This window comes from Lonchura striata, chromosome 23 (genome assembly GCF_050655825.1).
Source record: "Lonchura striata isolate lonStrDom1 chromosome 23, ASM5065582v1, whole genome shotgun sequence".
In the NCBI taxonomy this organism is placed as follows: domain Eukaryota; kingdom Metazoa; phylum Chordata; class Aves; order Passeriformes; family Estrildidae; genus Lonchura; species Lonchura striata.
In genome coordinates this window covers 2,378,639-2,516,497 of record NC_140725.1, presented here as the reverse complement: position 1 = coordinate 2,516,497, position 137,859 = coordinate 2,378,639, and the positions used below count along the sequence as shown (strand labels likewise).

At 60.7% G+C, this 137,859-nt stretch overlaps 4 protein-coding genes across 13 annotated transcripts; 1 reads left to right on the top strand and 3 right to left on the bottom strand.

The window, feature by feature from the left end:
* The first annotated feature begins 41,370 nt into the window (after positions 1-41,370).
* Positions 41,371-50,329, top strand: TINAGL1 (tubulointerstitial nephritis antigen like 1). The gene is made up of 12 exons (XM_085559761.1): positions 41,371-41,426; positions 42,139-42,449; positions 43,109-43,172; positions 44,681-44,773; positions 44,866-44,980; positions 46,612-46,735; positions 46,818-46,968; positions 47,918-48,101; positions 48,357-48,402; positions 48,828-48,951; positions 49,336-49,381; positions 49,515-50,329. The coding sequence occupies exons 2-12, from the start codon at positions 42,149-42,151 to the stop codon at positions 49,653-49,655; spliced, it is 1,389 nt and encodes a 462-aa protein (XP_085415887.1). The 5' UTR covers positions 41,371-41,426; positions 42,139-42,148; the 3' UTR covers positions 49,656-50,329.
* A 2,853-nt stretch (positions 50,330-53,182) lies between these two features.
* Positions 53,183-58,539, bottom strand: PEF1 (penta-EF-hand domain containing 1). Of its 3 annotated transcripts, XM_021554897.4 has the most exons (5): positions 58,464-58,539; positions 57,450-57,576; positions 56,752-56,907; positions 56,163-56,306; positions 53,183-54,913 (listed from the first exon to the last, which is right to left on the bottom strand). In XM_021554897.4, the coding sequence occupies exons 1-5, from the start codon at positions 58,479-58,481 to the stop codon at positions 54,678-54,680; spliced, it is 681 nt and encodes a 226-aa protein (XP_021410572.2). In that variant the 5' UTR covers positions 58,482-58,539; the 3' UTR covers positions 53,183-54,677. The 3 variants fall into 3 exon arrangements, 2 of the variants coding, with proteins under 2 accessions (XP_021410572.2, XP_085415888.1); XM_085559762.1 differs by having other exon boundaries at positions 57,450-58,478; XR_014949917.1 differs by having other exon boundaries at positions 54,775-54,913; positions 56,051-56,306; positions 57,450-58,497.
* Positions 58,540-59,279: 740 nt separating this feature from the next.
* COL16A1 (collagen type XVI alpha 1 chain) lies at positions 59,280-89,654 on the bottom strand. The gene is made up of 71 exons (XM_077788512.2): positions 89,008-89,654; positions 88,049-88,161; positions 85,007-85,069; positions 84,785-84,902; positions 83,428-83,551; positions 83,075-83,350; positions 82,916-82,996; positions 82,121-82,252; positions 81,145-81,198; positions 79,777-79,812; positions 79,392-79,418; positions 78,702-78,764; positions 78,509-78,550; positions 78,379-78,423; positions 77,917-77,952; positions 77,707-77,769; positions 77,553-77,597; positions 77,368-77,463; positions 77,196-77,234; positions 76,909-76,953; positions 76,132-76,167; positions 75,552-75,668; positions 75,434-75,469; positions 75,308-75,343; positions 75,147-75,221; positions 75,008-75,052; positions 74,841-74,876; positions 74,353-74,406; positions 74,081-74,197; positions 73,959-73,994; positions 73,734-73,841; positions 73,525-73,647; positions 73,400-73,453; positions 73,060-73,101; positions 72,941-72,976; positions 72,761-72,814; positions 72,625-72,693; positions 71,924-71,968; positions 71,815-71,841; positions 71,678-71,743; positions 71,539-71,592; positions 71,407-71,460; positions 71,278-71,331; positions 71,142-71,186; positions 70,944-71,060; positions 70,243-70,278; positions 69,508-69,582; positions 69,344-69,388; positions 69,019-69,063; positions 67,448-67,501; positions 67,300-67,353; positions 66,634-66,687; positions 66,101-66,145; positions 65,965-66,018; positions 65,850-65,885; positions 64,909-64,971; positions 64,752-64,823; positions 64,061-64,114; positions 63,911-63,955; positions 63,049-63,093; positions 62,894-62,947; positions 62,720-62,773; positions 62,558-62,608; positions 61,695-61,784; positions 61,565-61,600; positions 61,412-61,456; positions 61,132-61,320; positions 60,971-61,037; positions 60,714-60,890; positions 59,735-59,812; positions 59,280-59,652 (listed from the first exon to the last, which is right to left on the bottom strand). The coding sequence occupies exons 1-71, from the start codon at positions 89,493-89,495 to the stop codon at positions 59,450-59,452; spliced, it is 5,343 nt and encodes a 1,780-aa protein (XP_077644638.2). The 5' UTR covers positions 89,496-89,654; the 3' UTR covers positions 59,280-59,449.
* A 3,504-nt stretch (positions 89,655-93,158) lies between these two features.
* Positions 93,159-127,519, bottom strand: ADGRB2 (adhesion G protein-coupled receptor B2). Of its 8 annotated transcripts, none has more exons than XM_077788549.2 (32): positions 127,397-127,519; positions 119,373-120,177; positions 114,474-114,557; positions 112,547-112,711; positions 110,432-110,596; positions 108,646-108,810; positions 107,428-107,592; positions 107,251-107,352; positions 106,894-107,000; positions 105,580-105,774; positions 105,419-105,487; positions 104,335-104,443; positions 104,111-104,257; positions 103,403-103,478; positions 103,229-103,331; positions 102,419-102,462; positions 100,634-100,760; positions 100,079-100,182; positions 99,554-99,656; positions 99,183-99,333; positions 98,879-98,948; positions 98,235-98,301; positions 97,914-97,999; positions 97,284-97,382; positions 96,397-96,568; positions 96,204-96,299; positions 96,026-96,065; positions 95,232-95,893; positions 94,952-94,987; positions 94,130-94,234; positions 93,937-93,990; positions 93,159-93,824 (listed from the first exon to the last, which is right to left on the bottom strand). In XM_077788549.2, the coding sequence occupies exons 2-32, from the start codon at positions 120,160-120,162 to the stop codon at positions 93,630-93,632; spliced, it is 4,653 nt and encodes a 1,550-aa protein (XP_077644675.2). In that variant the 5' UTR covers positions 120,163-120,177; positions 127,397-127,519; the 3' UTR covers positions 93,159-93,629. The 8 variants fall into 8 exon arrangements, with proteins under 8 accessions (XP_077644675.2, XP_085415879.1, XP_085415880.1 ...); XM_085559753.1 differs by lacking the exon at positions 127,397-127,519 and adding an exon at positions 122,896-125,981; XM_085559754.1 differs by lacking the exon at positions 127,397-127,519 and adding an exon at positions 122,896-125,981 and having other exon boundaries at positions 107,428-107,589.
* Between the last annotated feature and the right edge of the window lie 10,340 nt (positions 127,520-137,859).

Genomic DNA, 137,859 nt, shown 5'->3' with positions numbered 1-137,859 from the left:
AAAAGGATGTGCCCAGGGGCCCCTGGCCCTCGGCTGGGGCCTCACTGCAAAGAATCCTTATATCGAAGGATGGACCCCACACCGAAGTTGTCCCCACCTCAAACTTGTGCTGCCCTGATAGACCCAAGGGAGCCCTACAAACTGACATCAGGAACCTGGACTGCTGAGTTTTCTTTCCCAGGGAAAATGGAAAAAGGATGTGCCCAGGGGCCCTGGACCTGGGCTGGGGCCTCACTGCAAAGAATCCTTATATCGAAGGATGGACCCCACACCGAAGTTGTCCCCACCTCAAACTTGTGCTGCCCTGATAGACCCAAGGGAGCCCTACAAACTGACATCAGGAACCTGGACTGCTGAGTTTTCTTTCCCAGGGAAAATGGAAAAAGGATGTGCCCAGGGGCCCCTGGCCCTGACTGCAAAGAATCCTTATATCGAAGGATGGACCCCACACCGAAGTTGTCCCCACCTCAAACTTGTGCTGCCCTGATAGAGCCAAGGGAGCCCTACAAACTGACATCAGGAACCTGGACTGCTGAGTTTTCTTTCCCAGGGAAAATGGAAAAAGGATGTGCCCAGGGGCCCCTGGCCCTGGGCCTCTGGCCCTGACTGCAAAGAATCCTTATATCGAAGGATGGACGCGCCACCGAAGTTGTCCCCACCTCAAACTTGTGCTGCCCTGATAGACCCAAGGGAGCCCTACAAACTGACATCAGGAACCTGGACTGCTGAGTTTTCTTTCCCAGGGAAAATGGAAAAAGGTTGTGCCCAGGGGCCCCTGGCCCTGACTGCAAAAAATCCTTATATCGAAGGATGGACCCCACACCGAAGTTGTCCCCACCTCAAACTTGTGCTGCCCTGATAGACCCAAGGGAGCCCTACAAACTGACATCAGGAACCTGGACTGCTGAGTTTTCTTTCCCAGGGAAAATGGAAAAAGGATGTGCCCAGGGGCCCCTGGACCTGGGCTGGGGCCTCACTGCAAAGAATCCTTATATCGAAGGATGGACCCCACACCGAAGTTGTCCCCACCTCAAACTTGTGCTGCCCTGATAGACCCAAGGGAGCCCTACAAACTGACATCAGGAACCTGGACTGCTGAGTTTTCTTTCCCAGGGAAAATGGAAAAAGGATGTGGCCAGGGGCCCCTGGACCTGGGCTGGGGCCTCACTGCAAAGAATCCTTATATCGAAGGATGGACCCCACACCGAAGTTGTCCCCACCTCAAACTTGTGCTGCCCTGATAGACCCAAGGGAGCCCTACAAACTGACATCAGGAACCTGGACTGCTGAGTTTTCTTTCCCAGGGAAAATGGAAAAAGGATGTGCCCAGGGGCCCCTGGCCCTGGGCCCCTGGCCCTGACTGCAAAAAATCCTTATATCGAAGGATGGACCCCACACCGAAGTTGTCCCCACCTCAAACTTGTGCTGCCCTGATAGACCCAAGGGAGCCCTACAAACTGACATCAGGAACCTGGACTGCTGAGTTTTCTTTCCCAGGGAAAATGGAAAAAGGATGTGCCCAGGGGCCCTGGACCTGGGCTGGGGCCTCACTGCAAAGAATCCTTATATCGAAGGATGGACCCCACACCGAAGTTGTCCCCACCTCAAACTTGTGCTGCCCTGATAGACCCAAGGGAGCCCTACAAACTGACATCAGGAACCTGGACTGCTGAGTTTTCTTTCCCAGGGAAAATGGAAAAAGGATGTGCCCAGGGGCCCCTGGCCCTCGGCTGGGGCCTCACTGCAAAGAATCCTTATAACGCAGGATGGACCCCACACCGAAGTTGTCCCCACCTCAAACTTGTGCTGCCCTGATAGACCCAAGGGAGCCCTACAAACTGACATCAGGAACCTGGACTGCTGAGTTTTCTTTCCCAGGGAAAATGGAAAAAGGATGTGCCCAGGGGCCCCTGGAGCTGGGCTGGGGCCTCACTGCAAAGAATCCTTATATCGAAGGATGGACCCCACACCGAAGTTGTCCCCACCTCAAACTTGTGCTGCCCTGATAGACCCAAGGGAGCCCTACAAACTGACATCAGGAACCTGGACTGCTGAGTTTTCTTTCCCAGGGAAAATGGAAAAAGGATGTGCCCAGGGGCCCCTGGCCCTCGGCTGGGGCCTCACTGCAAAGAATCCTTATATCGAAGGATGGACCCCACACCGAAGTTGTCCCCACCTCAAACTTGTGCTGCCCTGATAGACCCAAGGGAGCCCTACAAACTGACATCAGGAACCTGGACTGCTGAGTTTTCTTTCCCAGGGAAAATGGAAAAAGGATGTGCCCAGGGGCCCTGGACCTGGGCTGGGGCCTCACTGCAAAGAATCCTTATATCGAAGGATGGACCCCACACCGAAGTTGTCCCCACCTCAAACTTGTGCTGCCCTGATAGACCCAAGGGAGCCCTACAAACTGACATCAGGAACCTGGACTGCTGAGTTTTCTTTCCCAGGGAAAATGGAAAAAGGATGTGCCCAGGGGCCCCTGGCCCTGACTGCAAAGAATCCTTATATCGAAGGATGGACCCCACACCGAAGTTGTCCCCACCTCAAACTTGTGCTGCCCTGATAGAGCCAAGGGAGCCCTACAAACTGACATCAGGAACCTGGACTGCTGAGTTTTCTTTCCCAGGGAAAATGGAAAAAGGATGTGCCCAGGGGCCCCTGGCCCTGGGCCTCTGGCCCTGACTGCAAAAAATCCTTATATCGAAGGATGGACCCCACACCGAAGTTGTCCCCACCTCAAACTTGTGCTGCCCTGATAGACCCAAGGGAGCCCTACAAACTGACATCAGGAACCTGGACTGCTGAGTTTTCTTTCCCAGGGAAAATGGAAAAAGGTTGTGCCCAGGGGCCCCTGGCCCTGACTGCAAAAAATCCTTATATCGAAGGATGGACCCCACACCGAAGTTGTCCCCACCTCAAACTTGTGCTGCCCTGATAGACCCAAGGGAGCCCTACAAACTGACATCAGGAACCTGGACTGCTGAGTTTTCTTTCCCAGGGAAAATGGAAAAAGGATGTGCCCAGGGGCCCCTGGACCTGGGCTGGGGCCTCACTGCAAAGAATCCTTATATCGAAGGATGGACCCCACACCGAAGTTGTCCCCACCTCAAACTTGTGCTGCCCTGATAGACCCAAGGGAGCCCTACAAACTGACATCAGGAACCTGGACTGCTGAGTTTTCTTTCCCAGGGAAAATGGAAAAAGGATGTGCCCAGGGGCCCCTGGACCTGGGCTGGGGCCTCACTGCAAAGAATCCTTATATCGAAGGATGGACCCCACACCGAAGTTGTCCCCACCTCAAACTTGTGCTGCCCTGATAGACCCAAGGGAGCCCTACAAACTGACATCAGGAACCTGGACTGCTGAGTTTTCTTTCCCAGGCAAAATGGAAAAAGGATGTGCCCAGGGGACCCTGGCCCTGGGCCCCTGGCCCTGACTGCAAAAAATCCTTATATCGAAGGATGGACCCCACACCGAAGTTGTCCCCACCTCAAACTTGTGCTGCCCTGATAGACCCAAGGGAGCCCTACAAACTGACATCAGGAACCTGGACTGCTGAGTTTTCTTTCCCAGGGAAAATGGAAAAAGGATGTGCCCAGGGGCCCCTGGCCCTGACTGCAAAGAATCCTTATAACGAAGGATGGACCCCACACCGAAGTTGTCCCCACCTCAAACTTGTGCTGCCCTGATAGACCCAAGGGAGCCCTACAAACTGACATCAGGAACCTGGACTGCTGAGTTTTCTTTCCCAGGGAAAATGGAAAAAGGATGTGGCCAGGGGCCCCTGGACCTGGGCTGGGGCCTCACTGCAAAGAATCCTTATATCGAAGGATGGACCCCACACCGAAGTTGTCCCCACCTCAAACTTGTGCTGCCCTGATAGACCCAAGGGAGCCCTACAAACTGACATCAGGAACCTGGACTGCTGAGTTTTCTTTCCCAGGGAAAATGGAAAAAGGATGTGCCCAGGGGCCCTGGACCTGGGCTGGGGCCTCACTGCAAAGAATCCTTATATCGAAGGATGGACCCCACACCGAAGTTGTCCCCACCTCAAACTTGTGCTGCCCTGATAGACCCAAGGGAGCCCTACAAACTGACATCAGGAACCTGGACTGCTGAGTTTTCTTTCCCAGGGAAAATGGAAAAAGGATGTGCCCAGGGGCCCCTGGCCCTCGGCTGGGGCCTCACTGCAAAGAATCCTTATATCGAAGGATGGACCCCACACCGAAGTTGTCCCCACCTCAAACTTGTGCTGCCCTGATAGACCCAAGGGAGCCCTACAAACTGACATCAGGAACCTGGACTGCTGAGTTTTCTTTCCCAGGGAAAATGGAAAAAGGATGTGCCCAGGGGCCCCTGGAGCTGGGCTGGGGCCTCACTGCAAAGAATCCTTATATCGAAGGATGGACCCCACACCGAAGTTGTCCCCACCTCAAACTTGTGCTGCCCTGATAGACCCAAGGGAGCCCAACAAACTGACATCAGGAACCTGGACTGCTGAGTTTTCTTTCCCAGGGAAAATGGAAAACGGATGTGCCCAGGGGCCCCTGGACCTCGGCTGGGGCCTCACTGCAAAGATTCCTTATACCGAAGGATGGACCCCACACTGAAGTTGTCCCCACCTCAAACTTGTGCTGCCCTGATAGACCCAAGGGAGCCCTACAAACTGACATCAGGAACCTGGACTGCTGAGTTTTCTTTCCCAGGGAAAATGGAAAAAGCATGTGCTCAGGGTTCCCTGGCCCTGGGCTGGGGCCTCACTGCAAAGAATCCTTATATCGAAGGATGGACCCCACACCGAAATTGTCCCCACCTCAAACTTGTGCTGCCCTGATAGACCCAAGGGAGCCCTACAAACTGACATCAGGAACCTGGACTGCTGAGTTTTCTTTCCCAGGGAAAATGGAAAAAGGATGTGCCCAGGGGCCCCTGGCCCTGGGCCCCTGGCCCTGACTGCAAAGAATCCTTATATCGAAGGATGGACCCCACACCGAAGTTGTCCCCACCTCAAACTTGTGCTGCCCTGATAGACCCAAGGGAGCCCTACAAACTGACATCAGGAACCTGGACTGCTGAGTTTTCTTTCCCAGGGAAAATGGAAAAAGGATGTGCCCAGGGGCCCCTGGCCCTGACTGCAAAGAATCCTTATATCGAAGGATGGACCCCACACCGAAGTTGTCCCCACCTCAAACTTGTGCTGCCCTGATAGACCCAAGGGAGCCCTACAAACTGACATCAGGAACCTGGACTGCTGAGTTTTCTTTCCCAGGGAAAATGGCCAAAGGATGTGCCCAGGGGCCCCTGGCCCTGGCTGCAAAGAATCCTTATAACGAAGGATGGACCCCACACCGAAGTTGTCCCCACCTCAAACTTGTGCTGCCCTGATAGACCCAAGGGAGCCCTACAAACTGACATCAGGAACCTGGACTGCTGAGTTTTCTTTCCCAGGGAAAATGGAAAACGGATGTGCCCAGGGGCCCCTGGACCTCGGCTGGGGCCTCACTGCAAAGATTCCTTATATCGAAGGATGGACCCCACACCGAAGTTGTCCCCACCTCAAACTTGTGCTGCCCTGATAGACCCAAGGGAGCCCTACAAACTGACATCAGGAACCTGGACTGCTGAGTTTTCTTTCCCAGGGAAAATGGAAAAAGCATGTGCCCAGGGTTCCCTGGCCCTGGGCTGGGGCCTCACTGCAAAGAATCCTTATATCGAAGGATGGACCCCACACCGAAATTGTCCCCACCTCAAACTTGTGCTGCCCTGATAGACCCAAGGGAGCCCTACAAACTGACATCAGGAACCTGGACTGCTGAGTTTTCTTTCCCAGGGAAAATGGAAAAAGGATGTGCCCAGGGGCCCCTGGCCCTGGGCCCCTGGCCCTGACTGCAAAGAATCCTTATATCGAAGGATGGACCCCACACCGAAGTTGTCCCCACCTCAAACTTGTGCTGCCCTGATAGACCCAAGGGAGCCCTACAAACTGACATCAGGAACCTGGACTCCTGAGTTTTCTTTCCCAGGGAAAATGGAAAAAGGATGTGCCCAGGGGCCCCTAGCCCTGACTGCAAAAAATCCTTATATCGAAGGATGGACCCCACACTGAAGTTGTCCCCACCTCAAACTTGTGCTGCCCTGATAGACCCAAGGGAGCCCTACAAACTGACATCAGGAACCGGGACTGCTGAGTTTTCTTTCCCAGGGAAAATGGAAAAAGGATGTGCCCAGGGGCCCCTGGCCCTGACTGCAAAGAATCCTTATAACGAAGGATGGACCCCACACCGAAGTTGTCCCCACCTCAAACTTGTGCTGCCCTGATAGACCCAAGGGAGCCCTACAAATTGACATCAGGAACCTGGACTGCTGAGTTTTCTTTCCCAGGGAAAATGGAAAAAGGGTGTGCCCAGGGGCCCCTGGACCTGGGCTGGGGCCTCACTGCAAAGAATCCTTATATCGAAGGATGGACCCCACACCGAAGTTGTCCCCACCTCAAACTTGTGCTGCCCTGATAGACCCAAGGGAGCCCTACAAACTGACATCAGGAACCTGGACTGCTGAGTTTTCTTTCCCAGGGAAAATGGAAAAAGGATGTGCCCAGGGGCCCCTGGCCCTCGGCTGGGGCCTCACTGCAAAGAATCCTTATATCGAAGGATGGACCCCACACCGAAGTTGTCCCCACCTCAAACTTGTGCTGCCCTGATAGACCCAAGGGAGCCCTACAAACTGACATCAGGAACCTGGACTGGTGAGTTTTCTTTCCCAGGGAAAATGGAAAAAGGATGTGCCCAGGGGCCACGGGCCCTGACTGCAAAAAATCCTTATATCGAAGGATGGACCCCACACCGAAGTTGTCCCCACCTCAAACTTGTGCTGCCCTGATAGACCCAAGGGAGCCCTACAAACTGACATCAGGAACCTGGACTGCTGAGTTTTCTTTCCCAGGGAAAATGGAAAAAGGATGTTCCTAGGGGCCCCTGGACCTCCGCTGGGGCCTCACTGCAAAGAATCCTTATATCGAAGGATGGACCCCACACCGAAGTTGTCCCCACCTCAAACTTGTGCTGCCCTGATAGACCCAAGGGAGCCCTACAAACTGACATCAGCAACCTGGACTGCTGAGTTTTCTTTCCCAGGGAAAATGGCCAAAGGATGTGCCCAGGGTCCCCTGGCCCTGACTGCAAAAAATCCTTATATCGAAGGATGGATCCCACACCAAAGTTGTCCCCACCTCAAACTTGTGCTGCCCTGATAGACCCAAGGGAGCCCTACAAACTGACATCAGCAACCTGGACTGCTGAGTTTTCTTTCCCAGGGAAAATGGCCAAAGGATGTGCCCAGGGTCCCCTGGCCCTGACTGCAAAAAATCCTTATATCGAAGGATAGATCCCACACCAAAGTTGTCCCCACCTCAAACTTGTGCTGCCCTGATAGACCCAAGGGAGCCCTACAAACTGACATCAGGAACCTGGACTGCTGAGTTTTCTTTCACAGGGAAAATGGAAAAAGGATGTTCCTAGGGGCCCCTGGACCTCCGCTGGGGCCTCACTGCAAAGATTCCTTATATCGAAGGATGGACCCCACACCGAAGTTGTCCCCACCTCAAACTTGTGCTGCCCTGATAGACCCAAGGGAGCCCTACAAACTGACATCAGGAACCGGGACTGCTGAGTTTTCTTTCCCAGGGAAAATGGAAAAAGGATGTGCCCAGGGGCCCCTGGCCCTGACTGCAAAAAATCCTTATAACGAAGGATGGACCCCACACCGAAGTTGTCCCCACCTCAAACTTGTGCTGCCCTGATAGACCCAAGGGAGCCCTACAAACTGACATCAGGAACCTGGACTGCTGAGTTTTCTTTCCCAGGGAAAATGGAAAAAGTGTGTGGCCAGGGGCCCCTGGACCTCGGCTGGGGCCTCACTGCAAAGAATCCTTATATCGAAGGATGGACCCCACACCGAAGTTGTCCCCACCTCAAACTTGTGCTGCCCTGATAGACCCAAGGGAGCCCTACAAACTGACATCAGGAACCTGGACTGCTGAGTTTTCTTTCCCAGGGAAAATGGAAAAAGGATGTGGCCAGGGGCCCCTGGACCTCGGCTGGGGCCTCACTGCAAAGAATCCTTATATCGAAGGATGGACCCCACACCGAAGTTGTCCCCACCTCAAACTTGTGCTGCCCTGATAGACCCAAGGGAGCCCTACAAACTGACATCAGGAACCTGGACTGCTGAGTTTTCTTTCCCAGGGAAAATGGAAAAAGGATGTGCCCAGGGGCCCCTGGAGCTGGGCTGGGGCCTCACTGCAAAGAATCCTTATATCGAAGGATGGACCCCACACCGAAGTTGTCCCTACCTCAAACTTGTGCTGCCCTGATAGACCCAAGGGAGCCCTACAAACTGACATCAGGAACCTGGACTGCTGAGTTTTCTTTCCCAGGGAAAATGGAAAAAGGATGTGCCCAGGGGCCCCTGGACCTGGGCTGGGGCCTCACTGCAAAGAATCCTTATATCGAAGGATGGACCCCACACCGAAGTTGTCCCCACCTCAAACTTGTGCTGCCCTGATAGACCCAAGGGAGCCCTACAAACTGACATCAGGAACCTGGACTGCTGAGTTTTCTTTCCCAGGCAAAATGGAAAAAGGATGTGCCCAGGGGACCCTGGCACTGGGCCCCTGGCCCTGACTGCAAAAAATCCTTATATCGAAGGATGGACCCCACACCGAAGTTGTCCCCACCTCAAACTTGTGCTGCCCTGATAGACCCAAGGGAGCCCTACAAACTGACATCAGGAACCTGGACTGCTGAGTTTTCTTTCCCAGGGAAAATGGAAAAAGGATGTGCCCAGGGGCCCCTGGCCCTGACTGCAAAGAATCCTTATAACGAAGGATGGACCCCACACCGAAGTTGTCCCCACCTCAAACTTGTGCTGCCCTGATAGACCCAAGGGAGCCCTACAAACTGACATCAGGAACCTGGACTGCTGAGTTTTCTTTCCCAGGGAAAATGGAAAAAGGATGTGGCCAGGGGCCCCTGGACCTCGGCTGGGGCCTCACTGCAAAGAATCCTTATATCGAAGGATGGACCCCACACCGAAGTTGTCCCCACCTCAAACTTGTGCTGCCCTGATAGACCCAAGGGAGCCCTACAAACTGACATCAGGAACCTGGACTGCTGAGTTTTCTTTCCCAGGGAAAATGGAAAAAGGATGTGCCCAGGGGCCCCTGGCCCTCGGCTGGGGCCTCACTGCAAAGAATCCTTATATCGAAGGATGGACCCCACACCGAAGTTGTCCCCACCTCAAACTTGTGCTGCCCTGATAGACCCAAGGGAGCCCTACAAACTGACATCAGGAACCTGGACTGCTGAGTTTTCTTTCCCAGGGAAAATGGAAAAAGGATGTGCCCAGGGGCCCTGGACCTGGGCTGGGGCCTCACTGCAAAGAATCCTTATATCGAAGGATGGACCCCACACCGAAGTTGTCCCCACCTCAAACTTGTGCTGCCCTGATAGACCCAAGGGAGCCCTACAAACTGACATCAGGAACCTGGACTGCTGAGTTTTCTTTCCCAGGGAAAATGGAAAAAGGATGTGCCCAGGGGCCCCTGGCCCTGACTGCAAAGAATCCTTATATCGAAGGATGGACCCCACACCGAAGTTGTCCCCACCTCAAACTTGTGCTGCCCTGATAGAGCCAAGGGAGCCCTACAAACTGACATCAGGAACCTGGACTGCTGAGTTTTCTTTCCCAGGGAAAATGGAAAAAGGATGTGCCCAGGGGCCCCTGGCCCTGGGCCTCTGGCCCTGACTGCAAAGAATCCTTATATCGAAGGATGGACGCGCCACCGAAGTTGTCCCCACCTCAAACTTGTGCTGCCCTGATAGACCCAAGGGAGCCCTACAAACTGACATCAGGAACCTGGACTGCTGAGTTTTCTTTCCCAGGGAAAATGGAAAAAGGATGTGCCCAGGGGCCCCTGGCCCTGGGCTGGGGCCTCACTGCAAAGAATCCTTATATCGAAGGATGGACCCCACACCGAAGTTGTCCCCACCTCAAACTTGTGCTGCCCTGATAGACCCAAGGGAGCCCTACAAACTGACATCAGGAACCTGGACTGGTGAGTTTTCTTTCCCAGGGAAAATGGAAAAAGGATGTGCCCAGGGGCCACGGGCCCTGACTGCAAAAAATCCTTATATCGAAGGATGGACCCCACACCGAAGTTGTCCCCACCTCAAACTTGTGCTGCCCTGATAGACCCAAGGGAGCCCTACAAACTGACATCAGGAACCTGGACTGCTGAGTTTTCTTTCCCAGGGAAAATGGAAAAAGGATGTTCCTAGGGGCCCCTGGACCTCCGCTGGGGCCTCACTGCAAAGAATCCTTATATCGAAGGATGGACCCCACACCGAAGTTGTCCCCACCTCAAACTTGTGCTGCCCTGATAGACCCAAGGGAGCCCTACAAACTGACATCAGCAACCTGGACTGCTGAGTTTTCTTTCCCAGGGAAAATGGCCAAAGGATGTGCCCAGGGTCCCCTGGCCCTGACTGCAAAAAATCCTTATATCGAAGGATGGATCCCACACCAAAGTTGTCCCCACCTCAAACTTGTGCTGCCCTGATAGACCCAAGGGAGCCCTACAAACTGACATCAGGAACCTGGACTGCTGAGTTTTCTTTCCCAGGGAAAATGGCCAAAGGATGTGCCCAGGGTCCCCTGGCCCTGACTGCAAAAAATCCTTATATCGAAGGATAGATCCCACACCAAAGTTGTCCCCACCTCAAACTTGTGCTGCCCTGATAGACCCAAGGGAGCCCTACAAACTGACATCAGGAACCTGGACTGCTGAGTTTTCTTTCACAGGGAAAATGGAAAAAGGATGTTCCTAGGGGCCCCTGGACCTCCGCTGGGGCCTCACTGCAAAGATTCCTTATATCGAAGGATGGACCCCACACCGAAGTTGTCCCCACCTCAAACTTGTGCTGCCCTGATAGACCCAAGGGAGCCCTACAAACTGACATCAGGAACCGGGACTGCTGAGTTTTCTTTCCCAGGGAAAATGGAAAAAGGATGTGCCCAGGGGCCCCTGGCCCTGACTGCAAAAAATCCTTATAACGAAGGATGGACCCCACACCGAAGTTGTCCCCACCTCAAACTTGTGCTGCCCTGATAGACCCAAGGGAGCCCTACAAACTGACATCAGGAACCTGGACTGCTGAGTTTTCTTTCCCAGGGAAAATGGAAAAAGTGTGTGGCCAGGGGCCCCTGGACCTCGGCTGGGGCCTCACTGCAAAGAATCCTTATATCGAAGGATGGACCCCACACCGAAGTTGTCCCCACCTCAAACTTGTGCTGCCCTGATAGACCCAAGGGAGCCCTACAAACTGACATCAGGAACCTGGACTGCTGAGTTTTCTTTCCCAGGGAAAATGGAAAAAGGATGTGGCCAGGGGCCCCTGGACCTCGGCTGGGGCCTCACTGCAAAGAATCCTTATATCGAAGGATGGACCCCACACCGAAGTTGTCCCCACCTCAAACTTGTGCTGCCCTGATAGACCCAAGGGAGCCCTACAAACTGACATCAGGAACCTGGACTGCTGAGTTTTCTTTCCCAGGGAAAATGGAAAAAGGATGTGCCCAGGGGCCCCTGGAGCTGGGCTGGGGCCTCACTGCAAAGAATCCTTATATCGAAGGATGGACCCCACACCGAAGTTGTCCCTACCTCAAACTTGTGCTGCCCTGATAGACCCAAGGGAGCCCTACAAACTGACATCAGGAACCTGGACTGCTGAGTTTTCTTTCCCAGGGAAAATGGAAAAAGGATGTGCCCAGGGGCCCCTGAACCTCGGCTGGGGCCTCACTGCAAAGAATCCTTATATCGAAGGATGGACCCCACACCGAAGTTGTCCCCACCTCAAACTTGTGCTGCCCTGATAGACCCAAGGGAGCCCTACAAACTGACATCAGGAACCTGGACTGCTGAGTTTTCTTTCCCAGGCAAAATGGAAAAAGGATGTGCCCAGGGGACCCTGGCACTGGGCCCCTGGCCCTGACTGCAAAAAATCCTTATATCGAAGGATGGACCCCACACCGAAGTTGTCCCCACCTCAAACTTGTGCTGCCCTGATAGACCCAAGGGAGCCCTACAAACTGACATCAGGAACCTGGACTGCTGAGTTTTCTTTCCCAGGGAAAATGGAAAAAGGATGTGCCCAGGGGCCCCTGGCCCTGACTGCAAAGAATCCTTATAACGAAGGATGGACCCCACACCGAAGTTGTCCCCACCTCAAACTTGTGCTGCCCTGATAGACCCAAGGGAGCCCTACAAACTGACATCAGGAACCTGGACTGCTGAGTTTTCTTTCCCAGGGAAAATGGAAAAAGGATGTGGCCAGGGGCCCCTGGACCTCGGCTGGGGCCTCACTGCAAAGAATCCTTATATCGAAGGATGGACCCCACACCGAAGTTGTCCCCACCTCAAACTTGTGCTGCCCTGATAGACCCAAGGGAGCCCTACAAACTGACATCAGGAACCTGGACTGCTGAGTTTTCTTTCCCAGGGAAAATGGAAAAAGGATGTGCCCAGGGGCCCCTGGCCCTCGGCTGGGGCCTCACTGCAAAGAATCCTTATATCGAAGGATGGACCCCACACCGAAGTTGTCCCCACCTCAAACTTGTGCTGCCCTGATAGACCCAAGGGAGCCCTACAAACTGACATCAGGAACCTGGACTGCTGAGTTTTCTTTCCCAGGGAAAATGGAAAAAGGATGTGCCCAGGGGCCCTGGACCTGGGCTGGGGCCTCACTGCAAAGAATCCTTATATCGAAGGATGGACCCCACACCGAAGTTGTCCCCACCTCAAACTTGTGCTGCCCTGATAGACCCAAGGGAGCCCTACAAACTGACATCAGGAACCTGGACTGCTGAGTTTTCTTTCCCAGGGAAAATGGAAAAAGGATGTGCCCAGGGGCCCCTGGCCCTGACTGCAAAGAATCCTTATATCGAAGGATGGACCCCACACCGAAGTTGTCCCCACCTCAAACTTGTGCTGCCCTGATAGAGCCAAGGGAGCCCTACAAACTGACATCAGGAACCTGGACTGCTGAGTTTTCTTTCCCAGGGAAAATGGAAAAAGGATGTGCCCAGGGGCCCCTGGCCCTGGGCCTCTGGCCCTGACTGCAAAGAATCCTTATATCGAAGGATGGACGCGCCACCGAAGTTGTCCCCACCTCAAACTTGTGCTGCCCTGATAGACCCAAGGGAGCCCTACAAACTGACATCAGGAACCTGGACTGCTGAGTTTTCTTTCCCAGGGAAAATGGAAAAAGGTTGTGCCCAGGGGCCCCTGGCCCTGACTGCAAAAAATCCTTATATCGAAGGATGGACCCCACACCGAAGTTGTCCCCACCTCAAACTTGTGCTGCCCTGATAGACCCAAGGGAGCCCTACAAACTGACATCAGGAACCTGGACTGCTGAGTTTTCTTTCCCAGGGAAAATGGAAAAAGGATGTGCCCAGGGGCCCCTGGACCTGGGCTGGGGCCTCACTGCAAAGAATCCTTATATCGAAGGATGGACCCCACACCGAAGTTGTCCCCACCTCAAACTTGTGCTGCCCTGATAGACCCAAGGGAGCCCTACAAACTGACATCAGGAACCTGGACTGCTGAGTTTTCTTTCCCAGGGAAAATGGAAAAAGGATGTGCCCAGGGGCCCCTGGACCTGGGCTGGGGCCTCACTGCAAAGAATCCTTATATCGAAGGATGGACCCCACACCGAAGTTGTCCCCACCTCAAACTTGTGCTGCCCTGATAGACCCAAGGGAGCCCTACAAACTGACATCAGGAACCTGGACTGCTGAGTTTTCTTTCCCAGGCAAAATGGAAAAAGGATGTGCCCAGGGGACCCTGGCCCTGGGCCCCTGGCCCTGACTGCAAAAAATCCTTATATCGAAGGATGGAGCCCACACCGAAGTTGTCCCCACCTCAAACTTGTGCTGCCCTGATAGAGCCAAGGGAGCCCTACAAACTGACATCAGGAACCTGGACTGCTGAGTTTTCTTTCCCAGGGAAAATGGAAAAAGGATGTGCCCAGGGGCCCCTGGCCCTGACTGCAAAGAATCCTTATAACGAAGGATGGACCCCACACCGAAGTTGTCCCCACCTCAAACTTGTGCTGCCCTGATAGACCCAAGGGAGCCCTACAAACTGACATCAGGAACCTGGACTGCTGAGTTTTCTTTCCCAGGGAAAATGGAAAAAGGATGTGGCCAGGGGCCCCTGGACCTGGGCTGGGGCCTCACTGCAAAGAATCCTTATATCGAAGGATGGACCCCACACCGAAGTTGTCCCCACCTCAAACTTGTGCTGCCCTGATAGACCCAAGGGAGCCCTACAAACTGACATCAGGAACCTGGACTGCTGAGTTTTCTTTCCCAGGGAAAATGGAAAAAGGATGTGCCCAGGGGCCCCTGGCCTTGGGCCCCTGGCCCTGACTGCAAAAAATCCTTATATCGAAGGATGGACCCCACACCGAAGTTGTCCCCACCTCAAACTTGTGCTGCCCTGATAGACCCAAGGGAGCCCTACAAACTGACATCAGGAACCTGGACTGCTGAGTTTTCTTTCCCAGGGAAAATGGAAAAAGGATGTGCCCAGGGGCCCTGGACCTGGGCTGGGGCCTCACTGCAAAGAATCCTTATATCGAAGGATGGACCCCACACCGAAGTTGTCCCCACCTCAAACTTGTGCTGCCCTGATAGACCCAAGGGAGCCCTACAAACTGACATCAGGAACCTGGACTGCTGAGTTTTCTTTCCCAGGGAAAATGGAAAAAGGATGTGCCCAGGGGCCCCTGGCCCTCGGCTGGGGCCTCACTGCAAAGAATCCTTATAACGCAGGATGGACCCCACACCGAAGTTGTCCCCACCTCAAACTTGTGCTGCCCTGATAGACCCAAGGGAGCCCTACAAACTGACATCAGGAACCTGGACTGCTGAGTTTTCTTTCCCAGGGAAAATGGAAAAAGTATGTGCCCAGGGGCCCCTGGACCTGGGCTGGGGCCTCACTGCAAAGAATCCTTATATCGAAGGATGGACCCCACACCGAAGTTGTCCCCACCTCAAACTTGTGCTGCCCTGATAGACCCAAGGGAGCCCTACAAACTGACATCAGGAACCTGGACTGCTGAGTTTTCTTTCCCAGGGAAAATGGAAAAAGGATGTGGCCAGGGGCCCCTGGACCTCGGCTGGGGCCTCACTGCAAAGAATCCTTATATCGAAGGATGGACCCCACACCGAAGTTGTCCCCACCTCAAACTTGTGCTGCCCTGATAGACCCAAGGGAGCCCTACAAACTGACATCAGGAACCTGGACTGCTGAGTTTTCTTTCCCAGGGAAAATGGAAAAAGGATGTGCCCAGGGGCCCCTGGAGCTGGGCTGGGGCCTCACTGCAAAGAATCCTTATATCGAAGGATGGACCCCACACCGAAGTTGTCCCTACCTCAAACTTGTGCTGCCCTGATAGACCCAAGGGAGCCCTACAAACTGACATCAGGAACCTGGACTGCTGAGTTTTCTTTCCCAGGGAAAATGGAAAAAGGATGTGCCCAGGGGCCCCTGAACCTCGGCTGGGGCCTCACTGCAAAGAATCCTTATATCGAAGGATGGACCCCACACCGAAGTTGTCCCCACCTCAAACTTGTGCTGCCCTGATAGACCCAAGGGAGCCCTACAAACTGACATCAGGAACCTGGACTGCTGAGTTTTCTTTCCCAGGCAAAATGGAAAAAGGATGTGCCCAGGGGACCCTGGCACTGGGCCCCTGGCCCTGACTGCAAAAAATCCTTATATCGAAGGATGGACCCCACACCGAAGTTGTCCCCACCTCAAACTTGTGCTGCCCTGATAGACCCAAGGGAGCCCTACAAACTGACATCAGGAACCTGGACTGCTGAGTTTTCTTTCCCAGGGAAAATGGAAAAAGGATGTGCCCAGGGGCCCCTGGCCCTGACTGCAAAGAATCCTTATAACGAAGGATGGACCCCACACCGAAGTTGTCCCCACCTCAAACTTGTGCTGCCCTGATAGACCCAAGGGAGCCCTACAAACTGACATCAGGAACCTGGACTGCTGAGTTTTCTTTCCCAGGGAAAATGGAAAAAGGATGTGGCCAGGGGCCCCTGGACCTCGGCTGGGGCCTCACTGCAAAGAATCCTTATATCGAAGGATGGACCCCACACCGAAGTTGTCCCCACCTCAAACTTGTGCTGCCCTGATAGACCCAAGGGAGCCCTACAAACTGACATCAGGAACCTGGACTGCTGAGTTTTCTTTCCCAGGGAAAATGGAAAAAGGATGTGCCCAGGGGCCCCTGGCCCTCGGCTGGGGCCTCACTGCAAAGAATCCTTATATCGAAGGATGGACCCCACACCGAAGTTGTCCCCACCTCAAACTTGTGCTGCCCTGATAGACCCAAGGGAGCCCTACAAACTGACATCAGGAACCTGGACTGCTGAGTTTTCTTTCCCAGGGAAAATGGAAAAAGGATGTGCCCAGGGGCCCTGGACCTGGGCTGGGGCCTCACTGCAAAGAATCCTTATATCGAAGGATGGACCCCACACCGAAGTTGTCCCCACCTCAAACTTGTGCTGCCCTGATAGACCCAAGGGAGCCCTACAAACTGACATCAGGAACCTGGACTGCTGAGTTTTCTTTCCCAGGGAAAATGGAAAAAGGATGTGCCCAGGGGCCCCTGGCCCTGACTGCAAAGAATCCTTATATCGAAGGATGGACCCCACACCGAAGTTGTCCCCACCTCAAACTTGTGCTGCCCTGATAGAGCCAAGGGAGCCCTACAAACTGACATCAGGAACCTGGACTGCTGAGTTTTCTTTCCCAGGGAAAATGGAAAAAGGATGTGCCCAGGGGCCCCTGGCCCTGGGCCTCTGGCCCTGACTGCAAAGAATCCTTATATCGAAGGATGGACGCGCCACCGAAGTTGTCCCCACCTCAAACTTGTGCTGCCCTGATAGACCCAAGGGAGCCCTACAAACTGACATCAGGAACCTGGACTGCTGAGTTTTCTTTCCCAGGGAAAATGGAAAAAGGTTGTGCCCAGGGGCCCCTGGCCCTGACTGCAAAAAATCCTTATATCGAAGGATGGACCCCACACCGAAGTTGTCCCCACCTCAAACTTGTGCTGCCCTGATAGACCCAAGGGAGCCCTACAAACTGACATCAGGAACCTGGACTGCTGAGTTTTCTTTCCCAGGGAAAATGGAAAAAGGATGTGCCCAGGGGCCCCTGGACCTGGGCTGGGGCCTCACTGCAAAGAATCCTTATATCGAAGGATGGACCCCACACCGAAGTTGTCCCCACCTCAAACTTGTGCTGCCCTGATAGACCCAAGGGAGCCCTACAAACTGACATCAGGAACCTGGACTGCTGAGTTTTCTTTCCCAGGGAAAATGGAAAAAGGATGTGCCCAGGGGCCCCTGGACCTGGGCTGGGGCCTCACTGCAAAGAATCCTTATATCGAAGGATGGACCCCACACCGAAGTTGTCCCCACCTCAAACTTGTGCTGCCCTGATAGACCCAAGGGAGCCCTACAAACTGACATCAGGAACCTGGACTGCTGAGTTTTCTTTCCCAGGCAAAATGGAAAAAGGATGTGCCCAGGGGACCCTGGCCCTGGGCCCCTGGCCCTGACTGCAAAAAATCCTTATATCGAAGGATGGAGCCCACACCGAAGTTGTCCCCACCTCAAACTTGTGCTGCCCTGATAGAGCCAAGGGAGCCCTACAAACTGACATCAGGAACCTGGACTGCTGAGTTTTCTTTCCCAGGCAAAATGGAAAAAGGATGTGCCCAGGGGCCCCTGGCCCTGACTGCAAAGAATCCTTATAACGAAGGATGGACCCCACACCGAAGTTGTCCCCACCTCAAACTTGTGCTGCCCTGATAGACCCAAGGGAGCCCTACAAACTGACATCAGGAACCTGGACTGCTGAGTTTTCTTTCCCAGGGAAAATGGAAAAAGGATGTGGCCAGGGGCCCCTGGACCTGGGCTGGGGCCTCACTGCAAAGAATCCTTATATCGAAGGATGGACCCCACACCGAAGTTGTCCCCACCTCAAACTTGTGCTGCCCTGATAGACCCAAGGGAGCCCTACAAACTGACATCAGGAACCTGGACTGCTGAGTTTTCTTTCCCAGGGAAAATGGAAAAAGGATGTGCCCAGGGGCCCCTGGCCCTGGGCCCCTGGCCCTGACTGCAAAAAATCCTTATATCGAAGGATGGACCCCACACCGAAGTTGTCCCCACCTCAAACTTGTGCTGCCCTGATAGACCCAAGGGAGCCCTACAAACTGACATCAGGAACCTGGACTGCTGAGTTTTCTTTCCCAGGGAAAATGGAAAAAGGATGTGCCCAGGGGCCCTGGACCTGGGCTGGGGCCTCACTGCAAAGAATCCTTATATCGAAGGATGGACCCCACACCGAAGTTGTCCCCACCTCAAACTTGTGCTGCCCTGATAGACCCAAGGGAGCCCTACAAACTGACATCAGGAACCTGGACTGCTGAGTTTTCTTTCCCAGGGAAAATGGAAAAAGGATGTGCCCAGGGGCCCCTGGCCCTCGGCTGGGGCCTCACTGCAAAGAATCCTTATAACGCAGGATGGACCCCACACCGAAGTTGTCCCCACCTCAAACTTGTGCTGCCCTGATAGACCCAAGGGAGCCCTACAAACTGACATCAGGAACCTGGACTGCTGAGTTTTCTTTCCCAGGGAAAATGGAAAAAGTATGTGCCCAGGGGCCCCTGGAGCTGGGCTGGGGCCTCACTGCAAAGAATCCTTATATCGAAGGATGGACCCCACACCGAAGTTGTCCCCACCTCAAACTTGTGCTGCCCTGATAGACCCAAGGGAGCCCTACAAACTGACATCAGGAACCTGGACTGCTGAGTTTTCTTTCCCAGGGAAAATGGAAAAAGGATGTGCCCAGGGGCCCCTGGCCCTCGGCTGGGGCCTCACTGCAAAGAATCCTTATATCGAAGGATGGACCCCACACCGAAGTTGTCCCCACCTCAAACTTGTGCTGCCCTGATAGACCCAAGGGAGCCCTACAAACTGACATCAGGAACCTGGACTGCTGAGTTTTCTTTCCCAGGGAAAATGGAAAAAGGATGTGCCCAGGGGCCCTGGACCTGGGCTGGGGCCTCACTGCAAAGAATCCTTATATCGAAGGATGGACCCCACACCGAAGTTGTCCCCACCTCAAACTTGTGCTGCCCTGATAGACCCAAGGGAGCCCTACAAACTGACATCAGGAACCTGGACTGCTGAGTTTTCTTTCCCAGGGAAAATGGAAAAAGGATGTGCCCAGGGGCCCCTGGCCCTGACTGCAAAGAATCCTTATATCGAAGGATGGACCCCACACCGAAGTTGTCCCCACCTCAAACTTGTGCTGCCCTGATAGAGCCAAGGGAGCCCTACAAACTGACATCAGGAACCTGGACTGCTGAGTTTTCTTTCCCAGGGAAAATGGAAAAAGGATGTGCCCAGGGGCCCCTGGCCCTGGGCCTCTGGCCCTGACTGCAAAAAATCCTTATATCGAAGGATGGACCCCACACCGAAGTTGTCCCCACCTCAAACTTGTGCTGCCCTGATAGACCCAAGGGAGCCCTACAAACTGACATCAGGAACCTGGACTGCTGAGTTTTCTTTCCCAGGGAAAATGGAAAAAGGTTGTGCCCAGGGGCCCCTGGCCCTGACTGCAAAAAATCCTTATATCGAAGGATGGACCCCACACCGAAGTTGTCCCCACCTCAAACTTGTGCTGCCCTGATAGACCCAAGGGAGCCCTACAAACTGACATCAGGAACCTGGACTGCTGAGTTTTCTTTCCCAGGGAAAATGGAAAAAGGATGTGCCCAGGGGCCCCTGGACCTGGGCTGGGGCCTCACTGCAAAGAATCCTTATATCGAAGGATGGACCCCACACCGAAGTTGTCCCCACCTCAAACTTGTGCTGCCCTGATAGACCCAAGGGATCCCTACAAACTGACATCAGGAACCTGGACTGCTGAGTTTTCTTTCCCAGGGAAAATGGAAAAAGGATGTGCCCAGGGGCCCCTGGACCTGGGCTGGGGCCTCACTGCAAAGAATCCTTATATCGAAGGATGGACCCCACACCGAAGTTGTCCCCACCTCAAACTTGTGCTGCCCTGATAGACCCAAGGGAGCCCTACAAACTGACATCAGGAACCTGGACTGCTGAGTTTTCTTTCCCAGGCAAAATGGAAAAAGGATGTGCCCAGGGGACCCTGGCCCTGGGCCCCTGGCCCTGACTGCAAAAAATCCTTATATCGAAGGATGGACCCCACACCGAAGTTGTCCCCACCTCAAACTTGTGCTGCCCTGATAGACCCAAGGGAGCCCTACAAACTGACATCAGGAACCTGGACTGCTGAGTTTTCTTTCCCAGGGAAAATGGAAAAAGGATGTGCCCAGGGGCCCCTGGCCCTGACTGCAAAGAATCCTTATAACGAAGGATGGACCCCACACCGAAGTTGTCCCCACCTCAAACTTGTGCTGCCCTGATAGACCCAAGGGAGCCCTACAAACTGACATCAGCAACCTGGACTGCTGAGTTTTCTTTCCCAGGGAAAATGGCCAAAGGATGTGCCCAGGGGCCCCTGGCCCTCGGCTGGGGCCTCACTGCAAAGAATCCTTATATCGAAGGATGGACCCCACACCGAAGTTGTCCCCACCTCAAACTTGTGCTGTCCTGATAGACCCAAGGGAGCCCTACAAACTGACATCAGGAACCTGGACTGCTGAGTTTTCTTTCCCAGGGAAAATGGAAAAAGGATGTGCCCAGGGGCCCCTGGAGCTGGGCTGGGGCCTCACTGCAAAGAATCCTTATATCGAAGGATGGACCCCACACCGAAGTTGTCCCCACCTCAAACTTGTGCTGCCCTGATAGACCCAAGGGAGCCCTACAAACTGACATCAGGAACCTGGACTGCTGAGTTTTCTTTCCCAGGGAAAATGGCCAAAGTTTTGCCCAGGGGCCCCTGGCCCTGGGCTGGGGCCTCACTGCAAAGAATCCTTATATCGAAGGATGGACGCGCCACCGAAGTTGTCCCCACCTCAAACTTGTGCTGCCCTGATAGACCCAAGGGAGCCCTACAAACTGACATCAGGAACCTGGACTGCTGAGTTTTCTTTCCCAGGGAAAATGGAAAAAGGATGTGCCCATGGGCCCCTGGCCCTCGGCTGGGGCCTCACTGCAAAGAATCCTTATATCGAAGGATGGACCCCACACCGAAGTTGTCCCCACCTCAAACTTGTGCTGCCCTGATAGACCCAAGGGAGCCCTACAAACTGACATCAGGAACCTGGACTGCTGAGTTTTCTTTCCCAGGGAAAATGGAAAAAGGATGTGCCCGGGGGGCACTGGGACTAGGCTGGGTCCTCACAACAAAAATCCTTATATAGAAGGATGCACCAAACACCGAAGTTGTCCCCACCTCAAACTTGTGCTGCCCTGATAGACCCAAGGGAGCCCTACAAACTGACATCAGGAACCTGGACTGCTGAGTTTTCTTTCCCAGGGAAAATGGCCAAAGGATGTGCCCAGGGGCCCCTGGCCCTGGACAGGGCCATGACTGCAAAAATTCCTTATATCGAAGGATGGAGCCCACACCGAAGTTTTCTCCTCCTCAAACTTGTGCTGCCCTGATAGACCCAAGGGAGCCCTACAAACTGACATCAGGAAACTGGACTCCTGAGCTTTCTTTCCCAGGGAAAATGGAAAAAGGATGTGCCCAGGGTCCCCTGGCACTGGGCGGGAACCTCTCTGCAAAAAATCCTTATATCGAAGGATGGACTCCACACCGAAGTTGTCCCCACCTCAAACTTATGCTGCCCTGATAGACCCAAGGGAGCCCTACAAACTGACATCAGGAACCTGGACTGCTGAGTTTTCTTTCCCAGGGAAAATGGCCAAAGGATGTGCCCAGGGGCCCCTAGCCCTGATTGCAAAAAATCCTTATATCGAAGGATGGACGCCACACCGAAGTTGTCCCCACCTCAAACTTGTGCTGCCCTGATAGACCCAAGGGAGCCCTACAAACTGACATCAGGAACCTGGACTGCTGAGTTTTCTTTCCCAGGGAAAATGGCCAAAGGATGTGCCCAGGGGCCCCTGGCCCTGACTGCAAAAAATCCTTATATCGAAGGATGGACCCCACACCGAATTTTTCCCAACCTCAAACTTGTGCTGCCCTGATAGACCCAAGGGAGCCCTACAAACTGACATCAGGAACCTGGACTGCTGAGTTTTCTTTCCCAGGGAACATGGAAAAAGGATGTGCCCAGGGGCCCCTGGCCCTGGGCTGGAGCCTGACTGCAAAGAATCCTTATATCGAAGGATGGACCCCACACCGAAGTTGTCCCCACCTCAAACTTGTGCTGCCCTGATAGACCCAAGGGAGCCCTACAAACTGACATCAGGAACCTGGACTGCTGAGTTTTCTTTCCCAGGGAAAATGGCCAAAGGATGTGCCCAGGGGCCCCTGGCCCTGACTGCAAAATATCCTTATATCGAAGGATGGACCCCACACCGAAGTTGTCCCCACCTCAAACTTGTGCTGCCCTGATAGACCCAAGGGAGCCCTACAAACTGACATCAGGAACCTGGACTGCTGAGTTTTCTTTCAAAGGGAAAATGGCCAAAGGATGTGCCCAGGGGCCCCTGGCCCTGGACAGGGCCTGACTGCAAAAAATCCTTATATCGAAGGATGGACCCCACACGGAAGTTTTCTCCTCCTCAAACTTGTGCTGCCCTGATAGACCCAAGGGAGCCCTACAAACTGACATCAGCAACCTGGACTGCTGAGTTTTCTTTCCCAGGGAAAATGGCCAAAGGATGTGCCCAGGGGCCCCTGGCCCTGACTGCAAAAAATCCTTATATCGAAGGATGGACCCCACACCAAAGTTATCCCCACCTCAAACTTGTGCTGTCCTGATAGACCCAAGGGAGCCCTACAAACTGACATCAGGAACCTGGACTGCTGAGTTTTCTTTCCCAGGGAAAATGGAAAAAGGATGTGCCCAGGGGCCCCTGGCCCTGGGCTGGGGCCTCACTGCAACGAATCCTTATATCGAAGAATGGACCCCACACCAAAGTTGTCCCCACCTCAAACTTGTGCTGCCCTGATACACCCAAGGGAGCCCTACAAACTGACATCAGGAACCTGGACTGCTGAGTTTTCTTTCCCAGGGAAAATGGAAAAAGGATGTGCCCGGGGGGTCCTGGGACTGGGCTGGGTCCTCACAACAAAAATCCTTATATAGAAGGATGCACCAAACACCGAAGTTGTCCCCACCTCAAACTTGTGCTGCCCTGATAGACCCAAGGGAGCCCTACAAACTGACATCAGGAACCTGGACTGCTGAGTTTTCTTTCCCAGGGAAAATGGCCAAAGGATGTGCCCAGGGGCCCCTGGCCCTGGACAGGGCCATGACTGCAAAGAATCCTTATATCGAAGGATGGAGCCCACACCGAAGTTTTCTCCTCCTCAAACTTGTGCTGCCCTGATAGACCCAAGGGAGCCCTACAAACTGACATCAGGAACCTGGACTGCTGAGTTTTCTTTCCAAGGGAAAATGGAAAAAGGATGTGCCCAGGGGCCCTTGGCCCCTGGCCCTGACTGCAAAAATTCCTTATATCGAAGGATGGACCCCACACCGAAGTTGTCCCCACCTCAAACTTGTGCTGCCCTGATAGACCCAAGGGAGCCCTAAAAACTGACATCAGGAAACTGGACTGCTGAGCTTTCTTTCCCAGGGAAAATGGAAAAAGGATGTGCCCAGGGTCCCCTGGCACTGGGCGGGAACCTCTCTGCAAAAAATCCTTATATCGAAGGATGGACTCCACACCGAAGTTGTCCCCACCTCAAACTTGTGCTGCCCTGATAGACCCAAGGGAGCCCTACAAACTGACATCAGGAACCTGGACTGCTGAGTTTTCTTTCCCAGGGAAAATGGCCAAAGGATGTGCCCAGGGGCCCCTAGCCCTGACTGCAAAAAATCCTTATATCGAAGGATGGACGCCACACCGAAGTTGTCCCCACCTCAAACTTGTGCTGCCCTGATACACCCAAGGGAGCCCTACAAACTGACATCAGGAACCTGGACTGCTGAGTTTTCTTTCCCAGGGAAAATGGCCAAAGGATGTGCCCAGGGTCCCCTGGCCCAGACTGCAAAAAATCCTTATATCGAAGGATGGACCCCACACCGAATTTTTCCCAACCTCAAACTTGTGCTGCCCTGATAGACCCAAGGGAGCCCTACAAACTGACATCAGGAACCTGGACTGCTGAGTTTTCTTTCCCAGGGAACATGGAAAAAGGATGTGCCCAGGGGCCCCTGGCCCTGGGCTGGAGCCTGACTGCAAAGAATCCTTATATCGAAGGATGGAGCCCACACCGAAGTTGTCCCCACCTCAAACTTGTGCTGCCCTGATAGACCCAAGGGAGCCCTACAAACTGACATCAGGAACCTGGACTGCTGAGTTTTCTTTCCCAGGGAAAATGGAAAAAGGATGTGCCCAGGGGCCCCTGGCCCTGACTGAAAAATATCCTTATATCGAAGGATGGAGCCCACAGCGAAGTTGTCCCCACCTCAAACTTGTGCTGCCCTGATAGACCCAAGGGAGCCCTACAAACTGACATCAGGAACCTGGACTGCTGAGTTTTCTTTCAAAGGGAAAATGGCCAAAGGATGTGCCCAGGGGCCCCTGGCCCTGGACACAGCCATGACTGCAAAAAATCCTTATATCGAAGGATGGACCCCACACCGAAGTTATCCCCACCTCAAACTTGTGCTGTCCTGATAGACCCAAGGGAGCCCTACAAACTGACATCAGGAACCTGGACTGCTGAGTTTTCTTTCCCAGGGAAAATGGAAAAAGGATGTGCCCAGGGGCCCCTGGCCCTGGGCTGGGGAATCACTGCAAAGAATCCTTATACCGAAGAATGGACCCCACACCAAAGTTGTCCCCACCTCAAACTTGTGCTGCCCTGATACACCCAAGGTAGCCCTACAAGCTGACATCAGGAACCTGGACTGCTGTGTTTTCTTTCCCAGGGAAAATGGAAAAAGGATGTGCCCAGGGGCCCCTGGACCTGGGCTGGGGCCTCACTACAAAAAATCCTTCTATCGAAGGATGGACCCCACACCAAAGTTGTCCCCACCTCAAACTTGTGCTGCCCTGATAGACCCAAGGGAGCCCTACAAACTGACATCAGGAACCTGGACTGCTGAGTTTTCTTTCCCAGGGAAAATGGAAAAAGGATGTGCCCAGGGTCCCCTGGCCCTGACTGCAAAAAATTCTTCTATCGAAGGATGGACCCCACACCAAAGTTGTCCCCACCTCAAACTTGTGCTGCCCTGATACACCCAAGGGAGCCCTACAAACTGACATAAGGAACCTGGACTACTGAGTGTTCTTTCCCAGGGAAAATGGAAAAAGGATGTGCCCAGGGGCCCCAGGCCCTGGGCAGGGCCCTGACTGCAAAAAATCCTTATATCGAAGGATGGACCCCACACCGAAGTTGTCCCCACCTCAAACTTGTGCTGCCCTGATAGACCCAAGGGAGCCCTACAAACTGACATCAGGAACCTGGACTGCTGAGTTTTCTTTCCAAGGGAAAATGGAAAAAGGATGTGCCCAGGGGCCCTTGGCCCCTGGCCCTGACTGCAAAAATTCCTTATATCGAAGGATGGACCCCACACCGAAGTTGTCCCCACCTCAAACTTGTGCTGCCCTGATAGACCCAAGGGAGCCCTAAAAACTGACATCAGGAAACTGGACTGCTGAGCTTTCTTTCCCAGGGAAAATGGAAAAAGGATGTGCCCAGGGTCCCCTGGCACTGGGCGGGAACCTCTCTGCAAAAAATCCTTATATCGAAGGATGGACTCCACACCGAAGTTGTCCCCACCTCAAACTTATGCTGCCCTGATAGACCCAAGGGAGCCCTACAAACTGACATCAGGAACCTGGACTGCTGAGTTTTCTTTCCCAGGGAAAATGGCCAAAGGATGTGCCCAGGGGCCCCTAGCCCTGACTGCAAAAAATCCTTATATCGAAGGATGGACGCCACACCGAAGTTGTCCCCACCTCAAACTTGTGCTACCCTGATACACCCAAGGGAGCCCTACAAACTGACATCAGGAACCTGGACTGCTGAGTTTTCTTTCCCAGGGAAAATGGCCAAAGGATGTGCCCAGGGTCCCCTGGCCCAGACTGCAAAAAATCCTTATATCGAAGGATGGACCCCACACCGAATTTTTCCCAACCTCAAACTTGTGCTGCCCTGATAGACCCAAGGGAGCCCTACAAACTGACATCAGGAACCTGGACTGCTGAGTTTTCTTTCCCAGGGAACATGGAAAAAGGATGTGCCCAGGGGCCCCTGGCCCTGGGCTGGAGCCTGACTGCAAAGAATCCTTATATCGAAGGATGGAGCCCACACCGAAGTTGTCCCCACCTCAAACTTGTGCTGCCCTGATAGACCCAAGGGAGCCCTACAAACTGACATCAGGAACCTGGACTGCTGAGTTTTCTTTCCCAGGGAAAATGGAAAAAGGATGTGCCCAGGGGCCCCTGGCCCTGACTGAAAAATATCCTTATATCGAAGGATGGAGCCCACAGCGAAGTTGTCCCCACCTCAAACTTGTGCTGTCCTGATAGACCCAAGGGAGCCCTACAAACTGACATCAGGAACCTGGACTGCTGAGTTTTCTTTCCCAGGGAAAATGGAAAAAGGATGTGCCCAGGGGCCCCTGGCCCTGGGCTGGGGCATCACTGCAAAGAATCCTTATATCGAAGAATGGACCCCACACCAAAGTTGTCCCCACCTCAAACTTGTGCTGCCCTGATAGACCCAAGGGAGCCCTACAAACTGACATCAGGAACCTGGACTGCTGTGTTTTCTTTCCCAGGGAAAATGGAAAAAGGATGTGCCCAGGGGCCCCTGGACCTGGGCTGGGGCCTCACTACAAAAAATCCTTCTATCGAAGGATGGACCCCACACCAAAGTTGTCCCCACCTCAAACTTGTGCTGCCCTGATAGACCCAAGGGAGCCCTACAAACTGACATCAGGAACCTGGACTGCTGAGTTTTCTTTCCCAGGGAAAATGGAAAAAGGATGTGCCCAGGGTCCCCTGGCCCTGACTGCAAAAAATTCTTCTATCGAAGGATGGACCCCACACCAAAGTTGTCCCCACCTCAAACTTGTGCTGCCCTGATACACCCAAGGGAGCCCTACAAACTGACATAAGGAACCTGGACTACTGAGTGTTCTTTCCCAGGGAAAATGGAAAAAGGATGTGCCCAGGGGCCCCTGGCCCTGGGCAGGGCCCTGACTGCAAAAAATCCTTATATCGAAGGATGGACCCCACACCGAAGTTGTCCCCACCTCAAACTTGTGCTGCCCTGATAGACCCAAGGGAGCCCTACAAACTGACATCAGGAACCTGGACTGCTGAGTTTTCTTTCCCAGGGAAAATGGCCAAAGGATGTGCCCAGGGGCCCCTGGCTCTCGGCTGGGACCTCACTTCAAAGAATACTTTTATCGAAAAATAGAGCCCACACCGAAGTTGTCCCCACCTCAAACTTGTGCTGCCCTGATAGACCCAAGGGAGCCCTACAAACTGACATCAGGAACCTGGACTGCTGAGTTTTCTTTCCCAGGCAAAATGGCCAAAGGATGTTCCCAGGGGCCCCTGGCCCTGGGCTGAGGCCTCACTGCAAAAAATCCTTATATCGAAGGATGGACCCCACACCGAATTTTTCCCCACCTCAAACTTGTGCTGCCCTGATAGACCCAAGGGAGCCCTACAAACTGACATCAGGAACCTGGACAGCTGAGTTTTCTTTCCCAGGGAAAATGGAAAAAGGATGTGCCCAGGGGCCCCTGGCCCTTGGCCCCTGGCCCTGACTGCAAAAATTCCTTATATCGAAGGATGGACCCCACACCGAAGTTGTCCCCACCTCAAACTTGTGCTGCCCTGATAGACCCAAGGGAGCCCTACAAACTGACATCAGGAACCTGGACTGCTGAGTTTTCTTTCCCAGGGAAAATGGAAAAAGGATGTGCCCAGGGGCCCCTGGCCCCAACTGCAAAGAATCCTTATATCGAAGGATGGACCCCACACCAAAGTTGTCCCCACCTCAAACTTGTGCTGCCCTGATAGACCCAAGGGAGCCCTACAAACTGACATCAGGAACCTGGACTGCTGTGTTTTCTTTCCCAGGGAAAATGGAAAAAGGATGTGCCCAGGGGCCCCTGGACCTGGGCTGGGGCCTCACTACAAAAAATCCTTCTATCGAAGGATGGACCCCACACCAAAGTTGTCCCCACCTCAAACTTGTGCTGCCCTGATAGACCCAAGGGAGCCCTACAAACTGACATCAGGAACCTGGACTGCTGAGTTTTCTTTCCCAGGGAAAATGGCCAAAGGATGTGCCCAGGGGCCCCTGGCCCTGACTGCAAAATATCCTTATATCGAAGGATGGACCCCACACCGAAGTTGTCCCCACCTCAAACTTGTGCTGCCCTGATAGACCCAAGGGAGCCCTACAAACTGACATCAGGAACCTGGACTGCTGAGTTTTCTTTCAAAGGGAAAATGGCCAAAGGATGTGCCCAGGGGCCCCTGGCCCTGGACAGGGCCTGACTGCAAAAAATCCTTATATCGAAGGATGGACCCCACACGGAAGTTTTCTCCTCCTCAAACTTGTGCTGCCCTGATAGACCCAAGGGAGCCCTACAAACTGACATCAGCAACCTGGACTGCTGAGTTTTCTTTCCCAGGGAAAATGGCCAAAGGATGTGCCCAGGGGCCCCTGGACCTGACTGCAAAAAATCCTTATATCGAAGGATGGACCCCACACCAAAGTTATCCCCACCTCAAACTTGTGCTGTCCTGATAGACCCAAGGGAGCCCTACAAACTGACATCAGGAACCTGGACTGCTGAGTTTTCTTTCCCAGGGAAAATGGAAAAAGGATGTGCCCAGGGGCCCCTGGCCCTGGGCTGGGGCATCACTGCAAAGAATCCTTATATCGAAGAATGGACCCCACACCAAAGTTGTCCCCACCTCAAACTTGTGCTGCCCTGATACACCCAAGGGAGCCCTACAAACTGACATCAGGAACCTGGACTGCTGAGTTTTCTTTCCCAGGGAAAATGGAAAAAGGATGTGCCCGGGGGGCCCTGGGACTGGGCTAGGTCCTCACAACAAAAATCCTTATATAGAAGGATGCACCAAACACCGAAGTTGTCCCCACCTCAAACTTGTGCTGCCCTGATAGACCCAAGGGAGCCCTACAAACTGACATCAGGAACCTGGACTGCTGAGTTTTCTTTCCCAGGGAAAATGGCCAAAGGATGTGCCCAGGGGCCCCTGGCCCTGGACAGGGCCATGACTGCAAAAAATCCTTATATCGAAGGATGGAGCCCACACCGAAGTTTTCTCCTCCTCAAACTTGTGCTGCCCTGATAGACCCAAGGGAGCCCTACAAACTGACATCAGGAACCTGGACTGCTGAGTTTTCTTTCCAAGGGAAAATGGAAAAAGGATGTGCCCAGGGGCCCTTGGCCCCTGGCCCTGACTGCAAAAATTCCTTATATCGAAGGATGGAGCCCACACCGAAGTTGTCCCCACCTCAAACATGTGCTGCCCTGATAGACCCAAGGGAGCCCTACAAACTGACATCAGGAAACTGGACTGCTGAGCTTTCTTTCCCAGGGAAAATGGAAAAAGGATGTGCCCAGGGTCCCCTGGCACTGGGCGGGAACCTCTCTGCAAAAAATCCTTATATCGAAGGATGGACTCCACACCGAAGTTGTCCCCACCTCAAACTTATGCTGCCCTGATAGACCCAAGGGAGCCCTACAAACTGACATCAGGAACCTGGACTGCTGAGTTTTCTTTCCCAGGGAAAATGGCCAAAGGATGTGCCCAGGGTCCCCTGGCCCAGACTGCAAAAAATCCTTATATCGAAGGATGGACCCCACACCGAATTTTTCCCAACCTCAAACTTGTGCTGCCCTGATAGACCCAAGGGAGCCCTACAAACTGACATCAGGAACCTGGACTGCTGAGTTTTCTTTCCCAGGGAACATGGAAAAAGGATGTGCCCAGGGGCCCCTGGCCCCGGGCTGGAGCCTGACTGCAAAGAATCCTTATATCGAAGGATGGACCCCACACCGAAGTTGTCCCCACCTCAAACTTGTGCTGCCCTGATAGACCCAAGGGAGCCCTACAAACTGACATCAGGAACCTGGACTGCTGAGTTTTCTTTCCCAGGGAAAATGGAAAAAGGATGTGCCCAGGGGCCCCTGGCCCTGACTGCAAAATATCCTTATATCGAAGGATGGACCCCACACCGAAGTTGTCCCCACCTCAAACTTGTGCTGCCCTGATAGACCCAAGGGAGCCCTACAAACTGACATCAGGAACCTGGACTGCTGAGTTTTCTTTCAAAGGGAAAATGGCCAAAGGATGTGCCCAGGGGCCCCTGGCCCTGGACAGAGCCATGACTGCAAAAAATCCTTATATCGAAGGATGGACCGCACACCGAAGTTATCCCCACCTCAAACTTGTGCTGTCCTGATAGACCCAAGGGAGCCCTACAAACTGACATCAGGAACCTGGACTGCTGAGTTTTCTTTCCCAGGGAAAATGGAAAAAGGATGTGCCCAGGGGCCCCTGGCCCTGGGCTGGGGCATCACTGCAAAGAATCCTTATATCGAAGAATGGACCCCACACCAAAGTTGTCCCCACCTCAAACTTGTGCTGCCCTGATACACCCAAGGGAGCCCTACAAACTGACATCAGGAACCTGGACTGCTGTGTTTTCTTTCCCAGGGAAAATGGAAAAAGGATGTGCCCAGGGGCCCCTGGACCTGGGCTGGGGCCTCACTACAAAAAATCCTTCTATCGAAGGATGGACCCCACACCAAAGTTGTCCCCACCTCAAACTTGTGCTGCCCTGATAGACCCAAGGGAGCCCTACAAACTGACATCAGGAACCTGGACTACTGAGTGTTCTTTCCCAGGGAAAATGGAAAAAGGATGTGCCCAGGGGCCCCTGGCCCTGGGCAGGGCCCTGACTGCAAAAAATCCTTATATCGAAGGATGGACCCCACACCGAAGTTGTCCCCACCTCAAACTTGTGCTGCCCTGATACACCCAAGGGAGCCCTACAAACTGACATCAGGAACCTGGACTGCTGAGTTTTCTTTCCCAGGGAAAATGGCCAAAGGATGTGCCCAGGGGCCCCTGGCTCTTGGCTGGGACCTCACTTCAAAGAATACTTTTATCGAAAAATAGAGCCCACACCGAAGTCGTCCCCACCTCAAACTTGTGCTGCCCTGATAGACCCAAGGGAGCCCTACAAACTGACATCAGGAACCTGGACTGCTGAGTTTTCTTTCCCAGGCAAAATGGCCAAAGGATGTTCCCAGGGGCCCCTGGCCCTGGGCTGAGGCCTCACTGCAAAAAATCCTTATATCGAAGGATGGACCCCACACCGAATTTTTCCCCACCTCAAACTTGTGCTGCCCTGATAGACCCAAGGGAGCCCTACAAACTGACATCAGGAACCTGGACTGCTGAGTTTTCTTTCCCAGGGAAAATGGAAAAAGTATGTGCCCAGGGGCCCCTGGCCCTTGGCCCCTGGCCCTGACTGCAAAAATTCCTTATATCGAAGGATGGACCCCACACCGAAGTTGTCCCCACCTCAAACTCGTGCTGCCCTGATAGACCCAAGGGAGCCCTACAAACTGACATCAGGAACCTGGACTGCTGAGTTTTCTTTCCCAGGGAAAATGGAAAAATGATGTGCCCAGGGGCCCCTGGCCCCAACTGCAAAGAATCCTTATATCGAAGGATGGACCCCACACCAAAGTTGTCCCCACCTCAAACTTGTGCTGCCCTTATAGACCCAAGGGAGCCCTACAAACTGACATCAGGAACCTGGACTGCTGTGTTTTCTTTCCCAGGGAAAATGGAAAAAGGATGTGCCCAGGGTCCCCTGGCCCTGACTGCATAAATTCTTCTATCGAAGGATGGACCCCACACCAAAGTTGTCCCCACCTCAAACTTGTGCTGCCCTGATACACCCAAGGGAGCCCTACAAACTGACATCAGGAACCTGGACTACTGAGTGTTCTTTCCCAGGGAAAATGGAAAAAGGATGTGCCCAGGGGCCCCTGGCCCTGACTGCAAAATATCCTTATATCGAAGGATGGAGCCCACACCGAAGTTGTCCCCACCTCAAACTTGTGCTGCCCTGATAGACCCAAGGGAGCCCTACAAACTGACATCAGGAACCTGGACTGTTGAGTTTTCTTTCCCAGCAAAATGGCCAAAGGATTTGCCCAGGGGCCCCTGGCCCTGGGCTGGGTCCTCACAACAAAAAATCCTTATATAGAAGGATGGACCCCACACCAAAGTTGTCCCCACCTCAAACTTGTGCTGCCCTGATAGACCCAAGGGAGCCCTACAAACTGACATCAGGAACCTGGACTGGTGAGTTTTCTTTCCCAGGGAAAATGGCCAAAGGATGTGCCCAGGGGCCCCTAGCCCTGACTGCAAAAAATCCTTATATCGAAGGATGGAGCCCACACCGAAGTTGTCCCCACCTCAAACTTGTGCTGCCCTGATAGACCCAAGGGAGCCCTACAAACTGACATCAGGAACCTGGACTGCTGAGTTTTCTTTCCCAGGGAAAATGGCCAAAGGATGTGCCCAGGGGCCCCTGGCCCTGGGCGGGGGCCTCACTGCAAAGAATCCTTCTATCGAATGATGGAGCCCACACCGAAGTTGTCCCCACCGCAAACTTGTGCTGCCCTGATAGACCCAAGGGAGCCCTACAAACTGGCATCAGGAACCTGGACTGCTGAGTTTTCTTTCCCAGGGAAAATGGAAAAAGGATGTGCTCAGGGGCCCCTGGCCCTGACTGCAAAATATCCTTATATCGAAGGATGGACCCCACACCGAAGTTGTCCCCACCTCAAACTTGTGCTGCCCTGATAGACCCAAGGGAGCCCCACAAACTGACATCAGGAACCTGGACTGCTGAGTTTTCTTTCCCAGGGAAAATGGAAAAAGGATGTGCCCGGGGGGCCCTGGGACTGGGCTGGGTCCTCACAACAAAAATCCTTATATAGAAGGATGCACCAAACACCGAAGTTGTCCCCACCTCAAACTTGTGCTGCCCTGATAGACCCAAGGGAGCCCTACAAACTGACATCAGGAACCTGGACTGCTGAGTTTTCTTTCCCAGGGAAAATGGCCAAAGGATGTGCCCAGGGGCCCCTGGCCCTGGACAGGGCCATGACTGCAAAAAATCCTTATATCGAAGGATGGAGCCCACACCGAAGTTTTCTCCTCCTCAAACTTGTGCTGCCCTGATAGACCCAAGGGAGCCCTACAAACTGACATCAGGAACCTGGACTGCTGAGTTTTCTTTCCAAGGGAAAATGGAAAAAGGATGTGCCCAGGGGCCCTTGGCCCCTGGCCCTGACTGCAAAAATTCCTTATATCGAAGGATGGACCCCACACCGAAGTTGTCCCCACCTCAAACTTGTGCTGCCCTGATAGACCCAAGGGAGCCCTACAAACTGACATCAGGAAACTGGACTGCTGAGTTTTCTTTCCCAGGGAAAATGGAAAAAGGATGTTCCTAGGGTCCCCTGGCACTGGGCGGGAACCTCTCTGCAAAAAATCCTTATATCGAAGGATGGACTCCACACCGAAGTTGTCCCCACCTCAAACTTATGCTGCCCTGATAGACCCAAGGGAGCCCTACAAACTGACATCAGGAACCTGGACTGCTGAGTTTTCTTTCCCAGGGAAAATGGCCAAAGGATGTGCCCAGGGGCCCCTAGCCCTGACTGCAAAAAATCCTTATATCGAAGGATGGACCCCACACCGAAGTTGTCCCCACCTCAAACTTGTGCTGCCCTGATACACCCAAGGGAGCCCTACAAACTGACATCAGGAACCTGGACTGCTGAGTTTTCTTTCCCAGGGAAAATGGCCAAAGGATGTGCCCAGGGTCCCCTGGCCCAGACTGCAAAAAATCCTTATATCGAAGGATGGACCCCACACCGAATTTTTCCCAACCTCAAACTTGTGCTGCCCTGATAGACCCAAGGGAGCCCTACAAACTGACATCAGGAACCTGGACTGCTGAGTTTTCTTTCCCAGGGAACATGGAAAAAGGATGTGCCCAGGGGCCCCTGGCCCTGGGCTGGAGCCTGACTGCAAAGAATCCTTATATCGAAGGATGGAGCCCACACCGAAGTTGTCCCCACCTCAAACTTGTGCTGCCCTGATAGACCCAAGGGAGCCCTACAAACTGACATCAGGAACCTGGACTGCTGAGTTTTCTTTCCCAGGGAAAATGGAAGAAGGATGTGCCCAGGTGATCCCCCAAACCCTGTTCAAAGTACTCACCGTCCTTCCATGAGACAGCCCTGGCAGCCCCCCATACACTCCTCTTCTCCAGCAGCTCCATGCAAAAGCAGGATGAGGCAAAGCCTCGCCCTTAAATAACCTCCCCCCAGAGGGACCCCGCCCCTCTTCCTCATCATCTTAACAGCTCACACCTGTGTCTGCTCTGAGCCCTCATCAAGTTAGCTGCTCACACCTGCCACTGTTGCCACTCTCTTGGTCTCTCCCTCTCCAGCCACACCCACTTCTCACAGACAGAGATCCAACAAAACTCTGCTACAGGTGTCGGCTTTTCTTAATCCACCTGGTTACACGATTAAAACACATACATGCATTGATGGTCATTGAGAGAAAGCTTTTTCCGGAGAAAACAATCCTTTTGCCGGCACACTTTGATACACCTTCGGAAAAAGCAGAATCTGCACCAATTCCTAAGACCCCTTCCGAGGAACCCAGCCCTGCCTGGGAAACCCAAAGCAGCAGACCTTGAAAAAGGAGGGGAAAAGTCAAGCTTGGAGTGGAAAAAGATGATAGAACTACAGCAGGCTTTAAAAATGCTCGCACACAGCAATAGTGGGAACCAAAAATATTTATTCTTTCCTAGCTTTCTGCGATTACATAAATAGGAAGTAAGAACACGTTAAAAAAAAAGGCAGAGCTAGGATTTTACAGGACTTTATTTTGGCAGGCTGCATGACAAACACCTCTTACGGGACTGCGATGCCTTTTGGGGAATGGTAGAGAACAGAGGCAAAGGCCGGGAGCCCTTTTTGTTCCCTTCAGCACCTGCAGCGATTTTCCCTGGAAAAGAAAACTCAGCAGTCCAGGTTCCTGATGTCAGTTTGTAGGGCTCCCTTGGGTGTATCAGGGCAGCACAAGTTTGAGGTGGGGACAACTTCGGTGTGGGGTCCATCCTTCGATAAAAGGATTTTTTGCAGTCAGGGCCAGAAACCCCTGGGCACATCCTTTTTCCATTTTCCCTGGGAAAGAAAACTCAGCAGTCCAGGTTCCTGATGTCAGTTTGTAGGGCTCCCTTGGATCTATCAGGGCAGCACAAGTTTGAGGTGGGGACAACTTCGGTCTGGGGTCCATCCTTCGATATAAGGATTTTTTGTTCTGAGGACCCAGTCCAGGGCCAGGGGCCCTTGGGATCATCCTTTGGCCATTTTGCCTGGGAAAGAAAACTCAGCAGTCCAGGTTCCTGATGTCAGTTTGTAGGGCTCCCTTGGGTCTATCAGGGCAGCACAAATTTGAGGTGGGGACAACTTCGGTCTGGGCTCCATCCTTCGATATAAGGATTTTTGCAGTGAGGCCCCAGCCCAGGACCAGGGGACCCTGGGCACATCCTTTGGCCATTTTCCCTGGGAAAGAAAACTCAGCAGTCCAGGTTCCTGATGTCAGTTTGTAGGGCTCCCTTGGGTGTATCAGGGCAGCACAAGTTTGAGGTGGGGACAACTTTGGTGTGGGCTCCATCCTTCGATAGAAGGATTTATTGCAGTCAGGGCCCAGCCCAGGGCCACGGGCCCCTGGGCACATCCTTTGGCCATTTTCCCTGGGAAAGAAAACTCAGCAGTCCAGGTTCCTGATGTCAGTTTGTAGGGCTCCCTTGGGTCTATCAGGGCAGCACAAGTTTGAGGTGGGGACAACTTCGGTCTGGGGTCCATCCTTCGATATAAGGATTTTTTGCAGTCAGGGTCAGGGGCCCCTGGGCATATCCTTTTTCCATTTTCCTTGGGAAAGAAAACTCAGCAGTCCAGGTTCCTGATGTCAGTTTGTAGGGCTCCCTTGGGTGTATCAGGGCAGCACAAGTTTGAGGTGGGGACAACTTCGGTGTGGGGTCCATCCTTCGATATAAGGATTCTTCGCAGTGAGGCCCCAGCCCAGGGCCAGGGGCCCCGGGGCACAGCCTTTGGCCATTTTGCGTGGGAAAGAAAACTCAGCAGTCCAGGTTCCTGATGTCAGTTTGTAGGGCTCCCTTGGGTCTATCAGGGCAGCACAAGTTTGAGGTGGGGACAACTTCGGTGTGGCGTCCGTTCTTCGATATAAAGATTTTCTGCAGTCAGGGCCAGGGCCCCCTGGGCACATCCCTTTTCCATTTTCCCTGGGAAAGAAAACTCAGCAGTCCAGGTTCCTGATGTCAGTTTGTAGGGCTCCCTTGGATCTATCAGGGCAGCACAAGTTTGAGGTGGGGACAACTTTGGTGTGGGGTCCATCCTTCGATATATGGATTCTTTGCAGTGAGGCCACAGACCAGGGCCAGGGGCCTCTGGTCACATCCTTTTTCCATTTTCCCTGGGAAAGAAAACTCAGCAGTCCAGGTTCCTGATGTCAGTTTGTAGGGCTCCCTTGGGTCTATCAGGGCAGCACAAGTTTGAGGTGGGGACAACTTCGGTGTGGGGTCCATCCTTCGATATAAGGATTTTTTGCAGTCAGGGCCAGGGGCCCCTGGGCACATCCTTTTTCCATTTTCCCTGGGAAAGAAAACTCAGCAGTCCAGGTTCCTGATGTCAGTTTGTAGGGCTCCCTTGGGTCTATCAGGGCAGCACAAGTTTGAGGTGGGGATATCTTTGGTGTGGGGTCCATCCTTCGATATAAGGATTTTTTGTAGTGAGGCCCCAGCCCAGGGCCAGGTGCCCCTGGGCACAACCTTTTTCTATTTTCCCTGGGAAAGAAAACTCAGCAGTCCAGGTTCCTGATGTCAGTTTGTAGGGCTCCCTTGGGTCTATCAGGGCAGCACAAGTTTGGGGTGGGGACGACTTCGGTGTGGGGGGCATCCTTCGATATAAGGATTTTTTGCAGTCAGGGCCAGGGGCCCCTGGGCACGCACTTTTTCCATTTTCCCTGGGAAAGAAAACTCAGCAGTCCAGGTTCCTGATGTCAGTTTGTAGGGCTCCCTTGGGTCTATCAGGGCAGCACAAGTTTGAGGTGGGGACAACTTTGGTGTGGGGTCCATCCTTCGATAGAAGGATTTTTTGCAGTCTGGGCCAGGGGCCGCTGGGCACATCCTTTTTCCATTTTCCCTGGGAAAGAAAACTCAGTAGTCCGGGGTCCTGATGTCAGTTTGTAGGGCTCCCTTGGGTCTATCAGGGCAGCACAAGTTTGAGGTGGGGACAACTTCGGTGTGGGGTCCATCCTTCGATATAAGGATTTTTTGCAGTCAGGGCCAGGGCCCCCCGGGCACATCCTTTTTCCATTCTCCCTGGGAAAGAAAACTCAGCAGTCCAGGTTCCTGATGTCAGTTTGTAGGGCTCCCTTGGGTCTATCAGGGCAGCACAAGTTTGAGGTGGGGACAACTTCGGTCTGGGGTCCATCCTTCGATATAAGGATTTTTTGAAGTGAGGTCCCAGTCCAGGGCCAGGGGCCCTTGGGAACATCCTTTGGCCATTTTGCCTGGGAAAGAAAACTCAGCAGTCCAGGTTCCTGATGTCAGTTTGTAGGGCTCCCTTGGGTCTATCAGGGCAGCACAAGTTTGAGGTGGGGACAACTTCGGTGTGGGGTCCATCCTTCGATATAAGGATTCTTTGCAGTTAGGCACCAGCCCACGGCCAGGGGCCCCTGGGCACATCCTTTTTCCATTTTCCCTGGGAAAGAAAACTCAGCAGTCCAGGTTCCTGATGTCAGTTTGTAGGGCTCCCTTGGGTCTATCAGGGCAGCACAAGTTTGAGGTGGGGACAACTTCGGTGTGGGGTCCATCCTTCGATATAAGGATTTTTTGAAGTCAGGGCCAGGGGCCCCTGGGCACATCCTTTGGCCATTTTCCCTGGGAACGAAAACTCAGCAGTCCAGGTTCCTGATGTCAGTTTGTAGGGCTCCCTTGGGTCTATCAGGGCAGCACAAGTTTGAGGTGGGGACAACTTCGATGTGGGGTCCATCCTTCGATTTAAGGATTCTTTGCAGTCAGGTCCGAGGCCAGGGCCAGGGGCTCTTGGGAACATCCTTTGGCCATTTTTCCTGGGAAAGAAATCTCAGCAGTCCAGGTTCCTGATGTCAGTTTGTAGGTCTCCCTTGGATCTATCAGGGCAGCACAAGTTTGAGGTGGGGACAACTTCGGTGGGTCTTCCATCCTTCTATATAAGGATTCTTTGCTGTGAGTCCCCAGCCCAGGGCCAGGGGCTCCTGGGCACATCCTTTTTCCATTTTCCATGGGAAAGAAAACTCAGCAGTCCAGGTTCCTGATGTCAGTTTGTAGGGCTCCCTTGGGTCTATCAGGGCAGCACAAGTTTGAGGTGGGGACAACTTCGGTGTGGGGTCCATCCTTCGATATAAGGATTTTTTGCAGTCAGGGCCAGGGGCCCAGGGCCAGGGGCCCCTGGGCACATCCTTTTTCCATTTTCCCTGGGAAAGAAAACTCAGCAGTCCAGGTTCCTGATGTCAGTTTGTAGGGCTCCCTTGGCTCTATCAGGGCAGCACAAGTTTGAGGTGGGGACAACTTCGGTGTGGGGTCCATCCTTCGATATAAGGATTTTTTGCAGTCAGGGCCAGGGGCCCCTGGGCACATCCTTTTTCCATTTTCCCTGGGAAAGGAAACTCAGCAGTCCAGGTTCCTGATGTCAGTTTGTAGGGCTCCCTTGGGTCTATCAGGGCAGCACAAGTTTGAGGTGGGGACAACTTCGGTGTGGGGTCCATCCTTCGATATAAGGATTCTTTGCAGTGAGGCCCCAGCCGAGGGCCAGGGGCCCCTGGGCACATCCTTTTTCCATTTTCCCTGGGAAAGAAAACTCAGCAGTCCAGGTTCCTGATGTCAGTTTGTAGGGCTCCCTTGGGTCTATCAGGGCAGCACAAGTTTGAGGTGGGGACAACTTCGGTGTGGGGCCCATCCTTCTATATAAGGATTCTTTGCAGTGAGGCCCCAGCCCAGGGCCAGGGGCCCCTGGGCAGAACTTTGGCCATTTTCCCTGGGAAAGAAAACTCAGCAGTCCAGGTTGCTGATGTCAGTTTGTAGAGCTCCCTTGGGTCTATCAGGGCAGCACAAGTTTGAGGTGGGGACAACTTCGGTGTGGGGTCCATCCTTCGATATAAGGATTTTTTGCAGTCAGGGCCAGGGGCCCAGGGCCAGGGGCCCCTGGGCACATCCTTTTTCCATTTTCCCTGGGAAAGAAAACTCAGCAGTCCAGGTTCCTGATGTCAGTTTGTAGGGCTCCCTTGGGTCTATCAGGGCAGCACAAGTTTGAGGTGGGGACAACTTCGGTGTGGGGTCCATCCTTCGATAAAAGGATTTTTTGCAGTCAGGGCCAGAGGCCCCTGGGCATATCCTTTTTCCATTTTCCTTGGGAAAGAAAACTCAGCAGTCCAGGTTCCTGATGTCAGTTTGTAGGGCTCCCTTGGTTCTATCAGGGCAGCACAAGTTTGAGGTGGGGACAACTTCGGTGTGGGGTCCATCCTTCGATATAAGGATTTTTTGTAGTGAGGCCCCAGCCCGGGGCCAGGTGCCCCTGGGCACATCCTTTTTCCATTTTCCCTGGGAAAGAAAACTCAGCAGTCCAGGTTCCTGATGTCAGTTTGTAGGGCTCCCTTGGGTCTATCAGGGCAGCACAAGTTTGAGGTGGGGACAACTTCGGTGTGGCGTCCTTTCTTCGATATAAGGATTTTTTGTAGTGAGGCCCCAGCCCAGGGTTAGGGGCTGGGTGAGGGGATGCTCCAAACATTTTGGTTGTCGCCGCCGCCGCCTCCGCGCAGCGCCACTTATCAGCTGGCAGGGGGACAGGGTTGTTACGGGAACCGTCAGCTGCTCCCGCAGCGCCCTCGGAGCTGTCAGGGAGTTGGCGGGGACACAAGGACACAGAGCAGTGGCCGGCGATGTCCTTTGTGCTAGTGGCTCTGCTTTGTTCTCTGGGGGTCTTGGGGTAATTCGTGACTCACTGCGGATTCCTGCGAGTCCAGTCACTCTGGAGACAGCCGGACTCTGGGCTGGACTCAGTTCCTTCCTGCCGAGCTCCAGCTCCGCGTTGCGAGCGCTGCCCAAGGACGCGCTGACAGGAAAAGGCCCTTCCAAGAGTGCTTGGAAAAGGGGCTCCATGCCGACAGGGCTCCGCAGGACCCTGCTTGGGCCACCCAGAGCACCCCCGGGCTCCCGGGGGGCAGCCAGCCCCCGTGCCCGGCGGGATTTGGTGCTCCCCTCTTCCACTCACTTCCCCGGCACGAAGCCCACCCTGGCCGCGGCATCCCCGCCGTGGGCTCAGCCGGGAGCCCGTGGCTCGTAGCCCGTGGCTCGTAGCCCGTCCGGGGAACGCCGCGGTGCTCCCGTCCTGGCTGCCGTGCGGCATCCTCGAGGAATCCGCTGGCACCGCGGGAGATGCTCCCGGCGAGGCCGGGCCAGCAGGAGCCCCGCCGGGCGGCTGCGGTCCCCGGTTTTTACCGGCAGGTGCTGCTGCCGCGGGGACACCGGAGGGGACACCGGAGCCTGGGGGGTGGCCAAGACCTCCCTGTTTGTGGTCCCTGGCAGCGGGGACATGGGGCTGAGTCCAAGTGACACCAGCTCCGTGCCCTGGGTTGGGGTGTCCCTGTCTCAGCTGTACCCCTGGAAGGGTGGGAAATGCAGCCCCCTCCCCTCCTCTCCACACGCCTGGGGAATGGGGAAACCCCCCGGGACATCTCCCCCCACATGGAGCAGGGGGTGCTGCCCCGATAACCGGGACCCCCCTCCACCCCCCCCCATTTGGCGAGGGCATTGCCGTGGGGGCACCGGGAGGGGATCAGAAACCGGGGACACCCCGGCCCCGCGGGGATAGAGGGGGGCCACAAGTTCGGGGCTCCGCTCTACAACCCCAGGCCCGACCCCCGTCCCGCTGCGCTCCGCCCCGGCGCCTCCCCGCGCCCCCCCGGCCGGGGCGCGGCTATAAGGAGCGGCGGGGCCGGCGGCGGGCGCGGAGCGGCGGGCGCGGCAGGTACGGGACGGGCTCGGGGGGACGGGCTGGGGCTGGGGGGGTGCCAGGCAAGAGGAGAGACGGGGGTCCCGCCCCGTGAGGGATCCCAGCGCCAGACCCCGCACTCCTCTCCCGGGGGATCTGCGCGGCGGGCGCGGTTGGTACGGCCTGGAACGGGGAGGGGGTCCCACCCCGTGGGATCGCCGTGGGCGCCGCGTGGGTTCCCGGCTCACCCTCCCCGCTTTCCCGGGGTCCCGGCAGTCCCCACGCTGCAGGCGGGGCGGGCACGGCCGGGGGAGGGAGCCGGCAGGAGGGGGTCCGTCCCGTGTGCCCCCGGATTTTGCCCACCGGCCCCTTTTGGGGTCCACATCACCCCCCTGGGCCCCGCGGGCTGAGACCTGGCAGCTCATCGCTCTGCCCGCGCTGGGGACTGGGGGAGGCGTTGGGAACGGGCCCCGGGCAGCCCCCCCGAGTGTCCCGGGGAGCCCCTTCCCGTGGGGGTTTGTTTTGGAGCCGGCGGTGAAGGGGTCGGGCGGGCACGGGGCCCCTCGGCCGCCGGGATGTGCGGAGCTGGCGGGGGGAAAGGCTGTTTTGGAGGTTTTGGAGCTTGAGCTGCGTGGTCACAAGGGGAGTTACAAAACCGGAATGTTTTGAGGAGCCTGGGGAGGGCAGGGTGGGAGCAGCGCCCACCCCGCGCTGGGGCTGGCGCGCCCTCAGTGCCCTCCCTCCGCAGGCGTGGGGACATGCGGGCCCTGCTGTGCCTCTGGCTGGTGGCCCAGGTGGCCCAGGTGGCCCTGTCCTCCCGGCTCCGCACCCGCCGGGAGCTGGGCCCGGGTTTGTACCAGCACGGGGTCTACGACGCCGGCAGCTCCTACTGCCAGCGCGGGGACGTCTGCTGCCGCGGCCGCGACGACGCCTGCACCGTGCCCTACCACGACACCCTCTGCTACTGCGACCTCTTCTGCAACCGCACCGTCTCCGACTGCTGCCCCGACTTCTGGGAATACTGCCTGGGCATCCCGGCGCCCTTCCCCAAAGCCCCAGGTGAGGCTCGCCGCGGGCGCTGCGGGACAGCCCCGGGCGCTGCTGCTGCTCCTCGGGGCGATGGATGTGGCACCCCTCACTGCGGAGCTGCTCCGGACCCCGCAAAGCTGTGGGAATCCTGCAGAATATCCGGGATGGGGATGGACTCCCCGAAAAAGAGGTGTGGGAGCAGCCCGTGAACCCAAAACCCGCTCGCCGGGGAAGCGGCCGCTCCGGCAGCGCCTGCGGGCAGAACAGGGACGTGAGGGGACATGCGGGGACTCCATCCCAGCCCGCCCGGTCACGGCCGGGGCAGGCAGATGCTGGCCCTGGTTTAACCCTGCCGGCAGCCGGGGCGAGCAGGGGGCACGGGCAGCCCGCAGCTGACAGCACAAGGCGCTCTCAGAAGTGCCGGCGGAGCAGAGCCAGCTCCCGGGCACAACCGGCCCCTTCATCCCCGTCCCGCCGGGCTGAGCACGTTTAACCCTCCCGGCGCCGAGCCAGCCCCGCTGCCACTCCGCACCCGCTGAGCCGCAGCAGAACTTTGCGGGGTGCAGGCTGGATTTAAGAACGGCATTGATTTTCCCTTCGGTTTGCACCCCCCGGGAATTTGGGAGGGGGCTGGTGGGACCCCCTGGCACAGCCAAGCACTCAGCAGGGGCTCTCCCGTTGCCGTGCAGGCTGTGCCCGTGCCGGACGCAATTATCCCCCCGGAGCCACGTACCGGGAGAACTGCAACCTGTGGTGAGTGGATGCCATGCGGGCACCTGCGGCGTGTCACCGGCGTGTCGCCAGGGGAAGGTGTCGCGGTCTGCTGTAAAGCTCGGAGTGAGGCCCGAGCTGGGTGGTGGGAGCTGCTTACAAAATGCCTTTGCTCCAACAAATTCGGAGCCAAGGGCCTTGAGCCGCTCCCAAGTTTCAGCGCACGCCTGCGTGGGAGCCGCTCGCCCCGGCGCTGCCCTGGGGGGTTTTGGCCACGCTGGTCCCAGCCCAGCTTGCCCAAACCTGACAGGGACGCTTGGGCAGCCACGGCCAGAGGTCAGAGTCGGGCTGTGCCGCCCGCTGGGAGCTCCCGGAGCTCCCGCTGGGGGTTAGCTGGGAATTCTGGCATTACTGGCATGCGGAGGTGGGGAAAAGGGGAACCTGCCGGAGACGAGGATTGAACCCGCAGGGCCGATGCGGCAGATAAGCGGGAATCAAAGGCAGCGTCTGGGGCGTGTGCGAGGGCAGGGCACGTGTGTGAACATGTGTGTGCGGGCGTGCTGCGGGTGAAAAGCCAGCCCGAGCCTCCCCGCAGCTCTGGGGGCTTCTCCGGGATCGTGGCGAGGAGCACTCGGGGATGGAGGTGTCCCCGTTCCCGGGGGAATGTCACTGTCCCCAAGCCGCGCAGGTGCATGTTGTGTCTCTGCTGCTGGGGGAGCATCTCTGACCCACCAGCGCTGGGGAAGGAGCAAATCTTCCCCTCCGAACCCTCCTCCCCCACGCTAGGTGTCTGGAGAACAGGAATTTTGGAGCGTCTCACCCCTGCCCCTGTCCCTGCTGGGGTCCCGCAGGGGACAAAACCCATGGGGCGTGACACAGAGTGTGGGCACCCAGGTGGTGGCACCCTGAGGTGCTCCCAAGTGCCCAGGTGTCACCCAGAGCGCCGGGAGCGCTCGGGGGTGGATGGGGGAACGCTGCAATCCAGGTGCTGCCGGCGGGATTGGGACTGGGGGGGGTCTGGAGGGACACGGCTCAGCTCAGCTCCATAAAAGGGAAATGTGCCGGGATCTGGGCAGGAGGGAGCATGCCAAGCATTGCTCAGAGCACGGGGGGAGCACAGCCCGGGGCTCCCCGGGGACCCGCCGCACCCCCAGAGCCCCCCCAAGGCCCGGCTGTCCCCATGGAGTGACCTGGTCACTGTGGGTGACCCATGGGGACCCCCGGCCCGACCCCCGGGCTGCCGCCCAAGCCCCTCTCTGATGTTCGGAGCCCTGGCAGATTTTCAGCTGATTTGCTGTCCCGTGGCCTGTCTGCCCTCGGGGCTCCTGCGGGGGCTGGGACAGCGGGGGGACAGTGCCAGGGTCACCCAGAGGCCACCCAGGGTCACTCAAAGGGTGCCCGTAGCTTCTCAGGTGCCAAGTCCTGATGACCTGTGACAAAAGTAGCCCTGAGCCCCTCGCTGGCTGCCCAATTTGGGAGGGTCAGCGCCCACTCAGGGTCCCCCTGGTCACCCTGGGGATATCACTTCTCCCCGGCTGTCCCCTGTGCAGCACCTGCGGCCCCGGCGGGCAGTGGCAGTGCGAGGACCACGCCTGCCTGATGGACGGGGAGCTGATCGACGCCGTCAACAGCGGCAGCTACGGGTAAGGAGCGGGCACAAGGTGGCACAGGGGCGCTTCACCCCCCGCTGCTTTTTGGGGTAACCCCCCGAGCCGTGTCCCCGTTTCCCACGCAGCTGGAGAGCCGCTAACTACAGCCAGTTCTGGGGGATGACCCTGGAGGACGGGATCCGGCACCGCCTGGGCACCTTCCGCCCCTCGCCCACCGTCATGAACATGAACGAGATGCACGTGAGTCCCCCCAGCCCGCCCCGGGGGGGAAACTGAGGCACGCCAGGGCTCATCCCCGCCCATGGCAGTGATCCCCCCGCGGCTGGGAAGGGGCTCCCAGAGGAGGGGAGGAGGCAGGGCAGCCCTCGCGTTTGGAGACAGCAGCTCAGCAAATTCCCCCGGACAATCCCCGCGCTGCCAGTGTTGTTTTTTCCCCCCTCTCCTCCGTGGTGGTTTCCCATCGGAACGCCGGCCCCGCCGCTGCTGACTCAGCACAGCCGCCTGCTCCCTCTCTTGGCCTCTACCCACACCCAAAGGCGGCCTGGGCACCCCCGGGTGTCCCTGGGGTGCTGGCGGAGCTCGGGGCGCTCCCAGCCCCGCGCTCCGGAGCCTGAGGTTTAATTTTAGAGGCGCTTCCTGCGCCGGGAGACGCCGGGCGGTTGTGGCCGTGTCCTCCCCAGGAAAGCCGGGGCGGGGGACCGTCCCCGTCCCCGCTCCGGGACGGAAAGGCTGGGCCGGAGGCCACCGCGAGGGGTGGTGGCACCCAGGGCTGTCCCCTCGCTGGGACACCCGGTGCTGCTGTTGGCTAAGGAGCACAAATTTAGGGAAAATTGAGGGTGTCTGGCTTCTCTGGGATAAAGGGGAACCCAAATCTTTGTCGCTCAGGGTGTCCTGAGGGGCCTCGCAGGGAAGCTGGGGGATCAAAAACCTGGGTGGGGACAGTGCTCAGAGGATGGCTGGGGTGGCAGGAGGAGGATTTGGGGTCCCATAGTGGGGCTGGGGACACAAAACCTGGGTGGGGACACTGCTCAGAGCATGGCTGGGGTGGCAGGAGGAGGATTTGGGGTCCCATAGTGGGGCTGGGGACACAAAACCTGGGTGGGGACACTGCTCAGAGGAGGACCGTGCTGGCAGGAGGAGGACAGGGGGTCGCATAGTGGGGCTGGGAACACCAAAGCTGTCTTGGGACCATCTCAGAGGATGGACAGGGGGAGGACAGGGGGTCCCACAGTGGGGCTGGGGACACCCAACCTGGCTGGGGACCATCTCAGAGCATGGCTGGGGTGGCAGGAGGAGGACATGGGGTCCCCTCATGGGGCTGGGAACAAAAAACCTGTGTGGGGACACTGCTCAGAGGACATGGGATCCCACAGTGGGGCTGGTGACCATCTCAGTGTGGCTGGGGTGGCAGATGGAGGACAAAGGGTCCCACAGTGGGGCTGGGGACACAAAACCTGGCTGAGGACATTGCTGAGAAGATGGCTGGGGTGGCAGGGGGAGGATTTGAGGTCCCATAGTGAGGCTGGTGACCATCTCAGGGTGGCTGGGGACCATCTCAGGGTGGCTGGGGTGGCAGGAGGACGACATGGGGTCCCACCATGGGGCTGGGGACACAAAACCCAGCTGGTGACCATCTCAGAGGATGGCTGGGGTGGCACGAGGAGGACATGGGGTCCCACCATGGGGCTGGGGACACAAAACCCAGCTGGTGACCATCTCAGAGGATGGCTGGGGTGGCACGAGGAGGACATGGGGTCCCACCATGGGGCTGGGGACACAAAACCCAGCTGGTGACCATCTCAGAGGATGGCTGGGGTGGCAGGAGGAGCTGGGGAGTCCCGGCGGGCTGAGCCCCCCGCTCTGCCCCGCAGATGAACATGGACTCCAACGAGGCGCTGCCGCGGCACTTCGACGCCGCCGCCAAGTGGCCCGGGATGATCCACGAGCCCCTGGACCAGGGCAACTGCGCCGGCTCCTGGGCGTTCTCCACGGCCGGTGAGGGGCGCGGGGCGGGCGCGGCGGGCACGGCGGGCACGGCGACGGAGCCGCCGGCCCCTGACCCACCGCTCGCCCCCAGCCGTGGCCTCGGACCGCATCTCCATCCACTCCATGGGGCACATGAGCCCCGCGCTGTCCCCGCAGAACCTCCTGTCCTGCGACACCCGCAACCAGCGCGGCTGCAGCGGCGGCCGCCTGGACGGGGCCTGGTGGTACCTGCGCAGGAAGGGGTGAGCGGGCGGGGCCGGGGGTGGGATCCAGGGGATCCATGGGATGGGATCCATGGGGTGGGGTGGGTTGGGATCCATGGGGTCCATGGGATGGGATAGGATCCATGGGATGGGATGGGATCCATGGGATGGGATCCATGGGGTGGGGTGGGTTGGGATCCATGGGGTCCATGGGATGGGATGGGATCCATGGGATGGGATCCATGGGGTGGGGTGGGATCCATGGGATGGGATCCATGGGGTGGGGTGGGATCCATGGGGTCCATGGGATGGGGTGGGGTGGGATGGGATCCATGTGGTGGGGTCCATGGGATCCATGGGATGGGATCCATGGGACGGGATCCATTGGATGGGATGGGATGGGATGGGATGGGATGGAGTGGGATCAATGGGATGGGATCCTTGGGATCCATGGGATCCATGGGGTGGGATCCATGGGACGGGATCCATGGGATGGGATGGGATGGGATGGGATGGGATGGGATGGGATGGGATGCAGGACAGCGGCTGCTCTGGGATAAATGGGGTTTGGGGCTCTGGTCACCTGGGGAGAGCCCAGGAGATCCCTGTGCTTATCCTGTGCCTTGGACAGGTGGGGAATGAGGGTGTCAGGGCAGGATGGGCAGTGGGGTTTGGGACAGGGATGGACAGAGGGATTTGGGATTGGGATGGGAGTTTGGGACAGGGATGGACAGTGGGGTTTAGTGTGAGGATGGACAGTGGGGTTTGGGATCAGGGTGGCAGTGGGGATCAGAGTGGAGATGCGAGTAGGGTTTGGGGTGAAGATGGAAGTGGGGATTGGGATGGAGATGAGAGTGGCTTTTGGGATGGGAATGGAAGAGGGATTTGGTGCGGGGATGGAGAGTGGGCTCGGTGTGGGGCTGGGATTGGGATGGGGCTGGAAGTTTGGTTTGGGATGGGGACGGAGCCGGTCCTCCCCCTCCTGCAGGGTGGTGACCGACGAGTGCTACCCGTTCACGAGCCAGCAGAGCCAGCCCGCGGCTCCGCCCTGCATGATGCACAGCCGCTCCACGGGCCGGGGCAAGCGACAGGCGACAGCGCGGTGCCCCAACCCCCAGACCCACTCCAACGAGATCTACCAGTCCACCCCCGCCTACCGCCTCTCCTCCAGCGTGAGCCCTTTGGGAGCGGGAGGGGGCTTGGCTCGGGCTGCTTTACCTGGGAAAACCGAGCTCGGGAATGCGGCTGGGAAAACCCCGCTGCGGAGCCCGCGGGGAGCGGCTCCTCCGCCCGGCACCTCCGCCGCAGCCGCCCGTGGGTGCTGGAGCAGCTCTGCTGCATCCCTGGGGGTGGGGAGGGCAGTGCCGGGGGTCCCGGCCCCTCTGCCACCCGCTGCCACCCGCTGCCACCCTGTTCTGTGCTTGCAGGAGAAGGAGATCATGAAGGAGCTGCTGGAGAACGGCCCCGTGCAAGGTACGGAGCTGGCCGGGGCATCCTTTTCTGGGCCCCAAAAGATTGGGGGAGCAAGGTGCGGGTGGAAAATCGCTCCGTCCGGGCTGGGGGAGCTGTGGTGGCAGCCAGAACCACGCTCAGCTGCTCGCCCTGCGTGCCCGGGCAGTGCTGCCCCAGTGCCCGTCACGCTGCCCTCCCCAGCGGGCACCGGGTTGCTCATTAACTCCTGAGATTTAATCACCGTCTTGGCAGCTGGCGCGTTTGTTGAACTTCATTTTTTTTCCCTTTCTGAAACCTCCTCGGAGTGTTGTTGCATCGCCCCGGGGAGGATCCGGCTGCCGCCTTGGCTCCCGCTGGGAATGCGGTGCCCCGCGGCCCTCCGTGCCCGCATCCCCCTTGCCTGGGGACAGCGGCGGTGTCCCCAAACCCTGTCGCCCTCCCCGCAGCCATCCTGGAGGTGCACGAGGATTTCTTCATGTACAAGAGCGGGATCTACCGGCACACGCCCGTGGCCGAGGGGAAGGGACCGAAGCACCAGAGGCACGGGACCCACTCCGTGAAAATCACCGGGTGAGCGTGGGGGTGGCCTGGGGGGGCTCCGGCTGGCAGAAATGTCCCCTTGGGGTGTCCCCGAGCTGGGAAAGGAAGCGGGGACGGGGGGTGGTGGCACAAGTGGCAAGGAGGGTGGCAGCCCCCGGGTTGGAGGTGCAGACCCCATGGTGGGGTGGGGGGGGGGATCTGCCCTGTGCCTCTGTTTCCTTCCTCCTGCCGTGGCTAAAAATTCCTGCCCCTATTCCGGGAGCGGATGTCCCAGCCTCGGCCTGGCCCTGGGGAGGTGCCGGGGGCAGGAAACGAGCAGGGCCAGCCCCCCCATCCCACCACGGTGCTGGGTGGGGGGACCCCACAATCTGGGGGTGCTTGGGGACCCCCACTCACCGTCCTGTCCCGCTGCAGGTGGGGAGAGGAGCAACTGCCTGATGGCCAGACCCAAAAATACTGGGTGAGTTTGTGGGGGGGGCTCAACCATGGGGTGCTGCCGCTTCCCCTCGTCCATGCGGAGTCCGGCTTGGCTTTTTTTTTTTTTGGGGGGGGGGGGTCACCGCGCTGAGCGTGTCCCCCTGTCCCCTGTGCAGACGGCGGCCAACTCGTGGGGCACGGCGTGGGGCGAGGGCGGACACTTTCGCATCGCCCGCGGCGTCAACGAGTGCGAGGTGGAGACTTTCGTGGTGGGGGTTTGGGGCCGCGTCAGCATGGAGGACATGCCCCACAAGTGAGCCCCCCCAGCCCCCGCCGTGTCCCTGTCCCCAGCGCAGCCCCTCGGGGCCCGCAGGGCGGGCGGGGGGCTGTGTGTCCCCCGGCCGGGGGCTGCGCGTCCCCGCTGTGCTGACGCAGCGGCTGGGGGGCACTGGGGCGTGCGAGGGGGGTGCCCCCGGGGGCTGCTCCCGTCTCCCGTGGGATTTAGCCGCTAATCCCCCCGCCCCGGGCTCGGCTGGGCTCTTCAAAGGCAGCTGCACCCCCTCCCCCCCCACAAATCCCGGCTGGGGCTGTGGGATTTTCCCCCGCCTTTTCCCAATGGGAAGGGACCCCCATCTTCCTGCCCCTCCCAGCAGGGCAGCGCTGGAGTTGGGGTGCGAAACAACCCAATGAGGGGGGGTCCCCTGAGCCCCCAGGGCTGGGTGTCGCCAGGATGGGGTCCCCACCGTCCCCCACAGCCCGTCCCTATGGTGCTACGGCCCTGCCACCCCCTTAGGGGACAGCAGGGACAAGGGAGGGCTCAGCCCCGTGGTGTCCCCGTCCTGGTGGGGCCACGAGTGGGGTCCACGCAGCCAGCGCAGCCCGGGACCTCCCCTCTGCGCCCCCCCCCTACCCATGGGCTGTACTTTTAAAACATTTTTTTGTATTTATTTGGCTTTTTATTGTTTGTAAATAAAGTTCTGGAAGCCTCAGAGCCCGGAGGGGGGACTCAGTGCTCCGAGGGGGACGCGCGGCCCCGTCAGCCCCGGCGGGGGCGGCCCCGGGAAGGGCTGGGGGGGGAGATAAGGCCCCGCTCATTGTTCACCTTCCGGCCCCGCCGCCGCCCCGGGCACCGCGGCCAGCGCTGCACACGCGGGGACACTCGGCCACCGGGGCCGGGGGGTCACCGGGGCCGGGGGGCCACCGTGGGCAGCTGTGCCACTGCACCCAGCAGTGCCACCACAGCCGGCTGTTGCACCACGGCCAGGGGGTCACTATGGGCAGGGTGCCACTACGGCCAGCAGTGCCACCACGGGCAGCAGTGCCACCGGGGCCAGGGGGTCACCACGGGCAGCGGTGCCACCACAGCCAGCTGTGCCACTGCACCCAGCAGTGCCACCACAGCCGGCTGTGGCACCACGGCCAGGGGGTCACTATGGGCAGGGGGTCACCACGGGCAGCGGTGCCACCACGGGCAGCAGTGCCACCGCAGCCAGGGGGTCACCACGGCCAGGGGGTCACCATGGGCAGCAGTGCCACCAGGGCCAGCAGTGCCACCAGGGCCAGGGGGTCACCGTGGGCAGCGCTGCACATGCAGGGACACTCGGCCACCGGGCCCAGGGGGTCACCACGGGCAGGGGATCACCGCGGGCAGCGGTGCCACCACGGCCAGCTGTGCCACTGCACCCAGCTGTGCCACCACAGCCGGCTGTGCCACCGGGGCCAGGGAGTCACCACGGGCAGGGGATCACCGCGGGCAGCAGTGCCACCACGTGCAGCAGTGCCACCAGGGCCAGGGGGGTCACCACAGGCAGCGGTGCCCCCATGGGCAGCGGTGCCACCAGGGCCAGGGGGTCACCACAGCCGGCGGTGTCACCACACCCAGCTGTGCCACCACGGGCAGCGGTGCCACCACAGCCGGGTTCTCCCACCACAGCCGCCGTGAGCAGCTGGGTATGCCACATGCGCCACCGCGAATGCCACCTCAGTGAGACGTGCCACCACACCCACGCGTGTCCCCGCGCCCCCCGCGCCATCCCGGGCTGCCTTTGCCAAGGGCCGGCCCTGCTGGCGGCTGCCTGCAACTGCAGGGGGGTGTATAGATTTATATATTCTATATATTCTATATATATTATATATATTTATATGCGTGCATAGATTTATATATTCTATATATTCTATATATTATATCTATATATTTTATATGTGTGTATAGATTTATATATTCTATATATTATACATATATAAATTTATATGTGTGTATAGATTTATATATTTTTAAAAATATGTAAAAATATCTGTATTGTGCACAGATTTAGATATAGATGCGTATAGATATGTATGTGTGTATATACTTATATACACAGGCATAAATATATATCAGTATATGTAAATGTAAATGTAAATGTAAATATAAATATAAATATAAATATAAATATAAATTATATATAATATATATTATACATGTGTATATTTGTATTTGTATTTGTATTTGTATTTCTATTTCTATTTCTATTTCTATAGACGCCTGTTTGTGTTCAGACCTGAACACTCCCCTTATATATTTTTTAATATATATGTCTATATATACATCTCTCTGTGTATATATATATTTATATTTATATATATATGAAAAAAACACCCTGCATATATTTTATATGTGAATATATGTACACGTAACCACACCTATTTTATTATATAATATATAATATCAATATGTAATGGAAATATATTTTATGTTATATAATTTACATAATGTAATATATATTATATAATATACATAATATAATATAATATAATATAATATAATATAATATAATATAATATAATATAATATAATATAATATAATATAATATAATATAATATATAATATATAATAAATATATAATATATAATAAATATATAATATATATAACCTATAATATATATTATATATAATATATATATTATATATGTATACCTCTGTGTGTATATATGTAAATACATAAAAGTATATATTATGCAGGTATATTTTATATATATATATAATATGTATGTATTTTTAATATATTTATATGTATTTTATATATACTTATATATTTTATATTTTTATATATTTTAAATATATAAAAATATATATAATACACATATCTATGTATAAAATACATAGCTAAAATAAATATAAAATAAACATAAAAATATACATAGACATATGTCTATTTTACACATATATCTATGTATAAAATAGATATAAAATACAGAAATATCTATAAAATCGGTATTTATAGATGTATTCACATCCCCCTAACCCCTCCTCCTCCAGCCCATACAGGGCTGAGCTGTGACTCCACAGAAATATTGGAATTATTCCAGGGAAAATATCCTCGGAATGCTGGGACAGCCCGTCCTGCCGGGGCTGGGCTCTTCCTGATCTCGGACCTGTTCTCCTTCCGTTCCCTAAAAATTCCTAAAATCCCTTGGAGATTCCTGGGGTAAATTCCAGCTTCTTTTCACCTTTCATTCCCTAAAAATTCCTCCAAATCTCTTGGAGATTCCTGGGGTAAATTCCAGCTTCTTTTCACCTTCCATTCCCTAAAAATTCCTAAAATCTCTTGGAGATTCCTGGGGTAAATTCCAGCTTCTTTTTACCTTTCATTCCCTAAAAATTCCTAAAATCCCTTGGAGATTCCTGGGGTAAATTCCAACTTTATCCCCAGGGAAGAAAACTTCCGTCACGGATCGGATTTTTCTGCACGTCAGCAGCCCCTCCCCAATCCTTTCTTTTCTATATTTGGCCATGAAATTCCCGAGATTTGATTTTTGGGTATGGGGTCCAGCCCCGGACACAGAGACCACGGAGCAGCCGGAGCACGACAACAGGTTTTATTCCCAAGCTGGAAAAATCCAGCTGGAAACTTTGGATTTGGCTTCGGGATTGGCGACGACGAGAGGACGACCCCACGGGGCTGCAGCAGCGCATCCCATTCCAGCAAAAAAACAGGGATGAGACCCCCAGGAAAGAATTCCCAAGGTGGGAGGCGCTCCCAGGGCGCTCGGGGAGGGAAGGGCTGAATTTTAATCCTCGTTTTTCCCCTTTTCTGCTGCTTCCCAACCCAAGGCTCAGCTTTTCCTCCCGGAAATGGTGATGGAATTTGGGGCTGGCATGGGATCTGAGATGGTTTGGCCATCCCAATTTGGCGTGGGATTCCCAAACAATGAACACAAAAAATCCAAGCCAGGAAAACCCAACGGGATTTGGGGTGGATCAAGTTGGAAATTTGGTGCCAGGGTGCTTCCCAACCCAAGGTTCAGCTTTTCCTCCTGGAAACGGGGATGGGATGAAGCTGGAATTTGGCAAACGGGATCCAAGATGGTTTGGCCATCCCAATTTGGCGTGGGATTCCCACAAAACGAACACAAAAAAAATCCCCAGCAGGGTTTGGGGTGGATCAAGCTGGAAATTTTGCGTCGGGGTGCGTCCCAACCCAAAGTTCAGCTTTTCCTCCCCAAAACGGGGATGGGATGAAGCTGGAATTTGGGTCTGGCACGGGATCTAGGATGGTTTGGCCATCCCAATTTGGTGTGGGATTCCCACAAAACAAACACAAAAAAAAAATCCAAGCCAGGAAAACCCAGTGGGATTTGGGGTGGATCGAGCTGAAAATTTGGCGCCGGGGTGTTTCCCAACCCAAGGTTCAGCTTTTCCTCCTGGAAACGGGGATGGGATGAAGCTGGAATTTGGCAAACGGGATCCAAGATGGTTTGGCCATCCCAATTTGGTGTGGGATTCCCACAAAACGAACACAAAAAAAATCCCCAGCAGGGTTTGGGGTGGATCGAGCTGGAAATTTTGCGCCGGGGTGTTTTCCAACCCAAGGTTCAGCTTTTCCTCCCCGAAATGGGGATGGGATGAAGCTGGAATTTGCCAAACAGGATCTAAGATGGTTTGGCCATCCCAATTTGGCGTGAGATTCCCACAAAACAAACACAAAAAGAAAAATCCAAGCCAGGAAAAACCCAGCGGGATTTGGGGTGGATCGAGCTGGAAATTTTGCGCCGGGGTGCGTCCCAACCCAAAGTTCAACTTTTCCTCCCCAAAACGGGGATGGGATGAAGCTGGAATTTGGGTCTGGCACGGGATCTAGGATGGTTTGGCCATCCCAATTTGGCGTGGGATTCCCACAAAACAAACACAAAAAAAAAATCCAAGCCAGGAAAACCCAGTGGGATTTGGGGTGGATCGAGCTGGAAATTTGGCGCCGGGGTGGAACTCCTGGAAGGGCTCAGCCCCATCCAAGGGGAGGATGAGGATGGCTGGAGCTGCTGGAGAGCTGCAGAATTCCCGGGTTTTGGAGCGGGAATGTCAGAGCAGGCGGGTGACCACCATGGTGAGGAAATCCTCGTAGCTGAGGCGGGCGGTCCCCGCCATGGCCGCGTCCTTCTCGCGGAAGGCGTCGGTGAGGCTCTGCAGCTGCATGCAGATGTGGATGAACCGGTCCAGCTGGATGCTGGGATTGGGATCGGGAGAACGTTGGGAATACCGGGCCAGCAGCAGCTGGCTGAACTGGGGGCTCAGGTGGTAGCCCATCTGGGAGAAAGCTGGGAGCAAGGGAAAATTCGGATTAAGGAGCGGCTCTGAGAAATGACCGGGGCTGCAAGGCATTAATGTTCCCATTTAAGAGCTCAAATGGCACAGAACAGGATAATTATAAATGATAATTAGATTTTTCCACATATTTGGTCCTTAGGAGGCACCAGCCCAGTTATATAATCCTGGTGGTTTTTTTTGGTTAAATTTGTTTGAGAGCACTGGAATTGAGCTCACTTTCTTTCTCCACTGGACAAAATTCCTTCTCCATGTCCCACACATCCCCACCCACCTCCCACTCCCACCACCCTTCCCGCTCAGGGTGTGCATGGGCAGGGCTCTCCAGAGGAATAAAACCAAAATTCCAAACATTTTTCCCTTTTCCACACACCTGCAGGACTCTCCCGAGGAATAAAACCAAAATTCCACACATTTTTCCCTTTTCTATACACCTGCAGGGCTCTCCCGAGGAATAAAACCAAAATTCCAGGCATTTTTCCCTTTTCCATACACCTGCAGGACTCTCCAGAGGAATAAAACCACAAATCCCAGGCATTTTTCCCTTTTCCATACACCTGCAGGACTCTCCAGGGGAATAAAATCACAAATCCCAGGCATTTTTCCCTTTTCCATACACCTGCAGGGCTCTCCCAAGGAATCGAACCAAAATTCCAAACATTTTTCCCTTTTCCACACACCTATAGAGCTCTCCAGAGGAATCAAACCACAAATTCCAGGTATTTTTCCCTTTTCCACACACCCCAATGCCCAGAGCAATCCCCAGCGACCAATCCCAGATGAGACTTTCTGGATTTGTTCATCTCTTCAGAGTGGCAAAAGAGTTTTGTTGTCATCTGGTTTTGTTAATTTTTTTTTTTGTGCTGGGGAGGGTTTTGTTTATTAAATAAACAGGTTCTTTTCCACTTCTCTCTGAGAAAATTCTTTCCCGAACCAGGTGGGTGGGGAGGGGCCGTGGGGATTTGTTTTCTGGGGGCTCCTCCAGAGGGTTTTTCCTAAATTTGCCCTAAACTGGGACACTCACCCACCTTGCTGGAGCTGATGGAGCCAGACTGATCCCGGTACTGCTGGAAAAGGCTCCTCCTAGAGGGTTTTTCCCAAATTTGCCCTAATTTAGGACACTCACCCACCTTGCTGGAGCTCGCTGAAGCTGATGGAGCCAGAGTGATCCCGGTACTGCTGGAAGAGGCTCCTCCCAGAGGGTTTTCCCCAAATTTGCCCTAAAGTGGGACACTCACCCACCTTGCTGGAGCTCGCTGAAGCTGATGGAGCCGGAGTGATCCCGGTCGTACTGCTGGAAGAGGCTCCTCCACTGCTGGATGAAGCGCAGCAGGGCGGAGAAGCCGTAGACGTCGATGCGCCCCGACCGCGTCCTGTCGAACATGTCTGGACAGGGAGGAGCAGGAACGGGGCAGGGAGGAGGGGAGAAGCTGCAGAAACTTCCAGGGAGCTCAGGATCCACGCCATGGCTCCCTGGAATCCTGCTCTCATCCCAAAAATCCCCCTCGCCAGGGCCGCGATCGATGGGACCGTTCAACCCCCAAGCTGGTAAGAGATGGCACCAAAAGAAACTGGGGCAAGCTCGGGGTCAGCCTCCACATTTTTTGGGTTTCCTTTCTCTTTCCTCCCTGTTTTTCTGGGATCTGGGGCTTGTGCGGAGTTGTGATTTCCTATCCCAAGCAGGATTTTGGGTCCTGCTTGGTTTGCCCAGCTCTGCCTCCAGCCGGGAGCGCTGCCCAGGGAAAAAGAGGAATTCCACCAGGATGGGCTTCACCTCAAACCCAACCAAAACAAACCAGCTTAGAAGAGGGGCAGGAGACCCCAGACTCACTGATCATGAGCAGACAGGTCTCATCGTTGAACGAGGACCAGTTGTTGTTGACCAGAGCCTGCTTCAGCTCCTTGACGGAGATGAACCCGCTGTGATCCGTGTCCACCGTCTGGAACCAGGAGAACGCCTCGGGGTCCACCCCCGGGGGGGCATTCCCTGCGTGGGGAGAGGCCATCGCCGCTGTCACCTTCCCCTCGGACCGGCCACGGGCTGGGCTGGCCCCGGGGGTGGCTCCCAGGGCTGGGCAGAGCTTCTCCTCCCACGGGTTTTACAGGGAGAAATCCCGGCAGAACTCCCGGGAGAACGGGGCAGGAAGGGCTGGGATGGGCACGGAGCGGCCGGAGCCGGGAGTGGGCAGGGAACCAGAGCCAGGGATGGACAGGGACCCCACAAACCCGGCAGCAGCGGGAGGTGGATGTGGGGTGAAAGTTTTAAGGCTGCTTGGCACTTCCTCTTCCTCCTCCTCTTTCCCTTTTTCCTCCTCCTCTTTTCTCCTTTCCCTCCTCCTCTTCCTCCTCCTCCTCCACGAGTTCAAAACAAGAAACCGGGACATGGAATTTCATCCTCGTGGTCCCTTCAACCCCCGCCCGAGCACCGCACTGGGCACCCCCCAAGCCCCCCGAACCCGCACCGGGCTGGGGACCCCATCGCTCCCCACCTCTGTCCCGGGACCGCCGCGGGGAGAGCCCCGGACTCACCTCCCGGGGCCGGCCCGCCGTAGGGACCGGGCGGGGGCTGCCCGTAGGGTCCCGGGGGTGGCCCCCCGCCGTAGGGACCCCCGGGGTAGGGGCCGACCGGGGGGGGCTGTCCTGCGCCGGGGTAGCCCTGGGGAGGGGACAGAGCCGGTGTGAGGCGGGCACCGGACACCGGGCACCGAGATGGGCACAGGGACGGAGCCCTGGAACCCCTGAGCACCCCCCCGGTCCCCACCCCCAGATCAGCTCCCGGTACCATCCCCGCCCCGGTCACAGTCCCGGTCCCGGTCACAGTCCCCGCTCCCGGTCACAGTCCCGGTTCCGGTCCCTGGTTCCCGGCGCCGCTCCGGGTTCCGGTCCCGCTCCCCGGTCCCACTCTCCGCCGTCTCTCCGGTCCCGCTTCCCGGTCCCCATTCCGCGCCCCTCGGTCCCGGTCGGGCTCCTTGCCGCCGCTCTCACTCCTCCGGTCCTAGTCCCGGTCCCAGTCCCAGTTATCCGCCCCTGCTCCTGGTCCCGATCCCGGTCCCGGTCCCGGTTCCCTGCCACCACTCCCGGTACCGATCGCGATCCCGATTCCGGTCTCTATCCCTGATCCCGGTCCCGCTCCCAATCCTGGTCCTGATCCCAGTTCCGGTACCGGTCCCGGTCCCTATCCCTGTCCCGATCCCCGATTCCTGTCCCGCTCCCGGTTCTGGTTCCGGTCCCGATTCCTGTGCCGCTCCCGGGTCCCGGTCCCGGTCCCGATCTCTGTCCCGGTTCCGGTCCCTGTCCTTGTCCCGGTCCCGGTCCCGGTCCCGGCTCCGGTTCTGGTTCCGGTCCTGATCCCGGTCCCGGTCCCTGTCCCGATCCCGGTCCCGGTTCCGATCCCTGTCCCGATCCTGATCCCGGTTCCGATCCCTGTCCCTATCCCTGTCCCGATCCCGATCCCCGATCCCGATCCCGATCCCGATCCCGATCCCGGTCCCTTTCCCTGTCCCGGTCCCGGTCCCGGTTCTGGTTCCGGTCCCGGTCCCGGACCTGCCCCGGGTACGCCATAGCGCGTCTTCCGCCCCGGCCGCGCCCCGATGACGTCACACAAACGAGCAGCACCCATTGGCTACTCTGAGCAGTGACCACGCCCCTGGGCGGGGCGGAGGCAGAGCGGAGGCGCGCGGGGAGCGCGCGCCCGAGGGGCGCCTTAAAGCGGCAACGGCGCCCGGGCCGGGTGGGCCCCACCGGGCGGGAATAGCGCCGGGAGCCGCCCGGGAGCGGGGCTGGAATTCCCCGGGAACTCCGCCGGGATCGGCCCGGGAGTGCGGCCAGGGTCAGCCGGGGATGAGGCTGGCGACCCCACAAAATGAGGGCTGGGATTCCCCTGGCAGCAGGAGCGAGATGCCGCTAGGAGCAGGGCTGGAATGGCGGTCTGGGATTCCCAGGAATTCCGGGCATGATCCAGGGCTGGGGTCAGCCTGAGAGTTGGGCGAGAATCGCCACAAGAGCACGGGGTTCCTTTGGGGTTCCTGCAGAGGCAAGGCTGGGATCCCAGCCCATCACAGATCTGCCGGGATCAGGGCTGGGATGAGAGCGGGATCTGCGCAGGGATGGCGCTGGGATAAGCCCAAATCACGGCTGGGATCGCCCCGAGACAGGGCCAGGATCCTGTGCGATCAGGACTGGGATGCCCCATCCATGCCAGGGTCACAGGGAGCTCAGGGTCACCGTGTCCCCAGCCAGAGTGGCACCAGAACCGGCCCGAGCAGCATCCCTCGGTGCCAGGGTGGTGCCAGGGTGGTGACAGGCTGGGAAGGCGGCACAGACCCACCCGTGCCCACTCACGGAGCCAGGAGCCGCGGGGGCACCAGCACTGGTGTATTTTTGGGGCAGGATCCACCCGCCCCACCGCGATCGCCACGGAGCTGTACAACCCCCGAGCCCCCCGGCACCGGCACGGCCCCGGCACAGCGGGGAAACACAATTAACAATATTAACAGCAAATTCTGGGGGCCCGTGGGGCGCGGGGCCGCTCAGCCGAAGGGACCCTTGACGTTCTTGGGCTGGAAGAGCGGCTGCTCCATGGGCACGGCCCCCAGGCACTCGGCGGGGCTGCAGTGCCCCGTCTTGCCCGGTTGCCCGGTGGCACCGGGGGGACCGGGGATGCCCGGGATGCCCTGCTGCCCCACGGGGCCCGGGGGACCCATCTTGCCGTAGCCTGGTGGTCCTTGGGGACCTGGAAGAGATGGAGTGAAAGAAAGGTGGGGTGACGGGGTGAGGGGGTGGCAGCAAAGCTCAGGGTGGGGCTGGGGGCTCACCTGGGGGTCCCGGGGGGCCGCTGTCCCCCATCAGCCCCACGCCCTTCTCGCCTTTCTCGCCTTTGGCACCCGGCTCGCCTGCGGGAGAGGAGGGTGGAAAGGAGGGGTGAGATCCCGGCACAGCTACAGCATCCCAGTGCCAGCACTGGGATTGAACTGGGGACACTGGGAATGTCCTGGGGACACCGGGAACAGCCCGGGGACACTGGGAACAGCCCAGGGACACTGAGGGGGGGGACACTGGGAATGTCCCGGGGACACTGGGAATAGCCCAGGGACACCGGGAACACCTCGGGGACACTGGGAATGTCCCAGGGACACTGGGAATGTCCTGGGGACACTGGGAACAGCCCAGGGACACTGGGGGGGACGACACTGGGAATGTCCTGGGGACACTGGGAATGTTCTGGGGACACTGGGAATGTCCTGGGGACACTGGGAACAGCCCGAGGACACTGGGAATGTTCTGGGGACACTGGGAATGTTCTAGGGACACTGGGAGCAGCCCAGGGACAGTGGGAATGTCCTGGGGACACCGGGAACAGCCCGGGGACACTGGGAATGTTCTGGGGACACTGGGAACGTCCTGGGGACACTGGGAACATCCTGGGGACACTGGGAACAGCTCAGGGATACTGGGAACATCCCGGGGACACTGGGAACATCCTGGGGACACTGGGAATGTCCCGGGGACACTGGGAACAGCCCAGAGATACCTGGAACATCTCAGGAACACTCTGAATGCCCCAGGGACAGTGGGAACATCCCAGGGACACTAAAAACACCCCAGGGACATCGAGATCATGATGGAGACACTGGGAGCACCCAGAGACACTTGGAACACTCCAGGGACCCCGGGAACGTGACGGGGACGATAGGAACACCCCCGAGGCATCGGGAATAGCCCTGGGAAATACCCCAGGGACACGGGGAGGGTCCTGGGGACACCGGGAACGGCCCGGGGCGGGGGCACACGTACCCCGCATGCCCGGGACGCCCTGCCGCCCCTCTCTGCCGATCTGACCCGGCAAACCCGGGGAGCCGGGGGGTCCCGGCCGGCCGGGCAGCCCGTCCTTCCCGGGGGGACCGGGCCTGCCCGGGGATGCCACCATCTCCACCGGGAAGTGCAGCCGGGAGGTGTAATACGCCATCCGCTCTGCGGGGACACGGAGGCGGCTCAGCCGGAGGGGACGCGGGGAGGGTCCCCGGGCCTGGCGGCCGCGCTCCCCCCGTTACCGTCAAACATCTTGTTCAGCTCCTGCCGGATGAACCTCTTGACCTCGTCGTAATTCACCACATCTCCCTGCGGGGACACGGCGGGACACGCGAGGGGCCGCGGCCACCGCGCCCCGCCGCAGGGGGACAGCCCCCCGCCCCACGCGGCCCCCCGTCCTTACCATCATCCCCGGGGGTCCCGGGAGGCCGGGGCTGCCCGCGGGGCCCGGCGAGCCCGGGGGTCCCCTCTCCCCCGCGGGTCCCCGCGGCCCCACCAGCCCCATGGAGCCGCTTTTGCCCGGTCCCCCGGGCATTCCGGCTCTGCCCTTCTCCCCGGGGTAGCCCCGCTCGCCGGGGGCTCCAGCGTCACCCTGCGGGCAGGAGAGGTCGGTCCTGGCGTGCCGGGACAGCGGTGGCACAGCGCGGTGGCACCGCTGGCACGGCCAGCTGGCACCGCCTCACCTTCTGTCCGGCCGGCCCCGCCGTGCCCGGTTTTCCTGGGGGTCCCTGCAAAACAGGAGCAGCGTGACAGGGATGTCCCCACCCTGGGGACACCCCGGGGACAGGCAGAGGATGACAAAATCCGCCGCTGTGGCTCCGGAGAGCCCCGCTCACCTCCTTCCCCACGGGCCCGTCGGGTCCCTGCTCTCCCTGCAGGGTGCAAGGGGGGCAGCATGAGGTGGTGGCACCACGGGGCCACCCCGAGGTGCCCACGCCGCGGGGGACGGGGTCCCGCTGCACTCACCGGCGGTCCCGGGTGTCCCGGGGGTCCCGGCTGGCCCGGCATTCCCGGCAGACCCCGCTCGCCCACGGAGCCGCGCTCGCCCTTCAGCCCCTGCGCGGAGGAGGGAGCAGGAGCACCGGGATCGGGGGACCCCAAAGCTGGGATTGGGGGACCCCAAATCATCGGGATCGGGTGATCCCAAAGCTGGGATTGGGGGATCCCGAAACATCGGGATCGGGTGATCCCAAAGCTGGGATTGGGGGATCCCGAAACATCGGGATCGGGGGATCCAAAATCATCGGGATCGGGGGATCCAAAATCATCAGGATTGTTTGATCCCAAAGCTGAGATCGGGGGATCCCAAAACATCAGGATTGGGGGATCCCAAATCATCAGGATTGGGTGATCCCAAAGCTGAGATCGGGTGATCCCAAAGCACAGGGATTGGGGGATCCCAAATAATCGGGATAGGGGGAACCCAAATCAGCGGGATCAGGGGATCCCGAAACATCGGGGTCAGGGGATCCCAAAACATCGGGATCGGGGGATCCCGAAACATCAGGGTCGGGGGATCCCAAAGCTGGGATCGGGGGATCCCATAGCCAGGATCAAGTGACCCAAAAACATTGGGATTGGGGGACCCCAGAACATCGGGGTCAGGGGATCCCAAAGCTGGGATAGGGGATCCCAAAGCCAGGATGGGGCGATCCCAAAGCCAGGATGGGGTGATCCCAAATCATCAGGATTGGGTGATCCCAAAGCATCAGGATTGGGTGATCCCAAAGCCAGGATCGGCTGATCCCAAAGCCAGGATCAGGTGATCCCACAGCTGCTGGTCCCCACCCCAAACCCCGAGCCAGGGCTCCAGCCCCGGCTGTACTCACCACCCCAGCGATCCCAGCGGGTCCCGGCTGTCCCGGGCTGCCGGGGGGACCCTGGGGACAGAGACCGGGGGGTCAGCTGGGGGTCACGGGTGGTGTCCCCACTCCCTGCACCCAAGGGATCCCCGCTGGGACCCCCCCATCGTGGGGCCAGCTCCAACTTACCATCAGCCCTGGGGGTCCCTGCCGGCCTTGGGGTCCCATGGGTCCGGGGTCACCCTGAGGGAGGCAAGGTGAGGAGGAGGAGGAGGAGGAGGAGGAGGAGGAGGAGGAGGAGGAGGAGGAGGAGGAAGGGGGGTGGTGACAGGGTGGCCCAGGGGTCACCCAGCCCTCGCTCACCTCGGCTCCCGGCCGGCCCGTGATCCCTGGGGGGCCGGGTTTGCCGCAGTCACCCTAAAAAGAGGAAGGGACACGGGCAGAGCAGTGAGTGGCCAGACCCGAGGGATGTCACCAGCTCCTTGGGGATGTCACCAGCCAGTGCCACCATCGCTCACCTTCGGTCCTGGGAGCCCTGGATGCCCTGTCTTGCCCTTGAAGCCCTGGAGAGAGAGCAAAGAGCTGGGTGGGTGTCGGAATCTGTGCTATTGATTCCAAAATTGCAAAAAGTCTCTGTCTTTCAGCCCTGCTGCCAAAGAAGAATTTGTAATTAATCTGTGCTGGTTTCCAGGTTGTTTATTCTGTTTATCTCTACCATGTTCTGCTGCCCTGCCCAGCTCTGTCCTGCAGGGCAGCGTGTGGGGCTCTGCCCTCAGTGGGATGTGACAAACATTCAATACCAGAAACTCCCTGGGCTGCATTTACAAGAACGTGCCAATATCTGTCACCTACGTTGGACAGTGTGTCCCCAGCCTGAACCAACAGAAAAATGCCAACACCACAGTGAGACATGGAGGGCATGAAGAAGGAGAAAAAGGACAAGGCACACCCAATTTCCTCCATCTTGTCCCCTTTGGACCCCTCATCTAGAATCCTAAAATTTTACTTTTGCACCCGTGCCACACTTAATTATTACTGATATCAAACACTCAGAGCTTGTAATTCATCCTGTAAGATTGAAAACTCTTTTCCATGGCCAGAGATCACAGCCAGTGTCTCTGGGGGCTCTGTTCAGGGGGGTTCCTGACCCCTGCCAGGGTCCGAGTGCAGACAGAGGGATGCTCTGGATTCCCACAGTTGGGGGTCCCGGAGTGCTGCCAGCAGAGCTTGGCAGATGTCACCCTGCAGATGCCACCCACGGCTCGGTGTCCCCAGGGACACACGAGGGGACAGTCCTGGCTCAGAGAGCCCCGGCTGGGCTGCAGGGACGTGCCAGGCACGGGGCAGCAGGGAGGGGTGACAAGGAGGGCTGGCACTCACCGGAGGACCCATCATCCCTGGTGGTCCAGGGGGGCCGGGGTCACCCTGGGGAGAAGGAGATGTGGGTTGGGGGTGTCCTGGGGGGTTTGCAGGAAAAACCCGGGGTTCACTCGGGGTTCCACCAAAACCCTGAGTGCTCCGAGGCCTCACCCGCAGCCCTGGCTTGCCATCCTTGCCGTCCAGGCCTTCCAAGCCAGCAGGGCCCTGTGGGGACAAGGTGACAGTGGCAGAGGGGGGTTTGCACTGGGGAGGGCTGGGGGTCCCTGAGGGGCTCGGTCAGAGCAACCCAGGACGTGGGAACAGATCCTTGGGAAATGGGAACAGATCCCGGGGGATGGGAACAGGTCCTGGGGATGGGAACAGATCCTGGGGATGGGAGCAGATCCTGGGGATGGGAAGAGATCCCTGGGAATGGGAACAGGTCCTTGGGAATGGGAACAGATCCTGGGGATGAGAACAGATTCTTGGGATGGGAACAGATTCTTGGGAAATGGGAACAGATCCCAGGGGATGGGAACAGATCCTGGGGATGGGAACAGGTCCTGAGGTGGGAGCAGATCCTGGGGATGGGAACAGGTCCCAGGGGGTGGGAACAAATCCTGGGGATGGGAACAGATCCCAGGGGATGGGAACAAATCCTGGGGATGGGAACAGATCCCAAGGGGTGGGAACAGGTCCTGGGGATGGGAACAGATCCTGGGGATGGGAACAGATCCCAAGGGGTGGGAACAGGTCCTGGGGATGGGAACAGATCCTTGGGAAATGGGAACAGATCCCAGGGGTTGGGAACAGCCAGCGGTGCTCCCAGGAGCACCCAAGGGTGCCACATGCGGAGCCATACCTGGATTCCCGGGGGTCCGGGGGGCCCGGGGGGCCCTGGCATGCCCGCGGGGCCACGCACACCCTCACTGCCCTGCAAGAGCCACAGGAGGTGCCAGGCACGGCCCGAGGGACCCGCGGGCACACCGAGCGCCGGGGCACCCGGGCCTGGCACTCACCTTCTCTGCCACGGGCCCGGGCGGCCCAGCGGGACCGGCCTTTCCCGGGAAACCAGGGGGACCCTAAAGAGGAGAGGGGTGTCGAGTAAAGAGGGGATCCCAGTTATAAATCCCACTTTTTCCTGGCTTAATTTAATGGGATTGGTCTGGGGCTGCTCCCTGCACCGCATCCCACTCGTGTCCCCCTCGGAGGACACCCTGTCCCCATCCCTGGTGCTGTGGGGACACCGGGACACGCGGCCAGGAATGGGGACCCTCTGCCAGGTGCTGGAATTCCTAGGGGATGTACTCAGAATTCCCAGGGGGGTGTATTCAGGATTCCCAGTGGGATGTACTCAGAATTCCCCGTGTGATTTACTCAGAATTCCCCATGGGATTTACTCAGAATTCCCAGTGGGATTTACTTAAAATTTCCAGAGGGGTGTACTCAGAATTCCCAGGGGGATGTACTCAGAATTCCCTGTGAGATTTACTCAGAATTCGCAGGAGGATTTACTTAAAATTTCCAGTGTGATTTACTCAGAATTCCCAGTGGGATTTACTCAGAATTCCCCGTGGGATTTACTCAGAATTCCCAGTGGGATTTACTCAGAATTCCCAGTGGGATTTACTCAGAATTCCCTGGGGGATTTACTCAGAATTCCAGAGGGATTTACTCAGAATTCCCTGGGGGATTTACTCAGAATTCCCAGGAGGATGTATTCAGAGTTCCCAGTGGGATTTACTCAGAATTCCCAGTGGGATTCACTCAGAATTCCCATTGGTATTTACTCAGAATTCCCAGTGGGATTCACTCAGAATTCCCAGTGGGATTCACTCAGAATTCCCATTGGTATTTACTCAGAATTCCCAGCGGGATTCACTCAGAATTCCCAGCGGGATTTACTCGGAATTCCCAGCGGGATCTACTCCGAACTCCCACGCAGGTGGGATTTACTCACCGGCGGTCCCGGGAAGCCAGGCTGGCCCTGGAAACCCTGAGGAGAGACAGGAGCTGAGCTGGGCCCCACAGCCCGCGGGGGTCCGGGGGATCCTGCCCCCCGTGGGGACACTCACCTGGTCCCCCTTCTCCCCGGCGCTTCCCGGGAGCCCGCGCTCGCCCCTGGGACCCTGCGGAGAGACGGGATGGGCTGGTGGGAGCGCCCCAAAAGCCACCCCAGCCACCCCACAGCCCCCAAGGGTGGGCACCTACCGCTGGCCCCACGGGACCGGGCAGCCCGTCCACGCCGGGGGGGCCCTGGAAGGACGGGAAGAGGAAAGGGTGGGGGGGCTGGGAGGTGCCAGCCCCGGTGCCACCGGAGAGGGGCACCCGGGGGAGCCCCCAAAACCCACTGCCCACGGAGAGGGGCACCTGGGAGAGCCCCCAAAACCCACTGCCCACAGAGAGGGGCACCTGGGAGAGCCCCCAAAACCCACTGCCCATGGAGCCCCAAAACCCACTGCCCATGGAGAGGGAGCATCTGGGAGAGCCCCCAAAACCCACTGCCCACAGAGAGGGGCACCTGGGGGAGCCCCCAAAACCCACTGCCCACAGAGAGGGGCACCCGGGGGAGACCCCAAAACCCACTGCCCATGGAGAGGGGCACCCGGGGGAGCCCCCAGAATCCACTGCCCACGGAGAGGGGCACCCAGGGGAGCCCCCAGCCCCACTGCCCATGGAGAGGGAGCATCTGGGGCAGCCCCCAGCCCCACTGCCCACGGAGAGGGGGCACCTGGGGGACTCACCAGCTCCCCTTTCTCGCCGGGGGGACCCACATAGCCTCGCTCGCCTTTGCTGCCCTGGGGAAGGAGGAACGAGGTGGGATTTGGGGTACAGGTGGGATTTGGGGTATGGGTGGGATTTGGACATGGATGGGATATGGGGTATGGGTGGGATTTGGGGTATGGGTAGGACTTGGGGTACAGGTGGGATTTGGGGCAGGGATGGGATTCGGGCAGGGATGGGATTCAGGCAGGGATGGGATCTGGGCAGGGATGGGATGTGGGGTAGGGATGGGATTCGGACCAGGGATGGGATGTGGGGTAGGGATGGGATTCGGGCAGGGATGGGATCTGGGCAGGGATGGGATGTGGGACAGGGATGGGATTCGGACCAGGGATGGGATGTGGGGTAGGGATGGGATCTGGGCAGAGAAGAGGGGACACGGGGACACAGGCAGGGCACGCTCAGGGTGCAGAGGCCGTGGCGTGGACGAGCAGGGCGCTGGGGATTTGGGGTGGGATTGGCCGGGCAGGACAGGGAGGATGAGCCCTGCAGGAACACGGTGCTCTGTGCCCACCAGGGTCCCCCAGCTGTGACATGGGGGGGTCCCAGTGAGCCCCGGGAGTGCCTCGGGGACCCCCGAGGGGGCTGGGGGCTGGCAGGGGCTGCCTGGTCCCCCCAGTACTCACAGGAAGGCCGGGGGGCCCCGTGGCCCCGGGGTAGCCGGGTTGTCCTGGAGGTCCCTGTGGGTGAGGGTGATGCCACTGAGCCACCCGCAGCGCCCCAGGTGCCACCCCCCACGGGCCACCGGTGTCCCCCAGGTGCCACAGCACTCACCGGCTCCCCTTTGGCTCCGGCCAGCCCAGTGGGGCCACGCTCCCCTTGGAGACCCTTTGTGGGGAGAAGAGAGGAGATGCAGGGGGGTCTCCTACAGCCCCCCCCCGGGGCTGTGCCCACCTGGCAGCAGGAGCCGGGCACAGCCCGCGGGCTCTGTGACCTCTGCTGGGACCCTGCCTGGGCTCCCTGCACCCCTGCGGGCACCGGGGGCAGTGCCCAGGCGTGGTGGGGACGCTCAGACCCTGGTGGCACGGAAATCTCAGCCCTGGGGGGGCTGCGTGGGGTGCCCAGCTCTGGCTGCAGCCCCCAGCTCCAGCCTGGCACCCCCCGGGGTGACACGGGGTGACACGGGGACATCCAGGGTGACACGGGGACATCCGGGGTGGGGATGGGGTGGGGGGTTAGTGGGGTGAGGTGGTGCCGAGGTGACAGAGAACGACAGGACACGCTGGCACACCGCAGAGCACGGCCCACAGAGAGCCCCAGAGAGCCCCAGAGGGGCCGTGGGGTGGCGGTGACATTAGTGGGCGAGGGGACACGAGCGGGAGGGAGCGCAGGACCCTCCGAGGGCCGCCGGCACAGCCCCGCCGCCGCTCCTGAGGGGAGCGAGCGGGGCGGGAGCGGGAGGTGGAGACGGAGGTGGAGGTGAGGATGAAGATGGAGATGAAGATGGAGGTGGTGCTGACCACGCAGGAGTGACCAGAGGTGAAGAGGAGGAGGAGGAGGAGGAGGAGGAGGAGGAGGAGGAGGAGGAGGAGGAGGAGGAGGAGGAGGATGAGCCAGCTCCTGTGGGGAGCGAGCGGAGCGGGAGGTGGAGAGGGAGGTGGAGGTGAGGATGAAGAAGGAGATGAAGATGGAGGTGGTGCTGACCACGCAGGAGTGACCAGAGGCGAGGAGGAGGAGGATGAGGATGAGCCAGCTCCTGTGAGGAGCGAGCAGGGCAGGACCAGGAGGGTGGCAATGGAGGTGGAGGTGAGGATGAAGAAGGAGATGAAGATGGAGGTGGTGCTGACCACACAGGAGTGACCAGAGGAGGAGGAGGAGGAGGAGGAGGAGGAGGATGAGCCAGCTCCTGTGGAGAGCAAGCAGGGTGGGAGCAGGAGGGTGGCAATGGAGGCGGTGGTGAGGATGAAGATGGAGATGAAGATGGAGGTGCTGGTGACCACGCAGGAGTGACCAGAGGCGAGGAGGAGGATGAGCCCAGGCTACACACGGGATCCTCCTGGCCGCCACCAGGCGTGTCCCCGGTGACCATCGGGGTCACCCGGCCCGGCTGGCAGCTCCCTGGCACTCCCGGAGCCGCGCCAGCTCCCGCCGTGCCGAGGGGACCGGGCAGGCGGCGAGTGGCAGCACCGGCTCCCCGAAGTGAGGAAGATCACCCCCAAAGAACTCCGGGTCCGCCGGGACCCCCTGCTTGGGGATGGAGGAGCGGGAATGGCAGGATGGAGATGGAGTGGGAGGGGTGGGGCAGCTGTGCCGCGGCTGTCCCGGCGGGGACAGGGACAGGGGACACGGCCAAACCAAGCGGCAGCGACACGAGGGCACAGAGCGGAGCCGTGCTGCGTTCTTACGGGCAGTCCGGGTGCGCCCGGCGTTCCGGGAAAGCCTGGGGGGCCCTGAGGGGAGAAACAGGGAGGTCACGGCTTGGAAAAGGCGCTGGGGGAGCCTGGCCTGAGAACCTGGGGGTGCCACCGAGCTCCTGCTCCACCTCCGGGCTGGCGGCAGCGTCTCCTCCTTCGCCAGCCTCCGCGGGGACATCCGCGCCGTGCCGTGCCGTGGCACATCCGTGCCTCGCCACGGCCTCAGGGCAAGGTGCCGGGCCCCTTTGGCAACCTGCTTGGAGGGGCTCCGAGCCCCCCAGAACCCCCCAACCCCAGCCCGGGCAGGGCTACTCACGATGGGTCCGGGTGGTCCTGGAGGTCCGCGCAGCCCTGGGGAGCCCTGCGGGGAGGGAATGGGGGTGCCAGGTGTGACCAGCGAGGTGGGGACAGCCCCGAGGGACACCAGGGGACCCCAGCCCCCCAGGAAGGGCAGCAGAGGATGGGTTGGGGCTCACCCACCTGCTCTCCTCGCTCTCCCGGGATCCCCGGCGCTCCCGGCAGCCCCGGGTGACCCGCGCAGTCCGGGCTGTCACCCTGCCAGGGGTGGTGGCGACACATCAGGAACCCCGCGGTGGCTCTGCCGCCCACGCCGAGCCCCGCCAAGGCTCCCCAAAACCCTCCCAGCTGGGGGACAGTCCTGGATGGCCGGCGGGGAGCATCCCTGGGGAGCGGGGGGTGGCACCAGGACAGCGGTGTCCCAGGTTATAATATTGGGGTGTGCTCCGTTACCACCTCGAGCTGCAATCCTTTTTTTGTTTTTTTCCCCTTATCTCAGAGATAAGTCCCTCCAGGAGGAGCTGTTCTTTCAGCCACACGGCTGATAAAATCACAGTTCTCTTGTGAGATGCTCCACCCAGAGGGAGGAGCCAAACGATGCCACCAAGGATATAACGGGCTTGTACAAACAGCGAGTAAATCCCATTTTCCAAGAGGAACAGCTGAGACCTTCTCTGCACTGGACCTCCAGAGGGAAACCACATCAGTCTGCAGGAGCACTGCTGGGACAGAACCATATCTGCCACCACCGCCCCAGCCAGCGAGTGTCAGGCTGTATCTCTGACTCTGTCAGTGGTTCTTCTTTTATGCTATTATATGTATTTGGTTCTTTGTTCTCTTTTTGCTAATAAATTGTATTTCTGACCTGGAGCCTCTCACTGCTTTTGCTTTTCAAACAGGACAGCCAGCATCACTCACCCGAGCCTCCTCTGCCCGCGGGAGCTGCGCCAAGCACTGCGAGAAAAGGCCGGAGTCACCCGGCTGTGACAAGGGACCGGCCTGTCCCCCCTCCCCGGGACCCCCCCGGGTGTGCCCGCGGTCCCAGAGCTGCCAGTGTCCCCAGAGTGTGTCCAGAGCGCGGCACTTCCCCCAGATCCCGCCCAACCCGGCCCCCGTGACTCAGGGGTGTCTCCATCCTCACCAGGGGGTGTCGGGCACCCAAATTTCCACCCAACCCAACCCCCACGACTCAGGGGCGTCTCTCCATCCTCACCATGAGGAGTCAGGCACCCAAATCCCACCCAACCCAATCCCTGCAACTCGGGGGCATCTCTCCATCCTCACCGCGGGGTGTTGGGCACCCAAATTTCACCCAACCCAATTCCTGTGACTTGGGGGCATCTCTCCATCCTCACCATGAGGAGTCAGGCACCCAAATTTCACTCAACCCAATCCCCGTGACTTGGGGGAATCTCCATCCTCACCATGAGGTATCAAGCACCCAAATCCCCACCCAACCCAACCCAACCCCTGCGACTTGGAGACATCTCCTTCCTCACCAGGGGGTGTCAGGCACCCAAATCCCACCAAACCAAATCCCTGTGATTTGGGGGCATCTTCATCCTCACCAGGGGGTGTCGGGCACCCAAATTCCCACCCAGAGCTGTGGGATCGCTCACCCTGGCACAGTTCTCGCTGCCAGGGGCGCCTGGCATGCCCCCATCGTCGTTCTCCCCCTCCGCTGCCCCGGGAGCTTCCAGGGCTGCCTGCAGCTGGGCACAGTCCCCGCAGAGAGTCTGGCAAAGGGGAAAAGGGGAGTCAGGGGTGCCCCAGGGGTGCCCTGGGGCAGGAGGGTGACCCCAGACCCAACCTCTCACCTTCAGCACCTCGATGTTCCTCTCAGCCATGACGGCCAGAGGCCCCTGGAAAGGAGGGACGGGTGGAGGGAGAGATTATCCCCACCTTGGGGACAGCGGGGACAGGGGGGGACACCACCATGGCACTGCCACCTACCAGGTCTCCGGCCGGTCCTGGCAGTCCGGGCAAGCCGTTGTGCCCCGGCATTCCCTAAATCCAAAGGGGAATGTTCAAACCCCCCACCAAAAAAAGGTGAGGCTGGGCCCCGCTCTCCCCGTGGCTCACCTGGCGGCCGGGGGCACCGGGCGGCCCGGGGGGGCCGGGAGCTCCGGGGGGACCCTGCAAGACCCCAAAACACGATCAGAGAGAGGCGAGCGGCCAGCAGGGTGGCAGGGGCACGGCGAGGGTGACACCGACCTGCGGGCCAGGCTGGGGCTGCCAGGACATCCCGGTCCATAATCCTGGCGCTCCCTGCGGGTGGGAGAATGCGGGAGGGTGGAACGGGGCCCGGGGGGTGCCCCGGAGGGTGGCACAGTGCCACGGGGGTGCCACTCACCGGCATCCCGTTGTAGCTGGGCTCCTGGCGAGGGCTGGAGGGGCAGGAGCACTCGCCGGGGTCTCCCTGTGGGCACAGGGGGTGAGGGCAGGGCGGGTTTGGGGGGGCATGGGGGGTGCACCCGGAGCCCCACTCACCTTCTCTCCCTGGGCGCCCTTCTCCCCCTGCCAGAGGAAAGCAGAGATGGGCGTTAGGGGTGCCCCCGGTGCCCCCCACCCACACCCCTGGCACGCCCCCCACACCTACCGGCTGCCCGCTGGGGCCGGGGAGCCCCCGCTGCCCCTCGGGGCCCTGCGAGGAAGAGGAGGGTGAGGAAGCTGCCCGGCTCGATGGGGACGAAGGTGCCAGCAGGGTGGCACTGCCCATCCCGGGGGGCCAGTGTTGGCGCCCAGGAACACACAGAATCACAGATATGATTATCTGCATTTGTGCTTTTATTGAGCTCTGGGAGTCGGGGTACAAACCCAAATCGGACTCCGACATGGATTTCCAGCTGAACGTATTTTATATTCTATCGTTATATAACTTACATATTCATTATTAAAATTATATTGTTCTGTTGTATACATTGACATGAGTTTCTCGTGGTATTTCTTAGGTCCCTGACCACAGTTTCTCGTGATTATCCTTACATTTAACTTACATATTAATTATTAAACTTATATTGTTCTGTTGTATACATTGACATGTTTCTCATGATCTTTCTTAGGCCCCTGACCACAGTTTCTCATGATTATTCTTACGATTAAACAGTAATTATATTTAATTACTAAACAATCATCCCATCTAACAATTCTATCATTTATCATGTACAGGTGCAGTTCTAGCAAGCACAAGTTCTCCATGTGCTTAACGTATTTATTTTTCCAGGGCCTACTAAGTTTAATTTTCCTATTAACCCTAAATCCCCATGATTTTACAACCCTTTTATTACCACCTGGACCTACCGGGGGTCCTGTGACGCTGCTCCCGGGTGCTCCAGGGGGTCCCGTGGCACCTTTGGGGCCCGGAGATCCCTGCAGGGGAAGGACAGCAGGAATGGGGGGCACGGCGGGCACCGAGGCTGGGGGGACGCTGCCTTACCTTGGCACCTTTCTCTGCTGCCATCCCCGGGGGTCCCTGCGGTCCGGGGGGGCCCTGGGGGCAGGACAGGGTGTTGGTTCCCCCTCCTTGTCCCCAGAGGTGCCACACAGAGGGTGGCAGGGGTGTGACCCCATCAGCCAGGGCTGGGCACCCCAAAAGCCCACCCCAAACCCGACTCACGGGGGGTCCGGGGGGGCCGCTGCTCCCGGGGTCTCCCTGGGAAGAGCAGAGGGTGTGAAAGCCACCAGAGCCACCGGGCACGGGACAGCAGGGGACAGCACAGGCACCCCAAAACCCACCTGAGGTCCCGGCTGGCCGATCCCCCGCGGTCCTGGCTCGCCCTGCGGACACAGAGGGAACTGGGGTGTCCCCAGGACCCCACACCCACACCCCACAGGGGACACAGGGGGGCACTGGGGTGTCCCCAGGACCCCACACCCTGCACCCTGCACCCCACAGGGGACACAGAGGACACACCCCACACCCCACTGGGGACACACAGGGCACTGGGGTGACCCCAGGACCCCACACCCTGCACCCTACACCCCACAGGGGACACAGAGGACACACCCCACACCCCACTGGGGACACACAGGGCACTGGGGTGACCCCAGGACCCCACACCCGCACCCCACTCACCTGCAGCCCCTTGGGCCCGGCAGGACCCCGCACCCCCGGCAGCCCCGGCTTCCCCTAAAACACAGCAGGGTCACCCCGGGGCACGGTGCCAGCGGGCGCCGTGGCCGTGGGGAGGGGACACTCACGGGTCTGCCCGGCTGGCCGCTGCCCGGCGGGCCCCGCTCCCCTCTGGGGCCGGGTTTGCCCGGGATGCCAACCCCGTCCGGGAGGTGCCCGAGCACGGCGGGGCCGGGCTCGCACGCGTCTCCCTGCGGGGAGGGGACAGAGAGGCACGGAGGGGTGGGTGACACCGCGGGGACAAGGGACAGCTGCCCAAAAATGTGGCGGCTCTCACCTTGTCGCCTTTGGGGCCGGCTGGTCCCCTGATGCCAGGCTCACCCGAGAGCCCCGGGACACCGGCCGTGCCCGGCGTGCCCGGGTCCCCGGGGCTGCCAGCGTCGCCCTGGCAAAGAGAGGCGACAAAGCTGGCACACGGAGGGAGGGGACAGGGCACACAGAGAGGCCACGGTGCCCTCTGCCACCACTGAGCCCACCCGGAGCCACCCCGAGCCCCCCTCACCTTCTGCCCCTTCTCGCCAGCCTCGCCGGGTCTGCCCTGGGGAAACGCAGGAACGGGTCAGGCTGGGGCATCGCCCCCCAAAAACGGGCACGGGGGGCACGGGGGGCACGGGGGGCACTCACCGCTCTGCCCGCGGGGCCAGCAGGACCCCTCTCACCCGGTGGTCCCGGCACTGCCAGCGCTGTCGCTGTCCCCTGCAGGGCTTGCGGGGTGGCAGGGCACTGCCCGCACTGCTCGCCCTGCGGGGGGACATCCCGGCCGGCAGGTGGCCTTGGCGACAGGGACACGGCGGGGGGCTCACGGAGCCCTCACCCCAGCGCTGTCCCATGGCCAGGTCTCAGCAGGGACAGGCAGGGACAGGAAGGGACAAGAATGTCCCCAGTGCTGCGCTCACCTTCTCTCCCTTGAGCCCCCGCACGCCTGGATCTCCCTTCTCTCCCGGGATTCCCTGCACCCAAAACCCACAGCAGAGGTGACACCGGGGTCCCCAAACCTCCTCTCTGAGCCCCCTGAGCCCCACAGTGTCCCCAGTCATTGGTCTGCACCCAAAACCCACAGCAGAGGTGACACCGGGGTCCCCAAACCTCCGCTCTGAGCCTCACAGTGTCCCCACTCACTGCTCTGCACCCCAAAATCCACAGCAGAGGTGACACCATGGTCCCCAAACCTCTGCTCTGACACCCATCAGCCCCCTGAGCCCCCACAGTCATTGGTCTGCACCCAAAATCCACAGCAGAGGTGACACCACGCTCCCCAAACCTCTGCTCTGAACCCCGTGAGCCCCCACTCACCAGTGTGCACCCAAAATCCACAGCGGAGGTGACACCAGGGTCCCCAAAATTCCTCTCTGAGCCCCCTGAGCCCCCCAGTGTCCCCACTCACCGCTCTGCCCGGGGGTCCCACATGGCCGCTGTCCCCCTGAAACGGAGCAGGGCCAGGGGCAGGGCCAGGATCAGAATTCGGCTCAGGATCAGCCAAACCTGCCCCCCCCATGGGACGAGCCCCGCTCCCCCCCCAGGGATGTCCAAAGGGGGGCTGGGGTCGCTCACCTTGTCCCCCTTGATCCCGGCCAGCGCGGACAGCCCCGCCTGGCCCTGCAGGACACGCAGTGGTCACTGCCCCGGCACCCACAGCACCCCAGGGTGCCCCGGGACGAGGTGGGGTGGGGGGTCCCACCCCGCTACTCACCGGCAGCCCCCGCTCCCCTTCGAGGTCCCGCAGCGCGGCGAGGACGCGGAGGTGGCAGGGCTGGCACGAGTCCCCCTGGGGTGGCAGAGGGGACAGCTCAGGGGCTGCGGTGGCCCAGGCGGGGGTGGCACGGAGGGTGGCACGGAGGGTCACACACTCACCTTGTCCCCTTTCATGCCCTGGATGCCGGGATCGCCCTGGGAAGGGAGAGCAGGAGCTGGGCGCTGCTCGGTGTCCCCCCAAGCTGGGGACAAGCCAGCGCAGCCCGTGTCACCCGTGTCACCTACCCTGTCCCCTTTGGGTCCCGCGGGGCCGGGGGTGTCCTGGGAAGGGGGAGGCAGAGGGGACATCAGGGGTGCTGAGGTGACAGCGCTGCTGCCCACCCCCCCGCGGGCTGACACTCACCGAGACCCCGTCCCTGCCGGGCGCTCCGGGCTCGCCCCGCGCTCCCGGCTGGCCGGGAATTCCGATGGCACCGAGGGTCCCCTCGGGGACAGAGGGACACACCTGGCACGGCTCGCCCTGCCCGGGGGGAGCGGTGACACAGAGGCTGGGGTGGCGCCCAGGATGCCCCAGGCAGCCCCATGGCCGGGGGATGTGGCCGTGGCCGCCGTGTCACAGCACCCACGGTGTCACCGCACCCACGGTGTCACCGCACCCACTGTGTCACAGCACCCACCATGACACTGTCCCCACAGTGTCACAGCACCCACAGTGTCACAGCACCCACAGTGTCACAGCACCCACCGTGTCACTGCACCCACAGTGTCACAGCACCCACCGTGTCACTGCATCCACAGTGTCACAGCACCCACAGTGTCACTTCACCCACAGTGTCACACCACCCACAGTGTCACAGCACCCACTGTGTCACTGCACCCACAGTGTCACAGCACCCACCATGACATTGTCCCCACAGTGTCACCTCACCCACAGTGTCACAGCACCCACAGTGTCACTGTCCCCACGGTGTCACCTCACCCACCTTGTCTCCTTTCGGCCCCAGCACCCCGGGGAGACCCTGCGGGAGCAAAGTGGGTCGGGGCTGCTCCAGGGAGGCCACCTTGTGCCCCACCAGTGCCACCCAGCACCCTCAGCTGCCACCAGCCCCGTCACGGGGCGATCCCGGCCTGAGGGACGCTCCTGCTTTTCCCAAATCCCTCTCGGTTCCCAATTTCCCAAATCCCTCTCGGTTCCCCATTTCCCAAAGCCCTTTCGGTTCCCAGTTTCCCAAAGCCCTCTCCACTCCCAATTTCCCAAAGCCCTTAGCTCCTGCTTTTCCCAAAGCCCTCTCAACTCCTGATTTCCCAAATCCCTCTCAGTTCCCAGCTTCCCAAATCCCTCTCGGCTCCCAACTTCCCAAAGCCCTCTTGGTTCCACATTTCCCAAATCCCTCTCGGTTCCAAATTTCCCAAATCCCTCTCGGTTCCACATTTCCCAAATCCCTCTCGGTTCCACATTTCCCAAATCCCTCTTGGCTCCTAATTTCCCAAAGCCCTCTTGGTTCCACATTTCCCAAATCCCTCTCAGTTCCCAATTCCCCAAATCCCTCTCGGTTCCCAGTTTCCCAAATCCCTCTCGGTTCCCAGTTTCCCAAATCCCTCTCGGTTCCCAATTTCCCAAAGCCCTCTCAGCTCCCGGTTTCCAAAACCCCTCTCGGCTCCCGGGCTCGGCTCCCGGCCCCTCTCCGGCCAAGCAGCCCCGACCCCGAGCCAAAACCGCGGCCCTGGCCCCGGTTTCGGCTGCCGGTGCCGCTACTCACGGGGGTCCCGGGCGATCCTGCGGGTCCGGGAGCTCCGGGGCTGCCCTGGAGGCAGAGGAGGGAAATGCTGAGCTCAGCAAGGAGCAGCCCCTGGGGACCCCGGGACCCCCTGTCCCCCCTGTCCCCCTGTCCCCCAGGCCACGTCCCTGGGCCACCCGGAGCGGTTGGTGGCTCCAGCTCAGCCCTGCTGGACCCAGCTGTGGGTGGGGATCCCAGCACAGCCCCCCTGCCCTGCCAGGCCTGCTCTGGGCACGGGGGGCACCTGGCACCCCTTTTCCTGCCCTCACCTTCTCTCCCTTCGCACCTGGGGGGCCACCAGGGTCACCCTGAAAGGGACAAAGGAGGGTGTTAGTCCCGCTGGGGTGCCCTGGCCAGCCGGCTCTGGCTGTGGGGTGGCACCTCGCCCCTGCCACGGCAGCGCCCACCACGGGGACGCCGCCTTGGCACGGGGCTCCTCACCGGCTTCCCTGGAATGCCAACCCCCGGAGAGCCTGGCTTGCCCGGGGGTCCTGGCTCACCGGCCAACCCCTCCGGTCCCACGAGGCCGGGGTCACCCTGGAGGGCAATGAGAGGGGGTGGTGGCAGCGCTGGCAGTGCCACCAGGTGCCCCATCTCCCACCTGGCACCTCCAAACCCCCAGGTACCTTCTGGCCCTTGGGCCCCACCACGCAGATCTCTCCGGGACGGCCCTGCCGGGAGGGAAGGGGGGTGTGAAAGCTCCTGTGGGCACATCCCCCTGGCATGGGGGATGCCCGGGGGTGCCCAGGGGGTGCCCAGGTACCCCTCAGAACTACTCACATCACGCCCAGGGCGCCCTGGTTTGCCCTGCAGTCCCCCATCACCCTTCTCACCCTTCTGGCCCTGCAGGACACACAGATGTCACCTCTGGTGTCACCTGCGGTGTCACCCAAGTTACCCAGGCTGGTCCTGGTGCAGGTCCTAGCACCTCTGCCACCATCCCAGGTGTCCCTGCTGCCATGCCAGGACCCACAGGTGGGATGGACTCACCTTCTGCCCCTCAGTGCCAGCTGGGCCCGGGAGTCCCTGCAGGGGAAAAACGGGACAGAGCGGGTGCCCAGGCGGGCTGGTGAGGGTGCCCAGGCGGGCTGGTGAGGGTGCCCAGGTGGGCTCGTGTGGGTGCCCAGGTGGGTTCATGCAGGGTGCCCAGGTGGGCTCATGCAGGTGCCCAGGTGGGCTCATGCAGGTGCCCAGGTGGGTTCATGAGGGTGCCCAGGTGGGCTCGTGAGGCTTGTGCAGGGTGCCCAGGTGGGTTCATGTGGGTGCCCAGGTGGGTTCATGAGGGTGCCCAGGTGGGTTCATGTGGGTGCCCAGGTGGGCTCGTGCAGGGTCACCTCCTGCTCCTCTCATGCCCACACGGAGCTGGACCCGCAGAGTTCAACCCCCTCACCCCAGCCCAGAGCAGGGGGACCCCCGCAGTGTCCCCACAGCTTGTCCCCAAGTGTCACTTACCACCTGCCCACGCTGCCCCTTCTCACCCCGCGGCCCCTCGGCACACTGGGAGGAAGAGGAGGAGGAGCAGGAGGTGAGCGGGCAGGCAGGGATGGGGAGGGGGTTCTGGGGAGGGTTTGGGGGGTCTCACCTGCACGGGGCCGCCGGGGTGGGTGCGCACACAGTCCGTGCCCTGCGGAGGGGGAGGTGGCTCAGGGACAGGGGGGGTTCGGGGGACAGGAGCACCCCCAGGGCAGGGGGGTGTGCCAGGGACCCCGCAGGGAGTGACCCCCAGGGCCAGCGGGGACAGGGACAGTGGGGACAGGGACAGCGGGGACACTCACACGGTCACCCTTCTCCCCTTTGCCACCGGCGGTGCCAGGGAGGCCCCGCTCGCCCTTGGTGCCCTGCAAGAGAGGGAGGGAGGGTGACAAATGGGCACAGGGTGGGGGATAAACGGGCACAGAATGGGTGAAAAACTGGCACAAGGTGGGGGATAAATGGGCACAGGGTGGGGAACAAACAGGCACAGGGTGGGGAATAAACGGGCACTGGGTGGGGGATTAACCAGTACAAGGTGGGTGAAAAATGAGTATAGGATGGGGGAAAAATGGGCACAGGGTGGGGGATAAAGGGGCACAGGGTGGGTGAAAAATGGGCACAAAGAGGGTGACAAATGGGCACAGAATGGGTGAAAACCTGGCACAAGGTGGGGAATAAATGGGCACAGGGAGGGGAACAAACAGACACAGAGTGGGGGACACATGGGCACAGGGTTGGGGACAAACTGGTACAGGGTGGGTGAGAAATGGGCACAGAATGGGTGAAAAACTGGCACAGGGTGGGTGAGAAATGGGCACAGGGTGGGGGATAAATGGGTACAAGGTGGGTGACAAACGGGCACAAGGTGGGTGACAGACACAGGGTGTCCCCACGTCCCTGAGTGTGCCCGCAGCTCCTGGCAGGGCTGCCCTGGCACCGTGTCCCCACATCCCTGCTGGAGCTCTGGGTGTCCTGGCAGGTGACAAACCTACCTTTGGGCCTGGGGGACCGAGGGTGACCTGTGGGGACAGGACAAAGGTGTCCCCAGGGAGCCTTGGAAAGGTGGCAGCAGCAGAGCCCTGAGCCCGCCACGGTGCCCATCGTCCCAGCACTCTGTCCCCAAGTGCCACCATGGGGCACGGAGTGTCCCCGTCCCCTGCCACCCCCCTGCCATCCCCCCCACCGCAGCCCAGCCAGCGGCTGCTGCAGGAATGGGGCCACATCTGGAAAGGATCAGGGCCCTTCCAGATGTTGCAGGGCCAGGAGGAGCCGTGGGGACGTGGGGGGCTGGTGGCAGCGGCGCGGTGGCTTTTGTCACCCCCAGGTCCCAGCCCAGCCCGGCCAGCTCGGGGTGCCCCCGGCCAGCGCCACACTCACATTTCCCGGTGCCAGCGGGGCCGGGCAGGGCGGGCACTGCGAGGAACAGGGGTGGAAGCTGGGAGCGGCCCCACGCACGGCCCATGGCACCCCAAAACCCAGAGCACCCCAAACCCCAGAGCACCCAAAACCCCAAACCCCACAGCACCCAAAACCCACAGCACAAAACCCCAAACCCCACAGCACCCAAACCCCAAACCCCACAGCACCCAAAACCCAGAGCACCCCAAACCCCACAGCACAAAACCCCAAACCCTAGAGCATCCAAACCCCAGAGCACCCAAAACCCCACAGCACCCAAACCCCAGAGCACCCCAAACCCCAAACCCCACAGCACCCAAACTCCAGAGCATCCCAAACCCCAAACCCCAGAGCACCCAAAACCCCACAGCACCCAAACCCCAAACCCCAGAACACCCAAACCCAGAGCACAAAACCCCACAAAATCCAAACCCCAGAGCACCCCAAACCCCATAGCACAAAACCCCACAACACAAAACCTCACAGCACACAAAACCCCACATCACCCCAAACCCTACTGCACCCAAAACCCCACAGCACACAAACCCCAAACTCCAGAGCATCCCAAACCCCACAGCACCCAAACCCCAAACCCCACAGCACCCAAAACCCCAGAGCACCCCAAACCCCACAGCACCCCATTCCCTGAGCACCCCACGCCCGTGGGGATCCCCAGCAGCTCCTCCCGCCAGCCCTGGAGCTCCCTGGGCACAGGGAATTCCTGGGTGGAGCCGGGAGCCGCCACCGGGGCAGCTGCCCTGGGTTGGTGCGGATTTCGGATTTTGGGCCTGACGGAATTTCGGATTTCAGGCCTGAGAGAATTTCGGATTTCAGGCCTGATGGAATTTTGGATTTCGGGCCTGACGGAATTTCGGATTCCAGGCCTGACAGAATTTCGGATTTCAGGCCTGACAGAATTTCGGATTTCAGGCCTGACGGAATTTTGGATTTCGGGCCTGACGGAATTTCAGATTTTTGGCTCTGCCGAGCCAAAGCAGCCCCCAGGGGAGCAGGATGTGGCCATGTCCCCGTGGCCTCCAGCCCCGCTCTGCACCCCTGGGACACATGAGGGAGCTGTGAGGGATCCCGGAGATGTTCGGGATGAGGAACAGGAGCTGGAGACGTTTCCCAGCCCTGGCAGCACTCCGGAGACGCTCGCAGGGAACAAAGAGGCTTTTGGCCAGAGCTGGGATGGCTCCAGCGGCAGCGTGGAGCCAGCGGGGCCTCGATTCCTGCTCGGGGGAGCAGGGCAGCCGCAGGGCAGGGACAGAGCCAGGACAGAGCCAGGACGGGGTGGGTGGCACCCCGGGGTGGCACTGGAAGGGAGCAGGGATGGGACACGCTCACCTTTTCCTTGGGATCATCCCGCGGGCTGATCCTTGCCGAGGTTCTGCCTGGCTCCTGCAGGGAGGGAAGAACGCGCGGTGGCACCTGCCTGGGTGATGCCAGCCTGGGGGATCCCTCTCGTAAATCCCGGTGGCATCCAGGGTGGCACCTCCCTGTCCCTCGTCCCTGCCGGCCACCGACGCCTCCCTCCCGTGTGAGGCAGGGGCTGGGACAAGGGGCTGGGACAAGGGGGGTGCACCGGGGCAGGGATGGGATGGGAATGGGATGGAAATGGGAATGGGACTGGGAAGGGAATGGGGTGATGGGGTGGGGAATGGGATGGGGATGGGATGGAAATGGGGTGGAATGGAATGGGGACTTGGATGGGACTGGGATGGGGATGGGATGGGAATGGGATGGAAATGGGGTGGGATTGGGATGGGGAATGGGGTGGGAATGGGATGGAAATGGGAATGGGATTGGGAAGGGAATGGGGTGATGGGGTGGGGAATGGGATGGGGATGGGATGGAAATGGGGTGGAACGGAATGGGGACTGGGATGGGACTGGGATGGGGAATGGGGTGGGGAATGGGATGGGAATGGGATGGGAATGGGATGGGGTGATGGGGTGAGGAATGGGATGGGACTGGGATAGGACTGGGATGGGACTGGGATGGAAATGGGGTGGGACTGGGATGGGACTGGGATGGGACTGGGATGGGACTGGGATGGGACTGGGAATGGGGATGGGAACAGGATGAAGATGAAGATGAAGATGAAGATGAAGATGAAGATGAAGATGAAGATGAAGACGGAGATGGAGATGGAGATGAAAATGGAGGTGATGGAGATGGGGTCGGGTCAGGGGACAGGACGGGGACCCAGGATGAGGATGGAGACGGACACAGGGAGCGGAACAGGCCCAGGGGTGGGCAGGGGGAGCGGGCCGGGCCCGGGGCCGGGGGTGGGAGCGGGCCGGGCCCGGGCGGAGCTCACGGTGCCCAGCGGCTCCTCCAGGCAGAAGCAGCGGGTGAAGACGCGGCCCTCGGGCTGCGGCACCATCTCGATCAGGTTGCTGCTCTGCAGCAGCTCCGCTTGCCGCCGGGTCTTGGGCGCTTCCGTCTGGCACTGCAGGGAGACAGCGGGGGTGGCACGGAGGGTGCCAGGGGACAGCCGGGGCCGTGGGGACAGCCAGCACGGGGCCGTGGCACAAAGGGGACAGACCTGCCCTCACTGCGCCTCAGTTTCCCCTGTGGGGGAAACCCTGAGTGTGCACAGGGCAGTTCCAGGGTCCGGCTGGGTTTGGGGTGGGGACACTCGGGGACACTCAGGGACACTTGGGGGCACTCGGGGACACTCAGGGACACTCGGAGATACTCGGGGGCACTCAGGGACACTCGGGGGCACTTGGGGGCACTCAGGGATACTTGGGGACACCCAGGGGCACTCAGGGACACTTGGGGACACTCGGGGGCATTCAGGGACACTCAGGAAGACTTGGGGACACTCAGGGGCACTCAGGGACACTTGGGGGCACTCGGGGGCACTCAAGGGCACTCAGGGGCACTTGGAGACACTCGGGGGCACTCAGAAACACTCAGGGGCACTCGGGGGCACTCAGGGACACTCAGGGACACTCAGGAGAACTTGGGGAGACTCAGGGACGCTCAGGGACACTTGGGGACACTCGGGGACACTCAGGGACACTTGGGGGCACTCAGAGGCACTTGGAGACACTCAGTGATACTCAAGGGCACTCGGGGACACTCAGGGCCACTCGGAGACCCTCACCCCGCTGGCAGAGATCTCGCAGCACCCCTCCTGCCTGGCCAGCTCGGCGTCGCAGTAGATCTGGGCTTGCTGGATGTCGAACTGCGGCGGGACACGGGCGACAGGTCAGGGGTGACCCGGGCACCGCGGGCAGAGCCACCCCGATCCCAGGGCACTCACCCGGACCGGGGTGCCCCGCACGGCGTCCAGCCCCAGGAAAGCGTTGCCCTCCGGGGCCAGCGCCCGCCGCAGGCCCAGCGGCTTGGAGGCGATGGAGGCGCAGTCCAGGTGCACGGACACGGCGTGGTCCTGCACGGCCAGCACCACCTTGTGCCAGCGCCCGTCGAACAGGGACGCCACGGCCTTGCCCGCGAAGATGGCGCTGACGAAGTCGGCACCCGGAGCCCGGGCCTGGAACTCCAGGCTTCTCTCGGGGCCGTGCACGGACAGGGAGAGCTGGGCACAGAGGGGACAGCGCTCAGGGACGGCTCCCGGCCACTCCTGGGGTGTCCCGGCACGTTCCCGGGCTGTACCTGGGGGTATCCCTGGCGGTCGGTGACCTGGAAGAGGTGCCAGTGCTCCCCGGTGCTGTTCTTCTTCAGCAGCAAGGTGAGGACCAGGGTGAAGGTGGGGGTCAGCCCCCGGGGGAACACCTGCCTGTGGGGACAGCTCTTGGGGTGGCTGGAGCCTATGGGGTGCTCTGGGCATGCAGCTGGCACCCAGGCTGGTAGCACCCACTTTCAGGTGGCAGCAGCACCCCAACAAACCCCCACCCACGCCCCTGTGGGTCCTGCCGTGCTCTGTCCCCACTGGTGGCACCCCAGGTGGCATCACAGCGGGTTCTGCCCCACGCCATGCACCCCAAAGATGTTGGTGAGGCTGCAGCGCCCAGGATTGAGCTGGCACCCCAAAATTTTGTCACTGTGGAGCCAGGAAATGCATCCATCATCCCCAAGGCGGCCCTGGCAGCCTTTCCCAGCTCGCTCACAGCTCATTCAACCACTGGAAGGAAATATTTCCTCCAGGCTCTGCTCCACTCCGGCCTTGGCTCCACACCCGCGGCTTTCCAAACCACTGCCCTGGAGCTGCACCAAGGGATGGGCACTGGGACGAGGCCAGCAGTGCCCTCTGCTCTCCATGGGGCACGGGGACACCCTGACGGGGCACCCCCAGGATGGCACAGCCCAGGCTGGCCCCATCTCCAGACACCCCAAGGCTGGATTTGGGATGCCAAGAGCCCCCGGCCAAGAGCAACACCAGGCTGGAGCATCCACCCTCCCTCCCGAAGCCATCCCGGGATTTGGCTGCCCAGGTTGGATCTCCTGGCCCTCCGGAGAGCCCCATGCCTACAGGGCTCTGTGCCAGCCCCGGGGCAATGCAGGGACACGCCGCAGCATTTCCTGCAGGAGCAGCTCCCGAGGACGTGGATCCGCTGCCACCCCGCCACGCCGCAGCGTCCCTGCCAGCCCTGGCACCGCGGGCACCAGAGGCAGAGGGGACACAGGCCAGTCACCCTGTGCCCCCCCGGCAGCCCCCCAAAATCCTGTTAGGAGCCTCTGGAGCTCGTCTGGACCCTGCGGGCTCTGCCAGCCACGGAGCAGCCACAGAGCCCTGCTAGAGCAAAGTTTGGCCACCACCCAGCAGGACGGGCTTTGCTTTCGAGGAGAAAGGTGTTGGGGCAGCCTCTGGGTGCCCGGTGTCCCCACGGGTGGCACGGAGCTGCCTGGCATCCCTGGCACTCCCTGGCACGAGCGAAGGGCAAAGCCCACCCAGCTCCACGCAGACCCCGACTTCACGACACCCAGAGGTGGCCTGGAGGAGCTTTTGGGTCACTCAGGGCCACCTGAGGGGTCACCAAGGCCACCTCACGGGTCAGCCAGTGCCACTCACCACGTGGGCTGGACCAGGGGCACGGTGCCCAGGCGCAGCACCGCCGGCCCCCGGGCGCTGCGGATCTTCTTGACGGACGAGATCTTCAGCAGGTCGAACCTCTTCACCAGGTTAAAACCTGCAGGACACAGCGGGGGACATGAGACCTGGCCCTGGGACAGGTGACAGTCCCCAGGCGGGTCACGGAGGTGTCAGGGGATGCCTGAGAGGGTCTTTCCTTACCCGTGACATTCTCATACTTGTCCCCAAGCAGATCCTCGTCCCAGAGGTGCGGGCACAGCTCCCCTGCGGGGAAAGCAGCGCAGCATTGTCACCGCAGTGTCCCCAGGAACCGTGGGACGAGCGGGGTGGGGACGCACAGAGCTCCCCAAGCCCACGAGGGCCTCGGGGTGCTGCCAGCCCCCGAGGCAGCGCCCCGAGCAAATCCCAACCCCGGGAACCAGGAGGAGGAGGCTGGAGTGCTCCGGGAGCAGCTCGGAGGGGACAGAGCTTGGGAGGGGACAGAGCTGGGAGGGGACAGAGCAGAGGGGACAGAGCTTGGAGGGGACAGAGTAGAGGGGACAAAGCTTGGGAGGGGACAGAACAGAGGGGACAGGGCTTGAGAAGGGACAGAGCTGGGAGGGGACAGAGCAGAGGGGACAGGGCTTGAGAGGGGACAGAGCTTGGGAGGGTACAGGGCTTGGGAGGGGACAGGGCTTGGGAGGGGACAGGGCTTGGGAGGGGACAGAGCAGAGGGACAGAGCTTGGGAGGGGACAGAGCTTCAGAGGGTACAGGGTTTGAGGGGACAGGGCTGGGAGGGAACAGAGCAGAGGGGACAGCTTCGGAAGGGACAGAGCTTTGGAAGGGACAGAGCTTTGGAAGGGACAGAGCAGAGGGGACAGAGCAGAGGGGACAGGGATTGAGAGGGGACAGAGCTGGGAGGGGACAGAGCTTGGGAGGGGACAGGGCTCAGAGGGGGCAGAGCTTCAGAGGGGACAGAGCAGAGGGGACAGAGCTTGGAGGGGACAGAACTTGGGAGGGGACAGAGCAGAGGGGACAGAGCTTGGAGGGGACAGAACTTGGGAGGGGACAGAGCAGAGGGGACAGAGCTTGGAGGGGACAGAGCAGAGGGACAGAGCTTGGGACGGAACAGAGCTTCAGAGGGTACAGGGTTTGAGGGAACAGGGCTGGGAGGGGACAGAGCTCAGAGGGGACAGAACTTGGAGAGGACAGAGCTTGGAGGGGACAGAGCAGAGGGGACAGAGCTTCGGAATGGACAGAGCTTGGAGGGGACAGAGCTTGGAGGGGACAGCGCTGGCCCTGCTGCCTCCCACGGGTGAAATGCTCTCCCCGGCTCCGGCGTGTTTCTCCTCCGAGCAGCCCCGCGGCTGGAATCAGCAGCAGGAGACTCGGCCGGGCGCCAGGGACACCCGCGGTGCCACCGAGAGCTGTCCCCTCGTGCCCCCTCCCGCTGCCGGCTCCGAGCCCTCGGGGACAGGCGTGAGGGTCCAGCCGGAGGCTGAGGAGCAGGAAATGGGAAATGCCGCGTCAGGCGCGGTCACGGGGGTGCTGCTGCTGTTTGCAAGGATAAATCCCAGCTCCGGCAGCACCGACCCACCTCCAGATGTGCCAGATGTCGGGAGGTGCGAGATAAAGGAGTAAACAAGGGGGTAGGGAGAGAGGGATTTGTTTTGTCTCCATGCAAACCGGCCCTGCAGGAGGATGGGCACCAAAAATTCTCAAAAATTCTCCCAAATCCTCCTCGGATGTTCCTGGCAGGTTTCTGACCCTCCCCCAAACCCCTGCCCACCTCTGTCCAAGAATTTGGCACCACCGTGGCTCATGCCCCAGGCTGACCACAAGGCCAGCAGCGGTGTGGGGACACATTCTGGGCCTGGGGACCAAAGTGACCACAGGGTCAGGGGTGTGGGGACATGCTGGACATGCTCTGGGCCTGGGGACCAGGCTGACACAGGGTCAGGGGTGTGGGGACACGCTCTGGGTGTGGGGACCAAAGTGACCACAGGGTCAGGGGTGTGGGGACATGCCCTGGGCCTGGGGACCAAAGTGACCACAGGGTCAGGGGTGTGGGGACATGCTCTGGGCCTGGGGACCAGGCTGACCACAGGGTCAGGGGTGTGGGGACATGCCCTGGGCCTGGGGACCAAAGTGACCACAGGGTCAGGGGTGTGGGGACATGCTGGGCATGCTCTGGGCCTGGGGACCCCAGCCAATGCCACAGCCATGAATGTCACTGTCACTGTCACCTGGGCAGGGGTCACCGAGGAGCATAAATCACCCCAGTGCGAACCCTTGGAAACCTCTCCCAGCCCTGCTGCTGCTCCCAAGGGAAAATCCCGCCTGGCCAGCGCTCTGGCACTCAGGAAAGGCCGGGACACGCGAGGCCACGCCGTGCCGGGCAGCAGGAGCGGGTGACAATGACAGTGTCCCCTCCTGGGCCAACCCGGGCTCCCCGGGGCTGAGCCACCGCTCCGCCCGCAGCCAGCCTGATGCAAGCCCGGTGACGCTTCCAGCGGCTCCTCTGCCGCGGCCCGGGGCTCATCCCACACCGGGAGCCACCGCCAGGCCGGGGACAGCGGGCAGAGCCGGGCTCATCCATCGCGGACACCCCCAGCCCTCCACCAGGCTGCTGCAGGGCCAGGAGGAGCCGTGGGGACGTGGGGGGCTGGTGGCAGCGGCGCGGTGGCTTTTGTCACCCCCAGGTCCCAGCCCAGCCCGGCCAGCTCGGGGTGCCCCCGGCCAGCGCCACACTCACATTTCCCGGTGCCAGCGGGGCCGGGCAGGGCGGGCACTGCGAGGAACAGGGGTGGAAGCTGGGAGCGGCCCCACGCACGGCCCGTGGCACCCCAAAACCCAGAGCACAAAGCCCCAAACCTCCAGAGCTCTTCCCGGCTCGCAGCTGGAGCCCAAACCTCCCTCGGGAGCTCCGTGCGTGCTCACCCACCCTGCCCGGGGCTGTCCTGGCTCACCCGCCCCGCCCGGAGCCGCTGGCACCGAGCGTCCCGGGCCGCGGAGTGCCCCGGCCCCATCGCTCCCTGCCGGCACGGCTGCGGGGCGGTGTCGGGGTGTCCCCCCGCAGCCGGACTCGCTCGGCTCCGCTCTCCCCGGCCCCTCGCCCGCACGGGATGCTGAGCAAAGCCCCGGCGCTCGCCCGGGAGCCGCCGCTCCGCGCCTGCCACAGCTGACGGTGCTCTGCCACCCCCGGGGCTGACCCTGCTGTGACAGGGACAGCGAGGAGGGAGGTGGCTCCCGGGGCTCCTTACCTTGCGCTGGCAGCGGCTCCGTCCCCTGGCAGGCGCTGAGGAGCCCGGCGAGCGCCAGGGCCCAGAGACCCCTCATGGTGCCCGTGGCACAGGCGCAGGGCCCGCACGGCCACCTGCAAGGGAGACACCCCGGGATGGGCACCTGGTGGCCACCAGCCCATGAGGTTGCCCACACCGGGAAAGCCACCAGCATGGAGTGGCACTGACCCTCCTGGCCATGGCCATGGCTCAGTTTTGGGGGTCAATGTGGTCCCCGCCCACCCCAAGCCTCAGCATCCCTGCGTGTCCGTGCCAAATTTACTCCAAACATTTGGAAATGCAACGGCTGAGGTTCCCCAGAGCGGAACCGGGCACCTCCTGCGTGCACCCACCCAGGGCGGTCTCACCACCTCCCGGTCCCGTGTGGATCCCGGGGTGTCCCGGCAGGTCACCCCGACCTGGCCCCCCTCCTGCTTCCTGCCACGAGGCAAGCCGGGGCCGGGACAGACGGACACGCTCGGCTTCAGGGGCTGCTGCCAGAGCGGGACGTGCGGCCCCGTTCTTCACCCCACGCTCCCCCCGGGACCCCCGGCAGCGGGGCCACCCCTGCCCTGCCCTGCCCGCCTGCTCGGCGCTCTCTCACACCCCCGGCTCTTCCCAGGCTCCCAGCACCGCTGTCCCCCGTGCCACAGCCCCTTCCTTCACCGCTTGTCCCCTGTGCTGCACCGGGCCCCGCTGGCCTGGCACTGCCCGCGCCCCCCGCTTCTGCCACCCGCCTGCACCCCGCTCCGCTCCGCGGCTCCCCCCGCCCGCTCCCCGCCTTCCCTGCGCCGCACCCTCCGCACCCGCGGGTCCCCGCGGCCCCGGGCCGTGATTAACTCGGGTGATTAACGGGGAACCCCTCCCCGGCCCGTCCCGCCGCGGGGCCGGGCTCCGCCGGGCTCCACCCGGCCCCGGTGCGGGGCTGCCCCGGGGCTCACCTGAGCGGGGCTCGGCGGGGACGGGGCTGTCGGGGGGGTGCGGGACACCGGGACTTCCTCCTGGGGAAACCGGGGACTCCTCTTGGGGACACCGGGATCTCCTCCTCGGGACACCGGGAACTCCTCCTGGGGACACCGGGAACTCCTCTTGGGGACACCGGGAACTCCGCCGCGGGACACCGGGAACTCCTTCTCGGGACACCGGGAGCTGCCGCGCCGCCCCCGCCGCCTTCCCCGCCTCCCTCCGGGGGAGCCCGAGCCGCCCCCCAAGCGCTGCCCGCCCTCCGCACCACCCCCGCAACCCGGGGGGGCTCCGACCGCCGCCCGCCTTCGCATCCCGCCCTCCTCCTCCTCCTCCTCCTCCTCCTCCTCCTCCTCCTCCTCCTCCTCCTCCAGCCCCGGGCGCCTCTCCCGGCAGCGCCTCCGCTCCTTCCCCCCGGCCCACAAGAGGAGAACCCCAATGCCGGGATGGGTTGGGTGTGTCCCATTCCCTGTCTGCCACCCCTGTCCCCAAGCCACCCTCTTCCTCCCCACAGGGAGCTGAAGGCCACCCGGCGCTGGCATCGCTGGGTACAATGTCCCCACGGCACGAGGGTGTCCCTCAAGGATGCCCCCGCACTGGCACGGCCCCGGGAGCAGCTCCGAGGCACGGCGACAGCCAGCCCGCTGTGTGACACCGAGCTGGTGTCCCCTCCCTGCGCCCTGCGGTGGCTTGGGGACAGCCTGGCTCGGGGCGAGGTGCCCGGGCTCAGATCGCTGCCACCATCCCTGCCGCTGGCACCGCCCGTCCATTGCCCGGAGCTGTGCCAGGGATCCGTGCCCGTCCCGCCGTGCCAGCCTGCAACGCTGCCCCGGGGCCTGGCTGCCCAGCTCTGCCCCATCCTCCCGTTCCCGTGCGTGCCAGGCCGCCCTGACCCCCCAAAACCAGACAGGGAACGAGCCCAGCTGATGCAATTTTGGGTCTGCAGGGTGCCAAGCATCTGCTGGCATCGCTACGGCTGTGCCACCGTGCTGGGTGACACAGGACACCCGGGATGGCTCAGCTGGAGTGGCACAGGACATCTGGGATGGCTCAGCTGGAGTGGCACAGGACACCGGGGATGGCTCAGCTGCCACCGTGCTGGGGTGGCACAGGACATCTGGGATGGCTCAGCTCAGCTGGGGTGACACAGGACACCGGGGATGGCTCAACCGCCACCATGCTGAGGTGGCACAGGACACCCGGGATGGCTCAGCCGCGTTTTCTCCCAAATTGTGATGGATCTATTCGGGCTGCAGCTTTAGAGACGCGTGAGGGACGCATGGATCTCAATAAACTCGCTAATTAACAACTGCTGCTTATGCTGAGGCAGTAAATAAGCTGTCGTGGCTCTTGCCCGCCAGGCCCGGCGACGTGGTGACAATGCTCCCGCGAGGTGCCTGCTGAGGTAATTAAGGGTAATTAAAGCAAGCGGGAACGAAAGCACAGCGAAAACTCTCCTCGCTCTGGCGTTTGGGATGATTTTTCACCTCGAGCTCTTCTTTGTTTGGGGCCACCCAGCAGCGGTGAACCTGGGTTTGTGTGTCCTGGGAGTGGGGGGCACGGCCCCAAAAGTGTCCCCAAATCCCATCCCAACCCCAGAACAGAGCAGGGATGAGGGGCAGCCCCGTCCCACCCTCTGCAGCTCCCGGGAGCCTCAATTCAGCTGCAAAACGCTGTGGCACCCTTCCCGCTGCCGTCATCGTGCTGCTGAGCTGCCCCCCCAAAAACCCACCCGGGGAGGGGCTGGGAACCGCGGGCAGGGGGCTGGTGCCAGCCCTGAACCCCCCAAAAACCCACCCGGGGAATGCTCCAGCCGCGGGCAGGGGGCTCCGAACCAGCCCTGAACCCCCCAAAAACCCACCCGGGGAATGCTCCAGCCGCGGGCAGGGGGCTGGTGCCAACCTTGAGCCCCCCAAACCCCTCATTTTCCCTCACTTCCCAGGGTGCTCCCCTGGTTTCTTTGTCCCCAAATCCGTGTCACAAAGGCACCCCGACACCCCCAGGGATGTGGAACCCCCCGCTCCGCGCAGCTCCTGCTTCCCGGGGCTGCTCCAGAGCCCGGGCTCGGCATTTCCAGAGGGGAAAAAAAAGCAGCCGGATCCCAAAACTCCGCCTTGGAGCGGCGCCCGGCGGGGGGATGGAAAGCAGGATCCCGCAGCCCCCGCCGCCATCCCATCATGGAAAACTCAGAGGCACGCTGCGCTTCCAAGAAACTGCCGCGCCGCCTGCCAAAAAACACGAGCCGGAGCAGAGCCCGACAATTTTGGGGCTGGGAGAGAATTTTGACCTCCGAGCCCGAAGCGGCACCGAGGTTGTGTTACCCTGGGGGCTCCCCACTTCTCATCCCCCCACCCAAAAAGTTTCCCCAAATCCAGCGGATGAGGATTTGGGGTGACGCCGTCCGGACCGCGCTGGCTCAGAGGCAGCTGCCGGCCTGGACGAGGCGCAGGAGGGAATTCCTGCGGTGAGGATTTCAGCTGCTCAGCAGGAATTTTGCACCAATCCAGGCACAATTCCCCCCTCCCCTCCTAAAAATTCCAGCCAGGAAGGAACGATCCGGCAGGAATTCTTTCCAGCATCCTCGGGCCGTTTGTACCCGCGGTGCTAGAACAGCAATTTTTTGTCTCTTTTTGGTGAAGTTTTCTTGCCCGGAGGAGGAGTTCCCGTCCCCCCCGCGCAGCCTCAGAGCGGCTTCTCCATCATTTCCGCCCCCCAATCCGCACATTTTTGGCCCATTTTGGTGGCGGGGGGGACACAGCCTGGCTCCCATGGGAGCTGCGGATGGAAAAGGCTCCGGAGCTCTGGGATCTGCTCGGAGCCACCCTGCAGGACTGGGGGCTGTCCCCTGTCCCCTTAAAGCTGGGACACACCGCGAGGCTGCGCCTCTCGCCCGGGCTCCGTTCCCTCGCCCCATCTGGCGTCTCCACGAGTAATAAAAGCTGTTAATTGCCAACAGATGCCCCAGGAAACCCTGGCGCTGCCTCTCGCCGCTCTGCGTTTGGCTGGGAAGGAGAGGAGGGGAGCTGGAGCAGGTCCCGGATCCCCCAAAAGCAGGGGGCGGGGAGGCGGGGGGATCCCAGTGCGTGGCAGCTCCCAGAAAGCAGAGCTGGAGGATGCGGCTGCAGAATTTCCAGCAGAATTTCCAGCAGAATTAGGGAGCAGCGGGGGGACACCCCAGGGAAGGGGATGGTGACCCTGACCCGCACCCTCCATGGGGCTGGGAGCTACGCCCGAGCCCCACAGCAGCCCCTGGCCGTGCCAGGACCGGTCACCCACGGTCCTGAGCCCTGGCATGGACAGCCAAAATCCTTGTGCTCGTGGCAGTGCCCTCCCTGTGCACCCTTAGGAGGTGGCAGCGGAATAATTTGGCTTCTTCCACCCCCTCCTCCTCTTCGCTCCCATCACCACGTTGGAACCCAAATGGGTTTTTCCAGTGCCCCAAACCTGAACTGGGCACTGCTGGGATAAACTGGGTTATAAAATTGGTACTTCCATGCCCTGGGGGGGCTGGGCAGAGGCTCCCCCACTCCAAGGGTCACATCCTGGCCCAGTGCCCCGGCACTGGGGCTGGGAGCAGTGCCAAGGTCCAAACTGGGCAGTGCCCACCAGCCCAAACTGGGCAGTGCCCTTTGCTCTCTCCAAACCTGTCCTGTGCACGGGAAGCCCTCAGGAAGCTCAGGAGGCTTTTCCAGAGGGAAGGAACAGCCCTGAGCGGGATCTGCTCCCACCACGGCACCGCCACGGCTCTCCCAGCGGGAGGATTTCGGTGCCGCCATCCCACCACGGATCAAAATCTCATGCCAGCCGTGCTGAGAGCCACCAGCAGAGATGTCCTGACCCAGCTCCTGCTCTGGGCATTCCCACCACAGCTGCTGGTCCTGCTCCGGATGCTGGGATGCTCCGGCAGCGCCGGGCAGCCCACCTGGAGCGGCTCCGCGTGGTGCCGACCTCCGAGGCACTGATTTACTCACTGATTAATCAATCCATAATTACTGCTCCCGGTTCCCGTGATCAGATGTTCCTTTGCAGGATCAGGCCTGCTCGGTGAGGGGGGGGAATTTTGGGGCAGAGCAGGGGTGACACCGGGTGACAGCCACCGCCGGGAGAAGCACGAGGCGGCGGCCGCGGCCCCACGGCACCACAGAGAGTGAACTTTTATTTCCAACAACGACAGCACCTGCCCCGTGGGGTGGGGACAGTGGGGAGGGCTGGGAGGGGGCGGCCGCGGGGGTCCCGGGGTTGGGGGGGGGGTCCCGGGGGGCGGCCGCTCGCGTGCACACGGTGCACGGCGTGAAGAAACATCCCGGTAGAAAAGAACGAAGGTCTGAGGGCCTCGACGGCCGGTCCTGCCCCGGGGTGGGGGTGCAGGCGTGAGCGTGGGGGAGCATTTTTGGGGCTGGGGGGAAAGGCCGCGGGTCCTCTCCACACCCGCGTCCTGGGGGTGGCAGGAGGAGGAACCGCGGGAGGATGAACGGGAGGCGGCTCTCCCGGGCTTGGGGGGAAAACGGCTCCGACCAGGCAGGGACCCCCCCCGGCTGCCCCCGGAGCACGGAGCAAACCCAGCGCGGCCGGGGCGCGGCGGCGGCGGCGGGCACGGGGCTCACACCTCCGTCTGGAAGTCGCCATCGGCCGCGTCCAGGCCGCCGCAGGGGCTGTCCCAGTCTGCCCGGCACAGCTCCAGCCGGTCCCGCTGGGCGCTGGGCAGCGAGCCCAGCGTCATCGCCTTGAAGGTGCTCCACGGCTTGGGCGGCGCGGCCGGAGCCTTCGGCCGCTGCTCCTCGGGGCTGGTCACATCCTGCAGGGCGAGGGGCGGCTGTGGCCAGCAGTGCCTGGCTCTGCCCCGCAGCCACCTCCTGCCCTCCCCAGGATGGGATGGGACAACCCCCATGGGGGGGTTCAGGACTTACGTTGGCCGTGCTCTTGTCCCCGCCGCCCGACGAGACGCTCCACCGCTTTTCTCGCTGCGGAAAAACCCCAGCGCTCAGCCCCGGCGGCGCCCCTGGGTGCCCTCCATCTCCCCGGGGTGCCACAGTCCATGCAGGAGGAGGTAAAGGCTTGCAGGGTGCACACCAGGGCAGGACGGGGCCTCCAGGACCTCACCTTGGAGGAGCCGGTGGACGGAGCCCGGTACCGGTCCAGCGTGTGGAATTTCTGGTTGAGCTCGTGGTAGAGCTCGGAGTGGCGTTTCCGTGTGTGCATCACCTTCTGCGGGGGCAGAGCAGAGCCTGTGGCCATCGGCGCTGCCCGCTGCCCCTCGGCCCTGTCCCCTGCCCCTCGGCATTGTCCCTTGGCACTGCCCACTGTCTCTTGGCACTGTCCCCTGTCCCCTTTCCCTCAGCACTGTCCCCTGTCCCTCAGCACTGTCCCTCAGCACTGTCCCCTGTCCCCTCTTCCCTGTCCCCTTTCCCTCGGCACTGTCCCCTGTCCCTCAGCACTGTCCCCTTCCCCTCGGCACTGTCCCTTGTCCCTCAGCACTGTCCCCTGTCCCCTGTCCCACAACACTGTCCCCTGTCCCTCGGCACTGCCCACTGTCTCTCGGCGCTGTCCCCTGCCCCTCGGCATTGTCCCTTGGCACTGCCCACTGTCCCTTGGCATTGTCCCCTGTCCCCTTTCCCTCAGCACTGTCCCCTCTCCCCTTGGCACTGTCCCCTGCCCCTCGGCACTGTCCCTCGGCACTGTCCCCTGTCCCTCAACACTGTCCCTCGGCACTGTCCCCTGTCCCCTGTCCCCATCCCTGCGTCCCACACAAGCAGCAGAGCCCGCTCCATGCCCAGCGCCGGTGTTTTCCGGCAGAGCCATCGCTTGCTGCTGCCCTGCTTCCACCCCCTCCGAGCTCAGGAGCTGCCAGCAGGGCGAAGGAGCGGGGACAAAGCGGATCGGTCCCCACGGTGGCACCGGTGCCGCCTCCGTGGCGGGACTTACCTCGAAGTCCAGGTCAGAGTACCGCAACCTCTTCCTCTGGCGGGGGCACAGGCAGGAGCGGGGGGAGGAGATGGAGAAGAAAAGGGAAAGGTCTTTGCAGGGCCGGGATGAGGAGGAACAGGGTTTGGGGGCTCATGCCAGCCCCAATCCATGCCCGGCTGGGGACACGGAGCTCATCCCGCCGAGGGTGGGATGGCCGGGGGGGGAATTCATGCGAGCCCACACGTGCAATCGTGTCCCTCCCCACGCTTGTGCCCGCGGGCAGCAGCCCCCCGCTCACCTCCAGCGACCCCACTTTCATGGCAGAGCCGGGCACGGTGCGGGGCATGGTGCGGCTGCGCTCCGACAGCTCCGAGGCCAGGATCTGCCTCACCGTGGGATGATGCTGCTTGAACTGGAGGCCGTAGGGCGCCTTCACCGTGGCGTAGGGCTGGTTGAGGTTCACGTTGACGTGATCCACCGCCACAAAACCGGGATAGGCGTCCCCTTCGACCGCCGGGCGCCCCGTCCCGCCGGGCACCGCCTCCTCCGCGCCGGCACCGAGCGTCGCCTCGTCCCGGGGGAAAGGCTTGAGGCTGCCGGTGCGGCGGGGCAGCATCATGTAATCGCTCTCGCGGGGGGCCTCCGGGGCCCGGATCCAGCCGTATTCCAGGGGCCGCAGGCTGCTCTCGGTGCACAGGTAAACGGGGCCCGGCGCCTCCAGGCCGAGCTGCTGCGCCGGCGGCTCGCCCAGCTCGGTCAGCCCCGCCACCACGTTGGGCGTCATCTTGGGCACCTGCACCAGGATGCTGGCGGGGGGGATGTTCCCGGGCAGGCTGGAGAAGCCCAGGCCGCCCTCCGAGGTCGTGTTGAGCTTGGGGTCTTCGTCGCCGTCCAGGGAGATGCGGGACAAGGTACCCGTGATGGTGGCGGGGTTGCAGGTGTTCACCTCTTTGAACAGCACTGCAGGCAGGGAGCGGGGTCAGAGCCGGCCCCGGGGGTCCCGCGGAGGGTGGGGGGACACGGGACAGACCCCCTGGCTGGTGCTGCCCGTCCCTCCCAGGTGCGGCAAGGTGACAACAGAGGGGAGCTCACCTGTCTGACACGCCAGGTCAACGTCCTTTTCAAAATCTGTCTATAAAAATCCAGAAAGAAGGGAGAGAGCGAGAGAGAGAGAGAGAGGAGACAGAGAGAGGGAGAGAGACGGGGAAATGAAGCACCACGGCCGGCACGGGGCAGCGGCGGGGTCTGCGGGCTGGGGGACCCCACTCACCAGGATCTGCACCTGCCCGTTCTTGCAGGAGTCGGGCGAGTTTTCATTCTCCTCGCTCCTGCACCCCCCCATCTGACACTTGACCACGTCCTGGACCTGCGGGGACAGAGCCGGTCACGGCCCCGCGGCCAGGGCTGGCCCCTGGTAGCCCTGCGGGGACAGAGCCGGTCACGGCTCCCGGCCCCCGGCTGACCTCTCGGCGCAGGAAGCCGTGCACGGTGATGATGACGAAGCCCTGGACGGAGTTGAAGACGGCGAAGAGGACCTGGAAGAGGATGGAGCGCCGGTCGGTCATGGCGAGCACGGCCGACATCCAGGTCAGCGCCAGCAGAGGCAGGACCACGCAGGAGCTCCACAGCGATGCCCTGGCGCAGGGAGAGAGGGGCCGGGGTGAGCCCGCGGGGTGGGATTGCCCCGGGGCAGCCCCCCCCGAGCACGGCCCCCCTCCCCAGCAGCAGCCCCCCGAGCCCCCCAAAGCACGGCCGGGGCTGTGTGACCCAGCTGTCCCCTCTTCCTCGGTGTCCCCAAGGAGGGCTGAGGGGACCTGTGGGCTCCAGCAGCACCCCCCAGGTGTGTCCCTGTCCCCTCACAGCCACAGGGTGCTGGGGGGGGACGCGGGGCCACCGCCACCCTCCCACGGCCACCGCAACAGCAGAGAGGGGATTTTGATTTTGATTTTTTTTTTTTTATTTTTTATTTTTTTTTAGCAGCGAATTTTGGGGCTGCCTCTGCCGCGACTAAACCCCCGTGAGCGAGGACTTCGGCAGCCTCTGGAAGAGGGTCCCGGAGACAACCCCCCCGAGCTTGTGCCCCCCCACCTTTAGGCCAGAAGAGCCCCCCCCAAACCCCAGCGATGAGGTGACCTGCCATGGGGAAGCCATGCCATGCAGACGTGATGGGACACCCCGCCCCGAGCACAGAGCATCACCCTTCCTTCCTTCCTTCCTTCCTTTCTTCCCCTCGGGGACCCCCAAGCCGCCCCCCAACCCCTTCGGGGAGATGCCCAGAGCCCCCCCACACACACCCCCACCCCACACCCCGCGCTGTGCTCGGGGCGGGGGGCACGGGACTGGCACTAACATGGCACTGCTGGCGGTGGCGGAGGTCATGGCCGCGCTGGACACCACGCCGCACTTGGTGCATTTCAGCAGCAGGCTGCCGCACGGGGGGGGCTTGGAGCTAGCAGCCCAGCGACCCCCCGGCGCCCCACGGCCAGGACCGGGCCACGCGGGGGTGAGGGGCAGCGGGGTGGGGAGGGGGATGCAGGCACGGGAGCAAGGCAGGAGGGCGGGGAGGGGATGGACAGATGGACGGAGGGATGGATGGACACACACAGGCAAGAAGCGAATGGGAGGGGGAGAAGAAAGAGAGAGAAAGAGAGAAAGAAAGCGCCGGGTTAGTCGAGGGCGGCAGCTGTTAATGGCGAGGGGGGTGGGCAAGCGGCAGGGGAGGGGGCGGGCACGGAGGGGGGGCTGCGGCCTGCGGACCCCCCTTTCCCCGAGGGAAGGAGCGGGGGTGGTTGCCCCCCAAATTCTGCCCCTCCAGCAGCCCCCAGCAAAGGGCTGCGCTCACCCCCGCCGCCCACCGCTGCGGGGAAATCTGCCCCACCCGGGGCACCCCCCGTGCCCAGCCCCCCCGGCAGGGTGCGGGGGTCGGGGGGCAGCCCCGGGGACCCCCCCACCACCACCCCGAGGGGCGCAGGGCACTTACCCAGCTCGCTGCTTTTTGGACTTATCTGAAATGCCCTCGCGGGACATGAGCTTGTTGAAGACGATGATGCCCACCAGCATGTTCACCTGCGGGAGGGTGGGCACAGACCTGGCACGGAGCCCCCTGCCCGCGGCTGGGGCACCTCCCAGGTGGGTTTTTGGGGGGCTCAGGGCTGGCACGGACCCCCTGCCTGTGGATCCCAGCCCCCCTCGGGGTGGGTTTTGGGGGGCTCAGGGCTGGCACGGAGCCCCCTGCCCACGGCTCCCAGCCCCCCCCCCCGGGTGGGTTTTGGGGGGTGCAGGGTTTTGGGGGGCAGCTCACCAGCACGATGACAGCAGCGGGTCCCACGAAGGCATAGAGCAATCCGCCCTCCAGCGAGAGCCAGCAGCTGCAGGGGACCGCGGGTGACGGGTCAGGGGACAGCCCTGTGGCCGTGCCCTGCTCGCAGCCAGCCCCGCCCCGTGTCCCCTGTCCCCTTTCCCCTGTCCCTGTCCCCTGTCCCATGTCCCCATGTCCCCTGTCCCTCTCCCTGTCCCTGTCCCCTGTCCCTGTCCCCTGTCCCCTGTCCCCCTGTCCCCTTTCCCCTGTCCCCTGTCCCCTGTCCCCTGTCCCCTGTCCCCTGTCCCCTGTCCCCTGTCCCCTGTCCCATGTCCCCTGTCCCTCTCCCTGTCCCTGTCCCCATGTCCCCTGTCCCCTGTCCCCTGTCCCCCTGTCCCCTGTCCCCTGTCCCCTGTCCCCTGTCCCTTTTCCCCTGTCCCCTGTCCCCTTTCCCCTGTCCCATGTCCCCGTCCCCTGTCCCTGTCCCTGTCCCCATTCCCTGTCCCTTGTCCCCTGTCCCCGTCCCCTGTCTCCTTTCCCCTGTCCCCTGTTCCCTGTCCCCTGTCCCTGTCCCTGTCCCCTGTCCCTGTCCCCTGTCCCCTGTTCCCTGTCCCCTGTCCCCTGTCCCTGTCCCTGTCCCCACGTACTAGCTCGCTGTCCCGTAGCCTTTGGTCCGTGTGAAGCCGACGGACACGGCGACAACGAGGGCTGGCAAGCCTGGAGAGGGGACACGGGGCTGGAGGAGCAGGAGGAAGGTGGCACTGTCCCCTCCCCGTGCCAACCCCAGGGGTGGGGACAGCGCTGGAGCTCCTCTGACAGCTCCCCACGGCCTGAGGGTGCCCCAACGGAGACACCTGGCGCTGCTTTCCTCCGCCGTGCCTCAGTTTCCCTCCTGCTGAGCCAGCAGGGTGGGCGAGGGGTGCCCCGCTCCGGGGCAGGCCGGGCTCTTACCCCATCCCAGGCACAGGAAGCGTTTCCTGACCAGGCGTGTCCGGATCCGGCCGATCACCGCCAGGTAGGACTGCCACGCCTCGGTCAGCACCCAGCAGAAGGACGAGAGGAAGAAGAAGTGGAGGAAGGCGGCGGTCATGGTGCACACGCCCTGCAGGGTGGGGACACGGCGACATCAGGGGGACACGGGCCACGTGCTGGCACCGCGGTGGTTAAAGCCCCACGCCCCCGGCGAGGTTGGTGTGGAGTTAATCCCGGGATCGAGTTAATCCAAATCCAATCTGCGGCCGGGAGCCAGCGGGGGACCAGGCGAGTGGCCTGGGACGCCAGCAGCGAGGGTGACAGGGTGGTGGCAGGGTGGTGGCACCCACCTTGCTGAGCATCTGGGACTGGCCCACGAGGATGAGGATGTTGGAAGCCAGGATGGAGACGCAGAAGTTGAGCAGGATGATGGAGCGCTCCGACTTGATGAACCTGCGGCAGGAGCGGCGTGGGGCCAGCCTGTCCCTGTCCCTGTCCCTGTCCCTGTCCCTGTCCCCCGTCCCTGTCCCTGTCCCTGTCCCTGTCCCCCGTCCCTGTCCCCGTCCCCATCCTGTCCCATCTCTGTCCCTTGTCCCTGTCCCTGTCCCCATCTGTCCCTGTCCCCGTCCCTGTCCCTGTCCCCATCCCTGTCCCTGTCCCTGTCCCTGTCCCCATCCCTGTCCCTTGTCCCATGCCGCCACAGGGGCAGGGACAGTCCCAGGCAGATTCTCCCACCCAGGTTCTCCATTCCCATTAATCCCACGGAAGTTCAGCCTTCCCTGGTGCCATGTCCCCTCTTGTCACCCCCCTCCCCACACAACCTCACACCCCAGGTGCCCCCCGGTGCCCCCAGGTGCCCGCGTGTCCCTTGTCACCTCCAGAAGGCCGCGTAGATCACCAGCAGGGTCAGCAGGGCCATGCAGGACACGGCACAGCCGATCATCAGCGGCACCGACGGCGTCCCCGAGGGGTCCATGGCCTGGGGGGACACCGGGGGGGACAGGCTGAGCCCCCTGCCAGCCCCCTGCCCCCTCAACCCCCTCCCTGGGGACCCCCGGGTGCCCGAAGGGGTGGGTGGCAGTGGTGGCACAGCCCAAGGGGACTCCACGCCCACAGGGGACGCGGGTGGAATAGCAACGGGGTGCCCCCTCCCCTCCTGGCACCCTGTATGGAGCTCTGGGGACCACGGCAGCTCCTGCCCGCACAAACCCACCCTGCCGGGGGTTCTGGGGATGCTGGGGGTGCTGGGACCCTTCCCCTGGCTGCTGGGGGACACCCCCACCCTCCGGTGCCCACCTCGTCCTAGTAGGAAACGCTCCGTGCCCATCCCCACCCTCCCTCGGGACCGCCCCCACCCCGGCCGGGGGTCACCCCTCAGCCACACGGCGTGTCCCCAGCGGGCTGCTGGCTGTCCCCAGCCTGTCCCCTACCAGGTCTCGGGGCAGCTGGGCGAGCACGGCGAAGGTGGCGAGCTGGCGGCACTGGCACTTGGTGTGCGCCGGGAGGGTCTCCAGGGTTTGGCAGCTCTCCGTGTCCCAGTTTCCCAAGCCAGCATCCCTGATTAATGGGAAGAGAGCGAGGGAGAGCAATTTGAAATGATCAAACACCACGCGCAGCCCCTCCGGAGTTTGTTAACCCCTTCCTGGCCTTGCTAAGAAGGGCACTGCCAGGGGAGCCCCCTGAGCTTGGGGAGGGGGTGAAGCCATCCCTGTCCCGGGATGATCCAGCGGAAAGGCTTCGGGTTTAATCATCCCACGGAGATTTGGAGGGGAAGAAACATCACAGAGAGGGGCAGGGCTGTGCCAGGAACAGCCCCAAGAGCCCCCTGGCACCTGTGTCCCCTCCCAGGGGGGCGATGATTCCCTCTCTCCATGGGGACCTCTCCCACCATGGGGACCCTCCATTTTGGGGACCCCTCTGCTTTTGGGACCTCTCCTGCACTTGGGGACCCTTCTGCCATGGGGACTCTCCTGTTAGAAGGATCTCTGCACCGTGGAGACCCCTCTTTTTATGGGGACCCACCCCCTTGGGGACCCTCCTGCCATGGGGACCCCCCCAGTGAGGAGGCAGAGAGGGGGGTGGCACTGCCATGCTCAGGAAGAGCATCCACAGCTCCCAGCACGTCAGGAAAACCGGGAACTGGGTCTGTGGGACAGCTGCGGACTGTCCCTGGGGCTGGGTTGGGACCTGCCACGCTCATCACAGCCAGCACCTCCCCAGCGGTCCGGGGGATGAGGTGGAACCAGGGACCCCGAGCTGTGGCGCTCCCGTGGCTACCTGGGCAGGGGGCTGGCAGTGCCAGCCCGCAGCGCTGCCCGCCCCCCTTCCTGCCCTACTTTCCCTCATTCCTGCCAGCTCGAACAAATCACATCTGGCAGCCTGGCGCGGGCGGCCCCGCGGCCACATCGATCCCGTGGGAGCTCAGTTCACCCGTGCCAGTGGGGCTGGGATGCGGGAAGGGATGGCCCCGGCTCCTCGTCCTTGTTCCAATCCCTGCTCCCATCCCTGCTCCCATCCCTGTTCCCATCCCAGTGCTCCCATCCCTGTTCCCATCCCAGTGCTCCCATCCCTGTTCCCATCCCAGTGCTCCCATCCCTGTTCCCATCCCTGCTCCCATCCCTGTTCCCATCCCTGTTCCCATCCCTGCTCCCATCCCTGCTCCAATCCCTGCTCCAATCCCTGTTCCCATCCCTGCTCCCATCCCTGTTCCCATCCCTGTTCCCCTTTCCCTGCTCCTAATCCTGATCCCCATTCCTGTTCTCTGTTCCCATTCTCATCCCTGTTCCCTGCCTCTGCTGCAATCCCTGTTCCCATCTCTGCTCCAATTCCTGCTCCCATCCCTGTCCCCATCCCTGTCCCTGTTCCCTGTCCCTGCTTCCTGTCCCTGTTCCCTGTCCCCTGTTCCTGCTCCAATCCCTATTCCCTGTCCCCATCCCTGTCCCTGTTCCCTGTTCCCTGTTCCCTGTTCCCTGTTCCCTGTTCCCTGTTCCCTGTTCCTGTCCCTGTCCCCATCCCTGTCCCTGTTCCCTGTTCCAATCTCTGCTCCCTGTCCCCATCCCTGTTCCCTATCCCTGTTCCAATCCCTGCTCCCTGTCCCCGTCCCTGCTCCCCTCCCTCCCCGCAGCCCCCTGGCACTGCCAGCCCCACCCTGTCCCCAGCGTGTCCCCAGCGTGTCCCCAGCGTGTCCCCAGCGTGTCCCCGTGCCCCTCACTCACGTCCTCGAGTAGTCCCAGGTGACACACTGCGGGTGGGACGTGCCCTGCGGACACAGGGACAGGTTAGAGCTGCCCCCAGCCCTGTCCCCACCCCTCGGGGCCATGTGGCCCTTGGGGACATTCCCCGGCTGTCCCAGGGCTGGCACGATCCCACCGTGGGCACAGGGACGCGCCACGAACTGGGAGCTGCTGTGTCACCTCAGTGCCTGCAGGTGACAGGGACCCTGGTGGCACTGGGAGGGGACACAGTGAGGGGACAGCAGGGTGGCACACGGATGGCGTGGGCGGGGAAGGGGACACTCGTGGTGGCGATGATGACATGGGAGGGTTGATGATGAGGAAGGACAACGCCACGGGAGGGGACAGCCACCATGACAATGTGGGACAGGGGACACTCCCAGTGACACTCAGTGATGATGAGGGACACGAACAGTCACGGTGATGTGGAAAGGGGGACACGGGGGGACAAACACTGGTGACACTGGAGGGGGACACTGACGTTGATGTCGTGGGAGGAGGCACGCTGGTGACGGTGACGTGGGAGGGGACATTCACGGTGACACGGGAGAGGGACACTCACAGTGGTGCCATGGGTAGGGGGACACTCACGTTGGTGACATGGGAAGGGACATTCCCGATGCCAGGGGAGGGGACACTCATTGATAACATGGAAGGGACATTTTTGGTGCCAGGGGAGGGGACACTCACTTTGGTGACATGGGAAGGGGCATTCCCGATGCCAGGGAAGGGGACACTCACGTTGGTGACATGGGAAGGGACATTCCCGATGCCAGGGAAGGGGACACTCACGTTGATGATGTGGGACAGCTCCACCAGCACCAGCGGCTCGGCGGGCCGGGTCGGCGGGCGCACCGTCACCGTCAGCACCTTGGAGGTGACGGCCAGGGGGCTCCTGCGGGAAGGGACACGGGCTGTGACAGGCCGGGGGACAGCGGGGGACACCGCGGTGGCGGTGCCACTCACCTGGGCGGCGGCAGGATGAGCCCCAGCGTGCGGTACAGCACCGCCCCGATGACGAAGTGCGACGATTCCTCGGCTTCTGCGGAGAGAGCCACAGGCTCGGTGACACACGGGGTGCACGTGGGCACACCAGATGTGCACCCAGATGTGCGCTGGCACACACGCTGGGGTAACCCGCGCACGCCCCGGGGTGCGGCTCGCATGTGGGTGCGTGAATGGGAGCCAGATGTGAGCCCACATCTGCAGCAGGAGTGCCCTCGTGGGCGCCTCCAGATGTGCACGCTCACGTGTGCACACACCAGCCACGCTCCCAGATGTGTGGGCCCACACAGGCGTGCACACCCAGATGTGCAGGGTCACACACGTGTGCATATCTGGATGTGCAGGGTCACACACGCGTGTACGTCCAGATGTTCAGGAGCGCGTTCATGTTCACACCTGTGTGCACATCTGCACGCTCTCCAGGTGTGCCCACTCCCAACGTGCACACCTCCAGATGTGCAGGCACGTGTGCGCTTCCAGATGTGCACCCACGCGTGGATGTTCACACCTGTGTGTGCACACCTGCACGCTCCCAGATGCTCACACTCCCAGCGTTCACACCTCCAGATGTGCAAACACCCTGTCCCAGGCACTCAGGACCTTTCGGGTGGACACACGCCCACCTCCAGCTGTGCCCAGCCTGCCAGATGTGCGCACCCTGCCGCTCACCTGCCGAGGCGAGGCTCAGCACCTCCCTGGGGATGAAGAGCTTGTCCTCGGAGCTGCGGGCCCAGTCCTTCATGCCCCGCCGGCCCTTCATGGGGAAGTTGATGTCGCTGGACACGGCGGACACGGGCTCCCGCTGGATGCTGGTCACTGCCAGGGGACACGGGTGTCACCTCCCCGCTCCCGTGTCCCCCCTCAGGTGTCCCCAGGGCCGCCCCGCCGCTCACCCAGGTTGTCGGTGACAATGAGGGAGCTCTGGAAAGCCTTCAGCGCATTCCCCACCAGGTGGATGAAGTCCTCCACCACCTTCATCAGGTGCACGGAGCCGGGAGAGACCTGCAGGAGACGGGAGCAGCTCTGCAACCACCGGGATGTGACACCCCACACTGGGGACACCACCTTGGTGATGGGGACACCCCCTTGCTGATGAGGACATCCCCTTGGTGATGGGGACACCTCATTGGTGTTGGGGGACACCTCGTTGGTGATGGGGACACTCCATTGGTGATGAGGACACCCCCTTGGTGATTGGGACATCCCCTTGGTAATGGGGACACCATGTTGGTGATAGGAACACCCCCTTGGTGATGGGGACACCTCATTGGTGTTGGGGGACACCCCCTTGGTGATTGGGACATCCCCTTGGTGATGAGGATACCCTGTTGGTAACCAGGACACCTCCTTGGTGATTGGGACACCCACTCGATGATGGGGACACTTCCTTGGTGATGGGGACACCCTGTTGGTGATGGGGACACTTCCTTGGTGATGGGGACACCCTGTTGGTGATGGGGACATCCCCTTGGTGATGGGGACATCCCCTTGGTGATTAGGACATCCCCTTGGTGAAGGGGACACCCCCTTGGTGATGGGGACACCCCCTTGGTGATGGGGACACTTCCTTGGTGATGGGGACACCTCGTTGGTGATGGGGACACCCCCTTGGTGATGGGGACACCACCTTGGTGATGAGGACATCCCCTTGGTGATGGGGACACTTCCTTGGTGATGGGGACACCTCGTTGGTGATGGGGACACCCCCATGGTGATGCGGATGCCCCGTTGGTGATGAGGACACCTCATTGGTGATGGGGACACCCCCTTGGTGACCAGGACACCCCCTTGGTGACCAGGATACCCACTTGGTGATGGGGACATCCCCTTGGTGATGAGGACACCTCCTTGGTGATGGGGACGTCCCCTTGGTGATGGGGACAACCCCTTGGTGATGGGGACACCCCCATGGTGACAAGGACACCCCCATGGTGACAAGGACATCGCGGCTGCCACCGCCACCACTGTGCCACCCACCTGCTGGGCGTCCTCCCACTTGTCGCGGTTCTCCGCGTCCACCATGTAGCTCACCACCTGGAAGAAGCGCTGCGGGGACGGGGCTCAGCGGGGCTGGTGGCAGGCCAAGCCACCGGCACCTGTCCCGGGGAGGGGACCCTCGCTGTCCCCCTGGCCGCTACCTGCACGTCCTCGGAGGACGGGATGTAGGTGGCCCTCTTGAAGGTGTCAGTGACGTTGCGCAGGATGTCCACGGAGAAGAGCAGGTCCCCGCTGTAGTAGGTCTTGCGGGCCATGAGCTCCAGCAGGCTCCGCACCACCTGGGACATGCCCTCCCCTGCCAGCACCCGCTGGCCCTTGGCCAGGTGCTCCCGCAGCTGGTATCGGGGAGGGGACAGCGGTGTCACTCTGCTGCCACCACCCCCCAGCAGCTCTGCGTGTCCCTCATGGTGCCCGCAGCCCGGGGGACGCTGCAGAGTTAATTAAGGCGGCTGCGGGACGCACAGGTTGAGGGTGTCCGCAGCGGTTTGGGGACATCCGGGGGGGTCTGGTGACATTCACAGGGCTTTGGGGACATCCGGGGGGGTCTGGGGACATTCACAGGGGTTTGGGGACATCCAAGGTGGTCTGGGGACATCCAGGGTGGTCTGGGGACATTCACAGGGGTTTGAGGACATCCAAGGTGGTCTGGGGACATCCAGGGTGGTCTGGGGACATTCACAGGGGTTTGGGGACATCCAGGGTGGTCTGAGGAAATTCACAGGAGTTTGGGGACATCCACAGTGATTTGGGGACATCCAGGGTGGTCTGGGGACATTCATGATGGTTTGGGAATGTCCATGGAGCCTAGGAACATTCACGGTGATTTGGGGACATCCAGGGTGGTCTGGGGACATTCACAGGGGTTTGGGGACATCCAGGAATGTGTTGGGACATTCACAGTGGTCTGGGGACATTCACAGGGGTTTGGGGACATCCAAGGTGGTCTGGGTACAATCACGGTGGTTTGGGAACATTCATGGAGTCTGGGGACATTCACTGGGATTTGGTGACATTCACAGGGTTTTGGGGAGATCCAGGGTGGTCTGGGAACATTCACAGGGGTTTGGGGACATGCATGGTGGTTTGGGAACATCCAGGGAGGTCTGGTGACATTCACAGGGTTTTGGGGACATCCAGGGAGGTCTGGGGACATCCGCGGGGGTCAGGGGGCATCCTCTCCATCCCAAAAGCCTTTTCCCAAACACAGGGGGACACAGCCCCCCTCAAGCTCTGGGATGGGATCCCTATTCCCACCCTCACAGGGATCTGAGGGAACCTTCCCCTCCGAAGAACCATTTCCCACGGACACAGCCCGGATGGGATCCACCCACAGAGCCGTGCCTCAGTTTCCCCATGCCAGAGAGGTGAGGTGGCTCTTGGAGCGCCAGGGATGGGACAGAGCCCCAGGGACAGGGACAGGGGACAGAAGGGGCCGTGTCGGAGCGGGCACCTACTGAGAGATGCAAGTATCTGTACTCGTGGGAGACGCAGCGGGCGAAGCTGGGCACACCCCAGTAGGCGACCCCGTGGGGGCTCAGCAGGCACCGGCGGCTGGCAGTCCCTGTGAGGGAAATTTGGGATTGGGGCTGGCACTGCAATCCCTTCCTGGCACCCCGATGCCACCCACAGCGCCCTGCGCAGCTCCAGGGGATTTAGGGCTGCTCGACCCCAATGTCACCCACCACCCCCCGCCCTGCCCCACGAGGCTTGACCCCAATGCCACCCCCCTTCCCCTGGGGATTTGGGGTGCTCAACCCCGATGCCACCCACCACCCCTTGACCCCTCCAGCCTTGGGGACATCTGGGGTCACCTGTGGCGTTGGGGGGACATTTGTTGTAGATGATCTCCCCGGCAGCCGTCTTCTTCCAGGTCATCAGCATCACGTACTCGTCCTTGCACATCTCGTGGTAGGCTGGGGGGCAAAGGGGGGTCAGCGCTGCCCAGCTGTGGGGCGAGGGGCGCTGGGGGGGTGCGGGGTACCCCGTACCTGGGCACTTCTTCTCGTTGCAGGTCTTCACCTCCTCGCCGGTGCCCTCGCAGGGGTAGCCCTGCATGCCCGTGCCCTCGCACATGCGGAAGCGCCGCTGCCAGCCGGTGTCGCAGGTCTTGGAGCAGAGGCTCCAGTGGTTCCAAGGACCCCACTTGCTGTCTGCTGTGGGGATGGGGACACCGTGGGACACCCGGCTCCGCGCACGGGGTGGCACCGGCGCTGCCCCGCGCGCCGCCAGCCGCAATCCCGCGGGGTGTGAAATGCGTGGATCGGCGATTTAAATCGCTTTTGGAGCGGACTGGCATCCTGCTGCAGATGCCCCTCGTTCCCTGCCACCATCCATGGGCACCACGGCATAGCCACCACCTCCCTCCGTGGCTGCCAGCGGTGCCACCGCTTCTCCCACAAAGCAAGGAGCGGCTCCAAGGACAGGATGGGGACCCCGTGGTCCATCCTCTGCCCGGCGTCCCCCGCGCCCAGAGCCATCCCCGGCCCCGTGTGCACGCCGGAGATCTCCCTCGTGTTTTTACGCCCTGGCACCGACGGGTCCCCAGCGCCACCCAGGATGAGGACAGTGCCAACCCCCAGTTCCTCTAGCTGAAACATGCCTGGTGGTCCTGGTGATAGTAAAAGGGTTTTAAAATCATGGGGATTTAAGGTTAGAAGGAAAGTTAAGCTTAGTAGGCCCTGAAAAAAAATAAATACCCTTGGTACATGTAGGCCTTGTGCCTTGCTAGAACTGTGCCTGTGTAGCTGGTGCATGATAAATGATAGAATTGTTAGATGTGATGATTGTTTAGTAATTAAATATAATTACTGTTTAATCGTAAGAATAAGCATGAGAAACTGCGGTCAGGGGCCTAAGAAAGATCACAAGAAACTCATGCTTGAATAAAGTCAATATATACAATAGAACAATCTGAGTTTAATAATTAATACGTAAGTTATATAACGACAGAATATGAAATACGCTCAGCTCGAGAGCCGTGTCGGAGTCAGATTTGGGTCTGCACCCCGACTCCCAGAGCTCTCAATAAACGCACACATGCAGATAATCATATCCCACGATTTTTTGTGCGTCCCTGAACGCCAACACTGGCATCACCCTCAGGCTCCCCGCAGTGGAGAGGGCCGCCAGCACTCGGGGTGTCACCAGCGGTGACACCGCGGCGCCGGGGCCGTCCCCCCGTTCCCCCCCAGCGCGCGGGGCCTTACTGGGACAGGTGGGGTTGGAGCACTCCCGGGCGTCGGCGTGGGCCCCCCGGCACTCGGCCCAGCCGTGGGCCGAGACGCTGCACTTGCGCGTCCGCTGCTGCGTGCCGTTGGCGCAGGTGACGGAGCAGCGGCTCCAGGCGCCCCACTCCAGCCACTGCCCTTCCACTGCGGGGACAAGGAGAGCGCCGTCAGCTCCCGGGGCACGGCGGCCGCTCGGCCGCGCCGCCGCCGGGCTCGCCGTCACCCGCGCCGGGCTCGCCGGGCAACGGGTCCAACCCTACGGCTGTGCCGGCTCGTCCTGTGCCGGCGGCGCTGGGAGCGGGGGTTGTCACCGGGGCTGGCCCCCGCACGGGCTGGGACACGAGGGACACGCTCAGGGTGGGGACCCTGGTGTCACTCGCACCCAGCTTGGCGCTCCTGGCACCCTTGGTATTGCTCCCAGCCAAGCCTCTGGCATCGCTCCTGCCAAATCCAGAAGCTCTGGCGTTGCTGTCCACCAAATCCAGCAGCCCTGGCATCACTTCCAACCAAACCCAGAATCCCTGGCATCACTTCTGGCCAAATCCAGCATCCCTGGCATTGCTTTTTGACAAATCCAGCGTCCCTGGCATCATTTCCAGCCACATCACCATCCCTGTCATCACTCCTGCCAAATCCAGAAGCTCTGGCGTTGCTGTCCACCAAATCCAGCATCCCTGGCATCGCTTCCAGTCAAACCCAGAATCCCTGGCATCACTTCTGGCCAAATCCAGCATCCCTGGCATTGCTTTTTAATAAATCCAGCATCCCTGGCATCATTTCCAGCCACATCACCATCCCTGTCATCACTCCTGCCGAACTTAGTGTTCCTGGCACCCTTGGTATTGCTCCCAGCCAAGCCTCTGGCATCAGTCCTGCTGAATCCAGAAGCTCTGGTGTTGCTTTTCACCAAATCCAGCAGCCCTGGCATCGCTTCCAGTCAAACCCAGAATCCCTGGTATCAATTCTGGCCAAATCCAGCAGCTCTGGCATCACTTCCAACCAAACCCAGAATCCCTGGCATCACTTCTGGCCAAATCCAGCATCCCTGGCATTGCTTTTTAACAAATCCAGCATCCTTGGCATCGCTTCCAACCACATCCACCATCCCTGTCATCACTCCTGCCAAATCTGTCGTCCCTGGCACCACTTCCAACCAAATATGGCATCCCTGGCATCGTTCCCTGCCAAGCTCGAGACTCCAGCAGCATCGCCACAGGACAGCCGTGCCCAAAGCGGTGTGCCACGGCTGCCAGTCCCTGTCAGAGCTGCTGCAGGAGCAGCTCCCGCGCTCCCTCCTGCTCCAGGAGACACATGGCATCCCTGCCCGTCACCACAGAAACCCCACAGCCACCACCACGGCCGCTCCTGGCACGCAGGAGGAAGGGACAGCAGTGGCACTGCCAGCTGTGAGCAGACAGACCCTGCAGCCAACCCCCTTTGCCACCTCCCTGAGCCCCACAGTGTCCCTGTGCCACCCCAGTGCCAGGCACAGCAGAGGGGCAGGGAAGGAGCTGCCTCCTTTGTGGTGCCCAGGCTGGACCCTGCCCACGCTGGGGTCGTGAGACCCCGGCACGGCCAGCAGCGCCGAATTCCCACCGGGATCTCCAGCGGGGACCGGACAGTGCGCCTGGTGTCACGGCAGCCCCGCGTCCCCGCTGCCCGTGGCGGTGCCACCCGTCCCTCGCGGCACCAGGAGCTCCTGGTGCCGTCTCCTGGCGTTCCCGGCGGGAAGAAGGAGCGTGGGGAGAGGGAGGGAGGTACTGACCCAGGCAGATCGCGATATTGCAGGGCTTGGCCTGCAGCTCGGGGCCCTCGCAGGCCTTCCCTCGGCGCCGCGAGGCCGCGCAGAGCCGCGTCCTGGTCCTGGCCCCTCGCCCGCAGGTCACCGAGCACAGGCTCCACGGGGACCACTCCTCCCACGCGCCGAGAACTGCAACACAGCACAGCCCGGGGGCTCCTGGCACCGAGGGCTCCTGGCCTGGCAGAGCCCTCGCGCTCTGCCCAGGGCTCAGCCGGGCTCGGTTCCCAGCCCTGCCTGCCCCGTCGTCACCCCTGAGCTGGCAGCGCTGCTCCAGCCTCCCTCTGTGGTGCTGGCACTGGCGGCACGTGTCCCCCCAATGTGGGAATCCAGAGGATCCCTCTGTCTGCCCTGGGACCCTGGAAGGGGTCAGGAACCCCCTGGACAGAGCCCCCAGAGACACTGGCTGTGATCTCTGTCCATGGAAAAGAGTTTTCAATCTTACGGCACAAATTACCAGCTCTGAGTGTTTGATATCAGTAATAATTAAGTGTGGCACGGGTGCAAAAGTAAAATTTTAGGATTCTAGATGAGGGGTTCAAAGGGGACAAGATGGAGGAAATTGGGTGTGCCTTGTCCTTTTTCTCCTTCTTCATGCCCTCCATGTCTCACTGTGGTGTTGGCATTTTTCTGTTGGTTCAGGCTGGGGACACACTGTCCAACGTAGGTGACAGATATTGGCACGTTCTTGTAAATCCAGCCCAGGGAGTTTCTGGTATTTAATGTTTGTCACATCCCACTGAGGGCAGAGCCCCACACGCTGCCCTGCAGGACAGAGCTGGGCAGGGCAGCAGAACATGTGAGAGATCAACAGAATAAACAACCTGGAAACCAGCACAGACCAATTCTGGCTTCTGCTTTGGAAGAGGGCACAAAGACAGAGACTTTGTACAATCTCGGGATCATCAATAGCACAGATTCCGACACCCAAAGCCACACACAGGTCACCCCAGTCCCTGGCAGCATGTGGCAAGCACATTTTTCTCCCTCTCAGGATTTTCATAGAGGTGCACAGAGAGAAATGAAAGAGAAAACTATTTCTGTTTCTGCTCCTTGTTTTCCATGTGGAATGTGTTTGGAGAACTGTACCTGGAGTGAGTGCTGGGTTGGATTCTGGTGAGGATTGTTTGAGCTGGTGGCCAATCCAACCCACCTGGGGCTGAACTCGAGAGAGAGGGTCACGAGTTGTGTTAGAGTCACAGAAAGTAGTGTTTAGTTTTAGTATTTTCCTTTTTATATAGTATATTAATGTATTTTAGCCATAGTTATAATAAAGAAATCATTCAGCCTTCTGAATTGAGTCAGACATCCTCATTTCTTCCCACTGGCTTCGCCTGAGTTTACAACATCAGCACACCGAGCACGACCTGCCCCTCGCTCCCACGCGAGCTCAGCACTCCAGGAAAGATCAGGGACCATCCTAAAGGATGTTCTTCCTCGAGCTCCGATGTCCTGGGGGTGCCAGGACAGGGCTGCACTCCCCGGCACGGAGAGGAGCAGACACTGCATGTCCTGGGGGTGAAAATCCCTCGAAACACCCCAGATTAGGACAGGGCAGTGTGGCTGCCACTGTGGCACCCTGAGGTCCCTCCCGTGTCCCACATGAGACGCACGGACACCACCACGGACAGCCGGGAGCTCCTCGGCACCCTGCTGCCCCCCGCCTCGGGGCACCGAGCAGCTCAGCCCCCTCCTGCCCCACGGCAGCGGGAACCCCTCGGAATTCCGGGCTCCAAATCCCCCAGGCTCCAGCACAAAACCTCGGGGACATCCAGGAGGAGCCCCCAGTTCACCAGGAGAAAGGATGGAAAGGATTTCCTCAGGCAAACCCCCGGCAGCAGCACGGCTGACAGGGCACGGGGCACATTCCAACACCTCCCCAAGAGGGACTCCAGGGGATGGAGGGATGCCAACAGCACCCGGAGCACCCCAGCACAGGGCGGGCACCACAACCGTGCCAAGCCACCCTTCTCATCCACCCTGAGTTGATCCCAGCAACGCATTCTCTCTGCCCCCACTCTCCTGCCCCGCGCAGCCCCGCGGTGTCGCCGGTGTCGCCGGTGTCGCCGGTGTCCCCCGTACCTGGGCAGGTGGCGGTGTTGTTGCAGGTGCGCGTCTCCCGGAGCAGCCCGCTGCACAGCGTCCCGTAGGGAGAGGAGACGCAGGAGCGCGTCCGCACCTGGGAGCCCTGGCCGCACGTCAGGGAGCAAACGCTCCACTGCGACCACTCCTCCGCCGCGGGGTCCCCTGCGGGACACAGGGAGCCTGAGAGGGGACAGGCGACAGGGGACACGCCACCAGTGCAGCCCCGCAAGCGGACAGGGAGATGGGTGGCTGGCAGAGGTGGGTGTAGGGGTGAGGGTTTGAGGGTGACCGGGGTGGCACGGAGGGTGTCAGTGAGGTGAGGCCTCGGATGGGGCTGGAGAAGGGATTGAGGCACGGGATGGCAGCTGGTGGGAGGGACAGGGTGCATGCCAGGAGGGGCTGGCAGGGCTGGCAGGGTGGGCAGTGGGCAGTGGGCAGCACGGGCAGGGTGGGCAGAGTGCACAGGGTGGGCAGCACAGACAGCACGGACAGGGGCAGTGGGGTGGGCAGAGTGGTCAGGGGGCAGCAGGAACAGGGTGAACAGGGCAAGGTGGGCAGTGGGCAGCATGCACAAGCATGGACAGGGTGAGAAGGGCAGAGTGGGCAGTGGGCAGCACAGACAGAACAGGCAGGGTGAGTGGGGTGGACAGGGTGGGCAGTGGACAGCGGGCAGCATTGGCAGGGTGAGCAGGGTGGACAGGGTGGGCAGCACACACAGCATGGACAGGGGGAGTGGGGTGGGCAGAGTGGTCAGGGGGCAGCATAGACAGGGTGGGCAGCACAGGCAGCACGAGTGGGGTGGACAGGGTGGTCAGTGGGCAGCATGGGCAAGGTGGGCAGCATGGACAGGGTGGGCAGTGGGCAGCACAAACAGGGTGGGCAGTCATGGACAGGCTGGACAGCACCAGCAGCACAGACAGCATGGGCAGGGTGGGCAGCAGAGACCAGGTGGGCAGTCATGGACAGGGTGGACAGCACAGGCAGGGAGGGCAGTGTGGGCAGGGAGGGCAGCGTGGACAGTGTGTGCATGGTGGGCAGCACAGGGTGGGCAGCACAGACAGGGTGGGCAGCATGGGCAGTGTGTGCATGGTGGGCAGCACAGGGTGGGAAGCACAGGGTGGTCAGCATGGACAGGGTGGGCAGTCATGGACAGGCTGGACAGCACAAGCAGCACAGACAGCATGGGCAGGGTGGGCAGTTGGCAGCACAGACAGGGTGGGCAGCGTGGGCAGCGTGGGCAGCGTGGGCAGCCCTCCGCAGCTCCCTCTCCCCGGCCCGTTGCACGCTGACATTTCCAACAAGCGGCTCTTATTAAGGTTGATGATGTCTCTGAGGCTCTTGGACAGCCCAGCAGCAGAGCCCATCCGTTTAAATTAAACGGGGATAGATGGGGGAGGCCTCCAAAGGCACCGTTTGTCCTGCAGACAGGCAGGACGCGGGCTCCGTGTCACCCGCGGGGGTGACAATGTGTTGGGGTCACACGGGCACCCCAAGACTGGGCAGAGTGACCCAGGAGCTCCCGGTGGGGCAGGAGCCCCGTGAGCGTGGCCAGGAATTCTGCATGCCGGGCACATGGAGCAGAGCCGGGGCCCATCCATCTCCTGCTCGCCTCCGAGCCCTCCGCCCATAAATCAGGGAGGCTGGGGAGGGGGGAGCAGCACACTCCAATTACCCAGATGGATTTGCCAAATAAATACATTTGAACGAAACAATTAATAGATTTTTTTTTTCTTTTTTTTCTTTTTTTTTTTCCCGCTTCTGCTTTACAAGCCTCGGAGGAAAGTGCAGAGGGAAAAAATATATAAATGGAGCAAATTAAGGCAGTCCGTGGGCAGGGAGCTAAAGGGACTCGCTCCATCTCTGTCACCCCTGCCCAGGTGAATGAGCCCGGTGTCACCAGCGTCCCCCTGCCCGTTCCTGGTACCTGTCTGGGCCATGTAGACCCCGGGTTCATCCGCTGACCGTGGCCACTGGGTCTTCACCTTCTGGTTCTCCTCGACCGCATTGCCTAGGAGAGAGAAATGCCCAAATGAGAGTGGGCAAGGGACGGGGATGGGGACAGGGATGGGGACAGCCCAGCGTGGGACATTTCAGGGGGGTACAGCGAAGCCTGTCCCCACGCTGACACCACCGAGAGCATCACTGAGCACACTCCCAGCGCCCCAACCGTGTCACAGCCACCCCAAAATGTCCCAGGGCTGTCAGCTGGACCCCAGCCTGGGGTGGCACGTCCCTGGCGCAGGCAGGGTGCCCGTGTCCCCACCGTGCCAGGCGGAGGTGCTCTCCCGTCCCCACTTATCAGCTCTCTGCAGTGAGGTGGCACAAATTTATGGCTCGGCTCACCAAAAATAACAAGCGATCCATCAAGAGCACTTGGCGTGAAATGAACTGGCATGTGCGGGGCCCGGCGGGGGACGCGGCTGCAGGCGCAGGGGGACACCTCCCTCGGCGTCCCCCAGGCCACCAGAGAGACTCCTGTCCCCAAATCTGGGCCCTGGAGCTCCTGTGGGTTCACCCCGGCTGCTCCTGCTGGATGTGCCACGGGGGACAGAGGGACAGCACCATCAATGGCAGTGATGTCACCCCCAAAACTGCTGTCACTTCACTGCTGTGACAGCCAGGAGAGCAGGCAGGGATGGCACAACCTGCCAGCCAAACACAGCGCTGTCCCCAAGGGATGGAGGGGAGGTGGCATGGGGACACCTGGCACTGCCAGGGTGTTTTGGGCACATGGTGGCTCCCGCCGGGACACCGAGTGGGAACACCCAGCCCCAGGCAGGGAGCACAGCCTGCTCTGGCACTGGTTGTGTGTCCAAAAACCTCAAATTTACTGAGTTTTGCCTTAACTCAGGGTAAACCTTCAGGGCTCCCTGCTGTCACCCCCAGATCCTGCCCTTGGACATCCCAGTCCAGAATTCCCGCTGGCATGGGAGGCACAGCGGGACCTGGGGACACCGAGGGGATGCCCAGGGGGGTCTGTGGGGCCACCGGGCTGAATTCCCCACAGGGCCACCCCGCTCTGGGAGCGCCACAGCAGAATCACACACGGCACGGCGGGAGCCTGGGGAAAACCATAAATCCCGAGGATATACGAGGGCGTTCTCCCCGGCTGTGTTCGACAGAGACACCAAATTCAATTTCCTTCGGAGAGCGTTAAATCCTCGCCTGTCACTGCCGAGAGGCTGCAGCCAACCCTGACACCACACCCCACCCTGCCCGGGGGTCCCCCAGCACCCCAGCACAGCACAGCTGGTGGGGGCAAGGGTGGGAGGTGATTCTGGGGACACCAGGGGTGTTCTTTGGGGACCTCAAGGCGAATCCCAAGGCTGGTTGTGTCCTTGTCCCAGCAGCACCTCACTGGGGGTTGCTTTCTGAGCAGGGACGAGTTTGGGGTGAGGGAAACCCAAAATTTGAGCTGCTTGGCCTCGACACAGCAGAGGCTGTCTAAAAGAGGGGGTCGCACCCTTGGGGGTCTTTAGAGGGGGCGCATCACCTAGAACCTGGAGCAGCAGGGCTGAACACACCCGAAGCCACCCCACAAAACTTCAAACCACCCACGCTTCCCACCCGCGTGCCTCCAGCCCCATCCCCGGATCCCCCCGGGAGAGCTTGCCCACGGCGGGGATGACGCGGGCGCCGGGGACCCCGGGGGTCAGCGCTGTGGGGAGGCTTTGGGTGGGCGCCAGCCCCGCGTCGCTGCGGCGCAGGAGCCGCTGAGATCAGCGCTGGGCGCCCGCCAAGCCTGGGCTCACAGGCTCCATTCAGCCCCCCCGGCCCCGCGTGCCACCATCCCCCTGAAAGGCGACCATTCTCCACCCGGGGGGAGGCCAGGTGGGAGCCCGGGACCCCCCCGGGCCGCACGAAGGGCGCTCTGTGCCGTGGCCCCGCGGCTCGGCACGGAGGCACCCGGGGGGGACGGTGGCAGCGGCGTGGCGCGAGGCAGCGCGTCGCCCCCGCGGCTCCGGCACCGCAGCGACGCCGAACCTCCGGGCGCTCCAGCCTTTAATTGGATGTCAAATGGAATTTGGAGAGGGAGACGGAGTTCGCAGCCAGAGAGGCGGAATGTGGCAGCGAGCCCTGCCAGCTCTGCAGGGACCCCCCTGGCCAGCGCCCTGTGCCAGGCTCGGGGGAGATAACCCCGCAGAACCTCCCCTGGGGATGGGCTGGGTCTCCTGGAGGAGCCATCCCACCCTGGATCCCAGTTCTCCATCCCACCCTGGATCCCAGTTCTCAGTCCTCTCTTGGATCCCAGTTCTCCATCCCATCCTGGATCCCAGTTCTCCATCCCATCCTGGATCCCAACTCTCCATCCCATCCTGGATCCCAGTTCTCCATCCCATCCTGGATCCCAGTTCTCAGTCCCCTCTTGGATCCCAATTCTCCTCCCATCCTGGATCCCAGTTCTCAATTCCATCCTGGATCCCAACTCTCCATCCTGTCCTGGATCGCAGTTCTCAATCCTGTCTTGGATCCCAAATCTCCAGCCCATCCTGGATCCCAGTTCTCCATCCCATCCTGGATCCAAATTCTCCAATCCATCCTGTATCCTGCCTCTCCATTTTATCGTGGATCCTGTTTCTGCATCCCAATTCTCCATCCTAGATCCCAGTTCTCCATCCTGGATCCCGTTTCTCCATCCCATCCTGGATCCCAATTCTCCATCCTGGATCCAAATTCTCCATCCTGGATCCCTCTTCTCCATCCCATCCTGGATCCCAGTTCTCCATCCTGGATCCCATTTCTCCATCCCATCCTGGATCCCAATTCTCCATCCTAGATCCCTCTTCTCCATCCCATCCTGTAACCCAGTTCTCCATCCTGGATCCCAGTTCTCCATCCCATCCTGGATCCTGTTTCTCCATCCTGGATCCCGTTTCTCCATCCTGGATCCCGTTTTTCCGTCCCATCCTGGTCTCCACAGGCAGCCCCAGCCACGGCAGGTGCCGCCCCTCGGGCACGGGGTCAGCCAGGCTGACCTTGGGGCTGGCACCTGAGCTCTTCATCCCCCGCGGAGAGTGGCGTTTAAATGGGGAAAAAAGAAACAAAACGTGGAAAAAAAAACCATAAAAAATGGAATCAGCTCAAGCAGCTCCCCTGGGATGAGGCGATTTAGAGCCCTGCAGCTGTAACAGACCGGGGATTTAGTGGGGGATCTGCCCGTAATGACATTGAACTCCTGAAATAAATGCTAAAACCCAACGAAATTATCTCTACACCCCCGGCCCGGCACTGCCCCGCCGCCTAATCTGCCGGATAAAGACCCCGGCGCAGCCCAGCTGGGCATTGCTCCTACCCTGAGGCTGCCGGAGGGAAAACATCTGGCCAGATGTGTCCCGAAATCCCCAGGGCAGCAGCAGGGCAGGATCCCACTGCTGGCGGCTGCTCTCTCCTCAGCCGTTCCCACAAGGCCGGAACGAGCAAATGGCCTCGTTCCTCCTGCTGAGCAGCCCGGCCGCCGTGCCGTGCCGTCCTGCCCGGAATAACAAGCGCCCGGGCCGCAGCAGTCGAGGGTAATTTGCCACGGCAAAAAGTCCTTTCACCTGCAAATTGTTTCCCACGTCTCCACCAAGGCACGCCGGGTTGGCTCCTGCTCCTGCCCCGTGCCAGCGAGGCGGCGAGCCAGGCCAGGGATGTGCCAGAGCGGCCGTGGCATCGGCCCTGGCAGCGGTGGGGTCACCGTGGTGTTCCCAGGGGTGGCTGGGCCACGGCAAGGGCAGAGCGAGGGGCAGCTCCACGGATTTGAGCTCATCCAGATTCCCTGCTCCGTGCACAGTGTCCAGTTGGCACCATCCTGCTCTAAATCGTGTGCACAGGCAGGATTCATCCATCCCATGGATGCCCTGCTCCATGCACAGTGCCCAATTGGCACCATCCTGCCCTAAATCGTGTGCACAGGCAGGATTCACCCATCCCATGGGATTCCTGATCCATGCCCAGTGCCCAGTCGGCACCATCCTGCCCTGGGAGTGTGTTCAGATGGGATTCATCCATCCCATGGATTCCCTGCTCCATGCCCAACCTCCAGCTGGCACCAATCCCACCCCAGAAGTGTACACAGGAAGGATCCATCTATTTCCCATTCCCTGCTCCATGCCCAGTGCCCCACTGGCACCTCCATCCTCTGGATCCATCCATTTCCCATTCCCTGCTCCATGCCCAATGCCCCACTGGCACCTCCATCCCCTGGATCCATCCATTTCCCATTCCCTGCTCCATGCCCAATGTTCCACTGGCACCTCCATCCTCTGGATCCATCCATTTCACCATTCCCTGCTCCGTGCCCAGTGCCACACTGGCACCTCCACCCCCTGGATCCATCCATTTCCCATTCCCTGCTCCATGCCCAATGTTCCACTGGCACCTCCATCCTCTGGATCCATCCATTTCACCATTCCCTGCTCCGTGCCCAGTGCCACACTGGCACCTCCACCCCCTGGATCCATCCATTTCCCATTCCCTGCTCCATGCCCAATGTTCCACTGGCACATCCATCCCCTGGATCCATCCATTTCCCATTCCCTGCTCCATGCCCAGTGCCACACTGGCACCTCCATCCTCTGGATCCATCCATTTCACCATTCCCTGCTCCATGCCCAGTGCCACACTGGCACCTCCAGCCTCAAAATCCATCCATCTCACCATTCCCTCCTCCATGCCCAGTGCCCAGCTGGCACTTTCCAGTCCCACAGAGCTCTCACAAGCCTGATCCCTCCTCTGCCCCGTCCCCACCATCCCCATTCCCCGTGCACCACGCACAGGCACAACCCACGAGCACGAACAGCACCCAGCGACCCCAGCGGGTCCATCCCCGCTGCCCACTCACCGCGGGGCACCTCGGGCAGCTCGAGCTCGTTGGCATCGGCGGAATGCAGCTCGGTGGGGCAGCAGTCGGGGGCTGCGGGTACCGGCGTGGGCGCGGGCGCCGGGGGCCGGGTGCCGTTGCGCCGGGGCACCGGAGCGCTCTCGGCCTGGCAGCTGCAGCCGGCGTGGGTGAAGCCGCAGCGGCGGGCACCGGGAGCCTGCAGGCACTCCTCGAGCCAGCGGCACAGCACGCTGCAGGTGAACTGGCTGGAGTTGTTGTTGTTGATGAGCAGCACCTCCACGAAGCGGAATTCCAGCGCTTGCGGCTCCAGCAGCCGCGGCGCCGCCTCGGGCTCGGCCGCCAGGCAGAGCTGCACGAAGTTCTTGTCGAAGTGCAGGAAGGTGAAGGGTCCCGCGCCTTCGCACAGCTCCAGCTCGGCTTCCTCGTCCTCCTCCTCCTCCTGCTGCTGCTCGGGGCGCTGGCGGGCGGGCGCGGGGCTGGCCTCGCCCCGCGGGTCGCAGGTGTAGTTGGCCAGGTAGTGGTCGAGCGGCAGCACCATGGGCGAGAAGTGCGTGCACACCTGCTCCTCCCGGTTGAAGCGGAGGTAGAGCGAGTACTTGGTGGGGTCGGGGTTCTCCAGGGTCCAGGAGCAGCCGGAGGAGATGGTGGGGAACAGGTCCTTGAGGGAGAAGGAGCCGTAGAGGACGCCCGAGGCCAGGGCGGAGCAGGCGCTGGGAGCGGGGTCGAAGCCCCGCGTGAGCCACAGGACAGACGATATCACAGCCAGTAAGAGGGGACCAGCAGCGGTCATCCTATGGCATTTGCCCTGCGGACAGACAGACAGACGGACACACGGACAGAGGCTTACCCAGGGGAGCCGAGCCGGGGGTCAGCAGCCTGCCCTGAGCCCGGCTGCTGTGAGAGCAGCATCCCACTTACGCCATGTGGTTCATGTCCCCACCGGGTCCCTGTCCCCATCTGGCACCTTGCGGGGTTACAGGGGACCCCTTGGTGTGCCAGTGAGGCCCCAGGTTGGGGATTCTGAGCACAGAGCGAGGATTCACCCCAAAAGCACCAGAGCAGAGACCCAGCCCTGCAGTCACCCCCCTGCACCCTCTGCTCACCCCTCCACGAGCTGGCCAAGCACAGCCTGGGCGTGGAGCCACCAAAAAACTCCAGACGGGGCTACAAAACCCCTCGGAGCTCATTCTGGTGCGCTGGAGTATGGTGAGGACAGGCTGGCATCTCTGGGGGTGCACGGTGCCACCCCTGCAGCGCGGTGTCCCCACATCCATCCTAAGAGCCAGCACCGGGTGAGCAGCCACTGCTCGGTACAGATGTCTTGGATACCTCTCCGGGAATGCAGAGCATCCCAATGAACAGCTTTTTAATAGCTCATTAATAAAATAATGCATGCCGTGGCCTTATTAAGTGAGCCCCGGAGCGCCGAGGCCGCCGTGCACGTGTCAGCATCACTCAGCCTGTGCCCGGGGCAGCGGTGGCAAGGGGACAGCCCTGGGGACAGCAGGGGACATCCAGGAGGTGGCCACAGGGCCAGATGCCACGGCAGAGGTTGATTTTGAAATTGCTGAGGTCGCCGCTCGCCTCCGCCCAGCCGTGGGCTGGGGATGCCGAGCGCTGGGCACGGCACGGGGGATGCCCCTCCTCACCCTCAAAGAGAAATCCTGCCCCAAACCACCCTCAAATAGTAAATCCTGCCCCAAACCACCCTCAAACACCAAATCCTGCCCCAAACCACCCTCAAATAGTAAATCCTGCCCAAACCACCCTCAAATAGTAAATCCTGCCCCAAACCACCCTCAAATAGTAAATCCTGCCCCCAAAGCACCCTCAAACAACAAATCCTACCCCCAAACTACCTTCAAATGGAAATCCTGCCCCCAAACCACCCTCAAACACCAAATCCTGCTCCCAAACCACCCTCAAAGAGCAAATCCTGCTCCCAAACCACCCTCAAACTGCAAATCCTGCCCAAACCACCCTCAAATAGTAAATCCTGCCCCCAAAGCACCCTCAAACAGCACATCCTGCCCCCAAACCACCCTCAAACACCAAATCCTGCCCCCAAAGCACCCTCAAACAACAAATCCTACCCCCAAACTACCTTCAAATGGAAATCCTGCCCCCAAACCACCCTCAAACACCAAATCCTGCCCCCAAAGCACCCTCAAATAGAAAATCCTGCCCCCAAAGCACCCTCAAACTGCAAATCCTGCCCCCAAACCACCCTCAAAGAGAAATCCTGCCCCAAACCACCCTCAAACTGCAAATCCTGCCCCAAACCACCCTCAAATAGTAAATCCTGTCCCCAAAGCACCCTTCAAACAGAAATCCGGCTCCTGAACCATCCTGAAACACCAAATCCTGCTCCTGAACCAACCTCAAACACCAAATCCTACTCCTGAACCAACCTCAAACACCAAATCCTGCCCCCAAACCACCCTCAAACAGCAAATCCTGCCCCCAAACCACCCTCAAACAGGAAATCCTGCCCCAAACCACCCTTCAAACAGAAATCCGTCTCCTGAACCATCCTGAAACACCAAATCCTGCTCCTGAACCATCCTGAAACACCAAATCCTACTCCTGAACCAACCTCAAACACCAAACCCTGCCCCCAACCACCCTCAAACACCAAATCCTGCCCTCAAACACCAAATCCTGCCCCCGAACCACCCTCAAACACCAAACCCTGCTCCCGAATCACCCCTGGCCCAGGCGCTGGTGCTGGGGCATCCCCTGGCTCTTCGGGAGGGACACGGAGCCTTGGCCGAGCCTGCGCTGGAGCCACTCCGGGGACATTAAAGAGCTAAAAATATCCCGATTCTCATGCAACAGGCTGGCACCGGCTCCTGCCGCCCCGGCAGCACCGGGGGAGGCTCGGTGCTGGCATTGCCCCCTCCAGGGCACGGGGAGAGGGGCTGGGATGGAGCCAACGGGAGCAGTCCGCATCTCCCCGATGCCAGCAGGGGGATGTGCAGGAAAAGAAAACGCCGCTTTTCCAGAGGAAAACGCTCCGGTTCCTCTGGGCTCCAGGAAATGCAACAGGAGCGGCCCAAAATTGCAGCCGCAGCCGGAGCGGGGAGCACCGCGGGCATCCCCCACCGGGGCTACTGGAGCGGCCACCGAGGACCGGGGGTCCCCCGGAGAGTCGCAGCCCCCTCCGCTGCTCCGGGAGAGGCGGGAGAGGGGGCAGGGAGGAGGAGGAGGAGGAGGAGGAGGAGGAGGAGGAGGAGGAGGAGGGAGAGGAGAGAGGAGGAGGTCAGGCAGGGACACGCTGCTGCTCTGCAGCGAGCTCCTGGGGCTCCCGCAGCCTGGCAGGGACACAAGATGGTGCTTGCTTCCCTCGGCCGGGAGCAGCGAGCAGGGAGGCTCCGGCAGCAGCATCCATCCATCTGTCCATCCATCCATCCATCCATCCATCCATCCATCCATCCATCCATCCATCCTTCCTTCCTTCCTTCCATCCTCCATCCATCCCGCCCGCTGCAAGGCTCGGGGATGGACAGACCCCACTCCTCACCTCTCCAGGCATTCATGATCCAGCTGTTCTGGGATCTGGGATATGGGCAGCTTCCTCCCAGCCCCAAAACCTCCGGGCTGCGGCTGCCCGGAGCCCGGCACGGCTGAACCGGAGCTGCCGGAGCTCACTCGGCACCAGCCCCGCTGCCTGCAGCGCCCGAGCCGCCGCCGGAACCGCGGCCGCCGCTGCTGCAGTGAAAATATTTCACCGAGCTGCGAGGGGACCCAGGAGATTTTTAACATCTGGGCCAGCGAGTCACCCGGCGGGAGCTACCGGGGGTCGCCTCACCCGCAGCCGGCAGCGCGGGGGGACCCCGCACCCTGCGGCGTCACCGGCCGGGGGAGCCCGGCCCGAGCGCGGTACCGGGGCACGGCCGCGCCGGCATCACCCCGGCTGCCTTCCAAAAAAACCCGCCTGGATTCCTGCGGGATGAGCCGAGACCGCATCCCGGCAGCGCTGCCGGGTCCCTGGGGGCAGCTGGCGACCACCCAGGGACCCCCGCACCCCGCCGGGGACGGCGATGTCACCCGGAGCGCGGCGGGCACAGCCTGGCACGCTCGCCCGCCGCAGGCGCCCGCTCCAGCCCCTTCCATCTGCCTTTGTTCCCGCCCGGGCGCAGGGAAGGGGGTGGGTTTAAAGCTTTAATTAAAGCTTTTAAAGAGCCATCACAGAGCTGCGAAGCGGGCGGGCGGGCGGAAGAGACAGCCCTGTTCTCTCCGCGCCGTCTCTCTCCATCCCTGCTGGAATATCGCGCCGGGAAGAGCCGGATCCCGGCGCGGCTCGGCTCTCCCCGGCCGCGGCACGGCACTGCTCCCGGCGCACGAACAGGTTGTTTCCCTGAGGATATTCCGCCTGGATTTTGGCTGCATCCCCATGCAGCTCCAGCATCCCGGCACGGCAGGAGTTCAAATCGTGACCGTCTCCAGTCAGGAAAAGCCAGGGACAACCAACAGTCCCCCAAAAAAAAGTGACAAATGGGCAGCACTAAAGCCCTCGGCATCAATAATCTGAGAAACCGTTAATGGCAGAGTAAAGGAGATTTTTGACAGGCTGCAGAAAATACAAAATCCACGGGGAAAAAAAGACCTGATCCGGGAAAATTCCTAACATGAGCGTGGCTTAGGATAAAGGAATAAAAAGTAAGGAAGGGCTGGGGCACCCTGGGTGGTTGATCCAGCGTGGAACAACCTCGCTTCCCTGCCAAAAGGAACGGGCTGGCCCTTGGCACGGCACAGCCGGGCAGCTCCATCCCAGGGGTGACAGTGACAGCGACAAGGGCGGCACCACCACGAGTAATTCCCAACCCCCAGGGGAGGCATCCAGCGACTCCAAATCTGCTCCAAAACACCTCCACGGGGACCCCCGCCACTGAGCTGGGCTGTCCCGAGCCTTCCCAGCCCTTCCCCCCACGGAGCAGCGCCATTCCTGGGGAAAACCCGGCTGCAGTCCCGACCTCCAGCCCAAACCCCACGGATCCCTGCGCGGCACACGCTTGCACACGCGTGTGCACAGCCAGCAGGGATCCCAGCCACATCCCAGCTGCTTCCAGCCGCTCTGGCACAATTCCCTCAGCGTCCAGGATCACGTTTTCCCTCCTTTCCATGATTCCACGTCTCCCTTGTCCCCCTGGCTCCCCCGGCGCGCTGCCACGGCCTCTCCCGGAGCCGGCAGGCTGGCAGCGGTGCCGAGCTGTAATTAATGGTGCCGCTTTGCCAATGCCTGGCACGGCCTCGCGAGCACTGGCAAGCACAGGCCTCTTTATTTATTTGACTTAACTGCTGTTGGTAAAACTCCGCTCCAAAAGCAAGGCCGGGAGACAGCGCAGAGAAATCTCCGCCGGGAGTAGGGATTTGCTCTGCCAGGGAACGGCGTGTGCTGCCTCACTCCCCACCCCGGCCCTGCACAGCTCGGGGGGTCCCTGCAGTCACAGCCCCCCCTCGGTGCTCCCGCGGCCTCTTCCAAGGAGTTTCTCCCACATCCTTGGGGTGTGAGTCCCTCTTTTCCATCAGCTCCGTTCTGGGAGGGCTCCGAAGCGGGGTTCTGATCCCCAGCGCTGGCGGCAGGAGCTGTTCTCATTCCAAAAGGGGATATTTTTTTTTGTTTTGTTTTGTTTTTTGTACCCATCATCTCATCCAGAGGCAGCCCCACCGCGAGACTCCGAGGTGCTCCAGGGGGAGAAGGGGCCTGGCTCCATCCTGCTCTTGGAGGACATCAAGGAGCAGCCAGGAGCAGCGCGGGGGGGACACCACGGCCCTCGTGAGCAGCGAGGAGCTGTAGAGCTTCTGACATTTGGCAACCGAGGCAGGTGGCCCCGAGCCAGCCCCGTCCCCATTAGAGGATGGGCCCGTGGCAGGAAATGAGTTTGTAGGGCCTCAGTCCAAATTTCCCATGGAGGAGCCTTGAGGCGCCACGGCAGCGCGGGGCTGGAGCGGGGCTGGAGCATCACCTTCCTCCAGGAGATGGGGAGTCCATCCTGCAGCCCCATCCCAGCCAAAAATCCCCACGGGACGCGGGGGTTTGGCAGCAAAGGGGACGCCCTGGGCGGGTGGAAATCCCATCTCATCCCACAGCGGCCGGCAGGAGCTTGGTGCCAGGGCAGAGCTCTCCAGCAGCGGGAAGAGCCGAGCACCCCCGGTGCCATCTCCGGCATGGCAGGGAGCGACTCCAGGCAGAAAATTCCACTGCCAAAGGTCCTTGGAGGTGTTGAGAAGAACCAGAAGGAGCTGGGAAGGGCTGGCAGCGTGTCCCAGCCGGCGCTGGAGCCCCTCTGCCACGCGGCTGCCAGCCGGAGAGCGAGTGCCCGCTGTGCCCGCTCCGTGTCCGTTTTCTGTCCAGCACAGCCCGAATTTGTAGGATCCTGGCACCAGGGATCAAAGCAGGAGCCGGTGACGAGGCTTGATGGGCAACTGGGCAGGCTCTGTGCTCTGGCACGGCGGGGCTGGCGCTGCCACACAGCCAAATCCACATCCTCTGCCACCGTGCCATCCCCACGGAGCCCCGCGGGGAGCGGCGAGCAGACCCTCCCCGCTGAGGGGCGGCCAGGTGACGGTGACGGTGCCAGTGACAACAGCCGCGCCACCCCGCTCCTCCCCACGGAGCCGGGTGCCTCCCCACGACCCCCCCCTCAGCTCAGCAAAGGGGGGACAAATGTGTCCCCAAGCACCGGGAGCAATCCGAGCGCCACGCTCGGAGCCAGCCCCGCGCCACCAGCGCCACGTGCGGCCCGCACGGACCCCCCGGGCACCCCGGGGCCGCCTCCCCGCGTCACCGGCGGCCCCGGCTGCCAGGCGGCGGCCGGCACAGCCAGCAGTGCCGTGACCTAGAAAAGGGAAGGGTTCTTCCCACGGCAGCCCCCGCTGCGCCGCCTGCGGAAAATCCTCCCCGTCCTCAACAAGTGCCCGGCGCGGGCACACGCGTGAGGCGCACCTGGCACCGCTCCGTGCCACCGGCCGGCGGGGAAGGGCTGCGGGTCCCCCCCATCAAAGCCCCGCTCGCCACCCGCCCGCCGCACGTGCCCGCGGTGGCACACGCCGGCTGCCCACGCGTGCCCTCCCGCACGCCCACGGGTGCCGTGGCACGGAGCCCCCCGCAGCCCCCCACGCGGGGGTGGGCTGCGAACACAGCCACCCACCCACGCGGCGAGTCCCCGGGGCCCTGCCCCAGGGGTGACACCGCGGGGTGACCGAGCCCGCCGAGCACCCACGCTCGCCGGGCTGGCACAATCCACACGTGTGCCCGCGGCAGGGATGCCAGCAGGGAGCCCTGCACCCACCCGTGGCCTTGCTGTGTGACACACCGCGGTGCCACACGTGTGCCCAGGGACACGCGTGTGCACCTCCTCCGTGGGGCTGTTTTAAAGGCAGGGATCGGCACCCCACGGGAGGAAACGGCGCCTCGCGTGGGGCACGGACGATCTGAGGGGCACCGGGACCCCCGGGGAACCGAGCGGAGAACCGGCAGAGGGGGGAAGAAGCGGCAAGCGGCGGGGAGGGGGCACCGGCAGGGCGGGAGGAGGCGATCGGCAGCCCCGGGAGAGGAGGGCACCGGCGGCCCCGCGGGAAGCACCGGCAGCTCCGGGCACGCCGCGGCTCTCAGCCAGCCCCGGTGCCGAGCCCTCCGCGCCGCCGCAGCCCCGCGCAACTTCCCGGCAGGGCCGGGGATGCCGCTGCCCGCCCCGAGCACCGGGCACGGGGCACCCGCGGCCGCAACTCCGGTTCCTGCAGCCCCGCCGCCGGGGCAGGAAAGTTGGGGTGGGAGCCGGGGCGACCGGCGAGGGGGGTCCCCGGTGGAACCGGGGCTCTGCCAACCGGCAGCACCGGCCGCCGCAGCCCGCATCGGCGGCGAGCTGCCGCCCCCGCTGCGCCGCGCCGGCGGGGAGCGGAGCCGCCGCACCGGGGAAGCGGCGGGGGTGGGGGGGTTCACCGAGAACGCTGCACCGGAGGTTGTGGTGGGGGGAGATATCGGTGCACCGGCGAAGGAAGGGGGTCGCGGCCGCGCTTACCTGCGCTCCGTTAGCAGCGCGTGTAGCCCCGGCGCGGCGCGGCGAGCAGCGGGCTGGCCATCCCCGAGCGGCGGCGGCGGCGGCGGCGGCGGCGGTGGCAGCCGGTGCCCGGGCGCGCCCGGGGGAGCGCGGCGGCGGCGGCGGCAGCGCGCGGGGCCGGGAGCGGGGCCGGGAGCGGGCGCGCAGCGCGCCGGGCCCCGGTGGCGGCGGCGGCGGCGGATGCGGTGGGGAGGGGAAGGGAGAGGGGAGGGCCGGGGGAGCGGGGGGCGCGGGGGCGGCGGCGGCGCGCGCCGCTCGGGCACTTGCTGCTCGCGCCGGGCGCGGGGCGGTGCGGTGCCGGCACCGGGCACGGCGGGGACCCCCCGCTCCCCTCCCCGCTTCTCTCCCCGCTCCGCCGCCCCCGCCGCTGCGGGGGGAGGTGACCCCCGGGCCGCCGCCGCTGCTGCAGCGCTGCGGGGGCGGCGGGGGGCGCGGTGCACACGCAGGAGGGGGGGGGGTGTGAGTGTGTGTGTGTGTGTGTGCGTGTGTTAGTGTGTGTCTGTTTGTGTGTGCATGTGTGTGTGTGTGTGCGTGCCTGTGTGTGCATGTGTGTATGTGTGTGTGTGTGTGTGTGTGTGCGTGTATGTGTGTGTTTGTGCATGTGTGTGTGTCTATGCGTGTGTGTGTGTATGTGTGTGTGAGTGTGTATGCGTGCGTGTGTGTCTGTGCGTGTGTGTGCATGTGTGTGTGTGTGTGTTTGTGTGTGTATGTGTGTGCGTGTGTGTGCATGTGTATGTCTATGTGTGCGTATGTGAGTGTGAGTGTGTGTATGTGTGTGTTTGTGCGTGTGTGTGTGTGTGTTTGCGTGTGTGTGTGTCCCTACCCACCCCACACCCAACTGTGTCACACGCGTGGAGTGGGTCCTGCACGGCTGGGGGGGTGGGGGGGTAAGAATGCTGCGTGTGTGCAGGTTTGCACACTCGTGTGCAAGGCACGCTGGGCTCTGTGTGTGTGTGTGTGTGTGTCTGTGTGTGTGTGTGTGTGTGTGTGTGTGTCCCGTGTGTGCCCCACACGCGTGCAGGCCTGGTGGAGCTGTGCAGGCGCCGTGGGGCGCAGCAATGGGGCTGCCACAGGCACGAATGTGGCACCGGCGGGGCCGACCCGGAGCCTGCCGGACCCCCGGGAGCCCGGGGGCCGCGGAGCCGCGGTTTCACACCCCCCGAGGAGGCACAGACCCGATCAGCTTGAGGATCCCGGCGCTCCCTGGGCCATGAGCCACTGGCACAGAGGATCCTGCTGCTCGCCAGGGGCTGTGGCTGGCAGGGGACAGGGTGGCAGGGCCACCGAGCCCCGGGCGTGCGGGGCTGGCAGGGGACAGGGTGGCAGGGCCACCGGGCGTGCGGGGCTGGCAGGGGACAGGGTGGCAGGGCCACCGAGCCCCGGGCGTGCGGGGCTGGCAGGGCCACCGAGCGTGCGGGGCTGGCAGGGGACAGGGTGGCAGGGCCACCGGGCGTGCGGGAGGAGCTGAGCAGGATGCGGCACGGCCCGGCCGCCACGCTGCGGGAGCAGCGAGGCTGGAAACGCAGCACGTTCCCCGCCGCTGCCTGTCCACCTCCGCCGGACACATCCTGCCCAGCCGGGCTCAGCCTGGCGCTGCTCAGAGCTGTCCCTTGTCCCCTCCACCCGCGCGGGACACGGCGGATGGAGAGGGCAGGGGGCGGTTCGAGGACAACCGCTCCGCACCCTGGGGATCTGCGGCTCAGCGCCGGCTCGGATCCAGCCCGGCGCTGCTGGAAGTGCAGGATCCCATCCAGCGCAGAGCTTGATGCAGCTCAGCTCCTTCCCTTCCTGGCATTCCCTTTTCCCAGCGCTTCCCGCAGTCCCTGGGTGCCTGACCCAGAGTCCCCGGGCAGACACTCGCGCCCCGCGGGTCAGGGCTGGGAGAAAGCAAAGCGGCTTTTGAGGCTGCTCTTTATCCCGAGGAGAAAAGCGGCGTGAGCTCCGCCGGAGCTGGAGGATATTCCCGAGCCCGGCTCTGTAAATACAGCTCCGTGCGTGAACAATCCCAAAAGCACCGCGGCCCCCTGGGTCATTCCCGGCTTCCCGGGAGGTGTTTGGATTGGGGATTTCCAAAGGGAGCTCTCGCAGCCCCGCGAGGAGCGCGGGATTGGGGTGGGATGCGGGATGCAAGGTGGGATTGGGGTGGGTTGCGGGATGCAAGGTGGGATTGGGGTGGGATGCAAGGTGGGATTGGTGCGGGATGGCAGAATGCAAGGTGGGATGCACTGCAGGATGTGATGCAGGATGCAACATGGGATGCGGTGGGGGATGAAGGATGCAACATGGGATGCGGTCAGGGATGCAGGATGCAAGGTGGGATTGGGGTGGGATGCAGGATACAATGTGGGATGGCAGGATGCAATGTGGGATGCACTGCAGAATGCACTGCAGGATGCGATGCAGGACGAGATGCAGGATGCAACATGGATGCGGTCAGGGATGCGGGATGCAAGGTGGGATTGGGGTGGGATTGGTGTGGGATGCAGGACGAGATGCAGGATGCAATATGGGATGTGGTGGGGGATGCGGGATGCAACAGCACTGCAACGCAGGTTGCTGTGCAGGATGCAGCGCGGGTTGCAGTGCAGGATGCAGCGCAGGATGCAGTGCAGGATGCAGCGCAGGATGCAGCGCAGGATGCAGCGGGGTTGCCGCGGGGGACACGATGCCCGTGGGGTCTTCCCTGGAGCTGTGGCACACCCCGGCCGTGTCACTGTCCCCAAGGCCGCCATCCCCCCGCCGCTGCCCGTCCAAGCCGGGAGTCACTCGGGTTCTCTGCGTCCCCTCCCCACCAAGTCCCCTCCGGCCCAGGTGGGCCAGGAGGAGCTGGGGGGCTGCGGTTCTGGGTGGGGCTGAGCTGTGGGAGCTGTTACCGGGACAACTGGGAGCTCTCCGGAGCCGCTTGCTGCTGCTGCTGCATCCCCGCAAACCCCAAACCTCCCCCGGCACCGCGGGAGCGCCGCTGCCACCGAATCCTCAACCGGGGGGGTGCTCATCACCCCCCCACCCAGCCCCCCAGGCACTGGAGAACCCCCCCAGGGTGTCCCCAGCTGCTCAGCGTGAGGGGTCTGAGCCTTCATCCTCCTCCTCACCGCCGGGAGCGGCTGGGATGTGGGAAAGCACCGATCGGGGCCTCTCCGGTGCCTGAGGATTCGGGGGGCTGGGCGGGAGCTGAGCTCCTCGCAGGGTGGAATGAGAGCAGCTCGCCGAGGTGGTGACACCGGGGCTCGATGGCTCGCCGGCAATCAGAGCCGTCCATTAAGGCCAGAACCACCCGCCAGGCTGACACGAGGTCCCCGCTGCCAGCGCTGTCGTTCACGGCCTCCAACGCCGCAGGGACACACCGGGACGGCCAAACACCGGCTGAACCCCCGCTCCGTGCCGGCCAGGGGCTCCCCAGGCAGCCGGCGCTGCCGCTTCCAGCGCAGAGCTCTTGTTTCCCCTTCGTTTGGCACAGAAATCAAGGCCAGGCAGAGTCACCGAGGTGGCAGCAGCTGCGTGCCCGGTGAGGATGCAGGAAGAGCCGAGCGCAGCCCCTGGGTGTGGGATGCTCGTCCTGCTCCTCTGGGCTCCATCCCCGGGGATTTTCTCCCCATCCCAGGGATTTTCTCCCCACCCCGAGCAGGGCAGGGAGCGGCGGATCTCAGGAAGGTGGGAGAGGAGGCGAGGCGGGAGGGGACAGCCGCTTGTCGGAATCGCTTTCCCGTAAAATTTGGCGGCGAATTGCTCCGGCGGGAAAACAAAAAACCAGCCGTAACCAGCGGGGAGTTGAATTTGCGGGATAATCCGCCCTGATGGCAGCAGCACCGCGGGGCTGGAGGGAGCCGCCCTGCCCGCGGCCGCCGCTCCCTCCCGGGGACCTTCAGCGGAGTTTTCTCCCCTTGGCGTCAGGGAGAAAAATCCCGGAAAAAAAAGAGCGCAGGTGATGAGGAGCAGAGGAGGGATAAGGCACGGGATAAATTTCATAAATAAATAAAATAAATAAATTTCACTTTGTGTTGTTTCGGACTAACGGCACAGCCAAAAGAGGCTCCCGGGGCTCTGGAGGTGTGGCTGTGCTCAGGGAGATGGATTTCAGCTCAGTAAGATGGATTTCAGCTCAGCATCCCCATTTTGGTATTCCCAGGCTCTCCGTGCACTCAGGGATGGATCGGGGCTGATCCTGCTCCATCTGTGCCAGGTGAAGCTGTGGCACAGGGCAGGGCAGCACGAAGGGCCCGACGTGCCAGGCTGGGCACGCCGGGGAGAGATTTTGGGGGAAAATCGGAGGAATTTCTGCGGGGTGAGGTGCTGACCTCCCTGCTGGGCCCGCGAGACTGAGCGATGAGCACAACACCAGTGGGACCACTGGGATTTTTCAGCTCCAGCTGCTTTTTGGGAGATCCCCCCTGACCCAGAGCAGCCTGGCAAGGGGCAATGCCACCCTCAGCCCCTTTTCCAGCGGAGCCATCTCACTGCCCAGCCTGGATCACGCCTGCATTCGAGCAGCCGCTCCAGAAGCCGAGGAACTTTGCATAAATATTCATCTCGATTAATAAACATGAGGGCTGCAGAAAGGCCGGCTGCAGCGGCAGCAGCGGGGTGGCAGCGGCTGCTCAGCCCCGCAGGAAAGGAGCTCAGCCCCGGCACCGGATGGGTTTTGCACAGCAGGAAAAAACAGAGGTTGGATGCTGGGAAAGGCTGGATGTTGGGAAAGAGCTCGGCCGCCTCCTTTGTCCCCTCGTTAGCCAGGGGGTGGCACCTCCCCGTGGGGCTGGAGCGAGGTGAGACCGAAATGGGGACACTGGGAGCCAAGGGAAGGTGACCTGGTCACCAGCCTGGTCACTTGTCACCCCCTGTGACAGTCCCACAGAGGCACGGGGACAGCAGCCAGGCCTGCTCCCCTTCGGGTGTGGCTGCACTGGGATTTTGGGGATGCCCAAACCCCCCGTGGTTCAAACTGGGATGTTCAAGGTCAGCTTTGAGCCATGCCAACCCTGCATGGACAGGGCCATGCCCAGCTCTGGTGACAGCCCCACAGAGGCACAGGGACAGCAGCCAGGCCTGGTCCCCTTTGGGTGTGGCTGCACCGGGATTTTGGGGAATCTGGAATAACCCCCAAACCCCCCTGGCTGCAGCTGGGACGTTCAGAGCCAGCTTTGAGCCGTGCCAACCCTGCACAAAGCAGTGAGGACACTGAGGACAACCCTGGCAGTGAGGACAGGGACATGCCCAGCTCCGGTGACACCCACCAGGCACAGGGACAGCAGCCAGGCCTGCTCCCCTTCGGGTGTGGCTGCACCGGGATTTTGGGATCCCCAAACCCCCCGTGGTTCAAGCTGGGATGTTCAGGGCCAGCTTTGAGCTGTGCCAACCCTGGCAGTGAGGACAGGGCCATGCCCAGCTCCGGTGACAGCCCCACAGTGCTGGGCACAGCTGGCACTGAGGCTGCCGTGCCAACACTCCCCAGCCCGGAGGAAATCCAGGTATTCCCAGCTCCTGCGGGGGAAACTGAGGCAGAGCTCGGAGCCGGCGGGGCCAGGTGACGCGCGGTGGTACCTGCGGGACGCTGCCTTTGTCACTCCGCCAGCAACCCGGGGCATAAACAAGTGCCTGACATTTCCAGGCCCTCGGATTAAAGCGGAACATAATTAGCAAATTAATCAGCAGACAATAGCCGGGGATCTGAGGCTGCCGAGCTGGCAGCTCCTTCTCCCCGGGCTTGTTCCGGGCCGGGGATGGCCACGATTTGTTGTCCCCGTGTCCCTTCCCTTGGATTTTCCCGTCGGGGCAGGGGTTAACCGGGATTCCCTGTCCCCTCAGGAGCCTGAAAATGAAATTTCCAAAGGGCAGCACCTTCCTGCGGCTCAGCGGGACGCGCAAGACCCGAGGATCGGGGAGGGAAAATTTGCATTCCGCTTATTAGGCACCCTGCAAATACGGGCGAGCCTCGTTCAAACACATTTGGGCGATAAAACGATATTGACTCTGAGTAATTAAAAATCATTTCCATATTCAAATACGCCTGATTGAGGAGAAATAGCTTGCCTTGGATTGCCTGCAGGGGAGCGGAGCAACTTTCGGAGCGTGCAGCTCGGTAAATGCATCTTCGCTTGGCAGCGTGAGAAAGGCGCGGGGAGGAGGAGGAGGAGGGGAGGAGGAAGAGGAGGAGGAGGAGGAGGAGGAGGAGGAGGAGGAGGAGGCACGGAGGGAACACACTGAGGGTGAAGAGTGTGACCCTGCCACCCGCGAGAGGCTCTTCCCTCTCGGGTCCTCAAGAATCAATCCTGGAACGAGGCGCTCCTTCCTCCCCCTCACCCAGGGGTATTCCCAGGAAAATGCCCCCGTGGCAGCAAAATTCCAGGCTGGGGACCCCAAAATACCTGTGCCTCATGAGGGGATCTTTCCTAGGAAAATATCCCTCCATGGCAGCGAAATTCCAGGCTGGGGGCCCCCAAAATTCCTGTGCCTCAGGAGGGGATCCTTCCCAGGAAAATGTCCCCTTGGCAGCAGGATTCCAGGCTGGGGACCCCAAAATCCCTGTCCCTCAGGAGGAAATCCTCTGGGTCATCCTGCTCACGCCAGCACGGGTGGGGACATCCCTGCCCCACCCCAGCTGTGTCACCAGCCCCAAAATCCCCTTTTCCAACGCCCCCAAGTTGCCACCAGCCCCTCCCCGAGTGCCACCACGCCGTCCCTGCCGCCGTGTCCCCGCAGCAGCAGCGGCAGCAGCAGCGCTCTCCCAGCCGAGTCCTGGAGCCCCTCCAGCGCTTCCCTGCGGGATTTTGGGCTCCGCTCGGTTTCCTAGGGAAACCGGGCTGCAGCTCAGCTCAGCCCCCGCGCACGGGGGTGTGCAGGGGAAACGGGGGTGTGCAGGCAGGGATGGGGGTGCTCCTCACCCCCTCTGCGCTCTCGCAGCTCTCTGGAGCCTCCCAAACCCCCGAGGAAGGGACTGGAGCAGTGTCCCCAACCCCGGGTGTCCCTTGAGCGGGGATCCCTGAGGATGATGCAGGTCCTGCATCCCTGAGGATGCTCCAGTGTGCAGGGGGGATCTGGGTGTGCAGGGAGGGATTGGGGTGCTCCTCACCCCCTCTGTGCTCTCCCAGCTCTCCCTGGAGCCTCCCAAAACCCTCAGGGAAGGGACTGGAGCAGAGTCCTCACTCCTGGATGTCCCCTGAGCAGGGATCCCTGAGGATGATGCATCCCTGGGGATGCTCCGGTGTGCAGGGAGGGATGTGGATGCCCCTCACCCTCTCTGTTCTTTCCCAGCTCTCACTGGAACCTCCCAAATCCCCAGGAAGGGACTGGAGCAGAGTCCCCGCTCCCGGGTGTGCCTTGAGCAGGGATTCCTGGATGATCCTGCGTCCCTGAGGTTGCACCGCTGTTCAGAGCAGCCCTGGGTGTGCAGGGAGGGATGGGGGTGCCCCTCACCCCCTCTGTGCTCTCCCAGCTCCCCCTGGAACCTCCCAAACCCCCGAGGAAGGGACTGGAGCAGTGTCCCCACACCCGGGTGTCCCCTGAGCGGGGAGCCCTGAGGATGATGCCGGTCCTGCATCCCTGAGGATGCTCCGGTGCCACCGGGGATGCTCCGAGGCCGGCCCGGCCCTCCCGGGGCTCGGAGGGGGCAGGGCCGGGGCTGGCCCCGCGGGCTCGGCCCTTTCCCCGCTCCGTTGCCCCGGAACCGATCGGGAAGCGCCTCCGCTTTGCTGCCACCGATCCATCCCCTCCCCGGGGCAGGGACCGCGCTGTGCCCTGTCACCAGCGGCAGGGGACACGCGGGACACCCCCGTGGGTGTCCCCGGCTCCTCGGAGAGTCGGGATGAGGGGAAGGGAAGAGGGGAGGTGGGACTGGGGTCAGGGAAAATGGGAAAAGGGGAAAAGGGGGAAAGGGGAAAGGGAGAAGGGTCAGCCCTGCACAGCCCTGGGAGAGCTCCAAATCCATTCAGATGAGCTCTTCCAGCCTGGGTTTGGGAAGGGCAGAGGTGCCACCACCACCAGCCTGGCCAAAAGGTGTCACCAGCCTGGCCAAATGCCACCAGCCTGGCCAAAAGGTCCATGATATCCATCCCGGGTCCATGATATCCATCTCAGGTCCATGATATCCATCCCAGGTCCATGATATCCATCTTGGATCCATGATATCCATCTCAGGTCCATGATATCCATCTCAGGTCCATGATATCCATCCCGGGTCCATGAGATCCATCTCAGGTCCATGATATCCATCTCAGGTCCATGATATCCATCTCAGGTCCATGATATCCATCTCAGGTCCATGATATCCATCCCGGCTCCATGATGTCCATCCCGGATCCATGATATCCATCTCAGGTCCATGATATCCATCTCAGGTCCATGATATCCATCCCAGGTCCATGATCTCCATCTCGGGTCCTTCACGTGATGATCAGTGCCTGGTGTCCCCATGTCTCTCCAGCCGTGGCCCATCTCCTGGCCCAGCCACATCCTTTTACGTGTAAATCGGGTTCTAACATACACGAGGTTTCACCTGCGAGGGTGGGGGCACTCCTAATACAAACGTGTACACCCAATAAATATTCAATATCACATAGATCATATTAGAGATGACACAAATTATATCTACTACACATAACCAACCCAAGCTCCTTCCCTCAGAACACCATTCCTGCTCGGCGCTCACCATCCCGGCCTCCAGACGAGCCACGGGGCACGAGTGACCCCATGAAGATTTTGGAAATATTTTGGTTTTTTTGTATAAACCATATCAAAATACCTTAAAAACCATATCAAAATACCTTTTTTTTTGTATAAACAATATCAAAATACCTTCTTTTTTTTTTTATAAACCATATCAAAATACCTTAAAAACTGTTTCAAAATACCTTCTTTTTTTTTTTTTTTTTTTTTTTTTTTTGTATAAACCATATCAAAATACCCAAAATCCAGGAGAGCCCACCACAGCTCCAGGACCCCACGGGGAGAATCTGGATAACTCCCAGGAATCTCCAATTCCTTCCAACCCTTTCATCCACATGCTCCAATCCCAGATCCAGGAGAGCCCATAACTCCAGGAATCCACGGGGAGAATCGGGATAATCCCAGGAATTCCTTCCAACCCTTTCATCCACATGCTCCAAACCCAAATCCCCACCCAGGGGATCCCAGTGGGAATGGGGTCACCCCACGGGACCCCCCCCAATCCCGGGGCCATCCCCTCTCCCAGGCTGCCTCGGAAGAAGTGCGGAACGGAAAGCCGGAGCAGGAGGGGAATTAAAACCCCATAATTAAAGGGAAAAATTTCCAGCATGCTGAAGGCAGGAGAGGATGGTTGTGTTTGCCTCCCACATCCCAGATGGATGCAGACAACACCGGGGAGCGCGTGGAGAGGAGGAGAGGAAGGGTGCGAGCGAGACCGGGACGTGTGCGAGCAGAAATTGAATTTTTATCAGCTCCTATGTAGATTGTGTTTATTCATCTGTCTCCTCTCCATCTCCCCCTGCATCTCCCCTATTTCTTTGACAAAATTACTTTCCTCCTTTGGCCTAATTTTGTTTGTACAGATAGCAGCTGCTTCCTCCTGTTCCGGCAGGAGAAATATCCCGGTGAATGAGGTGTTCCGTGGCCCTGGCACAGCTTGGAGAGGCTCCCCAGAGCTCCAGGGAAACCTCGGGGTGCCAGAGGATGGGGAGGTGTCCCCAAGTTGTCCCCAAATGCCACCACCCGGCTGAGCATCCATAGGGAAATTCTGCTAATCCATCTTGCCACGGGAGGTGGATGATCAGGAATAAAAATAAAAGTAATTTATTTTTTTTCTCTCCCAAAAAAAAAAAAAAAAAAAAAAAAACCAAAAAAAAAAACATTCTGGGCAGGACCTGTCGCTCTGGAAATCTTCAGGAGGGATGTTCACATGAAGCTCGGGATGCTCCCAAAAAACCGGAGCCCCGAAGGGAGGCAAGACCCCAAATCCCAGGGCTGATCCCAGGAGGAGCAGGGACCACCGAATTGGGGGTGCAACCCCAGGGTTAACCCCAAATATGGGGGTTTAACCCCAAGTTGAGGTGTTTAACCCCAAATATAGGAGGATTTAACCCCAAATAAGGGGTGTTTAACCCCAAAAATGGGGGGTTAGCCCCAAATAGGGGGAGTTTAACCCCAAATATGGGGGTTTAACCCGAAATAGGGGGGTTTAACCCCAAATAAGGGGGGTTTAACCCCTAATATGGGAGTTTATCACCAAATATGAGAGTTTAACCCCAAATATGGGTGTTTAACCCCAAATAAGGGGTTTAACCCCAAATAAGGGGTTTAACCCCAAATATGGGAGTTTAACACCAAATATGAGAGTTTAACCCCAAATATGGAGTGTTTAACACCAAATAGAAGTGTTTAACCCGAAATAGGGGGGGTTTAACTCCAAATATGGGGTTTTAACCCCAAATAGGGGGGTTTAACCCCAAATAGGG

What these genes read in the sequence shown, in the direction of transcription:
- TINAGL1 (XM_085559761.1), top strand. Translation starts at nt 42,149, where the DNA reads ATGCGGGCCCTGCTGTGCCTCTGGCTGGTGGCCCAGGTGGCCCAGGTG. An exon ending in GCCCTTCCCCAAAGCCCCAG is followed by an intron (nt 42,450 to 43,108) that starts GTGAGGCTCGCC and finishes GTTGCCGTGCAG; the next exon opens with GCTGTGCCCGTGCCGGACGC. An exon ending in TGAACATGAACGAGATGCAC is followed by an intron (nt 44,981 to 46,611) that starts GTGAGTCCCCCC and finishes TCTGCCCCGCAG; the next exon opens with ATGAACATGGACTCCAACGA.
- PEF1 (XM_085559762.1), bottom strand. Translation starts at nt 57,705, where the DNA reads ATGGTACCGGGAGCTGATCTGGGGGTGGGGACCGGGGGGGTGCTCAGG. An exon ending in CGGCGGGCCGGCCCCGGGAG is followed by an intron (nt 56,908 to 57,449) that starts GTGAGTCCGGGG and finishes CTCCCCACGCAG; the next exon opens with GGAATGCCCCCCCGGGGGTG. An exon ending in CTTCAGCGAGCTCCAGCAAG is followed by an intron (nt 54,914 to 56,162) that starts GTGGGTGAGTGT and finishes CCTTGCTCCCAG; the next exon opens with CTTTCTCCCAGATGGGCTAC.
- COL16A1 (XM_077788512.2), bottom strand. Translation starts at nt 89,495, where the DNA reads ATGGGACACACCCAACCCATCCCGGCATTGGGGTTCTCCTCTTGTGGG. An exon ending in AGCCCCAGCCTGGCCCGCAG is followed by an intron (nt 71,461 to 71,538) that starts GTCGGTGTCACC and finishes GGGGTCTTGCAG; the next exon opens with GGTCCCCCCGGAGCTCCCGG. An exon ending in CGGGGCCCCCCGGCCTTCCT is followed by an intron (nt 66,688 to 67,299) that starts GTGAGTACTGGG and finishes CTCCTTCCCCAG; the next exon opens with GGCAGCAAAGGCGAGCGAGG.
- ADGRB2 (XM_085559753.1), bottom strand. An exon ending in CAACGAGAAGAAGTGCCCAG is followed by an intron (nt 107,353 to 107,427) that starts GTACGGGGTACC and finishes TTTGCCCCCCAG; the next exon opens with CCTACCACGAGATGTGCAAG. An exon ending in ACCTGGGACTACTCGAGGAC is followed by an intron (nt 100,761 to 102,418) that starts GTGAGTGAGGGG and finishes CCCATTAATCAG; the next exon opens with GGATGCTGGCTTGGGAAACT.